The sequence below is a fragment of the Panthera pardus genome, unplaced genomic scaffold (assembly GCF_024362965.1).
Source record: "Panthera pardus isolate Hobbes unplaced genomic scaffold, ASM2436296v1 HiC_scaffold_19, whole genome shotgun sequence".
Classification (NCBI taxonomy): Eukaryota; Metazoa; Chordata; class Mammalia; order Carnivora; family Felidae; genus Panthera; species Panthera pardus.
Genome location: NW_026526754.1, coordinates 24,862,517 through 24,984,412, shown reverse-complemented (window position 1 = coordinate 24,984,412; position 121,896 = coordinate 24,862,517). Strand labels below are relative to the sequence as shown.

At 59.4% G+C, this 121,896-nt stretch overlaps 4 protein-coding genes and 2 long non-coding RNA genes across 6 annotated transcripts; 3 read left to right on the top strand and 3 right to left on the bottom strand.

The window, feature by feature from the left end:
* Window positions 1–429: 429 nt before the first annotated feature.
* On the bottom strand, window positions 430–8,965 carry LOC109245545 (uncharacterized). The gene is made up of 3 exons (XR_002070941.2): window positions 8,860–8,965; window positions 794–879; window positions 430–612 (listed from the first exon to the last, which is right to left on the bottom strand). It is a non-coding gene; the product is annotated as an uncharacterized LOC109245545 (long non-coding RNA).
* Window positions 8,966–9,196: 231 nt separating this feature from the next.
* On the top strand, window positions 9,197–16,871 carry MVD (mevalonate diphosphate decarboxylase). The gene is made up of 10 exons (XM_053906750.1): window positions 9,197–9,305; window positions 11,678–11,748; window positions 12,112–12,226; window positions 12,549–12,695; window positions 13,410–13,609; window positions 13,851–13,925; window positions 14,031–14,249; window positions 14,546–14,661; window positions 15,550–15,658; window positions 16,225–16,871. Exons 1-10 carry the CDS (start codon window positions 9,233–9,235, stop codon window positions 16,303–16,305), a joined length of 1,206 nt encoding a protein of 401 aa, XP_053762725.1. The 5' UTR covers window positions 9,197–9,232; the 3' UTR covers window positions 16,306–16,871.
* A 1,398-nt stretch (window positions 16,872–18,269) lies between these two features.
* On the top strand, window positions 18,270–26,831 carry LOC109245544 (cytochrome b-245 light chain). Its single transcript, XM_053906749.1, has 6 exons — window positions 18,270–18,404; window positions 23,155–23,224; window positions 23,770–23,844; window positions 24,043–24,126; window positions 24,600–24,681; window positions 26,459–26,831. Exons 1-6 carry the CDS (start codon window positions 18,347–18,349, stop codon window positions 26,678–26,680), a joined length of 591 nt encoding a protein of 196 aa, XP_053762724.1. The 5' UTR covers window positions 18,270–18,346; the 3' UTR covers window positions 26,681–26,831.
* Window positions 26,832–28,035: 1,204 nt separating this feature from the next.
* IL17C (interleukin 17C) lies at window positions 28,036–29,759 on the bottom strand. Its single transcript, XM_019412950.2, has 3 exons — window positions 29,610–29,759; window positions 28,963–29,291; window positions 28,036–28,625 (listed from the first exon to the last, which is right to left on the bottom strand). Exons 1-3 carry the CDS (start codon window positions 29,610–29,612, stop codon window positions 28,364–28,366), a joined length of 594 nt encoding a protein of 197 aa, XP_019268495.1. The 5' UTR covers window positions 29,613–29,759; the 3' UTR covers window positions 28,036–28,363.
* Window positions 29,760–34,066: 4,307 nt separating this feature from the next.
* Window positions 34,067–93,495, bottom strand: ZC3H18 (zinc finger CCCH-type containing 18). Its single transcript, XM_053906748.1, is given in 23 exon segments — window positions 34,067–34,992; window positions 35,549–35,645; window positions 36,583–36,679; window positions 37,242–37,438; window positions 37,676–37,836; window positions 38,806–38,865; window positions 39,236–39,281; window positions 39,284–39,328; window positions 39,331–39,377; window positions 40,376–40,436; window positions 40,439–40,479; window positions 42,910–43,019; window positions 43,021–43,036; window positions 43,651–43,842; window positions 56,350–56,618; window positions 57,509–57,626; window positions 62,530–62,687; window positions 63,418–63,510; window positions 63,834–63,982; window positions 74,520–74,591; window positions 75,278–75,362; window positions 85,732–86,291; window positions 93,301–93,495. Coding segments are annotated over 22 exon segments (2,874 nt in total). The 5' UTR covers window positions 86,278–86,291; window positions 93,301–93,495; the 3' UTR covers window positions 34,067–34,778.
* Window positions 93,496–93,735: 240 nt separating this feature from the next.
* On the top strand, window positions 93,736–96,966 carry LOC109245548 (uncharacterized). Its single transcript, XR_008423607.1, has 2 exons — window positions 93,736–93,934; window positions 94,258–96,966. It is a non-coding gene; the product is annotated as an uncharacterized LOC109245548 (long non-coding RNA).
* The last annotated feature ends 24,930 nt before the right edge of the window (window positions 96,967–121,896 follow it).

Below are 121,896 nucleotides of genomic sequence, written 5' to 3'. Positions count from 1 at the left end.
ACTTTATAGATGACGGATGGCGTGGACCATCACGCTCTATATTTCACAGATGCTACGGACTCTCATAGTCTATAGATGACAGTCAGTATGGACTATCGTATCCGTAGATGGCAGACAGTACACACTATCGCACTCCATAGACGACAGACGGTACGGAGTATCATAGTCTGTGGACATCAGACAGTACGGACTAGCTTAGCGTACAGACGACAGACGGTATCGACTATGACAGACTACGGACGACGGACGTCACAAACTACCACCGTGCAGGCTCAACAGACAACAGTGCTCACAGACTACCACGATAACCTGAGGCGTCTCCCTGCTCCAATCCATCCACGTCACCAAATATCTTTGCTCAAGATACAGTTACAACCATGTCATCTCCAGACCGAAAGCCAGACCTCTCTCCAGGTCTGCGGGATCTCCGGCAGCACGCCACTGTCTCTGCTGTGTCGCTGTTTACTCGTTAGGAGTTACCTCATCTCCACAGGTAGGCTGTCAATCTCCTGAGGATGGGGTCACCTCCTGCCTCCCCTGACAACTTAGAAGAAGATCCAATGGCTGTAGAGCCTCTGTTTTGTGATGATGAGAAGGTCACACAGCTACTTCCTGAGTGGGGACGGAATGAAAGGGTAACTTTGGAAGGTGTGAAAGTGTGGAGGCCGGGGCACCCCTGTACCAGTCCTTAAGCCAAGTGTGGCCCAAGCCCCTTTCTCTGCCGGTCTGGAGCACGCCCACCCTTCAAACGCTTCTTTTCCCGTTTGTGCCCCCAACCCTGCTACCCTCTCACCTTCCTGGGATGTCAGCAGGTACTTGGCGGTTTCAGATGCTCAGCTCCAGCCAAGTTGGTGCTGGATCCGTGACACTGAATCTGTCCTGCAAAGTAGACAGTGCAGTCCTTAGAGACGGAAGCGTGTGTGCAAACAGCAAGGCTCAGAAGACCACAGCACCACAGGGACCGGGCCACAGGGACAGGACCACAGGGACAGCAGGGCCACAGGGACAGGATCACTGGGACAGGGCCACAGGGACCGGGCCATATGACAGGGCCACAGGGACAAAAGGGCCACACGGACCGGGCCACAGGGACAGGGCCACAGGGACCAGGACACAGGGACAGGGCCACAGGACAGGACTACAGGGAGAGGGCCACAGGGACAGAACCACAGGGACAGCACGGCCACAGGGACCAGGCCATAGGACAGGACCACAGGGAGAGGACCACAGGGACAGGATCACAGGGACAGGGCCACAGGGACCGGGCCAGATGACAGGGCCACAGGGACAGCATGTCCACAGGGACTGGGCCACAGGGACAGGACCACAGGGACAGGATCACAGGGACTGGGCCACAGGACAGGACTACAGGGAGAGGGCCACAGGGACAGCAGGGCCACAGGGACCGGGTCACAGGATAGGACCACAGGGAGGGGGCCAAAGGGACCAGGCCACAGAGACAGCAGGGCCACAGAGACAGGGCCACAGGGATAGCGGGGCCATAGGGACAGTGTCACAGGGACAGGGCCACAAGGACAGCAGGGCCACAGGGACTGGGCCACCGATGACAGGGCCACCAGCGATAGGGACACAGGGACAGCAGGGCCACCAGCGATAGGGACACAGGAACAGCACAGCCCACCCACCAACTGGCATTCTGGTGAGCAGACCCAGGAGGGACGGTGGTCAGAGGACTGGTTAGTGTCAAGTGAGTGGTGGTGGCTGCGGGGCCATATTCTGATGCTTCAAATGACTGTATGATCTGTGTTCATAATTTATGTGCATCAAACATTTCTTAACAAACGGAAAAACTTTACAAAGAAACAGTGGCCCTGGGAGAAGAAAGAGACATCAGGAGGGGACGGGCAGTGTCCCCCAGCAGTGATTACGGGGTGTGGTCCAGCTCTCCCTCCCCTCAGCAGGCAGCTCCCAAAGGTCCCGGGCCGGGAAGCACCCCCCAGCTCTGGGCCATCGGCCTCAGATCATTCTCTCCAGATGGGAAAGCCTGGTGAGGCTGGGCCGGTTCCCAGGGTAACTGAAGGACACCGAGCATGCCCCACCGAGCTGCCTTGGCAGCTTAAGACAACGGTCTCTCGTGAGCATAAGTGAAATAATTCACAGAAGAACTTAGTCCCTGACACGCAGGCTGGGGCCACGTGGCCAGAGGTGGACGAGCTGGGCAGCCGAAGGCTCCGAGGATCACTGTGCGGGAGACCCGGGAACACTGAGCTCTGGTCCCCTCTGGTCACTGGGCAGGGGGGAGAGGCAGCAGTGTGACAGCCCTGAGGCAAGGCCCCCCTTCCCGTGCCAGGACGTCGTCGCCTGCTTCAGCTCACCGCACTCCCGCACCCGCACTTTGCACACCATCGTGACACCGGGCGGGCCCGTGATCGGTGTTCACTGACCGAGCAGCGAGGCCCTTCTTGCTCTCCCGAAACTCCGAGGCACCAATGGCTGGAGGAAGGTCGGGCTCCGGAGCCTGCGGCCTGGAGGTGACCCGTGGTCCCTATGCCCCCATCTCGTCTACGTGCCTGATGACAGCACAGGGGGACCCCCCTCCTCCTTCTGCTTCAGGGATGGGCCAAGCAGCAGCTGCTGAGGAAGGCTGTCATTTCTTCTGTGCTGGCGTCTGAGCCCTGCACTTGGCACTTCCAGTAGAGAGCAGGGCTCTCAGTTCACAGAGGAGGAGGCTGGGGTGGCTGCGGCTACATCCAGGTCTGCTTCACCCCGAGCCCACCTGCTTCCCCCCACCCATCTTTGCCACTCACGGCATGGCCCTCGGCCAGCAGCTTCCGCCATCGGCATGCCTGGTGCCTGCTAGAAACGCAGACTATCAGGTCCCGCCCCAGATCTCCCCAATCAGAATTCCCACACGCTTCCCTGGAGGAATCACGTGCACACTAACACTAGAGGAACACCACCCTGCACTCACTCTCATCAGCATTGGGAGCTTATCTTAAAGGGAGACCTGGAACTTCACACCCATCAGGGTGGGTTGTTATTAAGAGAAAGATGAAGGCGATCCCGATCAAAACAACACCAGCACTCTTCCCGGAGCGGAACAGACAATCCTAAAACGTGTATGGAACCAGAAAAGACCCCGAATAGCCAAAGCGAACTTGAAAAAGAAAACGAAAGCAGGAGGCATCCCAATCCTGGACTTCAAGCTGTATTACAAAGCTGTAATCAGCAAGGCAGTACGGTACTGGCACAAACACAGACACTCAGATCAACGGAGCAGAATAGAGAACCCAGGAATGGACCCACAAACGTATGGCCAATTAATCTTTGACGAAGCAGGAAAGAGCACCCATGGAATAAAGACAGTCTCTTCAGCAAACGGTGCTGGGAAAACTGGACGGCGACAGGCAGAAGAATGAACCTGGACGACTTTCTTACACAAAAATAAACTCAAAATGGACGAAAGACCTCAATGTAAGACAGGAAGCCATCACAATCCTCGAGAAGAAAACAGGCAAAAACCTCTTTGGCCTTGCCTGAAGCAACTTCTTACTCAACACGCCTCCGGAGGCAAGGGAAACAAAAGCAGAAATGAACTACTGGGACCTCATCAAAATAAAAAGCTTCTGCACAGCGAAGGAAACAATCAGCAAAACTAAAAGGCAACCGACGGAATGGGAGAAGATATTTGCAAACGACACATCAGATAAAGGGTTAGTATCCAAAATCTACAAAGAACTGATCAAGCTCAACACCCAAAAAACAAACAATCCAGTGAAGAAATGGGCAAAGACATGAATAGACACTTTTCCAAGAAAGACATCCAGATGGCCAACCGACACATGAAAAAATGCTCAACTTCACTCATCATCAGGGAAATGCAAATCAAAACCACAATGAGATATCCCCTCACCCCTGTCAGAACGGCTCACATTAACAACTCAGGCAACAACGGATGTTGGCGAGGATGCGGCGAAAGAGGAACTCTTTCGCATTGTTGGTGGGAATGCAAGCTGGTGCAGCCGCTCTTGAAAACAGTATGGAGGTTCCTCAAAAAACTAAAAATAGAACGACCCTACGACCCAGCAATTGCACTACTAGGCATTTATCCACGGGATACAGGTGTGCTGTTTCGAAGGGACACACGCACCCCATGTTTGTAGCAGCAGTTTCAACAATAGCCAAAGTATGGAAAGAGCCCAAATGTCCATTGATGGATGAATGGATAAAGATGTGGTATATACATACAAGGGAATATTAGTTGGCGATGAAAAAGAATGACATCTTGCCATTTGCGCCTACGTGGATGGAACTGGAGGGTATTATGCTAAGCAAAATAAGTCAGAGAAAGACTAATATCGTATGATTTCACTCATCTGTGGAATTTAAGAAACAAAACAGAGGCACATAAGGTAAGGAAAGCAAAAATAAGATAAAAACAGAGAGGGAGGCAAACCCTAGGAGACTCTTAAATACAGAGAAATGAGGGCTGCTGGAGGGGTTGTGGGTGGGGGGATGGGTAAAGGGTGAGACGCATTAAGGAGGACACTTGTTGGGGTGAGCATCGGGTGTTGCATGTAAGCGACGAATCACTAAATTCTACTCCTGAAACTATTACACTCTGTGTTAACTAACTTGGTTGTTTGTTTTTAATGTTTATTTCTGAGAGAGACAGAGACAGACAGACAGACAAAGTGAGAATGGGGGAGGGCAGAGAGAGGGGGAGACACAGAATCCGAAGCAGGCTCCAGGCTCTGAGCTGTCAGCACAGAGCCTGACATACGGCTCGAACCCTGAACCGAGGGATCACGACCTGAAGTCGGACACTCAACCGACTGAGCCACCCAGGCACCCCACGAACTTGGATTTAAATTAAAAAATAAATATTCCCTTTTAATATAAATACGTAAATAAATAACAAAGATGAGTTAGTAAGTGTTGGCGAGGACGTGGAGAAACGGGGACCCTGTGCACGGTCAGCGGGGGTGTGACAGGTGCAGCTGCCGTGGGAAACAGCACGGCGGTTCCTCAAAGACTCAGCAATGGCCTTACCACGTGACCCAGCAACTCCATCCGGGGAGCAGACGCCCAAAAGAACTAAAAGGACACGAACAGGTACGTGTGCACCTGTGCGCACGGCAGCATCCCTCACAACAGCCGAGAGGTGGAAGCCAGCGAGGTGTCCCTCGGTGGATGAATCCACGAAACCGTGTGGGCCGTCCACGCGAGGGGGTGTTATTGAAGCTTAAGACGGGAAGGAAGTAGTGGCAGCTGGTACAACACGGATGGACCCGGAGGACACCCTGCCAAGTGCAGGGAGCCGGTGACAACAGGACACTCCGAGGGTCCCACGCATACGAGGTCCCCCGAAGAGTGGGATCCGTGGAGACAGAAGCCGGATGGGCGGTGCGGGGGCTCGGGCCGGGCCGGGGAGTTGGCTTCGTGGGGACAGAGCCCCGGCTGGGGAAGGTGGCAGAGTTCGGTGAACGGCAGGCGGTGGTGACGTGTGCTTCCAGAGCGAATGAACCTAACATCCCTGCGCTGACCAAAAAGTGGTGAAGGTGGTAAACTTTTGTTATGTATGTTTTAGCACAATTTTTAAACAATGCTTTAAAACAAAAGAGGAAACCTGAGGACCATCGTGGAAGATGCTTCCGGCTTGCAGGAGGGACCCCTACTCTTCACCCCTGCTAGTGAGCCTTGAGATGTCAAGCTTCGCTCCCTGTTCTGCACACACATCTTTGAAACGCTTGAATGGAACAAATCAGAAAATCAGAATAATGTGACTTCTGGTTTACCATCCTCTGTGCGACCCAATAGGCATTAACCCCACAACTTACATGACAAAACCTGAGAGTAGGAGAAAAGCATTTATTTCACTCATTTGCCCAAGAGGCCCTACGATGAGTTAATTTCATACATGTGGGTGGGTCCTGGGCTGAAGGTGCTGGTGTGGATGTGCATCCAGCCTGTGTACGGGCGTTGTTCATTCAAGGCTCTCCGTTACATAAAGGGGCCTTGGCCCACGAGCACGCCGTCAGACGTTTGTGCCTACACGGCTGAACAGAGTATGGGTTACATAATCACGGTAACAAAAGCACAGGAAGACCCATTTGACACAGGGAGCACGGGGGAGGAAGGGATGTGGTGGGAAGAGAATCCCTTATTTCTACTCACTGGCAATCAATAGATTCTAAAACTGAAAAAAAAAAGAATAACAAAAAATCAGAAAAAGAAAGAGGGGCACCTGGGTGGCTCGGTCAGTTGAGCATCCCACTAGATTTTGGCTCAGGTTGTGACCTCATGGCTCCTGGGATCGAGCCCTTCATTGGGCTCTGCACTGTCACTGCAGAGACTGCTTGGGATTCTCTCTCTCTGTCCCTCCCCTCCTCTCTGTCTCAAAATAAATAAACTTAACAAAAAGAAAGAAATCACGAAAGAAAGAATATAAGCAGGTTGTTTAGAAATACGGAAGAAAACAGGGGCGCCTGGGTGGCTCAGTTGAGTATCTCACTTAAAAAAATTTTTCTTAATGTTTATTTTTGAGACAGAGCACAAACGGGGGAGGGGCAGAGAGAGAGGGAGACACAGAATCCGAAGCAGGCTCCAGGCTCTGAGCTGTCAGCACAGAGCCCGACACAGGGCTCGAACCCACAAACCATGAGATCACGATCTGAGCTGAAGTCGGACGCTCAACCGACTGAGCCATCCAGGCGCCCTGAGCATCCAACTCTTGATTTCTGCTCAGGTCATGATCCCTGGGTGGTGAGATTGAGCCCTGCGTTGGGCTCCTTGCTGAGTGTGGGGCCTGCTTGGGATTCTCTCTCTTGCCCTCTGGCCCTCTCCCTGATTCACGCTCTCTCTAAAATAAATAAATAAAATTATATATTAAAAAAAGAAATATGGAGGGAAATAAAGATTTGAAAGTGGTTGCCTTTGATGAGCCAAACCTGGAGGTGGGTAAGTGGAGAAGTGGTCTGGTAACTGACTTTTAAAATCATGTATATACAGTACTATCTTAGTTCATCCAGGCTGCTAGGACGAAACCACCACAGGCTGGGGGGCTTACAAACACCCCCTGGTTTCTCACAGTCCTGGACGCTGGAGCTCCATGACCAGGGCACAGACGGCCATCTTCTTGCTGTGTCCCCGCGGGGCGCAAGGGGCAAGGGCTCCAATCCCATCACGAGGCTCCGCCCTCCTGACCTCATGGCCTCCCGACAGCATCACGCTGGGGGCTGGGTTCCACCGATGAATTTGGGGAAGGCGGTTCACTCTGTAGACTTAACAAATGTCGGTGCTGCCCTCTCCACCACTGCCTTGGCGAACAGAAGTCACCGAGACTCACAGGCACCCTCTCTTCAGAGAATATGCTATGACGGTTGCCAGGAACAAGCTACCACCAATCTTTCAAAACAAGTTTCAGCCGTTTTGCATGAAATGGCAACATGATTGCAAGAAAAACTCAAAAAACCAGCCATCTGAAATACAAATGCAAACAGCAGTAAGATTCGGTTTTTCACCTTAAGACCCATGGGCTGCGTGGAGAGGGTGTGCACGCTCCCACGCTTTGGGGACCAGCCTTCAACAACCCATTCAACTTCCTCCCGGGAACTTGCCAACAGCTACCTATACCTGACACGCTCTACTTGGCCGGGTGATTACAATTCCTGAAATTCCTCCTACACGAATAGTAACACTCACACAAAAAACAGCTTATACTATATAAAAAAAAAAATTGGTAACAACCTAATTGTGCACCCACATGGGGCGGGCTGGGAAGATTAAGGCACATGTGGACAGCAGAGCCGGGGAGCACTTTTGTTCGGAATTGGAATGATCTCCATGAAGCATCTAAGTGGAAAAAGGTCCCTGCGTATCATCACACAGAAACTGTTCCCAGACAGACACTCAAGCACGGGGTCACACTAACCCTTCTGGGAAGAGAGCCGGGTGGCTGGCCGGGGGTGGGACAGTTCACAGCACGTACTCAAACTCGACTGAAGAATGGGCCATTTTAAAGGTAAAAATGAACATTTATTGGGGGCGCCTGGGTGGCTCAGTCCGTTAAGCTTCTCACTTCAGCTCAGGTCATGATCTCACGATCCGTGAGTCCGAGCCCCGCGTCGGGCTCTGTGCTGACAGCTCGGAGTCTGGAGCCTGCTTCAGATTCTGCGCCTCCCTCTCTCTCTGCCCCAACCCACTCGCACTCTGTCTCTCTCTCAAAGATAAATAAAACATTAAAAAAAAATTTTTAACTAAACATTTAGAAAGGGAAGAGGGAAACTGGGAGTTAGTGTTTAACGGCTGGACTTTCAGTTTAGGATAAAGTTCTGCTGTTGTATGGTGGTGATGGCTGTAAAGCGGGAATGTATTTAATGCCACAGGACCGCACAACTGGGAATGGTTACAACGCTAAGTGTTACGTTATGAATATTTTACAATAGAAAAGTCCCTGTGCAGAGATCTGACAATCCGCCTTCACGGTGAAAAAAGGACCCCTGCTTATCTGGAGCTCAGAAAAAGGAGAGGTTTGAAGGAGCCTAGCTCTGAAGCAATTCATCCCTTAGCGCCCCCCAGCCCAGGGGCTCTGGCGAGTACCGGAGGTGGGGGGTGCGTCCCATGGGGACGCCAGAACTCGGGGACCTCGGGGGACGAGGCGTGGGGAGGACCTGTCCCGTGGCGCTGGGGACCCTGGGCGGGGAGGATCTGTCCTGGGAGCAGGGCGTGGGGAGGACCTGTCCCGGGGCGCGGGGGACCCCGGGGCTTGCCCTTCAGCCCCGGCGGCACCCCTGACGCCGTCACCTCGTCTTTCGTCTGGAGCTACTGAGGCGCCTGAGCCCCCGGACCCCCTGAGCCCAGCCTGGGCGGACAGTCCCTCAGGGCGCGGTCCCCTACCGCGTCCGCCCGCGGGAACTTTCCGGGTTCAGCTGGAGTCCAAGCCCGCTCTAGAGAAGTCCGACGCCACGCGCCTGCGCAGACCCCTGCGCCTGCGCAGTCCCAGCGCCTACGGAGACTCGGCGTCTGAGTCCACCGCATCTGGGTTGATCCTTGCGCCTGCGCAAAGGAGGTGCGTGTCCGCCAGCCCACGGGGGCGGACCCAGAGTCAGCAGGCCATCGTCCGATCCCGCTCATTGGCTGAGAAGTGGAGCGGTGGCCGGGCCCACCGCTGATTGGACGGAGCGAGGACAGCTTCCCCGCCGGCGAATCGCGGGGCAGGTGAGGTGCCGGCCTGGCCGGCTGCAGGCTCAGCTCGCAGTGTTTCTGGGCCATGGCCTCCGAGGAGAAGCCCCTGGTGGTCGTGACCTGCACCGCGCCGGTCAACATCGCGGTCATCAAGTACTGTGAGTGCCTGGCCGGGGCGCGGGACACGGTCTACGGGGCCCGGACGGGGGACAGGGTCTACGCGGGAGGTCCACCCCTGGATGGAGGGACGGGGGACAGGATCCACGGGAGACGTCCACCTCTGGGATGGGAGATAGGGTCCACGAGGGACGTCCACCCCCGCGTGAAGAAGGGACGAGGGACAGGGCCCACGTGGGGGGTTCACACCCCCCGGGGGGGGGCGAGATGGGGGACAGGGTGCACAAGGGAGGCCCACCTCCGGGACGGGGGACAGGGTCCACGGGGGGGGGGGGGTGGTTCATCCCCCGGGGGACAGGATGGGGACAGGGTCCACAGGGGACATCCGTCCCCCGGGGCTGGACGGGGGGGGGGCAGGGTCCACGGGGGATGTCCACCCCCGAGATGGACAGGGGGACAGGGTCCACGAGGGATGTCCACTCCCCGGGGGGCCGGACGGGTAACAGGTCCACGCGGGAGGTCCACCTCCAGGTGAAGGAACAGGGGACAGGGTCCACGAGGGACGTCCACCCCCCGGAGCAGGACGGGAGACAGGGTCCAAGGCAGTGGGGGCGTCCACTCCCCCGGGGGGCAGGATGGGGGACAGGGTCCGCTGGGGACATCCCCCCGCCAGGTGGAGGGACGAGGAACAGGGTCCACAGGAGGTTTTACCACGGCGGGGGCGGGGGACAGTGTCCACCGGGACACCCACCCCTGGGGCTTGGCTCCCACAGTCCTGGAACCCGGCCACCTGGAGCCTGCTCTCCAAGTCCGTCATGTTCTCAAGACTGCTCAGTCCACGGGTTCCTTTCATGTGGAGCCTTGGGAGTGGCTCTCGTCACTCGCCGTGATTTGGAGATTCACCGGGGCGCTGGCTTGGGTCGTTACTTGCTCCCTTAGCGCGGAGTCCTGTCCCCCGGCGGGGACACCCACGCTCTGCTTAGCCAGACACCCTTTGAAAGGTTGCTGTCCCAGCGTATTGTGGAGAAAGCTGCTCTAAAGTTCGCGTGCAGTAGCCGTGTGAACACAGGTTTTCATTCTTTGGGGATGAATGTCCAGGAGTGTCACTGCTGGGCCGTAGAGGAGTCGTATTTCAGTTGTGTAAGGAAACCGTTGAACTTGACGTGTGGCTGCCACTTTGTTCCCACCCGCGACGCGTGGGCGACGCAGCTTTCTGGCCGCTGGTGTCGTCACTGGCTTTTACTTCGGCCATTCTGATCGGTGGGTGACCTCTGACTGTGGGTTGACTCCATGATTTTCTACCGGCCAGTGACACCGTCCACCGTTTCCCGTGCTGTTTGTAACCTGTGCGTCCTCTTTGGTGAAACACTTGCCCGCGTCTTATGTCCGTGTCCTAATTGGATTGTGTACTTTTTTACCGTCGAGTTTTGGGAGTTTGCTGTGTCCTCTGCGTCCTAATCCTTCGTCGGATGTTCGCAGATGTTTTCCGCCATCTGTGGCTTATCTTTCGATCGTCCTAACGGGGTCTTTCGAAGAGCCGTAGCGTTCAAAATCTGGGTGAAGCTCACGCGTTTGGGGTCAAGTCTGAGACTCACCTACTTGGCCCTCCAACCTGAAGATCTTCTGAAAGTTTTATAGTTTTCCATTTGAAGTTCAAGTCTCCGTTTTGAGTTGCTTTCTTGTATAAGGTGTGAAACTTGGGTCCGCGCTTTGGGCTGTGGATGTGCACTCGTTCCGGCGGCATTTGCTGGAAAGGCCGCTTCTCTCTTGGCAACGGCTCTCGCGCCTTCGTCAAGTCCGTTGGGTGAATTGAAGTGGGCGCTTTCTGGGCGCTCCGGGAGCCCCTGCCAGGGCTTGTCGTTAGCACCTCCGGTAACCGTCCGCTGTCCCGAGGCCCCTCACAAGTGCAGCGCGACGTGGGTGCTTAACAGAGAGCCCTGCCGCCGTCCACTCGTGGGAAGCTCCCTTTGCCGAGCCAGGGCGGGGGGAGGGGGCCGGTCTGAGTGTCTCCGGGGAGCAACAGCGGAGACTGGAACCAGGGCTCTCCTTGTTTGGGAGGCGAGAGCCTTACCCAGAGTGCTCGGGGCCTGGAAGGCCACTCCGAGGTAGTTTGCTCAATGAATGAAGGAAGAGAAAACAAGCAATGAAGCAGGGGATGGACCGGCCTCCAGCTCTGCTCTGGGACTGGGAGCCTGGTGAAGTGGGGAGAAATCCGGGAGGACTTCCTGACGGCGACGGCACAGGAGGAAGAGGACTTAACACTGTGCAGTGAGCCAGCAGGCTCTGGGCGGAGGGGAGAGAGCGGGCTGGCAGCCAGGGTAACTGGGGAGCACTGGTGGGGAGGAGCGAGGGCAGCGTGATGGTTTGCAGGGCTGGGCAATGGACCGGCCCGGCCTTGGGTTGTCTGTTCCAGGGGGGAAGCGCGATGAGGACCTGGTCCTGCCCATCAACTCCTCTCTGAGCGTCACCTTGCACCAAGACCAGGTTAGTACGGATGGGCACTGAACGCAACGTAAACGTTTACCTCGCTTTGGTTGAACTTTTGTTTAACAACTGTAGCAATAAATTCCTGGCCGCTGAACAGTTCCCCGGCCCCCTGTTAGGACTGCTCTTTGCGCACAGGCCCCTGCTCCCAGCTCTCCTCCGGAGTCCAGGCCTGGTGCCAAGCCTGCCACCTGGCTTGGGGCCTCCTCACTGCCCGCCTGGCCTGCCTTGGCCTCAACGGCCCAGTTCTCCAGCAAGGCCGTCCCTGCTCCTGAGCGGGAGACCCCGAAGGGCCATCCCCAGTGGAAAGGCGCACTGAGCCCTCACCCGTCCCTGCGGTGGTCTCTGTGTTTTCTCTCCCAGTTAAAAACCACCACCACGGCCGCCATCAGCAAGGATTTCACCGAGGACCGGATTTGGCTGAATGGCCGGGAGGAAGATGTGGGGCAGCCACGCCTCCAGGCCTGCCTCAGGGAGAGTGAGTGGGATCCCGCGGGGGACGTGTGCGACACTGGGCCGAGCCCTTCCTTCCCCTCTGCCCCTTCTGTCTGTAGGGTCTGAGTGCACAGAGGGTGCTGCTGGCTTCGCAGGCCCCCTGGGGGAGGGGGCTGCCTGTGAGCACGGCCGGGGCCGGGGCGGGGGCCGGGACCTTCCCTCCCCGAGAAGGGCGTCTGCAGGAGAAGCTGGGGGCAGAGGCCGGCTTTCGGCTGTGCCGCTCCCTCTTCCTGACTCACGGCGGGTGAGATGCCAGGAGCAGGTCGGGGCCACCTGCCCAGTGGCCGTGTCCCCTCCGCCTTCAGTCCGCCGCCTGGCCCGGAAGCGGAGGAGCACCGGCGACGAGGACCCGCCGCCCCTCAGCCTCAGCTACAAGGTTCACGTCGCATCGGTGAACAACTTCCCCACGGCCGCGGGCCTGGCCTCCTCCGCGGCTGGTTATGCCTGCCTAGGTGGGTGCCCGCGGGGAGACCGAGGGCCTGTAGGGTGCTGTGCTGTGCGTGCTGTGAATGCTGTCACATTCTCGCAGCTTACGGGGAGTCCCTGCCACACGTCCGAACGATACAGCCTCCTAGGGCTCTGTGTACAGGCCCTTCCGGGTTGTACCTGACAGAAACCCATCCCAAACGGGCTCAAGCCTAAGAGAAGGCCAGTATCTCCGCTTACCCGACAGAATCCCAAGAGAGGTAGCTGGCCCCAGGTGCTCCGACAGGCCCACTGGGAACCCGTCTGCCTCCTTCCGTCCAGACCCCTGCCCTGCTCCCCCCGTGCCGGCTCACTCTCCGGGACGCCCTCCCCACCCGCGCCAAGCCGGGCACCGCAGCGGCAGGCGGTGGGCTCACAATTTCTGACCTAGAAGGAACGCCGGGGGTGACGCTTACTTGCCCAGCCAGCTCGTGTGCTCTGCTTGAGCCGCCCTCGGTGCCTAGCGGGGCCGGGAGGGCACCCGGGGCCGGGGGCAGAGAGCTTGCCCCCAGCTCTGTGTCCTGCCGTCGGCGCCCCCCCCCGGCCAGACCCAGCCCCACTCCGGCCCTGCCAGCTGTCTCGCTGACGCCCCTGTCCGGGTCCCTCTGCCTCGGTCTCTGCTCCCCGTGGTTTTCAAAGGCTCCCCCCCACCCCCGGCCTGCCCATCTGAGCACCCTGTGTCCCGTACCCTGTGCCTGCAGCCTACGCCCTGGCCCGGGTCTACGGGGTTGACAGCGACCTCTCGGAAGTGGCCCGCCGGGGCTCGGGCAGCGCCTGTCGGAGCCTGTACGGCGGCTTCGTGGAGTGGCAGATGGGGGAGCGGGCCGACGGGAAGGACAGCGTCGCCCGGCAGGTGGCCCCTGAGTCACACTGGCCCGAACTCCGAGTCCTCATACTTGTGGTGAGTGAGGCTGGGAGGGGCGGCTGCCTCGGGAGGTGGAAGCGTCCCGTGGCTCCCTGCAGCTGCCGGGCTGCCGCTCCCGGGACCGCGCCGTCTCCGCCCGGGCGGGCGACCTCTGTGGTCGGGGGCACCGCTGTCCCGCTTCCCACACGAGCCCGGGGGGGCGGGACGGGACGGGACGGGACGCGTGTTCCGGGCTGGGGGCCGCAGGCCGGGGTCCAGGCCGTCTGTCTCGGTGCAGGTGAGCGCGGACCGCAAGCTGATGGGCAGCACGGCGGGCATGCGGACCAGCGTGGAGACCAGCCCCCTGCTGAGGGTGAGGCTGGGGTGGGTGGGGGCGGGCGGCCGCCCGGGGCGCGTCCCGCGTCCCTCGGGGCCGGGCCGCTGTGCTCCGCTCAGCGAAATCTCCCGCGCCTCGCAGTTCCGGGCCGAGGCGGTGGTGCCGGGGCGCATGGCGGAGATGACCCACTGTGTCCGGGAGCGGGACTTCCAGGGTTTCGGCCGGCTGACCATGAAGGACAGCAACCAGTTCCACGCCACCTGCCTGGACACCTTCCCGCCCATCTCCTACCTCAGCGACATCTCCAGACGCATCGTCCGCCTCGTGCACTGCTTCAACGCCCACCACGGGCAGACCAAGGCTAGCGGGGGCCGGGGGGCAGCTGGGGGCGGAAGTCCTGCGCCGGGTTCCCGAGGCCGTGGCCCAGCACGGGCCTGCCCGCCACCAGGCTTCCCGGCGCCCGCTTGACGCCGCTGCCCGCGGGCGCTTGCTTTCGTGACCGCTGCGCCGGGTGCGTGGCTGCCGAGGGGCCGCGGCCTCCGCCGCCTCCCGGCTGGTCCTGAGTTGGCGGGCGGCCACGGGTGTCCGTGGCGGGTGACAGGTGTGAGCCGGGCCGGCCTCTCCGCGGACACTCACGCCGACCACGCGGGTTCCAGGTGGCGTACACGTTTGACGCGGGCCCCAACGCCGTGGTCTTTACCCTGGACGACACCGTGCCTGAGTTCGTGGCTGCCGTGAGGCACTGCTTTCCCCCCGAGTCCAACGGAGACAAGTGAGTTGGGGGCCCCCGCGTTTGGGAGGCCGTGGGGGGAGGAGCAGGGTCTCCTGCTGAGGTTGGGGACAGTGGCATCTGAGGCCGTGGTGCTGAACGGGGTCCCGTGGCAAGCGTCGATCTCTACAGGGACCGAGGGCACCTCCCTGTGACCGCAGGCACTTCTCACACAGCTCACAGCCCTGGGGCCGCGGGCACGGGTGGACAGCATGATGGCTCCCGTGGGGCAGGGCCCCAGCCTCGAGGTGGCCACGGGGCCTTTGCGTTTCTCCCAGCGGTCCCTGTTCCCCGTGCAGGGAGATCGCCCTGCTAGGGCTGCGGGGAATACGCGGGGTTGTTTCTCTGTCACTGTAATTGGGGCAACACTGATGACTTCTAGTGGGGTGGGGCTGGAAGACTGACTTCCTTGCCAGATGGACAGAACGCACGACCAAGGACGATCCCCAAGGCAGCTGGTGCCCTCGTGGGAGGCTCTGAACTCACTGCCCTCGTCACCCCGTGGGTGGTTTGCAGGCTTTTGCTGTTCTGGGAACACGGCCACGGACTCACACTTGCACCGGGGTGTTTCCCTCTTAAGCTTCGTCCCCCCTTCCTGGCCACCGCGGCCAGGTTCTCGCGCACGCGCGCCCGGCTGCGTGTCTGCGTGTGTGAGGTCAAATACACGTCACGCGTTACTCACCGCGTCAGCAGCCTCGAAGGGCACGGCCGGTGGCTTTATGCACTTCGTTGGGTTCCCGAGCCCGTGCACGTCCCCAGAGGAGACCTGTCCCCTCCCCTCCGGCCGTGCCACCCCCGCTCCCGGCAGCCACTGCTGCTCTTCCTGTGTTGAGTCTGCCGACTGCGCACCTCCCGTCGGGAGCTCAGGACGTGCGGCCCGTCTCTCCCCAGGTTTCTGAAGGGGCTGCCCGTGAGCCCTGCCTCACTCTCAGACGAGCTGAGGGCCGCGCTGGATGTGGATCCCACCCCCGGCGGCGTCAAGTACATCATCGCCACGCAGGTGAGGCCCAGCGGCCCGGCCCACTGAGGGCTCACGGCCAGCCTGCCGGCAGGTGAAGGGGCTCCCCGGCCCCGGTCTGTCCCCGGCAGGAAGCCGGCTTGCTGGTGGTAACAGTGACACCACCTTTCTGTTTTCAGAGCGTTTGGTACAGCGTGGTTTGTCCCGTCCACTCGCTTACTCTCAAAGTGGATGTTTGAGGACCCCCCCCCCCCCCCGCCGCCAAGCGAGGGGAGCACTTGGGAACACGCTGGGACCACCGGCGTCCCCAGTGCTGAGTGGGGACACTTAGGGAGACTCACAAGTGCTGGGGACCCTTGGGGCTCGCCACGTGGGCACAGCTCAGAGTGCCCGAGCCGGCGTTCTGCTCGGATCTGCCCGAGTCTGAGTCCCGCGACCTGAGCACCGAGGCCACGGTCTCCACCTTCCACCTTGCACGTGCTATCCACCCTAGGTCTGGGTGACGGAGGCCCAGTGACCGGGTGCCCGCAGTGGCCCACGCGGGTTGTTAGCCTCTGTTAGTTTCTGACCTGCACTTCCCTGCTTCTCCCGTTGGCACGACCTGACAGGTGGGCCCCGGGCCTCAAACGCTGGACGACCCTCACGCCCACCTCCTGGGCCCCGACGGCCTGCCGAAGCCAGCTGCTTGACCACCTTCCCCAAGACGAGCCCCAGCCACCGCTGGGACAAGGGCCGCTTCGCCGGGACAGGGGTGCTGGGTGTGGCGGCCGCGAGTCTGTGCTCAGTGGGGGCTCGAGGGGTAGCCGCCGGGCTCCAGGCCAGGCCACTTGCTGTGGCCACATTGGGACACTTGGAGTGACCATTGGCGCCACACGGGCAGTCGGGGGCACGCCCCCCAGCGGGTGGCAGGCTGGATGGCACGGGGCTCCCTGGCCTCGCCCTCTGGGGCCGCTGCCACCGCCCCAGACGGCAGCCGTGCCGGATATGACGGGGAGGTGGCGTCCCTCCTCAGAGCCGGAGGACAGGACGCCTCTGCAGACCTCAGGGACCCTCTGGAAGACTTGAAGCCTGAGAGCCGCCTACAGCTCCTCTGCCAGACGCAGGCCACGAGGTGTGAATGGAACGTTTCTGTGTAAAATGACCACTGGGGGGGCCTGGCGAGCTCGGTGGTGGAGCCTGGGAGTCTTGATCACAGGGTCGTGAGTTCAAGCCCATGTTGGCAGCTGGAGAGTTTACTTTAAAAATAAATTAAAAAAAAAAAAAAAAGACCACCGGTGTGTCTCCTGCGGGAGGTGGGAGGGTGGCACCGAGGTGGGAGCGCGATGCCCGGAGCCCTGTGGGCTGCTGGGAAGAAAGACAGTGCTCCTGACTGGGGCCTTCTTGACTGCTCTGGGGTCCCTGCTCTGAGAGGCTGGAGGGTGTGGGCAGGATGGGCAGAGCTTGGAGCCAGCTTGCACCTGAAGAAGCTGCCCTCTGTCACCTGCTGGCCATGCACGTGGCCACAACTGTGGCCCACTTTCGGTGGCTGACACAATCCTTAAAGCCCTGACAGGCGTGGGGGTGTGGTTCGGGTCTTGCTTTAAGTTCCTGTCCACAAAAGAAGGCGGGAAGTGGGTTTTTTGGCCGCAGTGCTGGTTAGGGACATGATTCTCCTCAGCCCAGGAGCCTCTGGATCATGAAACCATAGGAATGCCACCCTTCCCCACTTCCAAAATGTCCGTGTAGTGCAGGCAGGCTTCTGGGAGGGGGTGGGCACCTGGGAGAACGCCTGCCCCTCTCCCATCAGGGACCGGGGCCAGGGCCGGGGCCGGGGCCGCCACTGCCGAAGTCACCCTCAAGGGGCAGTGTGGAGGGGATGACAAAGGGGCAGGCTCTTGCAATCCGGATTTTCTCGGAAGCTTGGCTTCTGTCCTCCAGTCAGTGCTGTGAGCAGAGGGGTGCCTGGGCCGGATGAGGAAGTGGGGGCTGGGCCTGCCACCGTCCCTAGAGCAGGTACTGGCGTCCCAGAAGGCCTTGCTCCCTCGTGGGGCATCCATTGTGTGGGCGTGGTGAAGGTTCTGGGCCTTTAAACCCTTCTAGGAACGCAGCCTGCCCACACCTCTCGGAGAGGCCCCTGTTGCCACCTGCGTGACCCCTGGTCTGGAAGCTCCAAGGAGAGGCGGAGCATTCTGGGGTGCCTCTGTCTTCGTCCGCAGGTACACCCACCTCACAGCCTGCTCCCCCTGGCCCAGCCTGCCAGGCATCGCCCTGGTCATAAGCAGCCCACGTGATGCTCGGACGTGGAGCTGGCCGGTTGAAGTGGTGGCCTCCCCCGCCCGCGCGCGCCCGGAAGGAGCTGGAAGGAGGAAGTGATCCGGGAGGCCTGGGCCCGAGGGCGGGCTGGCTGGGCCTGCAGGGGACACCCCCCAGGGGGAAGGCCCGGGACAGGCAGGGCCCGCCTTTGCTCCGGTCCGGGCTGTCGCTGTCGGGGCGAGCGGTGGGAGGCCGGCGGGCCGGAGCGAAGCTCCCACCTGCCTGGAGGGGCGGGGCCTGAGGCCGGGGGCGGGGAAGAGTCCGGCCCCAACCCGGCTCCCTTCTGCCCTGAGGGGCGGGGCCTGGAGCCGCCGGGGGTGGGGTCTGCCGCCGGGGGCGGGGGCGGGGGCGGGGCCGGCCCTCGGGAGGGGCGGGCGGCGGGAGCGCGGGCCGCAGTGTTGCCGCGGAGTCCGCCGAGCTGTCGTCGCCTCCGCCGCTATGGGGCAGATCGAGTGGGCCATGTGGGCCAACGAGCAGGCGCTGGCGTCCGGCCTGAGTGAGTGTGCGCCGGGACCTCGGGCTGCGGGCCGGCCCCGCGGGGGCTCCGAGAGTGGGGACTGAAGCAGGGAAGGGGGTGGGGTACGTGCAGCGGCGGGGCGGGGCGGGCCAGGGGTGGGGGTAGGGTGCGGGCAGTCAGAGACTTCTGCCTGCGGAGGGGGTTCGGAGACCCCCGCCCCCTGCCCACCCCATCCCCCGAGCCGTACCCTCTTCAGTCCCCCATCCGCGTCTGGACCTCTACACTGAAAGAGGAAGTTGCAGCCAGGGGAAGAGGCCTTTCGTCCTTGGTAGTTTCCGGGGAGTCACTGTCCCCCAAGGGTTGGGAAAACCCGGCATGTGGACGTCGGTGTCCGCCAAACCCCCCTGCCCCCGCCGCTGCCCTAGATGGGGGCTTTGGCCCAGCGATGGCGAGGGCCTCCCTCTCTTCGCGTCCTGGGTGGCAGCCGCTCTCCATCTGGGGCCCAGCCCCCAGGTGCACAGAAGGGCATTTGGGATTTCATAAGGTGGCTGGAAACCCCCAGAGTGACCCCCTTTCAGCTCAACTCCCAGAGAGACCGGGGAAGGGGTCAGGGCCCCAGTCACCCTGCCCGGCCCTGTACTCAAGAGCTCTGGTTAAGGAGCGGTGGGGTCTGCACCCCAGCCCTGTACCGAAAGCAGGAACTTCTCAGGACTGGGTGGGGTAAAGCTGAGTCCCAGACGGAGTCTGAGGCAAGAGTGGGCCCAGATGCTCTGGCCCTGCCTGGCCCCTCCCACCTGGCACCTGCCACTCCCAGGAAGAGCCTGTGCCCAGGGGGGGAACGTGCTCGCAAGGAGGGTCTCAGCCCACTACCATTCAGCTGGGACCGGCTGGGGAGGGAAGGGTCGGAGGTAGACTTCCCAGCGCCACACTGTAGGAGCGCATGGGGGCCCGGGGCCTAGCAGTCTGTTCCCCGTCCACGCAGGTCACCCCTGCTTTTGGCCTCCAAGGTGGCTCAGTTAGATGGTGCTTCTCCCTGTCCCCAGGCAGTGGAGCAGGACGCCCTAGATAGACCACTGCAGACCACCCTCACCCGCTTCCTGCAACTCCCACCCTCCCAGGAAGTAGAGGGTTCTAGGCCCTGGGACCCCATTCCCTGAAGGCCCACTGCGTGCGGGCTGGCCTGGCCTGGCCTTAGCTAATACCTGCCCACGGGGGCCACGGGGCCCACGCTGTTCACGTCCACTGTGCCGACTGTGAGGTCGAGGCCCGGGCTCAGCCTTCTTCGTCATCAAACAAGACGGTGTGTCAGAAGGTCCCCCAGGGCACTCCTGTCCCCCGGCTCCCCCTTTGTTGACTTCTCTTCTCGGCATAAACTTCAGCCCCCTGGGGCCCCTCGGGCCTGGCGAGACCCACCAGCAGGCACACCCCACAGGTTTTTCTATTGTGGAAAGCCCCATCTGACCAGACCGTGTCACCTGCTGCTCAAAGCCCTCGGTGCCTTTCGGGTACACACAACGGAAGCCACTTCTGGCCGCCCCCTTCCCTGCCCCGTCAGCTCCCTCCCTGCTCCGGAGCTCCGAGGGCACCTGCTTCCTTTCTGTTCCCGGATCTCCTGAGCGGATCCAAGAGCCTTGCTGAAGAGGCATCTTCTGTCTGAAGCATCTGTGGACAGCTGGCTTTTCCATTCATTTCTCGGCTCAAATTGCCACGAGCCTGGAGGAGTCTTTGGGGAGCACCAGACGTAAAGTAGCCCCAGGCCTTCCGTCACGTTCCCTGTTCCAGTTCTGAGGTGTATTTCTGTTCCCCCGACAAGACCATAAGGCCCCCAAGAGCCGAGGCCTCACCTTTCCTTGTTCCGGTGCGTCCTGTACTTACTAGGGCTCTGTCAGCCTTGGTGGGTGACGGAGCAGCCCTGCCGTCCTGGTGAGTCACCGGTGTCTTTGCCCCCCTCTTGCTGATGGCAGGCAGCGAAACTGCAGCTCGGGAGGGGGGACGAGGCACCCAAGACAAGTGTGCTGAGTGCCCTGTTCCAGCCCCCACCCTGCACGCTGCCGGGCAAGCACACGTGGTTAATGTGTAGCAAAGCTCAGCACAGGAGTAGGAAATCTGCGGGCTGGACAAGCAGAGTGAGCATTCAAGGTGGTGTCCAGGGGCCGAAGGAGGGGGGGCCCGGGGGACAGCGACACCGTCAGGGGCTTCGACTCTCACTCGGTGGGGTTTCAGGGCCTCTGCGTGGACATGGGCGATTCTGGGCTACGTGACTGGACCCGGCTGGGGAGGCCCACCTGCACAAGAGACGGCGTAGGAAGCGGTCCCCTCCGAGGACGCTTGCCACCTGCAGCCAGGGCTGGAACAAGTTACCGACGAGGCAAAACCCCGGAACCCCAGGCCTGCGCTGCGTGTGGGAAGGGCTGCGTGCCCCCTACCCTGTGCTGGACCGGGACATTCCGATGAACCGGATCCAGGACTAGAGAGACCCGGAGGCCCCCAGCAGAGGCCAGTGTGTAACTTCCCTGCAAGGACGTCTGTCCCCGACCGCTGCAGGAAGGCAGGCCCCGCCAGCAGCCCGCACGCACCCACCGTGGGAGGAAGTGCCCGCCATGGGAGGAAGCACCGGCCCGGGGAGAGGCAGCACGCACACCTCCAGGGGCTGGGGCTGCGGTGCCTTCTGGAAGACACGCGAATGTGAGCGCGTGTTTACGCCCACGACTGTGTGCACAACTGTTCAAGGAGGGAAAGGAATAGAGGATTACACAGCAAAAACAGGACAGTGCAGAAAGTGAGCTAATGCGGAATGTCAAGAAATAAAGTCGCTAGAGGTCAGTGGACGAATTGAACGCTGTCTAAAGACGAGAGGGTTAGGGGCCCGTAAGACGGGGCTGGGGGACCCTCGCGCTCGCAGCCCAGAGACACAGATGGGTTGTTAAATAGACGCCAGCCCTGTGGGCAGGGTGGGCGGGGCAGGGGACCCCCATGGGAAGCAGGTTGGGGGGAGGGGTCTGGTGGATGGGGGGAGCCCCGCCCCGTGGGCGGTGGCAGGTCCCGAGGTAAGACAGTCATGCTCTGAAGGAAGGACACAGGGAGGCAATACCGAAGGGTGATGGGTGAGCGTTCTGCAGAAACGGAGAGGCTCAGATCGAAGGAGAAAGCAGAACGCAGAATAGCGGAAAACAGATCCCTTCTGGGACACGCTGTAATGAAAATACAGACCATTAAAGAAAATCTTGCCATTTACCAGAGGAGAAAAGTACAGGCCGAGTCAGGCCGAGTCCGCCCTCATCATCGAGAATCACTGCCAGAAGGCGGTGGAATAAAATCTGAGGTGCCCAGAGAAAGCCTGACTCCCGGGGGACCCCCCGAGGGATGCCCGTCAGCAGGGGTGGGGGGGTGTCGCTGAGCCCAGAACGCTGAACAGGCTGTGGCCGGTTGGAAGGGTGAATGATTTATCATTTACCGCCACGGGAGGTCTGTGGGTGGGGCTGAGGTTAAGCTGGAATGCACACGTGACCCAGGAAGAGAAATTGTAAAATTTAAAGTTTGAGCAAGACAGCTGGAGGAGGGAAACGTGACACGGGGCTTGTTAGAAAGAGGAACTTCACATCGGCCACGGTAAGTCCGGGATGGTCGGTTTGCTGTCGGCTTGAACTAGTGGAAACTGTTAAAACTCTTACAAACTATTGAAAACTATTAAACGCTGTGTCAGCTTATTCATAACGGGACAAATCTGGCAGCAACCAAAATGTCCCAAAGGCGGAAGAGTGGAGGAACCCATTGTGGTCGATACCTACGGCAGGAAGCCACCTGAACGGCCTTGACAAGCTGTTGAACGGAAGGAGCCGGACCAGAGGCCGGCCCTGACTGGACGGGGCACGGGGGGCTTCTGGGGTCGGGGGGCACGTCGATGTGGGTGTGTGCAGGGCACGTGGGGAGCGCCCGTAAAGTCGTCAGGATTACGCCCGCACACCGTCCTGCGTCGTACTCGTCCCTCGGAAGCTGCTGGAGTTCTGCAGGTGGACACGATAATGCGCGTGGACTTAGGCCGCCGAGCTGTGTACTTTGTTTTATTTTAGTGTTCATTTAAGATATTTTTGAGGGAGACCGCGTGTGAGCGGGGGAGGGGCAGAGAGAAAGGGACACAGAATCCGGAGCAGCCGGCAGCCTCTGAGCCGTCAGCACAGAGCCCGACACGGGGCTCGAACTCACAAACTGCGAGATCGTGACCTCAGCCGAAGTCGGACACTTAACCCACGGAGCCACCCAGGCGCCCCATCGAGCCGTGTACTTTAAAATGACTGAAATGGAACCTTTCATGTTATGTGTACGTTATCACAATAGAAAAGGTGCCAAAAAGTAATTCCGGGGGAGAAAAGATCCAGATCGTGCCTCCCAGAGCAGCCGGCGGGAAGCAGGGCCGCAGAGAGGAAGACTGACGGATTCGGGTGGGGGCGGGGTGCCCGGGTCCCACAGCTGGAATCGAGGTGCAGAGCAGCCGGGCACGGCTGTCCACAGGAGCAGACGCTGGAGGTGGCAAGGGGTGGCAGAGCCCTGGGGTCTGGTATGGTCCGGACCCCACCCGCCGGCTCCCGCTGCTCCGTCGCCCCTGCCCCCGCTCACATGTTGCTTCTAGGGGTCCGCGCCCGCCTGTGTCCCCTTCACGGGCAGACGTGTTGTCGCGGAGCAGAGCACGGGTGACGGACCGGTGGCCTCGCCGAGGGAGGGGACACAGGGAGAGGCGGCCGGAGCCCCTACAGCCGCCAGCCGCACTGACCTGCCTCTCCTCTGCCCACAGTCCTTATCACGGGGGGCATCGTGGCCACTGCCGGCCAGTTCACCAGTTGGTGGTTCGGCACGTACTCCATGTATCCTGCCTCCGCGGATGCCGGGACGCAGCCGGGGCGGTGCTGCCGGGCTCGGGGTGGGGACAGTGCCGCCCCCGGGGGCACAGCGCTTCTCGGTTTGCAGAATGCTGCCGCAGCCCTGGGGCCCTCAGCCCCTCAGCGGCGGCAGGGGGGCGGGGGGAGGGGGTTCGGCAGGATCCGGCTCAGGCGCGGTTCGCGGGGTTGGGAGGCCAAGGCTCAGGGCAGGGAGGCAACTTGCCCGAGGCCCCAGGCCTGGTGAGGGCCAGCACTGAGGCCTCGGGGATCCCGGGGACCCCCTCTGTGTCCCCCTTTCTATCAGCTGTCCCCCTTGGCCAGCCCGGGGTCTGCCCAGCTGTGAGGCAGGCGCCAGGGGACCGAGGGCTCAGGACGGGCAGCAGAGTGGCCAGGCCTGTGCAAACCCCGCCCGGCTGTTTCCCAGCTGTGTGACCTCCAGGCAGCAGCTGCACCTCTCTGTTTTCTCGTCGGCACAGGGGGCTCACTCTGGCCCCCGGGCTGAGCTCGGCTGTTCCTTAACGGCACGTCAGCGTAGCAGGTGTCTTTATCTGCCTGCTGGAGTACCCCCGCGGGAAGAGGAGAAAGGGGTCCACCATGGAGAGATGGTGAGTGTACCGCCCTGCTCTGGGGGCCGGGCCCGACCCACCAGGGGAGGTCGCTCCTCCTGGGCAGGCAGGCCGGAGCGCGCCCAGCTTCCGCGGCCCCTCGGTCCCTGGGGGGGGAGGAGCTGGGGTACGCTGGGGGGGGGGGGGGTGGGGGCTGCTGAGCAGGACACGGTCTGTCTTCTCTCCCCGTGTGCCCAGCGGACAGAAGTACCTGACCAAAGTGGTGAAGGTGTTGGGACCTCTCTCCAGGAACTACTACATCCGGGCCGTCCTGCACCTGGGGTGAGCAAGCTCCCTCACCCACCTGGCTTCCACCGAGTCAGAGACTTTTCCAGACCAAAGCCCGGGTCCTGGGTCCTGCCAGAGGCTCCCCACACCTGTGTGTGTCATCTCATGCTGCGTAAGGACTTATTCCACCCTCCGTAGCTTGAATCAAGAATAGAGTCCGAGCCGTCCGGCTCTCCCGGGCCGCCCCGCTCACGGCCCCGCGCCAGTGTCTGGGGCTTAACCGCCGGGGAGGCTGCAAACACAGGCCCCCGCTGTTACACGGCTTCCTTCCGGCATGGTGGCGGGGGCCGAGCGCCAGCACCCCAAGAGTTGCTAAGGTACAAGCGGAAGCAGAGAGCGGGTTACGGGACCCAGCCTTGGGCAGGACTGGGTGTGTCCTCCGTGCGGGGTCCCGGGGCCCGCACACCTCCAGTTGGCCCCGTCCCGAGGCCGCAGACCCCCTCTGACCTCCCGCCACCCCTCCCCAGGCTCTCGGTACCTGCCGGCTTCCTGCTTGCCACCATCCTGGGGACAGCCTGCCTGGCCATCGCGAGCAGCATCTATCTGCTGGTGAGTGGCATCCCCTGTGGCTCGCCCCCTGGCACGTGCCACCCCCGTCCCCAAAGCCAGCTGTGCAGGCTGAGCCGAGGCCGAGCCCGTGTCCTTGCTCGTGCCGGGGCGGGGTCGTGACGACCGTAGCCGCCACGTATGGCACGGATAAAGCGTGCTGCTTCCTTTGTCTACACCTCGGCCCTCCGAGGTGGGTGGCGAGGGCCCCGCTTTGCAGATAAGGAAGGAGAAACTCAGAGAGGTGACGTGGCTGGCCCGGGTCACACGGCCAGCCAGGGCCCAACCTGATTGGCATCATCGTCACTCTTCTCTCGTCCAAACCATCCTTGGTCCGACTTGGGGCGCCGTCAGGAGCGCTTCCTCGGAGCTCGTTAGGGGTGCCGACGCCACGCGGACATTTTCCAGAGCTGCCCCATCGGGTTTGCCTGGTTGGGACGCGTGCGAAGGCCCTGTGGTCAGGCTGCCTTTGTAGAAGGGCGGCGGGCGGCCGTGGACGGTCCTCCCGCACAGGCTCCGGGGCAGGTGCTCCCGATCTCTCTGCTGGATGACTACGCTGGTGTTCGCACGTGTTCTTTGGGACGGGGCGGCGTGACGTCTGGGCTCTGACCGTTGTGGGCCCTTCCCGCCCGCCCCGTGCTCCCGCTAGAGAGCCCTTCCTGCCGGCCGGCCGGCCGCTCTCCCCACTGCGGTCGTGGCGTCGCCCGCATCCAGCCCCGGACCCTCCACACGCGGCCGGCCCCTCAAGGACCCGCAGCAGCGGAACTGCTGGGTCAGAGGTCACCCGCAGGACACGCCCACCCCGCCTGACCGCCGGTGCGCCGGGCCACGGCCGCTTTCGACTCCTGTCTGACCTTCCTTCCTCTCGGAATTGGCCTGTTCGTGTCATTTGCCCATTTTTCCCTGGCGGTTTCGTCTGTTCCTTACTAATTGGGGGGAATCTTATGTATGTTTTAATCGTGGAGGCTTTGGGAGGGAGCGTCTGACGCTGAATGCTCCCCCCGCCCCCCTTGAGGGTCTGTTAACTTTGTGAAATCCTTCCCTGGGCAGACGAGCAGAGGTTCACCTGTGTCCTCTTTCTGGTTTGTGCATTTTCCCCGCCCCCCCCGCCCCGCCCCTGCTTCCCCCCCTCCACCCTCCCCTGCAAACCACATTTGTCTGCACTCTCTCGTATCGGCAGTGTGCTTTACTTTTCAGGGGGGATGTGCTAGTTTTAAGTCCGGAGGTGGGACATTTGTTCTTCTGCTTCATGAGTGATGTGATGCCACACTTTATTATCCATCGAGGATTGTGGGGTACAGATGGAAAGCATACATTCCCAGGCTGTCCCGGCCTGCCGTAGGGCCCCGGGGCCCAGGAGTCTGCATTCAGCCAGAGTCTGGGGTCTTCACCGTGGCTGCTGCCCCTGGGGAGGCTCCAGGGCAGAAAGGGCCCGCCCTCCCCGCCCCCCTCGGCTGCCCTCCTGGGCCCCTCACTCCTCGCAGACGCCCGGCCCGCCAGACATTGTGTGATAGAAAGGCCTGCCTCCTGCCCTGCCCCAGCCTTGGTTGGGGCCAGCCCCGGCTTGGAGCGTGTGCCTAGGAGTGGCCTCCACTTGCCCTGCCCCGCTTTCAGGGTCCCCCACCCCATAATGAAGCAGCTGGAGTCGGGGGTCCTGGCTGTCACTCTGGACTTAGGGGGTTCACACGTGGGTCCTGCCCAGTTCCCCGGGGCGGGGCAGAGCCGGCCTCCGGGAGGCCAGGTCAGCCCATCTGTGACCCGGCTCCTCTGTGTCCTGCAGGCAGCCTTCCACGGAGAGCAGTGGACCCCCATCGAGCCCCAGCCCAAGCCCAAGGAGCGGCCGCAGGTCGGGGGCACCATCAAGCAGCCGCCCAGCAACCCCCCGCCCCGGCCCCCGGCCGAGGCCCGAAAGAAGTCCAGCGAGGAGGAGGCCGCGGCATCGGCAGGCGTTTCCGGCGGCCCTCAGGAGAACCCGGTCCCGGTGGTCGACGAGGTCGTGTGACGGGCGTCTCCGGCTGTCCCCCACGTGGCTCCCAAAATAAACCAGGGAGAGCAGGCTCCCTGACTCCCCGTGTGCACACCACACCCAATCCCAGCTCTGCCTTCTGCATAAATAAATCCAGGATGGGCGCTCCCCGCCCCCCTGCCTCCCCCACCCCCGCCTGTCCTCACTGAACCCACAGCCCAGGACGGATGCCGCCGCCCCCCCCCCCCGCCCCCTCCTGCCACTCCAGCCACAGGGATGCCCCTTGCCCCCCAGACACAGGCTGTTCCCTCTACTGTGAGGCTGGTCCCTGCTCAGGTGGCCTCTGGGCCTCCTGGACCCTCAGTTTGGAAGCCCCTCCCCCCTCCCCGGGGCCTTCACTCCTTCACCAGCCGACGACCGGTGTGGCCACCCACGGGCAGAGTGTCCTTCAGACCCCACACAAAGATCACCCCGAACACCTCCCGCGGGCTTGTTTGAACACAGTGGACCTTGATCGGGGGTGAAAGTGGTCCATCCATCAGGGAGCTTCTGAAAAGAGCCCTGCAGCCCCTACGGCAGTCACCCCTTAGGCTGGGGAAACTGAGGCTCTGAGGGGGGTGTAGCCGAGCCAGAGCTGCCCGGGACCCCTCTCCACACCTGCTGAGGCCACACACCGAGCGCCCCCGGCCGTGACCTGCGTAGTCACGCTGTGAGCCAGGACGCTCGGCAGGAGGCTGGGGTGCCTGGCCTCAGGGCTGCCGGGCTCTGCCGGGTCCCTGCTGGGGGGCCGAAGCCCCAGGGCCGTCCGGGCAGCGAGATCCGCCTAGGTCTCTGGCCTTCGGATTCGCCTAGGTCTCTGGCGGGGCTGGAGGGGACGTTCAGACGCCGGAGGTGTGTCCCCCCTGAGCGGACTTCCCCAGGAGTTCCCTAAGACGCTGTCTGTGGGGCAGAGGGGGAGTCCCCTTGGTGGAGGAGGGCCTGGCCACAGCACGGCCAGAATGGGAACCCCTCAGGTGCCAAGGCCCTGCCAGGGCCAGCGGGGCACACCTGTGTCAAAGCACATCTCCCAAGTGGATGACCTTGGGACCTTCCTGGGAGGACACGAGAATCTAGGGCCGGCGGCTGCCCCCACGGGACCAGCCGGGTGCCGAGGGCCAGGCAGGGGGAAGTGGGAGGGGGTGCCTTCAACCACCGCCCTCTGCCCTCCCACAGTGTGCTCTGGGGGACGTTTGTCAATTTAACGACGCGTTGACACTTAAAATAGTTGTTTTGGAGATACAGGGGTACCTCTTCCTCTGGGGGGCTGGGGAGGGGAAGCTTGGGGGGCCGGGAGCAGCGTGAGGCCAGGGAGGGTGTGAGGGGAGCCCCGGGGGAACACCGAGATGGAGGCGTCATCAGAACACCGTTCGTGGTGTTTAAGACAGTTCTAGAAGAAGACAAAGAGTCCTTCCAGCCCAAGTGTTTTTGCAGAAAGGGTAAACCGAGTCTCGAGATGGGCCCGAGCAGCAGAGTCACCCTCCAGGCACGGGGGACACAACCGTTCGGGGCGTGGCGTCTGCCGTCGTTCCTCAGCCCCGAGCCTTGGTACCTGCCCGGGGACCCCGTGGGGCAAATAAATAAGCAATAAATACCCATAAATAGGGGGGCCCTCCCGGGAGAGCCCCCCGACCGTCCAGCGCGGGGTGGGGGGGCGCAGGCGACGCCGGCCGAGGCCGGGGCTCACCGAGCCGACCTGGGCAGGACACAGGTGCAGCCGACGGGCACGCGGATGAACTCCGCGTGGAAGGAGAAGGCCCCGGGCGTGGGCAGCCCCGTGGCCTCCCGCGAGCAGGGCTGGCGGCGCAGCACCAGCAGGCTCTGCAGCAGGGGCACCGAGTTGAGCGCCGCCGTCTCGCGGCCCGTCCTGGCGCTGATGCAGCCCCTGCACAGGCACTGGGCGAAGGCCAGCTTCTGCGGGTAGCGGCTCTCGTCCGTGTCCACGCTGCGGGGACAGACGGGCGGGGCCTCGGTGAGCGAGCCCCCTCCCCGCCTCTCCCCCCCCCCCCCCCCCCCCGCCCAGCGCCCCCCACCGGCCCACCCCTGCAGGGGCTCAGGCGCGGACCTCGGCATTCTCCCGGGCGTCCCTGGCCACCGAGCCGGGCCGGACTCTTGCCCACCACAGCGGCAAGGAGGCGCCCCGCTGATGGGGCCCCACCCTCCCGGCCCGGGGGTGACCGTCCCATCTAACAGGCGGAGACGCTGAGGCTCAGAGGGGGGCGGGGATGGCCCAACAGCATGGAGCGGGGACCCCAGCACGCAGGGCGCCCCCCGGCCCTCACCGGTATCTCCAGGGGGAGATGGAACGCTGGTGGATGCCGGCTTCCAGCACGTCCTCAGGACGCAGCACCGGGCACTGGGTCCCAGCGGGGGGGGCGTCGTGCCGCCTCCTGCGGCCCCCCGCCTCCAGGCTGGACACCAGGGCTACGGGCAAAGCCTGCTCCCACTTGGCAGCTCGAGCCAGCAGATGCGGCGGGGGCTGGCCCAGAGGCAGCTCCTCGGCCGAGTAGCAGCGTGGGGTCCCGTGGGCGTGGGGGCCCCCCCAGAGCTGGGGGCCGTGGCGGGCCAGGCTGGCAGGCGTCCAGAACAGAAGCAAGAGGCCAGGGAGGAGCTGGCGGGTAGGCATTGGGGAGTCAGGTCAGGGGGCGCCCAGGGAAGGGGGCACTCACCGCCCCCCACCCCGCCCCGGCTTGCCCCATTTCCTGTGGAAAGACGGGGTACAGCCCTCTCTCCCAAGTTGGGGCTAGCCCTGCAGCCCGAGCTCCCCAGAGCACCAGAGCTCCTGGGGCCCGGCTGCCTCCTGTCCCCAGCCTTGGGGGGCTTCCTGGACCCCATCCCAACGTCCTCCGTGTGGGGGCGGCAAGCCACCAGCCCTTCAGGGCCAGGTGGCCCCGCCCAGGTGGGGGCGTGGGGAGACGCGGCGGCTCACCATGGTGGCGGCGGCGGCGGCGCTGGGCTGCAAGAGGCAGGTGCACCGGCTGCGGTCCTGGAGCCTCCCGGCTCCCGGCGCCCTTTATACCTCCAGCCACACCTGGGGGAAATCCGGGCCGCTTCCTCCCGGGGAAGTGCCCGCTGAGCTTCCTCCTCCCCTCCCGGTGGGTGCCCCTGTCTCCTCCCCGCCCAGGGCGGGCCCGTGCCCACCCCCCTCCTCCTCTCCCTCCCCCGCCCGGAGGGACCCTGCCCCAGGCTGGCCACTGCCGATGGACGGACGGGCCGGGATGTTTTGGCCACGGGGAGCCGTGGGCCGGGCAGCCGGGGTGGCCTCCGTCACTCACACTGCCGCACGGAGCTCCCCGGGGGCCGGTCCCCCAGGTTGTGGACGCGAGGTCGGTCCTGTTTGTAGCCAATGTTCCAGGAGGGGCATCAGTGCCCGCCCCCTCCCGCACAGGTGGGAGACATTCCAGAAGGCGCTCCAGGAGCTGGGCCATGGGGCTGTGGGGTGACAGCGCCGGGCGCCTTTGTTACCCTGGAAAGGACAGTGGGAGGTGATCTGGTGAAGCTTTGAATGGCTGGCGTTTGGACACCACCCCCCCGAGTCCCCTGGTCACCCACCAAGACCCAGGGCCCTGTGCGTCCTGGTCCCTCACGTCAGAATCTGAAGCGTCCCCCAGCTGAATAGGGTCTGAGGGTGGGGGGAGGGCGTCATCTGCCGTCCCAGGACCCCGCCTGCCCACATGCGGGCAGTGGCCAGCATCCGCACCAGGCAGGCGCCACCCCTGAGACTCCAGGGATGCGGAGACCCCTTGAGGGAGGAGGGCTCTCCTGGCGTCTGCACCTGTCAGTGGGCTTGCTGGGCCTATGTCCCGGGGAGCAGGACAGGGTTAAGGGAGACCCTTGTCCCTCGCTGGCCTGGAGGAAATGCTGCTTCCGATGGAGGGATAGATACATTGAGTCCCCAGGGTCGGTCCTCCCTCCAGCGCCCCAGCCCTCTGCTTGCATACCTCCTGCAATGGGGAGATCACCACCTGAATTAGTTTGCTAGAACGGCTTCGACAAAGTACCACACACTGAGGGCTTAAGATAGCAGAAATTTGTTCCCACAGTTTGGAGGCCGGGGTCTGAAGTCATATTGTCGGCAGGGTAAGTGGCATCTGGGGTCTCCGAGGGAGGACCCGTCCCACCTCTTCTCGCTTCTCCTGGCTGCTGATTCTCAGGGTCCCTTGGCTTGCGGCCACGACACGGCCCCTCCCCTGTGCCCCCATCTCGCCTTCTGCGTGAGGACACTCACCTCAGTCAGAATGATCCCATCTCAAGGTCTTGACCATAGCTGCATCTGCCAGGACCCTTTTCCTGGATGAGGGCACGTTCTCCAAAGGCACCGGGGCCAGGACGTGGACTATTTTGGGGGGGGACACCGCTGAGCCCGTGACCGCCTCTGCAGGGCGGGTGCTGGCTGCTGTGCTCTGTGTGTCAGCCCAGGCCAGCTCTCCAGGAAGAGCCTCCTCGGGCCGAGGTGACGGCTGCCCCCTGCACCTGCGGGGGTGCTCGGGGGTCTCCTCCCTTGAGGGCAGGGACAGTGGGGTGGCGCACCTGCCACGGCCCCGGCACAGAGCTGCCCCTGGCGCCTCGGCGTCCCGTAAGTGCCGCAAAATGGGGGGAAGGGGGCTGAGCCCGGGTCCCCAGGGAGGAGAGTGGGGGGACGGCGCCCCAGTCGCGGGGCACTGGCAGATCGACCCCGTCCTGGAGACCGGCGGGGGGGGGGGAGGTTCAACGTGTGCGGGACTCTCGCTGCCCTTTGGCCCGGGGGGGGGGGGGGTCTGGCCACACGCGCTGCGCGGGTCTCCTTTATGAACTGAAGAATATGCCCTGGCTGCCGGGGGGGGGGGGGGTCCACACCCGCGAGGCCCCAGCCTTGCCCCCTGCCCACACCAGCCCCCCACGAGATGCGTGTCAGCATCTTCTGTGTCTTTTCCGAACAGCCTGCTGGGTGGGCACCGCGTCCAGTGGAGGAACCGGGGGCCAGGCTGTGCGCTCCCCCCGCTTTGTGACACCAGGGCCACCCAGCGCTGTTCCCCATGGTCCCGACAGCCAGTTCCGGGGGTAGACGCTGCTCAAGGGGACCAGGGGCAGGGGGAGGGCCCGGGGGGGGCCGGGGGTCCTGGCCAGCCTGACATCAAGGCTGCAAGGATGCAGGGCGGGGGCCCAGGTGGCACCTCATTCCTGCGGGTGGCTGAGGCAAGCACAGAAGTCCTGGGTTGGGCAAGACTGGAAAGGCACCACCAGAGGAAGTCGGAGGGCATCCCGGAGGCGGTGTCCCAGAAGGCCCCGCCCTCAAACCATGCCCCTTGGAACCCAGGCCTCCTTCAGCCCTGAAACCCCTGAGCACCACGGGCTGAGCCCCTCCTGCCGAGTGAGGCTGCCTGTGGGCTGGTGGCAACGGTCACTGGGGGGGAGCTGGGTGTGGGGAGAGCAGGGGAGGGGCGGGAGCAGGAGGAGGCGGAGGCCCGGGGGAACTGGGTACAGAGGAGAGTGCAGGAGGGCATGTCCAGCCGAGACATAATGACTGCAGGGGGGCTGCCGGGAACGACCAGCGGGAAACCCACAGAAGCTTCATTTTCACCAGAACGAGCTGCCACGTTAGCCCGTTTTCCCTCACGACGTTGGAGATTGTATTTCACGTTTCAATGACGAAAATACAAATTAGAAAACAAAACCCTTCCGTCTTGCTTTAATCCATTTGAGAGAGAGGAGGAGAGAGGGCAGGGGGGCTTGGTGCAGGGGCAGGCTGGCTGGGGGAGGAAGGTGGGAGGGCCCACCGGGGTGCTGCGGGGGTGGCTGAGGGGACGGGGCAGGCCTGGTCTGAGCCGCCAGAGGAAGCGTGAGCGGTGAGTGAGGTCAGGGTTCCGAGAACGGGAAGCAGCATGTGCAAAGGCCCTCGGGTGGGAGGAAAGGCAAGCAGGCGTCGGAGGGGATAGGTCAGCACGTGTCACGTGGCGGGGCCCCCCTAGCTGTGAAGCCTGTACCTGGACACGGGGGGCGGCCTAGGGGACAGACACGGAAGTGGAGGGACGACCCTTAATTATCCCCCGTTTTACACGTTAACCACACGAGCCAGGATCTCAGCCATCATGTTCCCTGGAGGCAAGGATGCCCGAGGACCCATTACGTAACAGAGGACTTCCTTTTCCCAGACGCCCGGGCCAGAACGTTCTTTCCACCAGACTGGGCGGGGGAGAGTTGGCTTGGGGTGCGGCTCTTACCCTTCCCCAGACAGGCACCTGCTAAGTCTAGCCGAGAGGAGCCATGAGCCCAGACGGCAAGTTCCAAACTGTCCGTTTCGACCAGGCTGGGGTGGGGCGGACCCGGGGCTCTGGCTCGAGCCGGGTCAGGGTGGTAGGGCAAGGAGGGGAGCGCACACGGCTGGGTGGTCGGCTCCCCTGGGGGCTCCCGGCGTTACAGTGGCTATCACTGCCGGCCGGTTGCGGGGCCCGGCGGCCCAGGGGCACAGCGCACATCGGGACAGGCTGGCCCCCAAGCTGTCCGGGTTCTGGCTTTGTGTCCCGGAAGGCCACCTACTCAGAGGACGGGAGTTCTCTTCGAACCTGGCTTTGACCCGATGGCAAACCAGATAAGCTTTGGAAAGTTGCTGCGACACGTAATCGAGGCCACCGTGTCGGGAGAGGAATCCTAATTCCCGCAGGATGTGGACGTAAACCGGAGCGCGACCTGTCTGGCAGTACACCCCCCACCGGGCCCCTCACTCTAACAGCCAGCCAGCCCCGGGGCCGGGCACCCGAGCGCACTGGTGCTGGACCCAGCTCCCGACCGGGCACCGTGAAGCGCCCCCCAGCACCAGGATGGGGACGGCAGCACGGGCTCCAGGGGGTGTGCAGCACCTGAGACCTGTTTCAAAGCAGCCCGGGGGCAGGAGGGCACCGCGACGTGGGGGCGCCCCGAGGCCACGGCACTCCTCTGCGAGTTTAATCCACACCAGAAGGCGTCCCCGCTCCGCGGCCCTGGCCCCGATGGGGCTCTCCAGGGGAGAGCGTGAGCACAGCCTCGCTCAGACCTCACGGTCTGCCTGTGCTCTGCGGCGGGACGTCTCCTGCTCAGCTCAGCGGACCCGGGGGCGCGGTCACTCCACTGACTGTACAACAGCTTCCGGGCAGGGCCGGCCTAGCCTGACAACTGTCCCTCCTGGCCTCTCCGCCCCGGGATCCACCTTGGGGAAAGGCGGCCACCGGCTGGCTGGAGTGTCCACGAAGCCCTGCCGGGGCCGGGTCCCCCACGAGGACACGAGGTGCCCCACCCAGGGGGGGGGGGCCCCCGTGTCCCCAGCCTCCAGCAGCTGGAGGCCGCTAACCTGCCAGGTGGGCCCAGTGGGCGCCGTGGGGCGGGCGACAGTGGGGGCCCGGGTCCACGTAATCACCACCGGGGCGAGACGGCTGCTTATCAAAATACTTTATTTTAGGAGACCCCTCAAAAAAAGACCCTCCACATTAGACAGACGCCCAACAACACCCTCGGTCTTTTTTTTTTTTTTTTTTTTTTTTTTGGTCTTTTCTATATTTTTTTTTCCTTTTTAAATCAACTAAAACAATCTGATGCTTAAAATAAAAGACAGGAAATATTTCCCAATCGGACTTCAGTCAAGAATATATATCTATTTTCTGACCCTGGGGGCGGCGGGGTGGGGAGGAGGCCGGTAAGGAGCAGGTGCTCCCGGGACCCCGGGGCAGGAAGGAGCGCGGGCAGAGGACCGGCCCAGGGCAGGCTGGCTGGCAGAGGGCAGGGAAGACCCGGGCAGGCGGAACTGGGCGCCTGGGACTTATAATTTACATAAAACTGATGCCGCGTCCTTGTTCCTGCCCCCGCCGGCCGGCCTGCCTGCCTGTCTCTCGGGACTTCTGCTCTGGGCTGGGGCTGGTTCGGTCTGGTCTGCTGGGGAGGAGACCGGGATTCGGCATCATCTTCGTTACGTGTGTGTGGCTTCTTTTCCAGCTGAGAAACTTTTTTTTTCTTTTTTAATTTTTAAAAAGAATCACAGCCAAAATTAGACGTTAACTTCAAAATCCGAGAAGGCTGTGCTTACCCTATTTATAAAAACACGAGAGTCTCTAACTCTGGCGGGGGGCGAGGGGGCGAGCCCGCGGGGCCCCTACACCTTCCCGGGGATCTTGGCCCGCTTGCGAGCGATGGCGTCCTCCACGGCTTTGAGCTGTTTCAGGAGCTCCTCGCGCCGCGACAGCGTGCTGGCCTTCCCTGATTTGGTGCCGGTGGAGACAGCGGTGGCAGTGCCGGCGTCTGAGGCTTTGCCGGGCACGCTCGTGACCTTACTGGAGCTCTTGGACTGGGGTGACAGCTGGCGCTTCCTGCAGGGGGTGGGCGGGTTGAGGGGAGAGCCCGTCAGAGGGTCGGAGCGCCGTCCCCCCAGCCCCCCACGCCGTGGGCCTCCCAAGGTGGATGGGGCCCGCTGGGCACTGGCGGCCGTGGAGACAGGTCGGCTTCCGGCCGGCAGTGCTCGCTCCAGCCTGGCCGCGGTGGGAGGGGCCCTGGGTCGTGGGGTGGAGGGGACACGGCGTCCGGGGCTCTCCTGGAACCTGATGATCTGTCCCACCGCTGCCTCCTCGTTACAGGGAGAAGCCCACACTGACTCGGGAGGAGCCCCGAGGGCCGGGGTGGGTGGGGGCTGTGCGGATAACCGAGGGTGCACCCATCCGGACCTCCGGCCTGAGCGTGTAGTGGGGTGCGGGAAGGGGCTAGGCGGCCAGTTTCCTGGCGGAAGCCAATCTCTGCTCCTGCTCGCAGGGCCGATGGGGAAGGCGGGAGGAGCTGGGGCGCCAGAAAGCCTGGTGCCCTGTGCCCCCTCGTTCTAGGACCTGCCGTGGGGCCGGCTCTGCTGGCCTCCACCCGGGCAGGGGCACTCACCTGTCAGGGGGGGCCACGGGTGCCTTAGAATTCTGGCCTCTCTGCCGCTCTGGCTTCGGGGAGCCGAGTCTCCCACCTGACTTGCGGTCCCGAGAACCTGGACGACACGGGATGAGGTGAGACCGCAGTCTCGATTACGCGTGAGCCAGCAGCGCGGGGTGGCCCACGCGGACGGGGTCGGGTGGGCTTCCCGCACGCCGGCGGCCCCATTCCAGAGCCGTGGCAGCTCACGGGAAGAGGCAAGGGGCAGAGGAAGGGGACGGGGCAGCACGGGTGATGTCAGAGGTGAGACCCCGAGAACCCACGTGGGCTCTGTGCTTCCAGAGCCAGCGCCAGAGCAGGACAGGGGGAAAACACAAGTGACACCACCAAGTCGGAGGCGTCCGTCACACTGCTGTCCAATGAGAACGGAGGGCCCGCAAGAGGGCGCCGGGCGGGGGGTTCGGTGCCGGGCCGAGCACACAGGCTCTCACGCCAGTCGGTTCTCGGTCCGGGCACGCACGTGCGGTGGGCACCCCCCTCCTGCCCCTGGCGCCCCGGGGATCCCGCCGGCCCCCCTGCCCAGGTTAGCAGGGAGGAGACGCCCTGGCAGAGCTCCAGTCTGCACCGGTCTCCAGAGATCGCCTGAGGGCGGGCGGCTGGGTCAGACTGTATCTACGGCAGCCCCGAGGCCCGCCTGCCCCCTGCGCTCGCTCATGGACCAGGCTTCCCAGAGTCCGTGTGTCCCGCGCCACCGCAAGAGAGAACCAAGCCCCCGCCTCTCATCCAGACAGTGAAGACGTTTTCGAAAAAGAAAACAATGATAAACCTACTAACTTCTGTTTATGGCAATTTAGTTATTTTTTTCATAAAAAGTGATATTTATGTTAAAACACAATAATCTACGGTTTTAACATAAACACACGCTGAAATCTCCTTCTTAGCTTTAACCTCTACTACCTCAAATACTGACAGGTGTACCCACACGATCGGTTCCTGGGGGTATCTTTCAAGGCCCCTCGGCCTCACTGGGCCCTGCAGGGCTTGGGGCTCACCTCGGTCTGGGGACAAGTTAGCACGCTTGGCCGGAGGAGGACTTTGCCTGTCTTTGTCCGAGGGTTCATACCGCTTCCGGCTCCCTTTGTCGGCCGCCTGAGACAGAGAAGGGCACGGTGACGACCCCGGCCTGACCTGGTGGCCACCACGCGGAAGCAGCCCGGGCGGACGCAGGGTGCCCACAGGACCCCGAGAGAGGCAAGGCCCAGGGGTTCGGGCCTTCACCCTCTGCAGCGAAGGTGCCTGCACAGACACTGTGTTTCCTGGGGGCCACCTGCCCGGGAAGGCCTCTCGCCCTTCTAGTCCCATGCAGCCTTGGGGACGTCAGCTCACACAGCCCGAGTCCACTTTGCTCCCTGCCCCCGGGCTGCACTGTGGGAGGCGGCAGGGCCCGGGTGTTCGGGGAAGGGCCAGGGGGAGCACCCACCGGCCCTGGGACGCTTGGATCTCCCAGGACGTGCCGCCGGGCTTCCTCCCCACACGCATCCCCCCGTGCCCGTGAGGCAGTTGGCCGGGGCAGGACGACGAGCTAGCTACGTGCAGCCACCACTCCAGGCCCTCGGTGGTCTAATCCTAGGCGTCAAGCGGCCCCAGCGAACAGCACGGCCCCACAGAGCGGGGCTCCCGGAAGCACCACCAGCAGCGCCCACGGCCTCACCTTGTTCAGCAGCGTCAGCTTGATCTCCTTGTGGGCGACGAATGAGCCCTGCTGGGGCTGCCCGGGGGGCGCCTGCTGGGGGGCCGTGGGCTGCGGGGGTTTCCCGCCTGCAGAAGGCTTCGAGGATTTGGGCAGCTGTGCTGAGGAGTCCCTTTTCCGCTTGTCCTCTTTAACCCCGTCTTCCTTCTTAGACTTTCCTGCCAACGACAAACGCGAAGTCACGGTCGCCATCCTGGCACGGCGGTCTCCCGTGGGCCACGGAGGAGGGACGTGCTCTCGGCCAGGCAACACGCGCGCGTGTCAGAGCTGGGGGGGGGGGGGGGTCCCTGTGCTCTCCTGCTGAACCAAGCGAGGCGGGGCGCGCAGCCTCTTTCCACACAGGGCCTGCCCGCCTCTGCAGCCACAATGCCCAGGACGCGAGGAGCCCCCTGTACCTTTCTCCTTCTTGGTCTGGGCTGGGGTGGGGGACCGCGAACTGGCTGAGGACACGGGGCTGGCCAGGTCTGCGTACATGTCGTCTGAGTCCACACTGTGCACCGAGCTGCTACTCGACGTGGCGCTGGACACCGAGGAGACGCTGCTCACGCTCAGGGACCTGGACACACACAAGCACGTCTGCACCCCCGCGGCCGTGACCGCACGACGGCCGGGGGCGAGAGGCCACGGGGGGCCGGCAGCGGGTCCCTACGTCCACCTTCCCCAGTCTCGTTTTGAGGCACGTGCACCCACAAAACCCGAGACTTCAGGGGCTGCTCGGGTGGTTTAGAGGCGCCACACGGCGGAGGGACGCCCACGTCCCTGAGTCGAGGGCCCCCTCGCGCTAATGCTCAGCCGCCCCGTGTGCCGGGCAGGGTCGTCGAAGCAGGAGCCAGGCTGGCAACGGCAGAGCCGAGGGCCCGGGTACCGAGGCCCGAGGAAGGGGAGGGCTCTGACCCGCAGTCACGCCGCACACCGGAGCAGGGGCCACCCCGGCCCAGCACGGGACTCAGGGAAGCGCGGGACCGGTGGCCCGTCTCGCAGGCACCCACCGCTGCCCCCACGGCTCCCGCCACGAGGACTCCCCACGTGGCAGGCCGCGGAGTCCGGTCACTCTCAGAAAACACCGACCAGCACTTCCTAGGTCCTCAGACCCCGAAACGATCAGGGGAGAAAGGGAGGACCCAGTTTTGCTTAAAGACTGGGACTTGAAACCTATTTTAGGAAGATGTGGGCAAAAGGAGAAACCACCCGCTGCCTACAAACGAAAGAGAAAGTTCGATTCAGGAACCCGAGCGCTGGTCTCACACGGTCTTCCCTCCAAACAGCTTAAGAGCAGAATTCTTTCCCGCTCATTCTTTTCCCGGATTTGGTCACAGGCCGTCCGCCGAGCGCCTCAAGCATGGGGTGGCGGGGAGGGCTCCGTGCTGGCCTCGGGGCTGCCGGCCAAGGTGCCTCGTCTTCTTGGTCCGCGTGCTGCCCCACAGCACCTCGGGGGGGGGGGGGGCGGGGGGGGGGGGGCGCCCGGGCCCGGGGGAGGAGGCAGCCAGGTGCGCGGGGCCGGGGCCGGAGAGGCGCGGACAATAACCTGGATCTGGAACTAGAGCCGCTGTAGCTGCTGCCGCTGCCGCTGCCGCTGATGGTCCGCCTGCAACACACAGAGGCGGTGCCACGGCCGCCCGTCCCTCCGGTCCCCACCCCCCCACCCCCCCACCGGTCCCCCGTAGCCACAGGCCCAGGCGCTGCCGCTCTCCCCTGAGTGGGCGGGGCTCTGCTCTTTCAAGGCTGGCTTCTCCACAAAACAAGGACGCCAGCCTCTGCTCGAGCCCCCCAGCAGCTCTCTCCAGGGGACTCCTTGGTGTCGAGGGGGCGCCCGCGTCCCGCACGGCCACACCTTCCCTCTCAGGGGCTTGCGCCTCCCAGCGCGCTCGCGGGGAAATCGAGGGCCGGCAAGTCCTCGGCTCTGGCACACAGACGCAGAAATCTCCAGAAGGGTACCCAGAAGCCCGTTCGCTTACCTCCTGGGGGGGCTCCTAGCTGGCCGCTCTCTCCTCCTGGCTTCCGAGGGTCTCCTGGCTTGGCGGGCTCGGGGGCCGGAGCGGTGGTCTTAGGGCCTGCGGTGGGGCTGGAGGAGGGGCTGGCTTCTTCATGGACTTCTCTCTGTGACAGGAGACGGGGGGAGGGTCAGACCCGGCCTAACAGGCGGGGACGGGTCCTCGAGGAACCCTCGAGAACGACAGCTGGCGCCGTGCCTGCTGGGGATGCCCATCTCCGGGCTGTCCCCGGGCCCGGCTCCGCTCAGGCGTGGGGCCCGCACTGCGGGAGGGGGAAACGCTCCCAAGGGCTGGTGGCTCCCGTCAGTGTGGGGGAAAGACTCTGCCAATCGTTTGGGTGGGGCGAACACTCAGTTCAGGAAACGAAGTCCGGGCAAAAAGCATGCCGCTCGGCACAGCGTCGGGGGCGAGTCAGGTTCGGTGCGGGCCCGGCCGGGGACAGCCTCCCGCGGGCCGGCGTGTCCGGACTGCGGTGGGTGGCCTCACACGTTTTGTCAAGTACATCTAGCGGCCACAACTTGGACGGACGTGGTGCCGCTGACGTGAGTTATCCCTCGACGCCATTCGCGGTTAACGCTTTAAAAGCAGGCTACTCAGGACTCGCTCGCCAGGAGCGTCCGCGGCGTGGGCCGGCCGACGGGCACCGAGGGGTCGGGCGGCGAGCAGGCGGGGCCCCTGTGCTCAGCCGCGCCCCGGCCTCGCCCCGCCCGTGGGGCCGACCCCACCACTGGCCTCCGGGACCCTGCGGCGCTCGGAGGGAGCCCCCTGCGTTCGGCGGCGGCCCTAGGCACCACCCGCCGGGTGGCGTGGTGCCTGTGGCGCTCCGCGGTGTCTCCCGTTTCCCGCGCTAGTCCCACGCGCCGGGAGGAGCGAGAGTGAACGGCGAGCCCGGGGTGGCAGGCTGCCCCCTTCCGCGTGTCCCGGACACAGCCCCGGGAGGGCGATGGAACCGCCTCTCCCACGGCCCGGTCTCCTGGCGCCGCCGCCCGCCTTCTAGGACCTCACTGGGGCCTCTTTACAGTGGGGGTGGGTGGGGGGGTGGGGAGAGGTGGGGAGAGAGGGAGGCAGGGGAGAGCGCGGAGGCCTGACCCCCGGGGCACTTACCCTGCTTTCCCGGGAGGCGGGGCCGGCTCCCCCTTGGTTCTGACGGAAGGTCTGTGTGGGAAGGCGTTGGGGACGGGGACGGGGACGAGGAAAAGGACCGGGACCTAGAGAGCAAACGGACACGTGAGGAGGGAGCACTGCGGTGCCTGGTCCCGATCAAGGCCAGGGACGCTGCCTGCCTTCGCAGAAGAGGTCACGGCAAGTCTCGGCCTCGGATTTTAAAACGGCTTTGTTCCCGGTCCTCTCCTCAAACAGCAGCGGGAAAAGGAGTCACCAGGCCGGGGGTCCCGCCGCCCTGGGAGCCGTTGGTGGGCGGGACAGCAAGGACACACACAGCCGACCTGGCCCGGTGACAGTGGTGGGACAGAGGGCTGCGTGAGGGAGCCAGGCACGGAGGCCCGGGGCGGGGGCGGGGGGCAGGGGCGGCTCCTGCCGGAGGACACTCTGAGACAGTCTCCGACGTGAGCAGCGGGACGGGGGGCGCTGGCCGGGAGGCTCTGAGGCCGGCCAGGCTGCCTCCTCCGTCCCGGGACCCAGCACACCCTCCCAGAGGAGGGAGCCTCCGAGAGGCTCCGGGTTTGCCAATTTCTCCCGACTTGGAGACCGTGGCGCAAAACGTGCGACATCTTCGGCCAAACGGGCAACAGCTGAACACCTCGAGCCCCTGCGGTCACCGCACGGCGGTTTTACAGACAGAGGCGCGGACACGTGCCGCACTCTCCTGTCCTCACGCTCGCTCGGCTGGGGCCGCCCACCGTGAGAGTCCAGAGGGAAGGCCTTGCGAGGCCACACGGCCCCGCGCCTCCGCCTGGGGCGTCCTCAGAGGCGCTGCTACGGAGCCCCGGCCGCTACGGGTGTGCACGGGGGAGGGGTCTGCGGGCAGTGGGCAGCAGGGGTGTCGGGCAACCCGAGGAGGAAGGTCAGGTGGCCAAGGACGTGTGGCTGATTTTGTGAAAACGGCGTGCGATGTCTACATTCGTGATGTGAGAAGATCCTGAAGCCGACGAGGGAAAACTGGGCCTGGGACACAGGGCTGGTCCCGGGGGGTGGCTCTGCTGAGCTGGGTGACAAGGACGCCTCACTGCACCGCGGGCCTCCTGCCCATCCCCCTCAGCGCCTTCGAAGCCCCGCAGAGGAGACACCGCAGGCGACATCTTGCCCTCCTGGCACCACTAGCACTTCCAAAACTTCCCAATCTCTCAGCGGGGCTCAGGCCCACAGCTCACCGTGGCACGTGTCCTAAACGAGGCCACACACACAGATTCTCGCCACTGACGCTCTGGATGGTATCCTTTCCGTCTTCTACCTCTCCTCCCACGGGTAGCCCTCCCTGATTGCCCCGTGACCTGCAGCCTTCCTCTGTACCCCTCGAGTACAGCTTAAAACCCCTGGCCACAAGGTTGTGAGCCTCAGTGCCCACAGCTGACCCTCTAGACACCCTCAGAAACAGGCTGCCTTTCTTCTCTTGGCTGCACAAGATCCGACGTCCACAGAAAACAGGCCCCACGTAACCCACCCATCTGTCCTGCACTCAGGACTACATCTCGACCATCGGGTCCGGTGGCTCCAGCGATCTCCCAATGCTGCTCTAATCATCTCTGTAAGTGCCCCGAAGCAACCGTTTTGCCAGGAAGGGGCGCCACCGTGGGAGCCGACCAATCTATTCCAAGAACGCACGGTGATACGCTTCCCAAAATGAGCGTGTACATGCGTCTGGCCTGTGTGTGGTCCTGGTCAAGGGACTGGGATGACGAGGTCTCTGGCCGCGGCCCGTCCAGGGGTGCGGGGCGCACCCCGGGTGCTGTGCAGGCCGCTGCACGGGTGGTCCTCCACTCCCCACCGTCCTGTGGTCTTGGACCCCTCCTCTCCTAACTGAACCCCGAACGGGACTAAGGAAAGAAAGGGAGCCGGTGGGCTTCCCCCGCCAGCGCTCTGGCAGGCGGGATGAGGCAGAAAGGGCCTCAGGCAGCTGGCATCTGCCCACAGGCAGGAGAGGGGGGCGGCTGGAGCACACGCCACCTGCACTGGTTAGGGAAACAACAGCAGCGAAACAGAGCCCCAGAACGGTCCCGTTTGTCATGCTGACCGACGACTTTGTTCGACACAAACGACTGAAGAATTCCCTAAGATTCCGGAGCCTGTCTATTTTCAATGGGGAAATACACCTCTTGTGTGATCTTTCCAGAAGCGTCCAGCAGAACTTCCTGTGACGACGGAAAAGTTGTAACATCCCCAGACGGGGCTCACGCACAGCCCAACACTCCGTATCAGAGTGAGGATCGCCGCACGTGGCTGCGGGCCCAGCGGACAGAGCGGATGGTCGGGCCGTGGCCCGGCCGTGGCCTTAGTTCCCACCAGGTCCGAGCCCGCAGCACCCACCCCGTGTCATCTTGCCTCGTGCCCTCCTCAGAAGGCGGCGTGAGATGCACGGCCTACGCCGTCCGAGAACAGCCGAGCAGCCTGGAAGGGCGCCGTCAGACAGAGGCCGCGCCCTCGGGCGCGCGCACTGGCCGCGTGTGGCGGCCGGGACGTACCTGGAGCGGCTGCCTGAGAACGAGCTGTGTCTGGAAGACCGGCTGGAGTAGGAGCTGTAGGAGGAGGAGCGGGAGCGCGACCGGGACGACCCGGAGCCGGAGTAAGAGGACGGACCGCGACGAGGACCTGCAGTGCCGAAGACAGGAATGCGAGTGGGGCCCGTGTGCCTCGGCCCGTGGCCCGCCTCCCGGTGCCGGCCCGCTGGCCTCGCTGTTGCCGGGTGACGGCTCGCGGGCCCCGGGGGGACGGAGCCAGCGCAGGTGGGCCCACGCGTGCGGGAGAGCACGTCTGACCTGCGCACATGCCCACGTATACTTATCGGCCCCTGGCGCACGTCACGAGAACCCCGAATCCACCAGGACCTCTCCGGTCTCCGTCCACACCGCAGGCTCCCCCCACGAGGGGCCGCACCCTCGTCTGTTTGTTCAGACCCGGTGGACACACAGAAGCCCCAACTCACAGCAAGAGAGGGGCTGACCTCTCTGCCCTCACCGGGTCCGTGCTCCCGGCTGGGTCGCCAACATCCTGGCCGGTCTCAAGTGTCTATTTTGGGGGGCGTGAAGCCTTTCTGAGGCTCCGAGCATCGGTTCTGTTTGCCGCTGACGCTCTAGCACCCCAGCTTCTCAATAATCTCGGAACAGACGCCCCTGCAGTCCCACTGACTGTCCTCAGGCGGGGGCGGTGTGGCCATCCGGTGGTGCGGATGAACCAGCTTAACTCCGACCAGCCGGCCTCCTTACCTGGAGGAATTGGAGGCAGAGGCCGACGAGGCGGATGTTTTCCGACGCCTTCGTGCCCGGCTGGGGGAGACGGACACCCCGAGTTTCTTCTTGGGAGACTTGGACCGACGCCAGGGGTCCTTCCACTCGTCTGCTCGCTTCACCTGCGGGCCGGCAGCGGTGGCCTCCTTCTTTGGTGGCTCAGTTTGACGGCTAAAATCACAGAGATGTTAGCAACGCTGGGACCCCTTCCATGAAGGCGCCGCTGTTTGGTGAAGGGAACCTTATAAGGGGTGAGATCATGGCGTGAAGTACCTTATTCAAGGGAAGCCTGACAAATAAAGGGTTGCCTATGGGGGCGGCAACAGTCCACCGACAGCAGAGCTCGCTCCGTGAACGGTCTCCCCGCACACGCGTCCTTCCTGGGCAAACACCCATCTTTCTCCCTCAGGACACCTAACCACATTGGTACTTACCTTTTCGGGTGTACCTGCTTCCTGACCTCCTATCTTCCCCACCCACACTACAAACTCTGGGGAGGACAGGGACAGAGGTGGCCCATCCAACATGCTCTCTAGAGCTGGCACGCAGGTGCACAACAAATGCTTAATTTAAGGGTAACGAAGCACTTTTTGTTTTCACGTGCATTAGAGATTTGACGAATCATGAAACTCAAGCCTTAAACGGTTCGTTTGTCGTCTGAGTTAGGTTTAAAGAGGCTGGTTTAATTCACCCAGAGAATATCCTGATCAAAGCCAGAGAGGGAGGGTGGCGGGGGGAGGCAGTGGCCCAGAGAGGGGTGCTCCTCCGTGACCGCCGTTAACGCAAGCGTCAGGACTGAGGGCTAGCGGGCCAGGATGAGGGACCCTGCCAGGCCCGATGAGCAATCGCCCCCAAATCTCAGCGGGGCTGCATCCGTGGTAACCACAAGTGGACAGAAGTCACCTGGAAGGGAATCAAGGCTGAAGTGTGACAGCCACACTCTGTGGTGGACGGCGGGCTTCCGGCAGAAGAACCCGGGAGCCCTCCTTAAAGGCGGTGGGAGGTGCTGGGCGGCTGAGTCCTAGACGGGTGAGCCCGTCCACGCCACCCAGGAGCTCGCGGCAGAGACAAAGTGGGAGAAGGGACTTCGGCAGCCCAGCTTGGGAGGAGGCCCAGCACCGGCCAGGGCGCCCTGTGCCCACAGATACACCCCACAAACCAAAACCTCCTCCCTTAATGAGGAGCCAAAGTATAGGATCCCAGACAAGTAGCAGTTGTGTGCTGGTCCCGGGATATAGTTCTTTATTAATTAAATACTATAAAGTTCATTTAAAAAACACAGAGAGTACAAACAAGGAAATAAATAAAAATCCGGTCCTCCCATTTTCCAGAGACGGCCAGCATCTCTTTACGCCTCTGCGCTCCCTTCCCCCGCACTCGGTCGGCCGCAACGAACACTCCCGCGTGCACTCACGCCCACTGCACCCATGACCCGCCCGGTGAGCGCTCGGCTGCAACGGGGCGCCTCCCCGTGGCACCTGCTGTGCAAGTGGGGTCTTCCCGGACCGTGTGATGACGCGCGCCACATGCCACGTGCCACAGAATTCCAACATTCCTACACCGTCGGCTGTTTCTAACCTATAATGCTAAAATGACCCCTTCTACGTTCACGGACAACTTGTTTCTTCTAAGAGCAGACTCCTGAGAAGTCGAAACGGTGGGTCAAAGGAAATGAACGTTTTACAAGCTAAGTATCTTCCCCAAAGCGACACCAACCTGCGCTCGCTCGGCAGCGTGAAGGCGCCCACGTTACCTCGTTCTCACCGTGCGGGTTCCCGTGTTACCAGGGAAACACAAGATAAACCCTCAACGTGGCAACTGCGTACGTGGAAAGGGCTCCTGGTGCCTGTGGCGGCAGCTGGGGCCGGAAGGCCGGCCCCCGCGCCTCCTGGCCACCCTGAACTCTGGCCGTCGGCCTCACTCTTGGCCACTTTTCTGGCCAGTTCTTTATGTGGGAGGGAGCCCTTCACGGTCCCGCGTCTGTCCCCGGCTACTGGCTCTCAACTCTGGTGGCGGCATCGAATGGGCTCCTTCTCTTTCCGGCACACGGGTCCCGCTCCACTCGGAGCCGCCCTCGCTTGTGTTTTTCTTCTGGGTGATCTCGAGCTCCTTCCTTTCTTTCTTGTGTTAACAGTCCACTCTTTGGTGTGCCCGGAGTTGCGGTTTCTGTCTGCGACGCGTAGGGCAGAGCACAAGGTGGCGTGAGGGGACGGGGCCCACGGCGCCGGCCGGCTTCTCCGCCAGCGGCTCTGGGATGCGGGGCCACCTCTGGTGTGCGTGTCTCACTCTCGGGGGGCCGCTGTCTCGTAACCCGGCTACTCCCCTCCCTCCAGGATCGTCCCCCCGGGAGGTGCACGGTCCAGAAGCCCCGACGCTCCGAGTTCCCCAAGGTGCTCGGCGCGTGCCGCCCTCGTGCCTGCAGACGCTGTCCCCCCACCGGGCCTCCCGCGGGCGTGTTCCTAAGCTAAGAGCATCTTGCCATTCACCCAGGCCTTCCCTCGTGGGGGCCGTTCTCTTCATAAGACGTCCTGCCTTTTCTGGGTAGACTTTCAGCTGCTGCGGAGTCTCCACCACCAGCACCTGAGCCTCTCGGTTCCACTTGGCTTTGCCGTGACCAGCATCCAGTTATCTCACATCACGATACATAAAAACCGTCACCTGCCGGCATCTGCAGAACCACCAGCGGGTTTCAGGTCTGCTACTTGCGAAGGCTCCCGCAGCAGAAGCGAAAACCGACATTTAAAACTGCCCTAAGGACACACTAAATTGAAGCATAAAATCCCTGTTTTGTCGGCCCCAAACCCCGAGAGACAATGCCACATAAGCTCGTAAGCGTGTCCTCCGAGGAAAGTAATCCCGGGAGGAAGCAAAAACCTGTCGATTCCAGCCTGTCCCAGCTGTCCCGGCTGCCCCAGGCTGCCATCACCTTTCCACGTCCTGTGCTGCTCTCATTCTAAAAATGCAACAGGAAACAGAACACCTTGGTCACCGGGTTTCCATGAGTCATCGAACGGCCCAGCTTGGCCGGTTTGCGGCCCGTCTACCAGGGGCAGCAAAGCGGCCGAAAAAGGGACAGGCCTGTGACGCTGCCGTGACTGCACCGAGGGCCCCTGCTGCAGTGAGCAGAGAAAGGACAGAACACTGATCTGTCTCCATCACAGCACTGAGGTCACCGAGCGGAGGCCAAAGCAGACTCCCGTCCTCTTTTAGAGTCAGTGTTTCTTGCCAGGGACACCCTTTCACTCACACTGGGGTGACACTATGGGCTTCACAATGAGCTGCCCTTCAACAGTGCTGGAACGGGGCCTGGGGGCGCTGTGGGGGCCTTGCTTCTGAAGGGCTGGATGCCTGGTAGTGACCCCATGAAACCAGGGATCCCCAAACTGTGGCAAATGGGGGTCCTGGTTTTAATTAACTAGTACACAAACAACCATTTTTACTTCTGACTTTATTTCCGTAGTGACTCACTAGGACAAATGATCTGGCCTGCTTTACGGAAATGATGTAAAGTTTCCTTTTTAGACGTATTTAAGCTTAAAAAGTGAAAACCTCAAAAAACGTAAGGAGCACATGTGGGACCTGGACACAGAAAGCCGTGCAGGTGGTGCAAGAATGGAGCAGTTTGGGGAGCACGTTGAGCCAGGGGTCCCTTCTGCAGACCCCCCACGTCAGACACTGCTGAGAGGGGCCGCGGACTTGGGGACCCAGACCGGGAAGAAAGGGTCTCAGGCCTGGACACAAACCTGGAACCATCAGTTTTGATGGCAAGTGTTTTTGGGAAAATGACCGATGAAGAGCTCACAGGAAGTCCCACTGGGAGACGTGCACAGGACACTGGGGACGGCCGGCAGAGGGCGGACGAGGCATCCCCAGACTCCCATGCGGGTGGGCACGTGTGGCTAGGGGTGACAGCAGCCACCTGGTCCACTTTCCTTCTTCACCGTTTCCTCTATTCTTTGTAAGGTTTTCCAAACGTTCCTACGCCGTAACGTTTCACGTTTGTTACAGAGAAACCCCAAGTACTAAAGATTTTTCCACTCCTGCAGAGAGAGCGGTCTGCTGTACGGACCCGCACACACTCTCGGAGTCTTTATCAGTGCCCTGCTCTCACCTCTCATGGGGCCTCAGAGGAGGAAGGGGCCCCGAGCTCTGGGCTGCGGTGGGCAGCACACGGCGGGCAGAGGAGTCCGACACAACCCAGTCAGTAAGGGGGCAGAGCCTGGGCGGCCGGCTCTGAAACCCTGGGCAGCAGCGCCCCTGACACGGGGCCCATGGCGGCTCCTGTGCTCTCAGAGAGAGGCCAGGCCCCTGAGGATGAAGCCCCTTTCAGAGAGTGCCGACACCCCGGAAGAGAGAGCGCGCGTGGCCTGGAAAACAAAGGACCTCGCGGAGACAGAAAGCAGCGCAGAACTGCCCCCCCCCCCCCCCAGGCTTGCGACTCAGCCCAGGAACAGGAACAGGAACAGCGAAGTCAGCAGGTGACTGGGGAGGCCAGGCCCAAGTCAGGAACGCGCGTGGAATTTGCATAAAGCCTTCCCAAGGGAGAGGGGAAGCCAGGCTCCTGTCCCTCCGCCGAGGAAGTGGCCTTCCCAGCACAGCTACAACACAAGCTTATCTTCCGGGTACAGAGCCTTTGTTCAAGGCCTCGGGAGACGCTCCAAGGAGCAAAGGTCAGCCGTACCAGGACTGCCAAATGCCCACGTCGGAACACAACACGACACAGGGGCCCGGGTCGACTCCTGACACGCCCCGTGTCTCACACGGGCCACAGGGGTGTGAGGTGGCGGTGACGTAAGAGGGTGACGGAACGGGGTCTGGAAACTCCGAGCTGAGCGGCTGCCAAGCGTGGGCTCCAAAGCGGAACAAGGTGAAAGCAGAAAGGTGTTCTTCTAAAATCAAAGGGCTAAGTCTCTAAAAAGGATCCGGGAAAAGGGAACCGCAAGTCACCTAACTTGTTCACACTCCTGTCTGGGAAGGTCACGGTACCTTCCGCGGGAGGCGTTCAGCACGCCTGTGCTCCCGGAGCCTCTGTGGGGCCTTATGTGGAAGCCTGCGCCGTGATCACCCTCCTCAACACCGGGCAGAAGCCACCCCCGGCGGTCCATGTGCTTCTGGGAGGGCGCTGGCCCGGGCAGGGGCTCCCTCCCTCCGGAACGCCCACCTGCAAGGGAGCCTGCTCCCCCCCGCCCCTCCCCGCCCGTGCCCCCAGCGCGGTGCCCGCACAGGACCTGCCGGATGCTGCAGCACAGGCCGCTGCATTCCCGGTCTTCCAGGGGAGGAGAGACAGAAGGGCCTACGGTGATGTCACGTTCACCCTCCACCTCTGAAAACGCACTCGAACCTAATCAGGGACAAGTAAACCCAGGGACACACAAGCCCTGTGTGCCCCGACATGAACTTCTGGGGGAGCAGAGGACAAAGCGGGCACACAGCGATGCCCGAGGAGGCTCCCCAGCGCCTCTCCCATGTCACGGCCGCACCCGCGTCCGTCCGTCCCTCCCCATCTCCCACCCACGCCAGACATCCACACACACCTGAGAGCATGACCTACTGCCATCATCTGCCTTTTCGTACTCAGCAAATAGCTGAGCAAGTTCTGGATGACTCAGCGGGGTAGGCAGTCAAGAAGCTAAAAACCAGGATGCGCTTTTCCTCAAAGATACCCCGGACGTGACTTTCTCAGAGCCGAGCAATTCAGCCGTGCCCAGGACGGACGAGCGCCGAGATCAGAACGGGGACATGAGGGTTAGGAAACCCCCAGGGGAGCGCCTTGCCGGGAGACAAGACCGAGGACGGTTTCGGAGCTGAGCCTAAGTGCCGGGGAACCAGCTCGGAGGTATCTGCGACGCCGGGCTGGTCGCGGAGCATGAAGCGTCACACGGCTGGGAGCGGAGCGGGAGGCCAGGTTGTCCGGGTGTGGTCGTCGGCACACTCAGGCCACGACTTGTCATGTTCAAATTCACGAACCCGACAGAGTGTGCCACGGAGGCCGCGGAAGGTGGGGAGACACCGCAGCGGCCGAGGCCGGGCGTCGGGAGGCCGGGCAGATGGGCACGGGCGCTGGCCGGGCGGGAGCGGAGCGTCCCCAAAAGCGGAGGGAAACCCAACGTGTGGTTTTTGCGAATAAAGGGGCAACCTGAGCTGCTCAGACACACGCAGGGCGGGGGCCCAGCTGCAAGCCAGCTGCTCCGGGCCGGGGCGAGTCCAGAGCAAGCCTCTGTGGGGGGCTCACAGACCCCCCGATGTGCCTCTGACCGGACACTGACGGGCCGCGCACAGGCCTCTCGCACCCCGAGACGCCAAGGACCCCACTGAGGAGAGCGTGGGCTTCGGGGAACGTGGAGAGGCGGGCAGGTTCCCTCCCAGGAAACGAGGAGTGTGCCATGTCACCCCAAGGGGCACCACACCTCAACTGTGCGCAGCTCTCGCGGTAACAGGCAGTCTGGGCAATCCCTCCAGGAAGATGTCAGCTGCTATTTTTATCTGGGATGGCCTGAATCTGCCTGTGCCAAAGCACATCCTCCTGACCCACCTCAGCCCCGCCCAGAGCACACCCACTGGCTCGGCTGTAAAGATTAGAAGGTTTCACAAAAGGGGTTTCCCTCTATTTACATAGACGCGTCCCATACGACTGCTTACGAGGTTCCAGTCTAGTCTCTAAATAGCCCAGATGCAGGAGCGGCCAGGGACCCCAAAAGGCACAGTTACAGAAGGCCAAGCTAAATGGAGAGGGACACATCTGCGCACACGGTGACACCGCGTCTAGCCTGCGAGGCCCAGCGTAAAGCTGGCAAGAAACCCCGACAGCTCACCAGGTGCCGTGTCAGAGCAGACCAGCTCGGGACGGGCGGGGGGAAGAAACCGGGAGCCCGGAGCGCCACTGCCAGCCCTCACCCACAGCTCGCTCAGCCGCGCTGCGTGCCCGTGCCCTCTGCTGGGTGGCGGGGGCTCTGGGTTTAAAGCGCCCGCGCCGGCTGCAGACAAGACGGGAGAGCCACCAGCGCACGGAGTTCATCGCCTACCCCCGTCACGTCCACCGGGCTCTGCGAGGACCAGGGCGGTGCCGCATCCGCTCCGGCACACGGCCCCCCTGGTGGCACAGACGAGAGCTTCCCACCGGACTCTCTGAACGTGACCGTGTCTGTTTCCTATTTCAGACGAGGAGAACCCTTTCTGTCCAGCTGCTGCTGTAAAATCCCCAAGCCGTCCTGGGCTAAGTAAACAAACTCTTCGACGACAGGGAGATCGCACAAACATACTACCGCGGGGAAATTCAGCTTCCTCCCGAAGAAGCAGTCACACCGGCTCTGGCTGGTCACAGGAAAAGGAAATAGGAGGGCCGGGTTGGAAATTCTGCTCTGGTGAAACCCTAGCCCTTCGGGCCGGTCGCAGGGCCAGCAGGGTTCCAGCCAGAGTGATCAAAGACGGGGCGCAAGACTCCCCGGCACCAGTGAGACAGGCTGAATCCTAACCAAGGGACAGGGTGCACGTGTCCCTGCCGTCAGCAGAAGTCCTGTGGGGGACGGTCCGCAGGAGCGAAAGTGAGAGTCCAGGCAAGAAAAGGGGGGGACCGTGAGCCCAACAGACGGGAGCAAACCGGGCAGAAACAAGTAGAGGGCACGCCTGCCTGGTCCGGTGAGGAAGCTGCACCTCCTTTTAGGAAGAAGCCACTCAGTCGCGCCTCCTGAACCCGCCCTGCGGGCTCAGCCGTGTTCTCACTGACCTCGGCCCTCACCTGCCGATCCTGGGCTGTGCCAACGCAGGCTGTGTGTGAGGCCGTTCCGCACAGGCGTCTGGCGCCCGGGGGCCACGCCGACACACAGCACTGCTGTTAGCGCAGTCTCGCTGGACTCGCGTGGGCACCTCCTCTGCAGGGGTCGGGCAGCACTGGGACCGGGAACGAGGGGCAGGCGGGCGTCTGTCCCAGGAGTCAGTCACAAGCACAGACAGACACAGCCGCCGGCGCAGCTGTTCTCCCACGGACTCTCTCTAAAAGCACGCCCTCGGGTATAAAAGGGTCCCTGTGCCGGAAGAACAGACCTCCAACTTGGAAGAGCTACCTGGCTTCCTGGAGACGAGCAGGACGTGTCAATGGAGGGAGTGGAGGGAGGCGGTTGGTCGTCAGAGCAAATAGGAGCGAATTCGCTCATAAACCAGCAAACCACGAGAACGGACTTGCTGATGTGATCTGGGAGTCCACACATCCTAGACATCATCTGTCCATCTTTCTTGTGTTTCTCCTTCTAAGACCAGGGATGTGGATGTGCACGAAAACAGCCGTTTCACGAATCTGGAAAGCAGACTGAATCAGTCCTCTCTGCAGAACTCAGCCTATGATTCTGTCCACCTTACAACACTCACGGCGGCAGACGGGGCAAAACGCAGGCTGCTACCGAATCCAGAACAACTCCACAGCACCATCGAGGGTCTGCGGGCTCCAGCTCCGTGCCGGGCTCTGAGACGGGACCTGCTGCCACGGTGCCCCCCTGGGGATCCCACTTTGGAAGGCAGCACAGGCTAACAGAGATGCGAAGAGCACAATGTGACATCGGGGAGCGACGACAGCCGCGAGGATCCAGCAAGCAGGGAGCGAAGACAGGGGTGGGTGGGGAGGCCCCTCTGAGCGGCCATGTCGGAGCAGAGTCCCAGAGACGCCGGGGCCCAGCAGGGGCGGAGGGTGGCCAGGGCCCAGGCTGGACGAAGAGCGCAGCGGTGGCGTGAGCAGAGGGGTTTCCAGGGACCGAGAGCAGGAAGATCAAAATCAAGCTTTGCGCTTCAAATGAAGTGACGAATTTCACGGGGAGGTAAACGGCGGTTCCGGCAACATAAAGATCCGTCACAGCGGTCTTCCAGAGAATGAACTGTTTCTGCATCTAGGGCGTGTGATTCACTCTGAACGTCCTGTCGAAACATCGCTTTGCCCAATGTTAGGAAAGTATGAAAAAATACAGCGAATTTAGTGAGGGCAATTCATCGCCATGTGGAGGATGGGAACAGTCAAGGCTGGTGCTCACACGGACTGTCCTGCTGCGGCCAGAGTTGACCGTGAAACCAAAGACGACGGTCCTGAGGCTCGTTGTCAGAAACACAGCTGCGCTGACACAGGGACGAGATCTACGGGAAGAGCTCAGCTTCCCCCACCAAGGAACTGTCACCAGTAAATGAATTCGGTACAAAGGACACAAATTCAACATACAAAAATCTGTTGCATTTTTATACAGTAACAACATGAACAACAACAACAACAAAGAAAACAATCCCATTTACAACTGCATCAAAAATAAAATACTTAGGAATAAATGTAGCCAAGGACGTGAAAGCACTGTATCCTGACAATTGTATGAAACCCATGAAAGAAATCGAAGACTCCACAATTAACGGAAATCTATTCCGCGTTCACGGATCGCAAGGATGCAGAAGAAATGTCCACACCACCCAAAGCCAAGTACAGACTGGAATCCCTATCAAAACTCCAAGGGCAGTGTTCACCAGGAATAGAAAAAACAACTGTATGGAACCACAAAAGACCCCAAATAGCCAAAGCAATCTCGAACAAGAACAAAGCTGGATCAAGAATCTCGCTTCCTGATTTCGAACTGTATCACAAAGCTTTAGTAACCAAAACTGTATGGTATTGGCATAACAACAGACACGTATCAGGGCCCCTGGCTGGCTCAGACGGTGGAGTGTGCGATCGGGGTCGTGAGTTCAAGCCCCACGATGGGCACAGAGACCGCTTAAGGCAGACAAACAAACAAACACCAGACACAGATCAATGGGACAGGACGGAGAGCCCAGAAGTCAATCCATGCATATATGGTCAATTACAACAAAGGAGGTAAGAAGACACAAAGGAGAAAAGATGGTCTCTTCAATAAACCATGCTGGAAAAACCGGACAGCCACATACAGAAAGAAGCGGACCCCTGTCTTACACTGCACACAAAAATAATTCCAAATGGATCAAAGACGCGAAGTCCAGAAGCTCCCAGTTGGAAACACGACAATAAAGCTCCTCGATGCGAGTCTCACCCACACCACGGGCAACAAGACCAAATGTAAACAGTGGGACCACACCGGCTAAAAAGCTCCCACAAAGCAAAGTAAATCATCAACAAAGTGAAAGGACAGCCTACAAGAGCGCGAAAAAAATACTCGCAAGCCATTTATCAGGTGAGGGATTAATATCCAAAATACGTAAAGAACTCCTACAACTCAATGGCAAAGACCAAAGAATCCAATTTAAAAATGGGCAATTGCCTGACTAGACATTCTCCAAAAGAAGACAGCCAGATGGCCAACAGGAACGTGAGAAGGCGCTCAACATCACTCATCACCAGGCGACTGCAAATCAAACCCAAAATGAGGGATCACGTCCCGCCTCTTAAAAGGCTGTCATCAAAAACACAACTGGTAACAAGCGTCAGTGAGGGTGGGGAAGGGGACCCCTCGTGCACTGTCGGTGGGAATGCAAACGGGCGCGGCCGCTGTGGAAAACAGTATGGAGGGTCCTCAAAAAACCGAACACAGAACTACCACGTGATCCAGCAACCACTTCTGGGTAAACGTCCAAACGAAACGCAAACAGAAGAGACGTCCACACTCCCGTGTTCACCGCAGCCTCCTTCTCGAAGGGAGGACGCGGAAACCAGCTGAGCGTCCACTGGCAGATGAAGAAGGTGTGGAGGAGCCATACCATGGACGGTGATTCAGCCGCGAGAAAGAGGGACATCCTGCCATTTGTGAGAACGTGGACGGACCCTGAGAAACTACGCTCGGTGAAGTCAGGCAAAAGAAGACTTCTTACTGTATATTCCTAACTTACACGGAGAATCGAAAAGAGCCAAACATCTAGAAACAGACAGGAGAAGGGCGTGGAGGAAACGGCAAGATGTTGGTCACGTGGTACAAACTTCCAGTCGTGAGACGAGTCGGTGCCGGGGATCTAGGGTACCGCGGTGGGCCCGCGGTTGAAATACCGTATCGTGTACCCGTGTACCTGAGATGCGAGACAGTTCTGGGATGTTCTCACCACACACGTGAGGGAATTATGTGAAACAATATTGCTGTTAACCAACTTCACTGTGGCAACAATTCTGCAACATGTGCACGTACCCGGTCATCACATTGTATACTTTAAGCGTATACAATGTTACGTGTCAACTATAGTTCAGTAAAACTGGAAAAAATATAAAATACAAGGCTCCCGCTAAAAAAATAAAATAAAATAAATTAAGAAAAAGGCTGATGTCATCAAGAAAGCAAAACCACCAACTGCACAACGGGGGAGCACACGTGCAAGTCAGGTGTCTGACAAGGGGTCTGTACCTAGAACGTGAGGAACTCCTACAACTCAATAAGACGGCCTAATTAAAAGACGGGCAAAAAATCTGGATAGACGTTTCTCCCAAGAGCATATACCAAGAAGCACATGAAAAGAGGCCCGGCGTTTTCATGACTAAAATGGCTTTCAGTGACGAAAGAGGTCATTAGTTACCAGAAAACGTAAACCGAGCTGCGATGAGCTACCGTTTCACACCCAGTGGAAAAAAATGGGCAAAAGCAGATAATGTGGAGACAAGTAGAACACTCACACGTTTCCGATGGGAACGTACCATGGTGCAGCCACTCTGGAAGATTCCAGAAACTCCCCAGAAGGCTGAACACAGCTATCACGTGACCCAGCAACTGCACTCCTAGGCGTATACTCGAGGGAAATGAAAACCACTTCTGCAAAAACGCTTGCACACGATGCTCGTGTTCATGACAGACAAAGGGAGAAACGACTGAAAGGTGCACTGACGGGACAGGACGGGTAAACGCAATGTTGTCCGTGTTCCCCACGACGGCATCGTCTTCGGCCGCAGAGGCACGGACACGGCCACCCTGCGGATGTGCTTCAGAGATCACGCTGGGCGGAAGGAGCCAGTCACAAGAGACCGCACGCTCTGTGTCCAGGATAAGCACACCCGTGTCTGCCAGGAGCCGGGGGGCGTTTGGGGATAACGAGGGGTGACTGTTGATGGGCATGAGGTTTCTTTTTGGGGCACAAAGGGCCTTAAAGTTGTGGCGGGGCCACCGTTCTGAATATTCTGCAAGCTTACAATATTCTGTACACTTTAAACACGGGCACTGCGGGGTGTGTGGATTGCCTCCCGTTAGGCTGTCAACACAGACACAGACAAAGCCCCCTCCAGCTCCGGGATCTTCTCCTGAGGACCACGTGTCCGCCCTGGTCCTCAAACACGCACGCGCGGACCCTGAACCGGAAGGGCACGTCCTCACTGCCCGCCCGGCCACCACCCCGGCAGCTCCCGCGACCGGCACAAAACCACAGCCACCACCCGGAAGACGGAGGACGAGCGAGGGGGAGGCCGGCCGTCCACGGCGGGGGGCTCGAGGTCCGGCGCTCCGGCCGCCGGAGCCACCTCCCTGGCGCCGTGCCAAAGCGGCGCGACCGGGAATTCAGAACTTTCGCGACACAGGGTGGTGACGGGGTGCGCTGGGGTGCGATCCCGCCGGGACACGCACGTTCCGGGACGGGCCGGCACCCACTCATCCCGACACACCGACCTTTCTCCAGCGAGGATTCTGGGGCTGTGGCCGGCGGGCGCGCCCCCTCCGCTCCGGGGACCCCACGGGGGGGACAAAGCCCAGAGCCCAGGGGCCCACGACCTACCTGGGCGGCTGCGGGGAGCGGGGCTTCGGCTTCTCCTTCTCCTTCTCGCGCTCCTTCTCGCGGTCGCGGTCTCGGTGCTGGCGGTCCTTCTCGTCGCGCTTGGCTCGCTCTCTCTCCCACTCCTCCTTCCTCCGCTGCCGCTCCTTGTCGCGCTCCCGCTCCCGCTCGCGCTCGCGCTCCCGCTGCCGGCGCTCCCGCTCGCGGTCCCGTTCGCGCTCCCGCTCGCGCTCCCGCTGCCGGTTCTCGCGCTCGCGCTCGCGCTCCCGGTCCTGAAGCCAAAGACACGCGCTGGGCGGCGGCCGGCAGAACGCGGGCGGCGGGGAGGCCGCGGGGGCCACCTCCCGCGCCGGCTCTGTTCCCCAGGTCGTCCCTCCAGGCACCGCTACCCGGTCCGCCAGTCGCCGGGGCCGCCCGCCACCCCCCTTCCAGGGGCGGGGGACAGCGCGGGGCACGGCCCCTGCTTTCCGAGGCACAGGCCCTCGAGCGCCTTCCGGAACTATCGCTCAGGTCTCCTCCATCCATCTGCTCTAGTGTTCAAAGTTAAAACGGGACAAAGCCCAAATCACAGCACGGACACGGGTTTTGGGTTTCAAGTGGCCTGTGAGGTAACGAAGTGCGCCCCTGCCCTGCCACTGGCCGCAGCCTCGGGCGTGGTGGGGGACAGAGGCGGTGGAAAGCGGCTCCGACAAGTCACTTCGACCTTCAGGGAGACCCTGCCTGGCAGGCCGCACCTGTACCCCCACAGCCCGGGCCCACCCTCCAGGCCAGCAAGGCACAGCTGGGGGCGGGGGGGGGGGGGTCACTAAAGTGGGTGAGGACATGGGTGAGGACAGCATAGTTATAAATGGTACCGCTAGGGAACCTGAAGGAGTAAACACTCAGGAGGGCAGAACACAGTCCCATGCAGAGCTGTATCAACAATCCAGTCGGCAAACCTAGTTTTTAACAAACCCAGAGCAAGGGCACAGATCAACTAAAGGAAACCACCACCAATTTAACCTGTGGATCCGAACTGCTTCTCCACGAACAGGCAGTCGGGACGTGAAACTGGTACGCTCTGCCCATGCTACTAAAACCGCATCAAGCCCCACAGATGAAAACGAGGGTAATCTTAAGAAACGGACCAGCGCAGGGAGACGTGCACGACCGTCACACTCACCCGGTAATTGTGGTACGGCTCTGTCTCCGTGTACTGCACCCGGAAGTTCTCGTACTGCCCGCCACGCCAGAAGCGCTCGATTTCATAGTCGTAGTACGGATCTGCATAAGGCTCCAGTCTGCAAAATGAGCGAGTACGAGGCAAATCTTATCACTTACGAATATTAAGGCAAAAATATTACACAAAACGTTAGCAAACAGAATCCGACACCACATGAAGAAAATAAAATACGCTATGACTCAGTGGGATTTATTCCAGGAATCTGAGGATGAGTCAGAAGGAGGAAATTCGTGAATACGCCACACATAATGGCAGACCTGAAGAGAAGAACCACAGAGGATCGCACCTACGATGACAAACACCGCAGGGAGCTGGAGACAACACTTCCTGACGAGACTTAACTCACACACATACGTTGGAACTCGAGCCAACCTCTTACTAATGGGAACAGGGGCATTTCTGTAAGACCGGGCAAAGGCAAGGCGGCCACGGCCTCCATGGCCATCCACCGGCGTGGCAGAGGCTGGCTGCTGCCATCAGACGAATGAAGCCGCGGAGGCTGGGCGAGGAGGAAAAGGACCCACGCCCGCAAATGAAATGGCACCAGACCTGGAACCTGAGTCCCGGTAAAGCCGATCCAGGCAGCCAGAGGGCCCAGTGAAGCATGAGACCGACGCCTCCACGCACACAGATGACCACTCCGGACAAGGAGCAGAGAAACCCTCTTTTACAGCAGCAAGAAAGAAGAAACACCGAGGAACAAACTGCGTTTAACCAGAACTGAGCAGAACCTATCTGACAAAAGCTTTAATGCGCTCCTCAAGGACAAAGAGGACATGTGAACACACGAGACCATGTTTCTGGTCTTCAGCCAGGACCGGACGCTGCCCAGAAGTCAGCTCTCTCCATCAATTTGCAAATGGAGGGCAATCCCAGTAAAAACACCGGTGGGCTTCCACATGGAGCTCGACAACTGGTCCCCGAATGCACAGGCAGGCAGAGATGTGCAAGCCCAGCCAAGAAAGCCACACCCTGAGACAACACCACACTGCAGGCCTGCCTTTCTCACGAAGAAACAAATGGTCCAGGGACAGACCCCCGCACGTAGGATAAAGGAGCCTCCTGAGGGGCCAAGGCAGACTTGTACTCAATGGGGAAGGGACAGCCACTGACCGTGGGGAGGAAGGTAAGGAGATCCCACCTTAGCCACTGACCCAGAGGACCTGCCCTGGGGGTGCCCTGGACCCTGACGCAAGTCCGGCAACAGGCATTCTTTCAGGGATTACCTGGCTCCAGACCGACTCCCCCCTGTGAGTAAGCTGGTGGGGGAAACCAACGTGCCCACAACCTGAAGAGGCTGCCAGGCCGAGCTTCTGGGTCGCCCGATGGCCTCCAGCGGGCTGCCTTCTGGGAGGTGTCTGCCCCGCCTGGGCCAGGACCCTGGCAGACTGACTCACCCGAGGCCGGGTCTGCTGGAGGACACAGCTCTCTTTCACTCCAAGTGGCCAGACATCTTCCAAAGCGCGTAAGTGCCCACCACTCAGGTCGCGTGTAAGACAGCAGTCAGCAGCTGCGGAGGCCTGTCGCGGCCCAGCCCGCTGCTCGACAGCAAGAGAGAACGTGGCCCCCCCCAGGCCCCAGCACCATTCCCGGCCAACCCAGGCCCTGGGAGAAACACCTTCCCAAACGGATGTGAGGGTGCGTGCTCTCTCAAAGGAGGGCCGTGCCGACAAATTCGTTTCTGGAAAACCGGGTAAACAACGTGTAACGGCCTCTCTCCCGTGGGACGGCCTGGAGTCTTAGGACACCGCCACCAGGGTCCCCACGTGAAGGAACGGTCAGGGCGCCTTGGTGGGCTCAGTGCATGTTCTTGCATACAGCGCACCCCAGCCTCCTGCACAGAGATGACATCAAAGTCACGGGACTTGAACTCGTGGCCCTGAGGTCAGGAGTCGCACTCGCACCGACTGAGCTGGCTGGGAACCCCAGGGTGACATTTCTTTCTTTTTTTTAATCATTTTTTTGTTTTTCAGGGGGGAAGAGAGGCAGAGAGAGAGGGAGACACAGACCCTGAAGCAGGCTCCAGGCTCTGAGCTGTCAGCACAGAGCCCGACGTGGGGCTCGAACCCAGGAACGGTGAGATCACGACCTGAGCCGCGGTTGGACACGTAACCAACTGAGACCCCCAACGCCCCACCCCCCAGGGTGACATCTTTTTTTTTTTAAATATTTATTTATTTTTGAGAGACAGAGGGAGACAGAGTATGACCAGGGGAGGGGCAGAGAGAGAGGGAGACACAGAATCTGAAACAGGCTCCAGGCTCTGAGCTGTCAGCACAGAGCCCGACGCGGGGCTCGAACTCACGGACCGCGAGATCATGACCTGAGCCGAAGTCGGACACTTAACCGACTGAGCCACCCAGGCGCCCCCAGGGTGACAGTTCTTAATACCTTGTGCGCATGAGGTCCCACAAGGTGGTTGGCATCTGAAAAGCACTACCTTTACTAAGTGATCCTGCTAAACAAGTTAATTCCCAAAAAGGCATAAAGAAAACACCGGTTTGCCTGTGCTTCCTACTGTCTCAGGCTACTTCCTCAGGAGCTCCTGAGCGGGCACCCTTCCCCGCTGGTTCCACAACAGAGCACCCAGCTGCACGCTGCCAGAGCCTGACCACACCGCCCCTGACGTCAGGTGGGGGCCCGGGCCCCCGAACTGAAGTCCACGGCTCTCAAACCTCAGTGGGTGGGCACGAGGATCGCCCAGAAGGCTTGTTAGTTAGCCAGCGGGGCCCCACCTTCCCTGGACACCCTGGCCGGCCGCTGGTGGTGCTGCCGGTCCAGGGGCGCACCTGGTACTCCGCCCTCACGCCCTTTCCCACCTTCCCTCTTCCCCACCTTCCCTCACCCGGCGCACAGGCCTGCCGCGTCGCCGGGTGGAGAGCACCTGGGCACAGAGCTTGTTGTGCCCCGGGGTCCCGGGCAGGGAACACCAGCACGGCTGGTGGTTCTGAGTTTTACATCAACGGCCCTGAACTGCTTTTAAGCTGTCCGCTTGGTATCTGAGCCCCCCACACCCTCTGCCGACAGCACCCTGTTCTCCCGACTGCCCCGCGCGAGGCTGGCCCACGACAGGTGCCGCAGGGGCTGGCCGGGCCCGGGGGCGGAAGGGTCTTTCTGTCCTGGCCTCTGCCCGTCGCCGCCCGCAGGACTCTGGCACCCCGGCCTCCTCGCCCACCACAGGGGAGCTGGCACAGCCGGCCAGCGCTCCCCTCCTCAGCGGCCCGAGTCCCAGCCCGGCCTCCAGCTTCTCGATGTGAACTTCCAACTGTCCTCGCCCCCCCCCCCCCCCCCCCCCCCCCCCGCCGCTTCCTACAGCTGCCACTGCCTTCTGTTTGCACAGTCTTTACATGAAATGAAAATAACCAGGGGGTCTCCTGTGTTTAGCGGACCCTGACTGACAGGGCAGAGGTGCCTTCTCACCCATACTCGCCGCAGGGGCCCTGTTCCCAGAGGCCCTGCCTGATGAGGTCCGGTGGGGCCCGGCACAGGGGTGTCACAGAAGCCCCCAGTTAATTCTAGGGCAGTGACGTTGAAAAACCAAACGTGAGTGAAAACTTGGCTCCGAGGCCCGTCCTCAGAGGCTTTAGAGGCGCAAGGTCCCGCACCACGGACCCTCCGCAGAGGGAGCGCGGCATCTGCCGGCACCACACGCGGGGCAGGCCCAGGGCACAGCGCCGGTTCGGTCGAGGCCCACGTGCACCCTGCAGGGCCGCACTCGCCGGCCGGCTCCCCTGCGGGCACACGCTCCAGGCCCCCGCTCCAGCAGCGGCCGGGAGGCCGAGTGTCGAGGTTCGGAGCCTCTTCGCCCAGCGTTCACAGAGAGCACACCCTCTGTGCCGGTCACCCCGGCCCCTGGGACTGTCCGCCTGCCCCTTGAGCCCGGCGGGACGGGAGCCTCACCTGCGCTTTCCCCAAGAAAAGTGCGAGGCCTCAGGACCCGAAGGGAGCCGTGGGAGCTGGCAGACAGAGTCCCGACTGCCACGCTCCCGTCCGGGATCTGACAGGCCTCCACACCCAGAGTCAGAAAACACACAAGTCCGAACCACGGCTTTAAATCTCTACGCTGCAAACTCTGAGCTGTCCCCTGACACAAGCGTGGAGCACAGGGCCTCCCCCTGTCCTTTTCTGCAGGCAGAGAGCTGGGGGCACGGTGCACGATGCGGGACACGAGCCTCGAGCTTCGAGTAGCAGGCTGGCTGGCGGAACCCTGAAAGGCAAGCCCCGTCCGCGAACCCCTTCTCTGCGCCCACCGCCACTGCCACCGCGGCCAGACCCCAGCGAGCACGCTCTCCCACGGCAGGTGTGACCGAGCGGAGCGCTGCTATGACGCCGCCTGGGCGCCAGAGCCGGCTCCGATCGCGGTGACCCGAGCCCACGCTGCGGTGGCTGCTCAGGAGAGAGCTGCCTGCGTCCGCCCCTCCAAGGGGGGCACGACAAAGCCGACCGTCCCCCGGGAAGAGGTGCGGGGGGATGTTGTGAGAGCCCCGAAGCCTTTCAACCGCACGCACTTCTCTACCAGACCAGTAACAGGACGTGTCGGAGAAGGAACAAGGCCATTTACGACGAAACGCGTCACACCTGCCGAGTTCCTGGACTCTGGTGACAATTTCATGGGTCTTCCTGGCCGCTGGGAGACCGGGAGGAGGGTGGGAAGAGGCAGACCGCCGGGGCTCCAGGGGTTCGGAGCACAGCTCTAGAAACGCAGAGCTCAGAGGAAGCCACACAGAGGTGAGCCCTCCCCGGGCACCCGGCCCTGCCAGAGCCGGGGCATTTCCTTCACGGCGCAGAAAACCCAGGAAAGCCCCTGCAGAGCTTCTGACACGATCTCGGGAAGGCCATTCCGAGCCGAGGACGGGGAGAGGGAGGCACGGCACCCCGAGGCCTGAGGGAAGAGCGCGAGGCTCCCACGGCTGGGGACAGCTTCACTGTCCCTCAGGAGGGAAGGAGGGATGGTTCCTTACGCTGTCTCTCGGACATCCCTCGTGATGCGGTAATTCCAATCCCGGAAAACTTCGTTTTCCTTGTCAAATTCCCGTTCGTCTTCGCCGATGGTCACCGTAAACCTTTTCTCTTCAAAATCGGGCTCCTGTTCTTTTCGAATGGTTGCTTTTTTTAAAACCTACCGTCGTAAGAAGGAAGAAGTCAACGCTAGTCGCTGTCAGGAAAGGCGGCCCCACAGCGCCCCAGCCAGGGCAGCGGGAGCGGCCGAGGGACTCCAGGCCCAGGCACACCATCTCTGCACCAGCAGGACGGGCCCGCCAGGCGGTGCCACGGAGCTGGCTCACCTTCTGGAAAGGAGTAACAGAGCCGGCCACCTCCTGAGCCAGGGAGCCCCAGATACTCGGTCGTGACGGGGCCCAAGCATGGAGAGAAAGTGGTTCCAGGGCTGGTGGGGGGGGTGGGGGGGGTGGGGGGGCGGGCTCCGTGCTGAGCCAGGCAGGGGAATGGTTTCGTTTTATCCTGTCACCTCACTGGAGAGAAAGTGAAGTGAGGGCCTGGAAAGCAGGTCTGGTGGCGACAGATCACAAGCCTGACGGCCAGGGCCACGGGACAGCCTGGAGGGAGGGCGCGGGCAGGCACAGTGGCCGTCTCGGGAAGGGACGGGCCTGCACACGCACAGGCCACGGCTCCAGGAGGCCGGGGGCCGCAGCACCAGCTGCGGTGCGGTGTGACGCCACCCGAGCCCCGGGAAGACAGCGCGCCTGGGCCTTGGACAGACCGACGGAGCTCTCTTAACTCTTAGGAAACCGCTCCCTCACTTCAAGGACTTCACTGAGTTTCCGGTCACTGTCTCTGAATCAAAGCAACGCTACTCGTGCTCAAGAATTTTCCTCAGGCCCTCTAGTTACCTCCTTCGCGTGCCGGAGTCCTCGTTCCCAGGCACTCTCCGTGGGGGGCTCTGGAGGGGGTGGAGGCAAAATTTCATCAACTACGGGCCCACCCTATTAAGAAACAAGAAGGGAAAAGTTGAGAAAGCAAGCCAAACTTCAAAATCTATAAAGAGACGGGAGCAAGAACACCAGCTAGAAGGTTATCGGCCGCACGCCCCTGGCACTCCAAGCCTCAGTGTGGCCCCTGACCTGCTGCCCTGAGCCTAGGGTTGCCTCCTCACAGAGACACGGAAGCATCTGGAAGGCGACCCAGTGACCGTGACGTCACAGAAGTGCCTTTTACACAAGGTGTACCGATGGGTTGTAAGCAGAAGGTTCGGAGAGCTTAGCTGTCCCGTCCGTTAGCAATGAAAGAAAGAGAGGCGTTCACGCACCCAGGGGTTGGCAGGCATCAGCGGGTGAGGTCCAAGAGGTGGGGCACCATTAGGCGGGAAAGGTTCGGCTTTGGTGATTAAGGAATAGTTGCCCTTGTCGTTGACTCCGGGGTGTATAAACCTACAGTTCATTCCCCACGTGCAGTTCCCTGTGGAGACAAAAGCCAGGTCAGAAAGGGGAGCCAATCGGAGCACACGAGGTCAGCTTCCTGCCCGCTTTGCCCACAGCGGCTCCAGGAGCGGCAGCTTCACCGGGGGCCCGTGCGGTGCCAAGGGCGCCCTCGCCACCCCACAGGCTGTGCGAACCCGAGTCCAAATGGGCCTGGAGTCAGGCAGCGGTGGTGGCGGGGTCGGGCTCAGAGTTGGGCTGCCTGGGCTCACCCTTCACGCCTGAACCGAGCACGGCAAAGACCCCCCACCCCGTGCCTCCACCTTCACACACACACACACACACACGCACGCACGCACGCACGCATGCGCGTGGTTCCTGGCAGGCAGGCCTGGACCGGGCCCCGGGCTAAGGAGCTTCCTGAGAGCAGCACTTCCTGAGTGTTCCCGAAAGGGACTGGGGTTATGCGGTGGAGGAAACGTGGCCCCTGTTCCTAAGTGACTGTGTGAGTAGTTCATTTCCCCCTAAAAATAGAGAAAGTCCAAGAGCTTCCCAATCACAGGTGGCCCTGGGTTTCCTGCTTGGACGACACTGCACCCCCAGAAAGGCTCAGAGGTATGCAAGGAGGACCCTGATTTATTCTGACTCAAAAAACCACGCATACTGAAACAGCCATCACGGAGAAGTATCGAAGGATGCTTCCAGAATTCTGCCAGTCAGTCTCCGGGTGTCTGTACCAGCTCGGGACGTCTGCGTTTCTCCCACCAAAGCCTCCCACATACCATTTCAGGACATTTCTGGACTTAAAAAATGTATTAAAGAGAAAACACACAGACAACCCTAATAATCTGGGTGCTTATAAAAAATATCTTTTAGAATTACTTGGTGACAGAACACCAAGATCATTCAAGGAAACTGCCTGATTTTCCAGAGCAGAAGGCAAGAAGCCGACGTTTCAATTTAACCAGTAAGTGAATCACTTTTTAAAATATTAATTTTGGGGGGCGCCTGGCTGGCTCAGTCAGTGGAGCATGCAACTCTTGATCTCAGGGTCATGAGTTCGAGCCCCATGTTGGGTATAAAGAGGATGTTGAAAAATTAAAAAAATAAAATAAAAATGTAATTTTTTGAACAGGTAGTATCTACACAAGCTCAAAAATAAATATAGCATACAGTATCTAAATGATTTAAAAATGTTTTCAACAGTTTAACACGTAGTTAAAATTTAAACCATCTTTCAATATATATTCACTTTTTAAAAAATGTTTACTTATTTTGAGAGAGAGAGATAGAGAGAGAGAGAGGGAGAGGGAGAGAATCCCAGGCAGGGTTCCACACTGTCAGCACAGAGCGGGACATGGGGCTCGATCCCACAGACTGTGAGATCATGACCTGAGCGGAACTCAAGAATCAGATGCTTAACTGACTGAGCCGCCCAGGCGCCCCCCCTGTATATTCACTCCTAAATGTGATACTCCATTTAAATGTTTCTGTTGACAAAACATAGTTTTCCTCGTATAAATTACAGAGAACTAGTTGTTTGATATTCAGAAAAAAGCTAAATTTACCTTTTAAACATCATGAATATTTTAACTTGCATTAAAACTTAACTAACGTATTGATCTGAGTTAAACGCGAAATAAAGTATGCTTAAAATTACTTCTCTGGAAATGTGAAAATGACTTTTAAAATTGTTTTTTAAAATATTTTTGAGAGAGACGAGCGAGCATGTGTGAGCAAACATGAGCGGGGGGAGGGGCAGAGAGAGGGGGACAGAGGCTCTGAAGCAGGCTCTGCACTGAGAGCACAGAGCCCGAGGTGGATCTTGAACTCACGAACCTCGAGACCACGACATGAGCCGAAGTCAGACGTTTAACCGGCCGAGCCGCCCGGGCTGCCCGTTTAAAATTCTTAATTTTTCTTTAATGTTTATTTTTATTTTTGAGAGAGACAGAGACAGAATGCGAGTGGGTTAGGGGCAGAGAAAGGGGGAGACACAGGATCGGAAGCAGGCTCCAGGCTCCGAGCTGTCAGCACACAGCCCGACATGGGGCTTCAACTCACGAACTGTGAGATCGTGACCTGAGCCGAAGTCGGACGCTCAACCGACTGAGCCAGCCACCCAGGCACCCCTAAAATTCACACAGAAGTCAGAGTTTGGGAAATATCATACTACAGGGGGCTCAAAATCCCAGAGTCTCAGAGAGGTTTAAAGAAAACAGACTATGTAGTCCTGTATGTAAATAAAGAATTCCAAATGCTATCAAGTTCTCTGCCTTTTAAGCCTGTGAGAACTCACACGGCATTCCTCGCCGCCGTGTAGTTAGACTAGCGGATAACACAGGGTTTTCCTGCAGAAACTTTCCGAGCGCAGAAAAGTATCGATATAGGTGCCAGCTTTTCTATGACTTTTTAAACCTAAAATATGTAACTGGGTGGTGGAGAAATAGGTTTGTTAATCTGGGGTTTTTTTTCTTTCTTTCTTTTTTTTTGTATTTAAAGTATTTCCAAAAGAAAATCAAAAACGTCTCCCCTGAGCCTACTGACAAAACAGACCTTTCACTACGGCCACAGGCAGGGGGAGAAAAGAGGGAGGAGACATCAGACGGGAGCACGAGGGACAAGAGCAGCAGCGGGTGGCCCCCCGGGTCTCCGGCAGGTGACAGGAGCCCGTCCTCCTGGACCCTCTGCTCCGGGGCGGGCGGAGACCCTTGCCGGCCACCAGAGGCGAAGAGAAGGCTGCTCCGGGCGGAGACAGGGGAGGCCTACCCGCACCACCGGGACGGGTGCCCACGGAGGGTGGTGTGGGTCGGCACACCCACGGAAGAGGGCGGCAGAAGCTGTGTGCTCCCGCTGGCCTTTGTACTCTAAGATTCTATCTTCAAGTCGCCTCCACACCCAACATGGGACTCGAACGCAAAACCCCAAGATCAAGAGTCGCACGCTCCACCGACGGAGCCAACCACTCACTAGCCTTTTTAAGAGTGAATTTTTGTGTAGAAAAAAGCCTGGAACGAAGCACCCCCAATTGTCGGATGGTAGAAAGACTTCTATCTTTTACTGTCCTGACTCTGTCAGTATACAACGCTTTCGTGATTTAAGAAAGTATTTTGTAGGGGCGAGCCCCCAAGAGACTCCGCACGGGTGGCGTGGCACCTGCCTGGGACTCTCTCTCTACCCTTCTCCCACTTGTGCTCTCTCAAAGTAAAGAAATGAACTTAAAAAAAAAACCCAGCATTTTGTTTAGGCGAAAATATTCTCTAGAAACTGGAAGAATAAATCTTGTTTTAAAACCCCACAGCCTTCTACTTCTAAAAGAAACTTCACCAACAGAATTCGTGTGGACTGTGACTCTGGACAAATACACGGGCTGACACTTGTGGGAGGACCCTGGCCAGAAGGAAACAAGGAAAGTGGAAGCCGGGTCACGGCGTCAGGACGAGGGCGTGAGTTTCTTCACGATGGTTTACGCAGGGCTTTGAAGGCTCAGACGACGTTTTAGTTCTTAACTGAAAAGCAAATGTATGAAATCAAAGTAACGTACACACAAAACATATGCAAACGCTCTGAAAGTTAGCGCCGCCTCCAGGCCTCCAGGGCCTCCTACCAGAGCCAGTCACCAGTTTACTGGGGGAGGACCAACCAACCAATCAATCCACGGTGTAGACGTCCCCACTTTTTCCTGGTCATTTATACACACTTGGTGTTGAGCCTTGCTTTTTTTTTCCCCGAATAACGGAGCTACAAAGAAGGAACCTGCGTGTTCAATCCCACCAAACCCACGATCGGCGAAACAGACACAAATCCGCAGAAATCAAAGAAACTAAACCCCGAGACGAGAGGAAACCAGAGCCACGTCTCCCAGGCCAGGGCCCTGCTGGCCACAACCACACACCTGACCAAGGAGGAATCCACTTCTCCCGCAGTGTGAAACGTCCGAAGACAGCATCGTGTCTGTGGGCACACGTGTGACGTGTATGTGTGGTGGGCCCAGAAACACAAGCAGATTTTTCAATTTCTGACTGTCAGTCTGACCGGTGTCAGTACAAGGCAGTGCTGGTATCATTTCTAGAGGCCGCACTCACTGTATCTGCAAAGTGTCCTGCTACTTTGTTATTTCTGAGTAAGACAGCGGCCTTAGTCACTGGTCCCATTTCCTGTTAGCCTGAATAACTCAGAATAGAAAATAAACACAGGGATCACAAGGACAGAGAAGTTTAAAGCGCTTCATGGTTTTAAAAAAAAATCCCACCGAAAGGGGTGCCTGGGTGGCTCGGTCAGTTGAGAGTCCAACTTCGGCTCAGGTCATGATCTCGCAGTTCGCGGGTTCGAGCCCCACATCGGGCTCTGTGCTGACAGCTCGGAGCCCGGAGCCTGCTTCGGGCTTGTGTCTCCCCCTCTCTCTGCCCCTCCCCTGCTTGCGCTCCCTCTCTCTCAAGAATACACATTAAACAAAAAGTTTTTAAAAATTACCACTGAAAGGAGGACAAAATATGTAAACATCCAATAACATGAAGGACAAACCCAAGACCTACAAACGTGTATTCTAACGGGCATGGAATCCAACGAACCATTGCGTGCAAGCTTTTAACGACAGAACACAAAGAACTCGGGAGGACTTTCCCCTCTTATTTCACACACACCCGGTCACCTCCAGCGGTATTCTGGGATATTTTGGCTCTCCTGAGGAATGCTTTCCTTCCGGTAACTGAAGTAATTGACCTACTCTCTGGGCTGCTGCTTCTTAAATAACGTAGATTTGAAACCAGTGGTTCTTGGACTTACGGATCTTAGGGCCTCAGAGAGTCACAGATGGGTTTCATCCATTGGCATTTACTATAGAAATTAAAACTGAAAAAAATGTAAAAACCTAATATATGGCAAGTGTCACCTATGTTAACAATACGTTCACAGAGATGTGTTATAAAAAATAACTGTGGGGCGCCTGGGTGGCTCAGTCGGTTGAGCGTCCGACTTCAGCTCAGGTCATGATCTCATACTCTGTGAGTTTGAGTCCCGCGTCAGGCTCTGTGCTGACAGCTCAGAGCTTGGAGCCTGCTTCAGATTCTGTGTCTCCCCCTCTCTCTGCCCCTCCCCTGCTCATGCTCTGTCTCTGTCTCAAAAATAAATAAAAAAAATTAAAAAAAAAAAACCTCTATTTCAAAAACACTGCTATGAGCGTTATTTTTCTTTCTGCAAACCTCTTTTTTATGTTTGTTTATTTTGAGAGAGAGAGAGAGAGAGAGAGAGAGAGAGACAGGGGAAGGGAGGGAGGAAGGGACAGAAGAGGGGTGGAGGAAAGGGAGACAGAGGATCCCCAACAGGCTTCATGCCGTCAGCATACAGTCCGACTCGGGGCGCCGACTCCGAGCCGTGAGATCCCAACGGGAGCCGAAATCGAGAGTCGGAAGCCTGACCGACGGAGCCTCTCAGGCACCCTCCTTTTCGCAGACCGCTTGAACCCTGCCATTAAACGGAAGGCAGCCTGTCCCCCGACGGCTTCTGCGTTCACCCTGCCATGCGGTGTCGCTGTGGTTGGAGCAGGTGAAGAAAACGCAGCCTCGGGGGGCGATGCAGCCGGATGAGGGAGGGGACTCAGCAGGCTTCGAAGAGACCCTCGCGCCCTCGACACTACACCGACCCGGTCCGGCGAAAGCTTCTCGCCGCCAGCCGCCGTGCGGGGGTCCGTCACCTTCTCGCCGAGCACCTCCAACTGTTCTGCTCGCGCCCACCGGTCTATCTCGACCCGTGAGCGGACCTTCTGCCCAGACGGGAGTCGGTGACATCACGCGACGGTCGCTAAACGCCGCGGCTGGAGGTTCGGGCTCTCCCAAACTCTGATCTCCGCTCGAGAGCCCGGGAGCCCAAACCTCATCATTAGCGACGGACGTCGCCAGCCGCTGTCTGTCAGCCGCTGTCCGGGGAGCGGCAGGCTCTGCTCATTTCCGGGCCACCGTGGCCGGTCCCCGCGGGGACGCCGGCTGGCCCAGCCCACGGCGCGAACCTCGCGCGCCCTCCCTGGGGATGACGTCCGCGCCTCACTGCGGCAGAGGGGCTCCGTGAGTACTTCCCAGATCGTCTCGCCGAATGTGCGAAAGACCAGCGCTGCGGGCCGCGGGTCTTCCGGGGTGATGGAGACGTTCCCGGACTGGACTGTGTGACAGCCACACAACTTGGTAAATTAAAAAAAAAAAAAAATCACTGAATTGCATGCTTAGAACAGGCAAATTTTCTGGCATGGAAATTAAGGTGTTTTTTTTCTTTTGTTTTTTAAAGACCTGTACTTGAGCGTAAAAGAATTCTCACTGCTCTATCACAGACACCATTAAATGAAATTGCTATTGTCACTCCGAGTCCACGGGGCCGGCACCTGCCTGCTCGTAATCTCAGCATCACAAAAGTCGTTCTGACCTGGAAGAGAGTCTGAAGAAATGCTAGGGGTTCACAGGCCGCAGTTTAAGACCTGCTGCTGCTTTAAACAGAACGGAGAGTGGCGCCTGGGTGGCTCGGTCGGTGGGGCGTCCGACTTCGGCCCGGGTCACGATCTCGCAGTCCGTGGCTTCGAGCCCCGCGTCGGGCTCTGTGCAGACAGCTGGGAGCCTGGAGCCTGCTTCGGATTCGGTGTCTCCCTCTCTCTCTGCCCCTCCCCGGCTCATGCTCTGTCTCACTCTCTCAAGAATAACTAACATTAAAAAAAAAAAAATTTAAACATAAAGGAGAATGCAGAGATTCCAAAGTGGGCAACAGACACCTCTCCCAGGAGGGGATCCTCCTTGAACGGCCAATAAGCACACGAAGAGATGCTCACGTCACCCGGGACCGTGGGAATGGAAATCAGAAGCACACCCACTGGGATTCTCTCTCTCTCAAGAAGTCAGAAAACACCAAGCGTAGGGGAGGAGGACGTGGCTGCCGGGGGCCCAACGTGGCGGGGCTGCCCCGAAACACAGCGGGGAGGCGCCTCAAGGAACGGAAAGTAAAGCCACCGCACGACCCAGCAAGCCTGCCGTACACACCCCCAGAATCTCCAAGCGGGGTCTCGAAGAAACATCTGCATCGTTCACAGCAGCCGGACGGTGAAAGATCCCCGGTCCGCTGTCGGACGAGTAGGTGCACGCGCAGCAGAGGACGAACCGCGGGAAGAAAGGAGAGTCTGACACGCGCTAAAACACAGGGGGGCCTCGAGGACGCTGCCACGTGAGGTGAGACAGTCACATAAAGACAACTATCGCACCGTTCTACTGATGTGGGGCACCGGGAGGAGTCGCGTTCACAGACGGCAGGAGGGTGGTCGCCAGGGCTGGGGGAGGGAGGAATGGGAGGTTATCGTTTAATGGCTACAGAGCTTCCCTCGTACAAGATGAAGAATTTCAGAGATGATGGAGGCGATGGCCCCAATGTGAATGTACTCGACACCACAGAACCCTACACTTAAAAAGAGTTACGATGGGGGGGCCCCTGGGGGGCTCTGTCGGCTGAGCGTCCGACTTCGCCTCAGGTCATGATCTCACGGTTCACGAGTTCGAGCCCCGTATCGGGCTCTGTGCTGACAGCTTGGAGCCTGGGGCCTGCTTCCGATTCCGTGTCTCCCTCTCTCTGCCCCTCCCCCACTCAGGCTCTGTCTCTGTCTCTCTCAAAAAAAAAAACTTAAAAAGTTTAAATAGCTACGGGGCGCCTGGGTGGTTCAGTCAGTTGAGCATCCGACTTCAGCTCAGGTCGTGATCTCATACTCTGTGAGTTCGAGCTCCGCATCGGGCTCCGTGCTGACAGCTCACAGCCTGGAGCCCGCTTCAGATTCTGTGCCTCCCCCCTCTCTGCCCCTCCCCTGCTCATGCTTTGTCTCAAAAAAAAATAAATAAAAATAAGAATAAAAATAAGAATAAAAATAAAAATAGTTACAATGGTAAATTTCACATGAGGTGCATTTTCTCAAATTGTGGGGGGCGGGGGGAGGGGGGCAGGGAAGAAAAGGAGAGGGAGAAAGAACAGGAAGGAGCAGAGACCAGGAGGCCTGTCCCACAGAATGGGCTGGGCGCTATTGATCGCTGGCCCAATCAGAAACCCAACGTAGGACATGGTTTCAAGAAAATGTTATTTCCATCACTGTAGGGGGAGCTTCCCATCTCGATGACTTAACACAAACACACCAGAGGTAGAAACCTGTTGTAAACAAAGTACCGGTGCTTAAAGATGTTTCAACCTATATTCCTGTGTCTTCTTGCCAATGGTCACAGATATCAAGGTACCCATTTGGGCAATGAATGATTAATCCGGGGGTATCTTTTAAGAGAACTATAACTAACAAACTTTTCAGGAAGAAACCTCACATTAAGATATAACTTGCATGCCGTGTAATGTCCCAATCTAAAGCGAACAATTTCGCGGGTTTCAGCACATACGTGCAAGGTTGTCCAACCATCATCCTAGAAGGAAACCCTGCGCTCATTAGCCATCGCCCCCACTGCCCGTAGCCACTCCCCCTCCCTCCAGGCTCCTCAGTGTAGACAACGGCTAATCCAGTTCCCGCCTCCGTGGATTATCCTGGACAGTTTGCACACGAGGAGGCCTTTCGTGTCTGGCATCTTTCGCTCGGCATGACGTCCTCACGGTTCATCCGTGCCGTGGTCCCACTACTCCACTCTTCCTGTGGCCGAGTAATATTCCACCGTCAGACGGACCACGCTGTCTGACCATTTATGAGCTGACAGACACGGGCGCTGTGTGCGCTCGTGGGCCGTTTCGAACACTGCCATTACGACCATTTGCGCACAAGTTTTTGGGTGGACGTACGTTTTCATCTCTCTCGGGTGGAGATCTAGAAGCAGAATCGACGGGGTCACGGATGGTCCTACACGCTCGTGTCCTCAGGAGGCGCCAGACTGTCTTCCAGCAGGTGCCCCAGGTCACGTCCCCACCAGCAGGGTGTGAAGGTCCCCTTTCTCCCCATCTTCGTCAAAAGCGACAAACGCTGTTTTATTTTTAAAGTGACTCCTCCTGCTCCTGAAGGGAACTTACACGATTTGTCTCAATGGAACACCAAGCTTATAAAATTGCAGGTAAGCAAAAACATTTTCACCCAAAAACTTGCTCAAAAAAAAAGCGAGAGATGTTTTTCGGCACGCCCAAAGAATCAACCGTTTCTTCCTACGTTGTATCCCATTTCTCCGCAGTCACTCAACAATCCAGGGGGAAAGGTAAATGTATACTCAAAAACCGAGGCTGAGACAAGTTACTGACTCTGCCCAGCCAAGTTGCCGAGAAGGCCGGGTGCCACTTAGCCTCAGATTTCTCTGCAGAGAGCCCTGCCGCTGGCCTTGGGCTCTGAAACCCAAGCTGAGCATTCCGGAGGGACCTCCCTCCCACTGACATGTGGCCCGGGAGTCATCTGCGGAGACGGTGCCCTGTGCGTGCCACGAGGTACCTCCGAGGATGCTCATCCGCGGTCCCAACACGGGACCCACTCCGTCGGTCTGTGTGCTTCTGTCGCTAAACTCCGGAAACGACCTCAGGGCTGGGACCCCCGGGAGCACCTGGACCGGAGCCTCCGCGGCGCGGACGGACGGTGCCGCCTCCTGACGTGGAAGCCCGCGGCTAGTCCCGACGGGCCGGGCCGGCCAGGCTTCTGAACGATTCCACAGCGGTGCCAACCGGAAATGACTGCGTTCGCATCTACGTATGTGCGTAAGTGCATCTCCCCGTGAGGAGTTTCGGCGGGCTGACACCATTTACTCCCACGTAATTATGGAAAAGAGGTCTTCTGCTCAAAATTTTCTGAAATATTGATATTTCAAATACTAAAGCTTGTAAAGAACTGTTAAGAATTTACTTTCTAAAACATACCACACACTCATCTGTGTCCTTAGGGTGACTCTGCTGTCCACGAGACAACCGCCAGCCACCCTCCTGAGGACAGAGCACGTGCTGTGCAAAGGACCCATCACGGGCATGTCTAACTCACGAGTCCAAGTATCTCCACTTGGCAGAAGCAGCACGCACGTGGGGCGCCTGGGGGGCTCAGTCGGTTAAACAGGCTCAGGTCATAATCTCGCGGTTCGTGAGTCTGAGCCCCGAGTGCCGTGCTGGGCTCCGTGCTGACAGTTCAGAGACTGCTTGGGCTTCCCTCTCTGCCCCTCGCTCTGCCCCTCCCCGACCTGCTCTCTCTCTCTCTCTCTCAAAATCAAGAAACTTAAACAAAACAAAACTGTGCAGGTAAACGGCACAGGCTAGGAGCCCACACCCCGAGGAGTGAGCCGACCCGGGCCCCAAGCACCCTCTGCGTCACGTCACCCTGGGGGGTCTAGGCAGAGGGTCCTCCGAGGACCAGTCAAGTGCAGAGCCTGTCCTCTCGGCAAGATGGGACTCCACCGTGCCCCTCCTGTCCCACCCCCCACCGCTGCCCCCCCCGCGATCCGCAAAGGTCCCGGGAGCCTCATCGAGCGCCACTAAGAACTGGGATCCACAACCGCTCTCTGCCCCTCAGAGCCTCCCCCTTCCTTCTGGCTGCACATCAGCATTCTGGATCCAGGAGAAAGAAGTCTGGCCTCCGGAGCAGAGAGGGAAAACCGTATACTCTGTACCTTTAACCTGGCCTCTGAGTGGTATGGAATGTGATATTGGTGGAAGAGGAGTGGACAACGCTGTCCCAACATCTGGAAAAGAAGTACAGGAAGCTCTTGTGAAATTCAGAGCAGACGCGCGGGCCGGGCCAGCGAGCAGGGCGCCCAGGGCCAGCGAGGCTAAGACGAAGACAGACACCTTCCTACCTGTCCGAGGAGAAGGCGGAGTTACAAGGAATAGGCCCAAACTACCGCCGTGTGGCCGCGAGACCCTTACGGACTGGGGTTCTCGCGGCCATTCCAGGTCACCCATGGTGTTAGTCTGTGACCTGTCACAGCCACGTGGCTTGCACCACTCACCTTCCGGGAGGGAGCGACCTTGCTGCACTCAGAGGCTATCTCTTTGCTATTTGGAAATCCATTCCAAATGAAGGATGTACTTGGATACGTTTAGCAAACAAGCAGCAACTTTCCGTACAGAGGTAGGGCCCCTGGTGCCCGGGGCGTCTGCCTTAGGACAAGGACTACTCATAAACGGCATGGTCACAGCTCTGCTGTCACGGAGGGAGGGCCTGGAGCCACAAAGTGGAAACGGCCAGGCTGGCCCCTCCAAGTCAGTCAAAGGAGGCAAGGACCAGCAAAGGACGGTGCCACCCTGCCACGGTCACGGTCTGGCCCCAAGAACAGCCCTGCACAGGCTTCCGGGCACTGGGCAGGGCTGAGCCACCACCACAGTCCCAGGAAAAGCCAAGACCACACAAGGCCCCACAGACAATTACCTTTCATGAAGAATCGGCAGGTGGGACGCGGCCTCACCTTCCTGTCACTGGGGTCCTTTACTTCGCCCTCCTCCAGATCGTCATCCTGAAACAGAGGACAACGGGACTTAAAAGGCAGTCACCTTAACGAGAGAGGGGAGGTGGAGGGCGTCCACCAACAGGCACGGCTTCCCCAGACCAGAAAGGGTATTTTCACGAGACTGGTGTCTTGGCCACTTGGCAATTCGGGTCAGTTTTCCAAACCTCGATGGGGATACGCCAGAGCTCGTCTACAAGGTCGAGGCGTGACACAAAACACCAAGTAAAAACGCTCCGTGAAGCACGTAATGCTCAGTACAAAGCAGGCTTCTCTGTTTTCCCTCCGGCAGCAATGCTGGGCAGAAAACCGTTACACTTCACACTTCTAGAATTCTGTGCATTTAAATGGTATTTATAAGCCAAAATATTTTGTTCTTAAAACTCAAAACCAACGTCCTCTAATTCAAGAGTCTAGGGGTGGGGAGGAGGGAGGTCAGGCTCAGACCCAGAACCTTGCCTTCTCAGGCCAGAGCTCCTACCTTGGCTGCCAAGCATTGGTGTAATGTGGGAGCTTTACAAACACCAACGCCTGGGTGGGTTTCACCCCCAGGAATTCCAAAGAACAGCCATGACCTGGACTACTGCTCTGAGCCCTGTCCAGCCTCCGCTATCCCAGGGCCTCGGTCACCACGGACCTGCAGACGCTCCCCTGTGCCCCTCAGTTGAGACGCCATCCCCAGGGGTCACCCCCAGCCCCAAAGCGGGTATGCAGGTGCCCTGCTGACATCTTTGGTGGGAGGTCCAGGATGGAGCTCCTCAATGCCCCCCCCCCCCCCCCCCCCCCGTCCTGGCCTGTCCTAGCCTGTCCTATGCTGGCTGGGCCCGTCCTGCCTGTCCTGGCCCATCCTACCCTGTCCTAGCCTGTCCTACCTGTCCTGGCCTGTCTTAGCCCACTCTACCCTGTCCTGGCGCATCCCAGCCAGTCCTAACCTGTCCTGGCCCGTCCTGGCCCAACCTAGCCAGTCCTACCCTGTCCTGGCCTGTCCTAGCCCGTCCTAGCCTGTTCTGGCCTGTCCTAGCCCGTCCTAGCCTGTCCTGGACTGACCTAGCCCGTCCTACCCTGTCCAGGATGCTCTAGGACAGTCAACCCAAGGGGTCACACAGGGCAGGGCACGGGGATCACCAAAGCGTCTCCCCCCTCATCCAAAGTGCCGCCTGGTCTGGGAGCCACTTCCCCACTGGTGCCCCACTCCCTCCCGACTCCCCACGGGCCCTCCTGGCAGTGACCTTTCAGAAGCCAGCCCGCATTCTTCTTCCTTCTCCACCGCCACTAACCCACTAACACGCGGCTCACCTCATTTTCAGAGGGTGGATTAGTTTCCTGCCTCAGGACCTCCCCACCCCGGCTCCTTTCACCACAGGTCCTCACAGCATGGGTCACGGCCGCCACGGTCCCGCCTGACTGAACAGGGGTTCAGACCAGGCAGGACTGTGACACCGGTCCAAGCACAGTGTTGGGCTTATAGCAAATGGTCAGCAAACATTTGTTGAATGAAAAATACTAAGGTCAAACCCTGGATTTAGGATGGCTTATCTTTAAAGCGTAAATATTTGTATAACTTCTGCCTGAAAAATATTTACTTATTAAAAAAGCATTTTATGGGGCACCTGGGTGGCTCAGTGGGTTATGCATCTGACCGTTGATGTTGGCTCGGGCTGCGATCTCACGGTCATGGGATCAAGCCCTGCGTTGGGCTCTGTGCTGACAGTGCAGAGCCTGCTTGGGCTTCTCTCTCTCTGCCCCTCCCCCACTCGCTCAAAACAAATAAACGTTAAAAACAATAAAAGTAAAAAAGCATTTTATAGTGAAAAGAACAAATGCCTGAAAGTTATATCCCTTAAGAGCCAACAGAATGATTTCTTTCTTTTAAAAGATTAAATAATTGGGGTGCCTGGGTGGCGCAGTCGGTTAAGCGTCTGACTTCGGCTCAGGTCATGATCTCACAGTTCGTGAGTTGGAGCCCTGCGTCGGGCTCTGGGCTGACAGCTCAGAGCCTGGAGCCTGCTTCCGATTCTGTGTCTCCCTCTCTCTGCCCCTCCCCTGCTTGCGACCTTTCTCTGTCTCTCTCTCTCAAAAATAAATGTTTAAAAAATAAATAAAAGATTAAATAATTTATTCAAGAATTTTTTTTAGATCTCCAGAACATATTCACATTCTAAGTGGAAGTCCATACCCGTTAAGCACCACCTCCCCACGTCCAACCGCAGGAGGATTTCCTAGGTCTCAAGATGTGTTTGCTTCCTGTGGCATCATGGAACACCTCTCTCCTCTGGTCCTTTAGAATCTTTTTTTTTTTTTAAGATAATTCCCCATTTATTTTTGAGGAGGCGGGGCAGAGAAGGGGAGAAAGAAAGGGTATCCCAAGGGGGTTCCACACGGTCAGCACGGAGCCCAACGCGGGGCTTGATCCCACGAAGCACGAACCTCGAGATCACCACCGAGTTGAAATCAAGTCAGATGTTCAACGACTGAGCCCCCTGGTGTCCCGGGCACCTTCTCTTTACAACTGCTCTCACGCCGATGGCTGCTAGACTAACACCTCAGGTGCTATTTGCTCAAATCGAGGGCAGATTCTTCTTTCTCATTAGGAAAACAAAACTCTTCTGAAAGGTTACACCCCATTCAAGTCCTCCTGCTTTATTTGGAAATCAAGGCCCAGGGGTTGAGCTGAGGAGCCCAGGAGGTGGCCCTGCATGGGTCAGGGCTCCCAGTAAGCGCACTGGATCAGATTTAAAGAGGTATTTCTGCAAAGCTGCTACTTTCGATACTTGCCAGAGCAGGGAGGAGACCGGCCCGCCCATCTTAAGACTGGCGAGCGGTCACGTGAGCCGTGTTCTGTGCGGCTGCCAAGAAGGCTCAGGGCTAAGAACGCTCGAACCACACGTAATGCGCACACGACGCAACGTCGACCCAAAGAACACAAGACAGCATCTACCTACTGGCTGCCGCCGTCTAGTCCCCACACCCACTAGGAAGGAGACAGAGGGCTTCCCTGTCATGTGCTGGACGTATGGTCTCTTCTCTAATTATAAAACAAACAAGAACGATGAATAGACCACTCAGCGATATAATACCGTGAATTTTTTTCTTTTTTAAGTTTACTTATTTTGAGAGAGAAAGAGTGGGCGAGGGGCAGAGAGAGAGAGAGAGAGAGAGAGAGAGAGAGCGAATATCCCAAGCAGGCTCCAAGCTGTCAGCACAGAGCCTGACGTAGGGCCCGAACTCACAAACTGTGAGATCATGACCTGAGCTGAAATCAAGAGCCAGACACTCAACCAACGGAGCCACCCAGGCACCCCAACAGCTGAAACTTCAACTAACCATTCATTTATTTAGTACGATGGCTTTTCAAGTGATGGTTAATTAAAATGACTTCAACTGTGCAGTCTCATGCAAACACAGGTCAAGAACGACGTCTCTGCAGCCAAATCCACACCACTCAGTCGTCTGCGGCTGTCACATCACGTGTGTCTTTCAGACCTCCTGGTCACAGGGCCACAAGCTGACACAGCGGAGAGCAGAGGACAAGGAGAGGCCCTAGGGGTCCGGCCAGAAACAACCTGCTGGGTGCACACCTGGGACACCACCCGTGAGGCTCTCGGCGACCCCCCACCCGGGACAGACTAACAGCCCCATGTGGAACTCAGGGGGTGGGCAAGGTTCTCTGGAGTTTTCAGAACTGAGGGACACCAGGCTGCTCGTGTTTCCTTACCAGTGCCCACTCAGGGCAACACACACACAGGGCACACTGCACTTTACCGGCGTTACAAAATAGGACTGCGGGGGGAGACTGGACTTGAATCCCGGCAGTGTGACCACGGACACAGGCCCCACTCGAGCCGGACTGTCTGTCCTCCACAGAACAGGCTGCTCCGTGCCAGGCGCTGCGCTCACGGTGCTCCGTGTGGTGCCTCACAGAAAACCTGAGCAGTGAGCGCTCAAGAGTGGTCATGATTTTAGCGGAAAACTACCTCGGAGGCGATATGCCAAATAGGACCATGTACGGGCCGCCTGGGGGGCTCAGGGGGGTAAGTATGCGACTTCGGCGCAGGTCATGATCTCTGGTTCATGAGCCCGAGCCCCACGTCGGGCTCTGTGCTGACAGCTGGGAGCCCGGAGCCTGCTTTGGATTCTGTGTCTCCTTCTCTCTCTGCCCCTCCCCCGCTTGTACTCTGTCTCTCTCTCAAAAATAAACATTAAAAAAATTAAAAAAAAAGACTTTCATCTAAGAAAAAGAATAAACATCAGAAAAACCCCTGACCGTGTAGACAACGGTAGCATAGTTTGACATCTCCGTGCAGGTCTTTATCTTGCTTTAATAAAAACAAAACAGAACAACAAACCAACGCCTGCATATTATCTACACAAGAAGCCACTTCCGCCACAGCGGCCCCTGCACTAAGGCAGGTGAGTGGGCACCACGTGACGGCACCATGGGGGGGGGGGGCGGGCACGGACACCATGCCAGAGGTGCTGCATCTGTAAGATGGGGGTGACGATCCTGGTCTATGACCCCTTACCCAACACCCCTGGGGCCAGATGTGGTCTAGGAATTCAGAAGAGTTTGGTTTTAGAAGGCGATATAGCAGGGGTCAGAACAGCACCCCGGAACGGATGCGGTCATCCTTCTGTGGGGGGGGGGGGTGCACGACCAGCCACACGAGGGGTAAACACAGGATCACAAAGAGCCTCGCATCGTGTCGGGCAAGGTCTGCCACCAGATGAGCAAGGAAACCTGTCCACTCTCAGAGCTCCCGGACTCCCAGGCTCAGGGTAAGGACTGGGGCCTGCACTCTCTATGTGCCTGATCTGGTGTGGACTCTCCTCAAATGCGGGGCAGGCAGCTGCTTCCTGGGCTTCCGCGAGGCCACGCAGCAGAGGAGAGCGGGGCCCCTGCAGAGTGAAAACCCTGAGCCACCAGAGGGAGACCTTTCGTAGGAGACACTATGTATCTAGATATAAAAGGAACAGGTAGATTTAAACGGGAGAAAATATAAAATACCACCTGCCAAGAAAACACTTCCAAGGATTTTTGTACGTGTGGGGGCCCGAGAGGAGCGCCGTGGACTGTCCACTGGGGACGGGACGTGGCTGCTGTCCCGCGGTCTGAAGGGCCACACTGCCAGCGTGAGAGCGATCGACAAAAGCAGGTTTGGAACAAAACACACAGCCCACCCTTTTCCACATGGATGACACCAAATTCTATTAACCAAATGGCAGGTAAGATACAAACCCAGAATCAAATACATGAGCAGAAGGAAGGACGGACACACCCGCGAGGGGAGGACTTGCCGGGAAAGGCAAATCGAAGACCCACAAATCTGAGTGCTCCTCGAACCCTGATGGAAGGAATGGCCACGGCCAGACTCGGCAGGTGCAGGAGGAAGGAACCTCACACAGAGGGGTCCATTTCTGCGGGCTCCACCCACTCTTTCGAGAGACGCCCAGGCAGAGACAGAGCCACAGGTAGGGCCGGGGTTAAGTGTGGCTTCCAGAGCAAGTGAGAGACTGCTGATTCAACACGAAATAAGGCTCCCCAGGGACTGGCCATCGGGGACCCTCAGCCTCCACTCCACAAACAAGCCAGGGTGCCCGTGTGCAAAATCCCACCCCTCCCACAGGAGCAAAGCAGCATTTCCAGAAACATATCTGCATCTGAAAGGTATTTTGGGAGCACACCAAACACATATAAAGGTAATTCAAGATCTTGGGCACAAATTGTGTGGTTTAGGCAAAAGAAGTTTAAGGGCTTACTCCTCCGCATATCAAGTCACGAGTCCCAGTGACTGGACATCTAAGAGAGGAGAAAAGGCAGGACGAGGCATCACGAAGACGAGAAAGCACTTGGATTGTAGACTCTCCCACTCAGCTGTTCTGGCAACTCAAGGCCAGGAGGGCTGCAGGGAGGAGGTGGCAGGTGTGCGGGAGGGGCCTCTGGACAGGGAGACTGCAGGGTACGGGGACCCTTGGGGGTGACGGCGAATGCAGATTCTCGAGGTAGAAGCCAAACCACGCATCTCCCGCTCACAAAACATCCAGGTGGTTCACTTGTGATATGAGAGGGTTTGTAAGCAATGGGGAAAAACACCCCTCTGGGATGGATGCTTTCCGTGAGGCCAGAGGCGACTTTGCAAGGGTTGACTAAAGGGGACCAAGCCAAAGGACCAGCGAAGGCAGGCTGTTTCCAGACCCAAGCGCGTACCTCTGGCTCCCCCTCCATCAGAGACCCGGGCCTGGAAGAGGGAGGGGACACGGCACAGGAACGCCAGTGCGGCATCTTGGTAGGGACAACGCTGCAGCGGGGATCCAGCGGGGAGTGACGGAGGGCTGGGACCAAGACACGAGCAGGAGGAGGAGGCCAGGAGCAGCTGCTCCCAGACAGGCCGACGCTCGTCCACACCGGGTCCTACCAACTGGGCTCAGGCAGGGCTGGTCACCGACACCCAGTACAGGAGCCGCCCCGTGCGAATGGCTCTCCGGGGCAGACCTTCCTTCTGCCCGCTGCCACTATACATTTCAATGGCACGTACCCCAAAGTAACGGGGGTTTCACCTCTCTGCTCAGAAGGCAGTTAGGGGCTGCCCACAACAGGCCAGTTCTGGTGAGACACAGACGAGCCGACCAGGCAGCTTCTGGACTCAGGGGACGTGTATTTCCGGAGGCGGGGGAGGAGGAATGACCCCGTAAATTCAGACTGTGCAAATACAACGAAGTCCTCAGCCAGTGATAACGGTCGGGGGAGGAGGCAGAGCCCACGGAGAGGAAGCGACACTTAAGCTGCCAGTTACAGGGCGGGGCGCAGCCGGACGAGGGCAGGAACCCAGCAGAGGTGCTCGAAGAGGCCGCGTGTGCTCCTGTCACCATTCACTGGGCCTGCCCTCCGCTTGCGGAGGTCTGTCTCCAAGCGGGGCACGAGTCCTGCTCTGCCCCATCACGTCCCTGCGGCGCGGTGACCCAGAGGCACCATCCGTGGTGTGGGAAGGACACGGCTTCCGCGTGGCCGAACAAAGCCATCGCCCGGTCTCCTCAGCCGCGCCGTTTCCACCTAGGCTGGGGCCCCTCGTGGGAGGGTGTGTGGAGGGCAAGCCAGCCAGCCGGCCAACCTCAGGATCTCCAGGGGCAAGAAAGCCAAATTGGGCTTTTATTCCACGTGCTTTTTCTAGGGCAACCAGCCAACCTCCAGACGACGGGCATTTTCCAGGGCTGCCTCGGTTCAACCCAAGGTCCCGCACCACCACATCTAAGTGCAGCCGGCAAGCCCACTGGTGCGATGACACCACGGCCGTCCGGGACCCGCAGGGAGACACTTGGCCCATATGATCATGGAAAGGTAGGAAAGGAGCTGAACCTCCCCCTAAGACTCGTTCAACAGTTGAGGCAGGAAGAACTCGCAACTGGCCCTCTCTGAGTGGGGAATGGGCCGCCAAGGCCCCCCGGGCCACGCCTGGTAATCAGCCCCTCCCTCGTCATCTTCTCAGGACAGAACAAAGACGGGGCTTTTCGCTCTGCAACACTGACAACCACACCCACAGGCGCCTCGGCCAAGAACTTCATCTTCTGCCTAAAATTTCACCCAAATGGATTAACTCGGGTTTCAAGACCTCTCTTCCCTTGGACGGGCCTGTGGCAGAGGTACGTCTTCCAAAACCGGAAAGGCAGCATGGCTGGGAAACCCAAGGACGCCTGCATAACCATACCCTGACAATACCCTTTAAGTAAAGCCAAGGTTATTAGCAGAGCTGCAAGAAATGAGCTAAAATTCGGAGCTTGTAACCACATACGTCGCGTCCCCACCAAGTTCTGTTCTTACGAGCCTTAGATAAGCAATGTTTAAAACCAGGCACGACCACGGCCTACCAGCACAGGTGAAGACAGAATGGGCACCTAAGGAGGTGTGGTGCTTACCGCGGACTACGGTTAGGTATTTAAGCAGCAACCTTTTCCCTCCTCCAACCCAGAACATTTCTGACAGATCCCACACACCTTCCCCTGTAATGACTCCCAGACAAGCAGCGTCGCCTCCCCTGGGGTACCTCCCCCCACCCACCCCGTTATTTCAATGTGCTCTGTGCCTCTCTCGACTCCTTTGAGTAAAAGCATTACTCGGTAGGACTTCAGGCTCTTTCTCCCCAAAACTCAACTTTTTAAAGATCATGATTACAAAAGACACAAGAACATGCTGTGGGAAAAAGACAGTCTCTTCAACAAATGGTGATGGGAAAACTGGACAGTGACATGCAAAGGGAAACAGGGCCACTTTCTTACACCACAGACCAAACAAACTCAAAACAGATGAAAGACCTAAATGTGAGACCTGAACCCACAGAAACCCTAGAAGACAGCACAGGCAGCAATTTCTGTGACATTGGCCACAGGACCATTTTTCTACATGTGTCTTCTAAGGGAAACAAAAGCAAAAATAAACTATTGGGACGACATCAAAATAAAAAGCTTCTGCACACCGAAGAGAACAATCAACAAAACTAAAAGGCACCCTACGCAATGGGAAAAGACATTTGCAAATGACGTATTGGATAAAGGGCTGGTATCCAAAATCTGTAAAGAACTTACAGGGATGTCTGTCCTAGTAGGAAGAGGGTGTGTGACTCTTGATCTCAGGGCCGTGAGCTCAAGCCCCACATGGGGTGTGCAGATTACTTAAATAAATAAAATTTATGGGGCGCCTGGGTGGCTCAGTCGGTTGAGCGCCCACCTCTTGGTTTTGGCTCAGGTCGTGATCTCACCGTCACAGAGATGGGCTCCGCACCAGGCATGGTGCCCGCCTGGGATTCTCCCTTGCTGGCACGCGCACACACACACTCTCTCTCTCTCTCAAAACACAAATAAAACAAAACAACTTAAAAAACTCAACACCAAGAAAATAATCCATTGAAGAAATGGGCAGAAGACACGAACAGACACTTCTCCAAAGAAGACATCCAGGTGGCTCACAGACACATGAAAAGATGCTCAACATCACTCACGTCAAGGAAATACAAATGAAAACCACACTGAGATACCACCTCACACCTGTCAGGATGGCTAACATCAACAACACAAGAAACAACAGGTGTGGGCGAGGATGTGGATAAATGGGAACCCTCTTGCTCAGATGGTGGGAACGTAAACTGGTGCAGCCGCTCTGGAGAACGGCGTGCAGTTTCCTCAAACAGTTAAAACCAGGTCTAACTCCCCTACAGCCCAGTAATCCCACTACTAAGTACCTACCCTCAAAATACGAAAACACTCATTCAAAGGGGTACGTGCACCCCATGTTTATCGCGGCATATTTACGATAAACTGTGTAGGCAGCTCTAGTGCCCATCGACTGATGAATGGATAAAGGAGATGGGGTGTAATACACGATGGAATACCATTCAGCCACCAAAGAGTGAAACCTTGCCATTTGCAACAATGTGGACGGAACTAGAGTGTATTATGCTGAGATAAGTCAGAGAAAGACAAACACCATATGATCTCGCTCGTATGTGGAATTTAAGACACAAAACAAAAGAGCAAAGGGACGGGGGTGCTGATGGTTCCGGGGGGAGGGGGGCTGGAGATGGGGAAACGGGCGATGGGGATCAAGGAGGCGCGTGGCGTGCCGAGCACCGGGTGATGTAGGGAAATGCTGGATGACTGTACTGAACACTGAAACTAACACCACGCTGCATGTTCACCAACTGGAACTTGAAGAAAAAACTTAAAGAGAGAGACAGATCACGATTAAAGTCCTTTCAGCAGGATTATGCATCATGAAAACCCAGCCTATCCGTGTCTGAGATGATATGTCAGCAATACCTTCCCCATAACCTGAAAGTCAAATTATTTAAATAAATTGTAACCAAGTGTGACGGCTTGATCAAAAGCTGGCGTGTTCGGATGCACCTGTTATCCATTCCTAAGGGCCCCTTCAGGGACACTTCCAGCCGGGACCCTCAGAGGATGGGCTGGGGGGCAAAGATAAAAAGGCCTGAAAGAACAGACAAAACTGGAAGGAAGCTTCTGGAGCCCACCAGTCTCAAGAACCTAACAGGAACTGAAAATCCACAATGGTTTTAGTTGAATGTGAACTCAAACATTATTTAAAGATAGCAGAGAGAGAAACGACGTCTTGTCACACAAACCTAGAACTCAAGGAAACAATCGGGGCCGGGCGTCTGTCTGCCCTCCCACCAAAGCAGCAGACGGTGGCGGGGGGGGTGGCGTCCACAGGACTTGTGCCAGCTGCTGACCGGCAGGCCCAAGCTCTCTGGGCCTAGCCTGGTCCTCTTCGGGTCTGGCACTCCCGGGTTACCACGGTGACGGCTCCCAGAGTGGTCATGACTGCCCCGCACCCCGCCTCCTCCCTCCGCCCGCCAGCCCGGCCACTCACATCCAGCTCCCCGTCGTCCAGCTCCCCGTCATCGTCCTCCTTGCTCTTCTCCTTGGCGGTCTCCAGGGGCTCCTTGTCTTCCAGGCCGTGAGCACCCGCGGCCCCCTCATCCCCAGGAGCCCCGTCCCCCTTCTCCTCGTCATCCTCAGCGCCAGCCTTCTCAGCCTCGTCCTCCTGCCCGGCAGGGGCCGGCTCCTCGGGGACCTCCTCGTCGTAGTCTAACTCATGCTCGTCCAGGTCCCTGGTGACCGACGAGGCCTCGTCCCTCAGGTCGCTCGCGCGCTCTTCCTCCCCGCGAGGGGGGCTCGCGGGGCCTCTGCTTGGGTCCTGGTCCTCCTCGTCAGAGTGACTCTCCTCCTCCTCCTGGCTCAGTCCCGGGGCGGCGTGGTCTTCATCCTCCAGATCGGAACCCCTCCCCCCAGCTCCGCCGAAGTCCTGATCAGACCCGCTCTCCCTCAGAATGTCATCGTCCGAGAGCCTCTGCTGTTCCTCCTCTTCGTCCTCTGGAGAGCGAGGGTCCCGTTCAGGGCTCTCGGCCACATCCATCGGTACCCACAATTCTGCAAAAGAAAAACAACGCAGGTGCACAGCACTTAGCAAAACGGAAAGCAAATCTGCCCTGGTTTTCCCGGGCCCACACTCGGTCCTGACCGGCAGGAGGGCCCGGGACCCGCACTTGGCCCGGCACTTGGCTCCTCCAGACCCCAGGCCCCCGATCACAGACCACTGCTGCTGGCTGCGCCGACAGGGAGGCCGGGAGGCCAGCACCACCCACGGGGTCTCCACCAGGCTGCATGTACTGACTAAGCTGGGGGGTGAGCGCCTCACATCTGCAGCGATCTGGCAGAGACCTGGTGTTCTTGTCACAAGTGCAACCCGGTAAACAAAGTAGTAAGACAGCTGTTGCAAGGGACAGCTTTTTCAATTCTTAGAGTAAGAACTGAAATTCAAGAAAAGTTGCACGACTGAACGAGACAGCAGAACCGAAGGCACCCCTCAAGGGTCTGAAGCAGAAACCTTGGCCGGCCTTGGGAGTCCCCAGGTCATGGGCTAGCTCCTGTTCCCGAACGTGCTTCTGTAAGCATGGCCCTGACTGTCCCAAAGGATCACTCAGGACAAGCTTTAAAAATGCAGAGCTGGGGGCGCCTGGGTGGCTGTCGGTTGAGCGTCCAGCTTCAGCTCAGGTCATGATCTCACGGTCTGTGAGTTTGAGCCCCGCGTCGGGCTCTGTGCTGACAGCTCGGAGCCTGGAGCCTGCTTCGGATTCTGTGTCTCCCTCTCTCTCTCTCTGCCCCTCCCCTGCTCACGCTCTGTCTCTCTCACTCTCAAAAATGAATAAATATTAAAAAAAAAAAAAATTAAAAAAAAATGCAGACCCGGGGCCTACTCAGAGACCTGTACGTTGGAGCCACCACCAGACGCCCCGAAGGTGGCACTCACTCATGCACCCTGTGATTTCCTCACAGCAAAGTGGAGAATCACCGCCCTAACACAGGTATATCACGGAAAAGGACTCTTGCAGAAAACTTTACATGTTTGAGTAGTTTCACGTGTAAAAAGACTGTCATTTCAGAAGATCTCACTTTCATTTTTACCAATCTGGATTTAATACTAAAGTGTATATTTTTTGGTTTTCCAACCTTGATGCCCATAGACAGTATACTGTTCCATTTCTTCCTTAAAAAAATTTTTTTATTGTTTGTTTATTTTTGAGAGAGACAGAGCATGAGCAGGGGAGGGGCAGAGAGAGAGAGAGGGAGACAGAGAATCCGAAGCAGGTTCCAGCTCCGAGCTCCAGAGCCCGACGCGGGGCTCGAACCCACAGACCGTGAGATCATGACCTGAGCCGAAGTCGGATGCTCAACCGACTGAGCCCTCAGGCGTCCCTGTTCCATTTTGGAGACTGCACACAGTGGGACCGGAGTATATGTGCAGGAAACCAACACCACTCACCAGCACAACCTGGAGTGAGTCACTGTTGCAACAGCAGGAATGGCGAAGAGCTCAACGTTCACCTGAGTCTTCAAAGTTATTATTTAAGATGATGTATGTCACAATCATGCTACTTGGTATTTGGTACTGGAAGCACACACATATGACTGCATACTTCAATAAATACAGAAAACTATTGGGGCGCCTGTGTGGCTCAGTCAGTTAAGTGTCTGACTTTGGCTCAGGTCGTGATCTCACGGTTCACGGGTTTGAGCCCCTGCATCAGCCTGCTGGCTGTCAGCACAGAGCCTGCTTTGGATCCTCTGTCCCCCACTCTCTCGGCCCCTCCTCCGCTCGTGCTCTAGTGCGCTCTCTCTCAAAAATAAGATATATAAAATTATCTTATGCATTTATGTAACTAAAAATTAAACACGTATCTTTCAAATTTATACTTTTGAAAGGAGAACCTGTGTTTAAAGATGCATACCAAGAGCTGGTGCCCTAATTGATAGAAACACTGTTTTTGCAGTTAATGGAAATTATTATAATTGAGCACACGTTAGGACAAATCACCTAAAATTTGCCACTTTATAAATCAACCAAATGACCACCGGTAATAGAAATTTACAAACCTGATCATCCATTCATAGCCACAGTTTTGAGCATGATTCACTTTTCAGTCTTCCTAACTGTACTATCCAGAGGTAGGACTGGGGACTATTGGGGAGAATTTTTTAAAAGTCAGTCCTCAAATGGTGGACCCTGCTGAATATCAAGTAGGCCCCCCTGCCCCAGACGGCACGCCTACTGCCCCCCGTGAGATAAGCAAGGTGCCTGAAAGCTAAGGACTTTCCACGCTCAGCGGTCAGACAGGGCCAGGTTGCAACAAGCACTCGGGGCCCCTTCCCCTTTCTTGGTGGACAGTAAGCTTTTCCTTTGTGCAGGAGTCCTATGCCCATCTCTGCACAGATCTTCTTACGCTATATACAAGACACCTCTCCACACGGGGCAGCTGCTGAATCTAGACCTGTGCCCTGTGGGCAGCCGGTCACACGGAGCTGGTTACTGAGCCTCAGACGCCCCTACCGGAAACCTGACAAATTCTGATTTTCACATTTTATAGTGCGATGGCAACCCCAGAAAACAAAATGACTTCCCACTTAAATCAATCGACTGTTATCTAAAATTAAATGTCCCCTCAAACTAGATTAAAAATCACACAACTGATAGGCTGCAGAAAATACCTTCCAAGCCCGCCACTGGCCTCGCAACATACTATCCTGTTCAGAGCCACGAACTCTCCTAACCTGGTAACAGCTCTTTTCTGGGGGTCATATGCAAACCGGTTTGCACTTTGGTCTCGCTGTCATGATTAGATCCAATCAGACTGCCTTTTATACTTTGGGAACTTGAAATCAAATCCTAGAGTAATAAATGGAAGAAACACAGTACCTAACTTCAAATACCCAAACTAATGCAAAAAGTGGGCAGTTTACCCGCTGGGGGGCTGCATCTCAATGGGACACCCAGTGCAACAGTGTGGCCTCTGTGTTAGACCTGGACCCCAGCTTCCTAGAGTCGGGACCTTGGGCACACCTCGGGACACACCTCAGTATGTCTCTTCATCTGAAATATAGGGACAAGAGTATCTATTTTGCAAGATTGTAACAATTAGATGAGCTAAAGCCTGATCATGTGCCTGACAGAGGCTCCACACATTTGAATCTGAACTGAACTGGTGAGAAGTAAAGGTACTCCCCAACTTCTAAGAACCAGACTCCTATCACCCGTCAGACACACTTCCAGTCTCTGCGAGCACTTAGGAGTTAATTCATTCATGGTTTCATCCAACAAACAGCTGTCTACTCGATTCAAGACTGGATCACTGAAACAACTCTGCAATGAAGCTGACAGCCACCACCGCCTGCTGAGAGATGACCCCCCCCCCTTCCCCCCGTGTCAGGCACCTGACCAATCCCTGTCAGCCTTCCAAATAAACCATGTTCCCCGTCACAGATAAGGAGACCTAGGCCGCATGGCCACGGAGTGGGTATCTAGGGACCGCAAGTCAGAACTGCACCCGGAGCGTGTGGTCAATTACAGAACCCCGTACTCTGCGTGAGCGCGTGCTACCCGCCGAGGAACCCACCCCTACGTTTTGCCACTGCTTCTATAGGAAATGGGACCTGAGTTCCAAACTGATTTTGTAAACTCTTTTTTGGGGGAACAGAACCTACACATAAACTGGGGACTGCTACTGAACCAGTAGAGTCTGCCTGTTTTTATTTCCTCCCTTTTAAGGCTTTGTGCTGATCCATCTATAACTTCTTAGCCCTTCTACAAAACCACATTTTCATATATGTGGAACAATTAACATAGCACTTACGTAGTCCATTAGTTAAAAACCAGTTATGAACATATGAAGACCCAACTTGTGACACCAGTCATTTTAAGCTCGTCTGCAGTTTGAATCTTAGGCACAGAAGCTAAACAGAAATCCAAGAGAAGAACCCCCAAAGGTGCACACCGTTATACCGGCCCCGTGAGCAACGCAGACTCAGATTCCCATCTGGAGATGCTGGAGCACTGTGGCAGGAAAGTCACTTTAAGAAGTCCTTATTGAGTGCACACCCCCCACGGTGTAAATTGTGGAAATCAATTCAACATTCCAAGGACACAAAGCTAACTTCCTGACTCTCAAAGGCAGTTTTCAGAGCTGACCAGAAGGCAGCAGGGCTACCTAAGGCCCCGTGCACCCGCCACTCTGGGCAAGTGCACCATCTTGGGAGTCAAAGGTTCCAAACTTTGCCAAGAATCCTCAGTTACAGGTGACTGTGCGAGAAGAGCGGAGTAAAAAGTCCGCCTCTTTGGGGGCAGCCCAGTGTTCTCTGGTAGTGGTGCTTAGCCTTTAGGAGAGCAGGGAGGGCTCGCGTCCCTAGAAAAACGAGAGTATGTGCAACGTATCTTCCACTTTAGGGAGTTCAAGACCCCCTGGGGTCCATCCGCTGTCCCCAGATTAAGAGCTGGTGCCTTAAGTATACTGTACGTTACCGTACTCCAAATCCATACTTACCACGCCGTCCACAACTGTTGGTCTGCAAAGTCTGTCGGCGGGCCCCGCCCCCACCCTACATGGAGTACCTGAGGCGAAGGGTTCAGACTCACCTCTCTACTCCCCAAGCTCAGCAGACAGCTGGCACCGAGTAGCACGGCTCCACGTACTTTACTGTCTAAACGGGGTCACGGTTGAGACTGAAGCGGGGGGGGGGGGGGGGGGGGCACTATGAACAATTACAACAGCCGTTAGGAGGTGCTGTCCTAGGCACACTGGGACGTATGATCCCCCTTAGAAGGCCCTGATAATTTCCTGAGGAGTCGCCTCTCGTCTTTACCTGGGGAGCCCCTTGGGATTTTACGGTATGAGGCTGCTCACAGGTGAACACGCTGCACAGAAAAACACGCCAAAGAACCTGCGTATTAGAAACAACCCGAGTCACACCCTGCTGCCCGGAAGAGAAGTGTCACCGGGGGTCAGAAGAAGGCTTGCCTTCCAGGCCCCGTGCCAGGCAGGCTCACCGTCTCTCGGGGCACCTATGTCCTGTTTGGAGACGAACTCGGCGTGGCAGCCATGTGAGTGCACACCCCGGGCCACATGCCAGGAAGAACACGCAGCCTACGGATGCAGACAGTGACACGGGCTCTTGTCACGTCTTCACCAACTCCTGGGCTCGGAGTTTTTACTCGGCTCTTCTCACACAATCACCCTGTAACCGAGGATTCTTGGCAAAGTTTAGAACCTTTGACTCCCAAGATGGTGCACTTGCCCAGAGAACCGAATGACAAGTGTCCATCCGTCACCGTGTTTCCACTGCAGGCTGCTTTGGGCAGGTGACACTTGATAAATGCTTGTTGGCTAAATGACAACATCTTGTTACTTGATAAACTACCTGTTGCATACCAGAAACTGGAAAGAAGCGCTCATTTTTAGAAGACGATACCAGAACTCAGACGTGCAGTGAGTGGAGTCTCGTCACCCAGCGGCCACTCTGGAGTCTGGAGGGCTGCGCACGGATTCCAATAGCAACGCTAAAGTGCAGAACGTTTTGGGAACTTCTCTTTTTGAGCGACGTTTGGGACCTTTTCTTCTCACGCTCTAGTGGCCGCAGACGCTCGTCCTCTCAAGGTAGGTCACTCGAGAGATCTCAGGAAACCCAGGAGAGGAGCGACTAAGCCACGTAAGAGGACTTCTGGTTAAATGCAGGGTACGACTATCGAATGGGACTAATCTTCTCACCCGACGCAGGTACTTACGGCCAAAACAAGAGTTCTCAGGAGGCTGTGGCAAAGGAGCACCCGTGAAATACAAGCATAACCTTTCAGGAAGGTAACTTTTAATAGAGCAATCCCTATCTGAAGGTCTAAGTTCTGGTACATCCAGTTACAATCCTGACTCAAAACGTCACAGGTTCACAACATCTAAAGGAAGGATGTCAAGACTGGTGACAGACACCATCCCCAACCGGACTAAGCCTGACCACCAAAAACTCCTCAGGAAAGAAGCACTCACCTTGAGACGATCTGTAGCTGTGAAAAAGTAAAAAAAAAAAAACCTTCTTAAACACGAGCAAGGCCACAGCTTACCTGTTTGCTCTCTGAAAGGATTCCACCGAGCTTTCTTACAACATGTGAGCATTTCCCACCCCAAACCAGGGAGGAGTTCCAGCCTTTGGGACACAGAGCTGGCTGCGCTCCACACCCGTGCTCAGGCTGTAAAATTCTCGGGCCAAGACTCCCATCCACAGGCAACAGGGGAGGTGAGTCTCAAAGAAGAAATGACGAGACGCTGCTCTGCCCCCAGACAGTGCTACAGAGGCCAAGCACTCCCTTCTTCCATTTTCCCCAAACGGATCAGAAGACTGCCCCACTCTTGCCAAAGACCTTGTTGAACAGCGCTCTCTTAAAACGATCGGCCACACTACTCGGCAAATTAGCTGTCACAAAGTATTCGACAAAACTTAACTTTCAGCAGATGCAAGGCTGGAAGTGAGTTTTTCCAAAGGACTCGGCATCCTCCGGGCTCCTAACTTAAGGAGTTAAGTTTGTTCCTAAGAGTGGCGCGCGCGTTGGGGCACAGCCAAAACATCCAACCTGTGCACCGTGAAGCTGAGGGAGCAAGTTCCGGGAGGCTCCAGAGAGCTCAAAGTTCCCGAAGAGCCCATCCCCGGTCTTGGCTGGCCTCCTCCGCCGGGCGAACCTGCGTGCCTCCCCCCGCTACTCCTGCTGTGGGCGGCAAACATGTGCCACGCGAATGTCCCGGAAGAGAAATGACAGCTTCGGGAGTATCGACTCCACCGCTGGGCGCACAGGCGGCCGCGGGGAGTTCGGGGTCTGAGTGGGTTCCAGGGCCCCGTGGGCCGGCTCGCAGCGGACTGAACGCGGGATCGTGTGTGTTTCGGGGACCCCTTCCCAGGGCCCGAGGGCCACGCTCGGCCGGGGACGCAGCCCGGAGCGCTCCCCGGAGGCGGCGGCGCCGGAGCTCCCGGGCCTCTGCTCCGCGCCGCCGCCACGCTCCCCGCCCGGCCGCCTCGGCCTCCTCCCCGCCGGCCCGGCCTCCCCGCCGCCGCCGCCGACACTTACCTCAGCGCGAGGGCGGGGAGGGGGCCACGGCTCCGCTGGCGTCGGGGCGGCGCGGGGAAGACGTCCCTCGGCCCTTCCGCTCCTCACAGGCTCCGGCTTGAGGCGCGACGCGGGCGGAACAAACGGGCTCCACTACCCGCGGGGGCCGGCCATTGTGCGACGTCATCAGGCCGCGACGGTCGTCCTGCGGGCCGGCGGGCTTCCCTCCCTCGCCCCGCCCTCCGCCCGCTTCCTTCCGGCCTCCGCGCGGCCGCCTCCGCGCGGCCCCACCCCCGCGGCGCGCGCCTGCCTGAGCCTGCCACGGCGCAGGCGCCGCCCAAGCCCCCGCCCTGGGGCGTGTCTCCGAGTCCACGCGCGGCCGGGCGCCCGAACACGCCTGCGAGGGGCGGGGCGAGCTGGCCGCGCCGCGCGGTCACGTGACGCCCCGCGCCGCTGGTTCCCGCCCGGCGGCCTCGCCTTCTTCCCGCGGACCCGTGAGCTCCCGCCACGCGGATGTGCGCGCCCGGCGCAAAGTTACTCGTGTTTTCCCGCACTGAGCTGAAACGGCAGAGCCCCGACAGTTTTCGCGGCTTCCGTCGGATTGCATCGCTTATGTTCATTGAGTGTAAGCGACTCAACACAGAATTGATCCTTTGTGAGTATTGAGTTTAAATGTCAGAGCTTACAAATTGTAACCGTTTCCGGTTTCGTAAAAATAATCAGCTCAACGCAGAGATTAATCATTTCTCAGATACTGAGATTAAATATCAGCGCTTAACAACTTCATTTCCGCGGGAATAAACAGCTCTCCCTATTACTAGAATGATCAGTGTATCAGAAGGACGTCACGTGGCACCTGGAGCATTTTTGGCAGCTCACCAGCTGTGGGCACAGCCCCTCGGGGTGGGGCCACCCTGCGGAGGGCCAAACACAGCACTTTAAAAAAAAAAAATTTAATTTATTAATTTTTTTTGAAAGGGTGTGAACGGTGAAGGAGCAGAGGGAGAGCGAGACACAATCCAAAGCAGGATCCAGACCTTGAGCTGTCAGCACAGAGCCTGATGAGGGGCTAGAACCCACGAACCACAAGATCGTGACCTGAGCTGAAGTTGGAAGCACAACTGACTGAACCTCCCAGGCGCCCCTAAGATTTTATTTTTAAGTGATCTCTACCCCCAAGGTGGGGTTCAAACTCAGGACCTCCAGATCAAGAGTCCCATGCTCCCCCCTCTGAAGGCACTTTCCATTTTAGAGAGGAAGGTCCTGGGCTTGGTTGAATGCCCGGCAGTCTTGGCCTTAGGAGTTTTAATCGTTTGCCAACAAGGGAACCAAGTTTCCTTTTGCGCTGGGTCCTGCAGATTATGTAGTGGGTTCTGGGTGTAATTAAGGATTTGGGGATGTGCTAAGCAGAGCAGGCCTTCATTCAGCCATCTTCCTCCTCCAGAAAATTCGCAATAAATACTAACAGCTCCTCCTTGGTGCAGTCTGCCACTGTTCAGCCGCAAATAAGTCTGGCACGCCGTGAAGTTGCGTGAACTCATAGATGTTTGCCCCATGTCATCTGAACAAATGAGCCAGGGAAGAAACGAGTTACCATATCACCCAGCAATGCCACTCCCAGGTTGCTGAACCAAGAGAAATGAAACCTGTGCACACAGACATCTGTACACGAATGGATGTTGGTAACAACTTTATTCACAACAGCCACGAGGGGAAACTACCTACGTGTTCATCAAGTGATGATAGGTAGATACGGTCTATCCGTCCAGTAGAATATTACTGAGCCACATAAAGGAATGTAGCCTTTTTAAGAAGAGAGAGCAAAGAGTTCTCTGTCTCCTCCTCCAGCCGCCACGGGAGGGCACAAGAAGGTGCCATCTGCAACCCTGGAAGAGGGCTTTCACTAGAACCTGACCACACCAGCTCCCTGTTCTTGGGGTGCCAGCCTCCAGAACTCTGTCCGCGATTCTACCTCCTCAATGAATCTCCAACCACCCTCCCTTTTCTCCAACCACCGTCACCACCTGCCAGGATTAAAGCTGCAGCTCCAGACCTGGTTCCCTTGTTGTCACTGTGCCCTGCCCCCATCCTCTCCTGGACACCAAGAGTCACCTGCCTATAATGTCACTGCTCCAGCCTGAGGCCCCTCCAGCGGCTCCCCCTGTCCCCAGATCAGACCTGAACCCTTGGGCGTGCTGTCCCCGCTCCGTGACCTGCCCAGCCTGTCCCTCCAGCACGTGTTCCTTCTTTGCCCTCAATTTGCGGCACACTTCCTGTGCCACCAGGTGTTTACATGTGTCATTCTTCTGCCTGGGACGCTGCTCCTACATCTCCCCGCCTAACGTTGATCGTTCTTCAGGCCTCGTTGATGATGGACCTTCTCCCAGAACCTTGACTGTCTACGCAGCACAGCTATGAGCTCCTGGTCAGGCACGAGTCTCTAATCACAGTGTTTGCAGCATCTGGGGTGGGGGTGTGTGTTGGGGGAGCAGCATCTAGAAAGACAGAAAATGGCTGAGGTGGGATCAGAACCCGGGTGTCTCTGAACGTAAACACCACGGCACCTCTGTGCTTTGAGCCAGAGGCCCTGGGTGTCAGCATATGAACAGTGTCCCTGTGAGCCTCAGTTTCCCTGCTCTATAAAGTGGGGCTGTTCACACCTGCCGCCTCCTCCCAAGAGAAGGAAGAGGGAGTGCGGTGACAGGCACACACGGTCGTCGGTTCGCAGAGCTCTTCCCTCACGGCAGGCCTTGTGCTGGGCATTGTCGTGAGAACCTTGGGAGGCACCCCCCCCCCCCCCGCCGCCCCCGTGATCTGTTTTTTATAGTTGAGGAGGTAGAAGGCGTAGGGGCGCACAGCTGGGGTTTCACCCCGGCAGGTGGACCGCAGATCCCAGGCGTTCTGTGACATCACAAATGAGGTGTCTCCAGGTGAAGTTACTCTGGGTGTGACTGTTCTGCAAGAGAAACATAAACATCTGTCTTATCCACCCGGGTCATTTGGAGTCAGCGTCACTAGCAGCCCCTCTGACCCTGACTGGCAGGCATTCTCCTGCCATGTTCAGTGCGTCAACACACGTGATCCCATCTGGCCGGGGCCATCGGGTCAGTCAAAGCCAACGGGCGTGCATTAACACTACTTAGCCGCATGAGAGCGCTGCTACCACTGAGCTGGGACAGCTGGGACGGTGCCCTGAGGTCACTGGGTCTGAACCTCTCAAGCGTGGTGGTCTCTATTGGGCTACAACCACTTTGGAGAACCGCAGGCATATTGGGAGCAGTGCTCTGTGGCCAAAAACATGACCCTAGGCGGGCGGCCCAAAGTGGAGTCGGGCTTCAGCAACACGGGACCTGTTAGGAACGCACGGTCTCGGCCAAAATCAACCACTCGGGAAACAACAGACGATGACGAGGATGTGGAGAAAGGGGAACCCTCTTGCACCGTTGGTGGGAATGCACACTGGTGCAGCCGCTCTGGGAAACAGCGTGGACGTTCCTCAAAACGTTAAAACTAGAACTACCCTCCGACCCAGCAATTGCACGACTAGGCATTTATCCAAGGGATACAGGTGTGCTGTTTCGAAGGGGCACACGCACCCCAGTGTTTATGGCAGCGCTATCGACAACAAAGTATGGAAAGAGCCCAAATGTCCACTGACTGATGAATCAAGATGTGGTATATATAGAATGGAAAACTACTCAGTGATCAAAAGGAATGAAATCTTGCCATTTGCAACAACGTGGATGGAACTAGAGTATATGATGCTAAGCAAAGTAGAGAAAGATAAATATGATTTCACACATGTGGAATTTAAGAAACAGGAACACAAAGGAAGGGTAGCAAAAATAAGATAAAAAGAGAGAAGGAGGCAAACCACAGAAGACTCTTAAATACAGAGAACAAACAGGGTTGATGGGGGGGTGGGGGATGGGCTAGATGGGGGATGGGCATTAAGGAGGGCACTTGTTGGGATGAGCACTGGGTGTTATATGTAAGCGTTGAATCACTAAATTCTACTCCTGAAATTATCACGTTATATGTTAACTTACTTGGATTTAAATAAAATTTAAAAAATTTTTAAATGAGAAGCACTCGGGGCACCTGGGTGGCTCAGTCGGTTAAGCGTCCGACTTCGGCTCAGGTCATGATCTCACAGTCTGTGGGTTCGAGCCCCGCATCGGGCTCTGTGCTGACAGCTCAGAGCCCGGAGCCTGCTTCAGATTCTGTGTCTCCCTCTCTCTCTGCCCCTCCCCTGCTCTGTCGGGCTCTGTCTCTCTCCCCAAAATAAATAAACATTAAAAAAATTTTTAAAAAAGACTAAGTGAAATGAGCCAGTCAGAGAAAGATGAATACCGTATTATTTCACTTACATGTGGAATTTAAGAAAGAAAGCAAAGGAACAAAGGGGGAAAAAAGGGACAAACCAAGGAACAGACTCAACCATAAAGAACAAACTGATAGTTACCAGACTGGGGGGGGGGCGGGGGTGGTGGGGGGGGGCGGGAGGGGGGGATGGGCGAAACAGGTGACGGGAATTAAAGAGTTCACTTATGATGAGCACTGTGTAATGTATGGGATTGTTGAATCAGTGTATTGTGCACCTAGAACTAATATGATGCTGTGTGTTAACTGTACTGGAATTAAAAAGCTTGGAAAAAAAGCCTTCCCCGCTCCAAGGCTAATATTATGTATCATTATACTTTCATCATCATTATCATTATGTTTTCTCTTTAAAAGAGGAATGCACATTCTCAGGCCCTGCCCCGAGCTGCTGCATCAGGAACTCTGGCAGTGGGGCTGGCAGGCTGCCCTTCCACACGCCTGGGGATCCGATGCCCCTGGAGGGCAAGAACCACGGGACTGTGGTGCTCTTGCCCGTGGCCTCTGGGAGACACGAACAAGGATACAGAAGATTTCGCAGTAATCACCAAAAAAAACAAGGGAAAAAAACAGAAACAGAAACAGAAAAAACAGTTTACAGCTGTTTGCAATAGTGTACAATACGTATAATATTGTAATTGTTAAACATTGCAGTATGTGAACGTCAAGTGTATGCCTCTAATATCTGTGCAGGTGAAGCTGCTTCCACAAAGGGCATTGACTGCCCCTTTGAAGGGGGAGGAGGAAGCCACGTGCCCTCGTGAGCAGGGGGGCGACACGAAGAGAGCTTCACGTTGGTGATTTAAAATATTTATTTTTGAGAGAGAGAGAGAGAGCGCCAGCGAGCACAGGCAGGGGAAGGGTACACAGGGAGAGGGAGACACAGACTCCGAAGCAGGCTCCAGGCTCTAAGCTGTCCACACAGAACCCGACGCAGGGCTCGAACCCACGAACCATGAGATCATGACCCGAGGTAAAGTTGGACGCTTAACCGACTGAGCCACGCAGGTGCCGCATGTCAGTGATTTTAAAACCTCATCTGATGGCTTCTACCCCTAGTCACCTGTGGGTGGCTCTGTTGCTTTTCCTCTTGATTTTCGGTGATCTGGTCCCCTTTTATAGCATGCCTTGTACTTTTTATTTGATGTTGGACGTGGTGGATAAATTTTTGTGGAGTGCTGGGGCGGCCTTACGCGCTCCCAGGGAGGGTGAGGCCTTCTGGGCGAGCGGGTTCAGCGGATCCCCGGGCCCTGTTAATTAAGCGTTGCTGCTGGGTTTCGCAAGGGCTGGTTTGTTTCCCGGATTGTGGCTCGTACTCCTGAGTGGAGCCCCTGCGCGCTCAGAGGACCGTCTGCTCCGTCTGCCCAACTCAGTGTCCATGGGCTTGATCTACAACCTGTCGCTCCCGCTGCCACGCTGCTGCTGAACGCCCGCTCACTGCCCTTCTCTGCCAGTTGTCACACTCTCCCCCAGTCCAGGCAGCCCAGGGGGCAGCCGTGGCCTGAGGGGTTCGTGCTCAGGATTCTGGGCTCCTTCTCCAGGCTTTCCCCTCAAGCTCCAGATGGTTTAGACCCTGTCTCCTCAGCTCAGTAAGGCCGCGCTTGCTGCCGTCTGTCCCCCCCACCCCGCCGCAGGGTGCACGCAGGGTTCACTTCGTTGTTTCTCTTTGCTCAAGGTCATAGCCCTACGGCTGCCAGCGTCGGCTGCCCTCCAAACGTATATGTGTGCGCATATGAGTATGTGCATATGTACGTCCGGCTTTGACCGTTGTTGGCGGGCAGCGGGGGCGGGGAGGTGCAACACTGGACTTTCACACTTCAAGGTGGCAATGCCCGCATGAGCCTCTGCTGTTTTCTCAAGCTGCCACCAGAGGGCACGCCAACCCAGGTGTTCTGCACGCCTGGGGATGGGATGTGGGAAGGGAGGTGAGGGGGGGGGGGGGTGCGGCTCCCCCTGCCAGAGCCCCTCAGCCCTTCTCATTCTTGGGCTGCCATGTGGATGATGCCGGAAGGCAGGACGGGCCTCAGGCTCCTGGATATTCAAACGCTGTCTATTCCCACATGGGGAGGGGCACTCGCACGCTTGCACCCACACACACATTCCCTTTCATCTTCGTTTAGAAGCTCTTCCTCTGGCTTCCCTGGAACATTAATGGAGCACACAAATTTTGGGGGGCCTTTTTCTGTATTTGGAATTCACTTCTGCGAGACAACTATGGATGCAGCTTGCAGGAAGGGCCGCTGGTTCTGTCTGGGTGGGGACCCCACCCTCCTGTCACAGCCCCTACGCAGACACAGTGTGGTAGCGAGAGAGATCAAGTCTCCGCTGCCGGGGGGCCTGACTCCTGGGGGACCCCTGTCCTCTCCAGGCTTTGTCCCAGACTCCTGAGGGGTGCCCGGCACCGACCCCACCCAGCTGTTTCCCTTTCCTCCCTTGAGACATCCTGGGACAACCTCAGACCCAGCTGAGCCGTGGCTGCAGCCCGCTCCTCTCTGGTGTGGCTGAACGAGTGAAGAAATGACCGAATGATTGCATGAACGGATGTCAGTTTGGTTCCCATCTCGAAGCCTTTACCAAGGGCCAGGACTTCTTCCCACAGTGGCAGTGTGGGCACGGCACCCTGGTTCCATGCCGCAAGCCAACCAGTGGCTTTCCGCACCCCAGTTGTCAGTGAAGCCTTTCTGGAAAACAAGGGGACTATGGTCGCCCGTCTCCAAGATGGCCCCAAGGAGCCCTGCCCGCTGGGACTCGCGCTGTGGAGCAGCCCCGCCATCCGGGCTGGCCCACCACGGCTTGGGCTGGTGGGGGAGGGAAAGGCAAGGTGTGCTGGGAAGGCCTGGAGCCCCACGTCTGTGCTCTTGGGGGCCCTGAGCTATTGTAGGACGTCCGGCTTCGCTGCTGGAGTGGCCGCGTGCAGAGGCAGAGGCCCCGAGATGGCACGGAGGGCAGGGCTCTGCTGTCCCAGCCAACCCGAGCCTGCCAGTCCTCCTTGCGAGGCACCAGCCAGGAGACCAGACGACCGCTGTCCCACCGTCATCAGGCACAGAGGAACCACCCGGAGGAGCCCGGCGGGCCCTCAAGTGTGCACGATAATGAAGCGACTGTCTTCGCAGCCCAGTTCCAGAGAGCCAAGGCCACAGATGCTCCCTCGCACCTGGGACCTGGGGTCTGCACCCATGAGGCCCCCAGCCCTTGATGAGTGTACCACCTGAATGTGACTTTCCCTCCTTCTGGCACCAGCCTGCCTACGTCTCTATGCCAGCAGCCTTGTCCCATCTTCCGTTGCACAAACGTCGCCCCAGCTTCTATGAGCACCTCCTACCATCAGCAGAACCCACTGCCAAACACCCAGGATTAGCACCAGACAGCATGGCTTTCCACCGCCAGAAGGGTCACAGCTGTGGTGCCAGACATTAACCCTTTGGTTCCTGGGCCATGGAAGAGGTCCAGAAGTTTCCAAGGAGGGTCCAGTCGGCTGAGGTAGAGGGCCCTTGGTTATTGACATGTTGACATTAGTATGGGAGTCACGTGGCAATTTAGTGGCCGAGGAAGCCGCACTGATGCATACCAGCTGAACACCTGTGTGTTTCTTTGGGGGCTCACTCTGACACAACTTCCCTCCTCAGGGCCCATGGGGCATGCCCTGGGATGTGCCATCTGCAACTCACATTCGGAACCCCTCCTTCCCTGAGTCCCCACCCCCAGCTGGATGTTTTCACTGATTGCCAAGTCCCTAAGTCTGAGGACTTAGAGGTGACATTCTAGAAGTCTCACTGTGGCTCACCTCCAATCCCTGCAAAGTGGCCTTTCCTGCCCACACCCTGCCCTGCTCCTCGGGACCAAATGTAGGAGGGTTGTCATGAAAAGGGCAAACATTTTTTTGTCATTTTTTTCTAAATTACAGAACAAACCCACCTTTATAGATACAGACAGATAAATAAGGCGATTTGGGCCCTGGTATGTGACAGGATCCGGGCGTGTCCAGAGCCTCGGGGGTGGGAGTGGCCGCCCAGCGCTGTGGCTGAGGACACCTACTTTGTAGAGGGATGGGTTTGGGTTCATATGTCCACTCTGCCCTCCACTAGCTCGCCTTCTGACGCTCTGCTTTCTCTTCTGAAAAACGGTGACAATAACAGTTGTCACCATAGGGGGGTGCTCGTGACAGCTACAATGTGCCACGGGCTGTGCCCAGTGCCTGACCTCTGGTATGCCCCCGGCAGATGGCTGCTGTTAGGTATGAACACATTTGAGAATAGGAGACGATGCTCACCAGTTATTTACAGATGCTCTTCCACTCACTCTGTTGTGAGCGCCTTTCCGTGCCAACTGGTACTTCCTACGACATCGGTCTTGACAGCCCGTTAGTCTCATGTGGGAACACAGCATCGAGTTCTTTCCAGTCTGAATGGATATTTAAGTTGTCAGTGAGTTGTCTTATTACAAACAAAAGCTATGTAACTGCTACGTGACCCCAGGAGATGCCCCTGGAGGCTTCTTTGCTGCGGGTGGTGAGAGGCTGCTGGCTGCCGGCTTCCTGGGGCACACAGAGGGCGGAGATGCAAACGTCTGCAAACGCGGTCTGTCTACAGTGCGGGCGAGCCGGTCGTGGGAGAATTCAAGGCAGAGTGAAAGCACTCTCTGCACACATTCTGGGTGTTGGAGCTGTTGCTGCTCTGGTGGTGTCTTTCCTATCCTAGACAGAGGGAGGACTCCCCAGGATCAGGGGCAAGGGGAGTGGAGTAGAGGAAAGGACCGGCGTGAGGCTGAAGATGTAGGTTCTTGTCCCAGCTCTGCTGCTTCTCCGCTGTGAAGGGTGTCCTGCCCCATAGGGCCGACCGAGACACTCTGCACACAAACACTTAGCACAGCTCGTGGGGTGTGGTGAGTGGTCACGAGTCTTAGCTGTTTGTGCCGATTTCATTTACTAGCGTTAACTGCGTGATTTGGGCGAGCCGCTCTCCCTGTCTGGATGTCCGTTTTCACTTCCACGGGCCTTGGTGTAGATGGGTGTGTTGCCGCCTTCCACGCCATTTGATTCCGTTCTCTCCTGAGGTCACCGTGCCTCTGGTTCCGTCTGGAAGGACGCAGGATAAGGCAGCAGGTGGTTTCAGCACCAGCAAGGGAGGACAGCGCCTGGAGCTGTCCATGGGCTGAAATCTCGGGTGGGTCTCCCTGAAGGAGGGCAGGAGAGGTGTGGCCCGCCGCTGGAGGAGGCAGCAGCAGGGATGGCGGGAGACAGGCTCTGTGTCTGGGAACAATGAGCCTGCCATGCGACCGGGGCTCATGGGGTCAGAGCCTTCCCAGACGTTCCCGGCAGCCCCAGTGGGGAGCTGGGGTGCCATGCTTAGAAGCAGGAGGGACCAGGCCTGCCATGTATGGGTATCTCCTGCCACCCTTTCCCCTCCCCGTCAGCCCTCTCCCCTCTCCACTCATCTCTGTGGTCCCGAGTTCAGCCAGGTCCTGGAAATCACAGTTTTGGAGCCATGTTGATGAAAATGCCACTCAGTCTGAGCTTGTGTGCAGAAGCGTCTAGCTGTGTCGTCTGTGATTCCCCCAAACAGGAAACCAGCCAGAAGTCCATCGACAGCCTGTCACGCACGGACATATTGCAGAGAATCCTAGGGCAGAACATTACACAGCAGTGGAAATGGACGGGCTACAGTCACGCTCGGTGGGGATGGATCTCTCAACGTGATGCTGGGAAGAGGCAGCACACAAATAATTATGCGTGGTTTACTTCTGGTTATAGAAAGGTCCCGGGCAGGCAAGGTGAAGGACGGCATTTGGGGCTGTAAGCCAGAGAAGTGGTGGCCATCTGCATAGGGAGGGCAGGGGTAGTGGTCACCTACACGATCACTTTATTGATTCAACCAGTAATTTATGTTTGGTGCACCTTTTCATGTGTACGTTATGTTTCAAAATGAAAAAATAAAGAAGAGAAAGTCACTAGGGGTCATCAGAGTTTCTGGAGGAGAGGTCTATTAAAACACACATTCAAGGGCACTGCTGCTGGTCATTCAAGTTGGTGGCCAGGAATACACACACTAACAGGGTCCCTCCTTGGTTCTGAGGTGTGTGCCTGTGACCCCTACAACCTACGACCCCGAGATCAAGAGTCGCATGCTGTACCGACTAAGCCAGCCAGGTGCCCCCTGAAATCTGCATTTAAAATTAAAAAAAAAATTTAACATTTATTTTTGAGAGACAGAGTGCGAGCAGAGGAGGGACAGAGAGAGAGATACAGAATCTGAAGCAGGCTCCAGGCTCTGAGCTGTCAGCACAGAGCCCAACGCGGGGCCCAAACCCGTGAGATCGTGACCTGAACTGAAGTTGGTGCTAAACCGACTGAGCCACCCAGGTGCCTTTAAAATGTTTTTTAAGTGTTTATTTAATTTTGAGAGAGAGAGAGAGACAGAGAATGAGCAGGGGAGGGGCAGAGAGAGAAGGAGACACAGAATCCGAAACAGGCTCCAGGCTCTGAGCTGTCAGCACGGAGCCCGACGTGGGGCTCGAACTCACAAACTGAGATTATGACCTGAGCTGGAGTCGGACAATCAACCAGCTGAGCCACCCAGGCGCCTCTGAAATCTGTATTTTAAATGTCTCAGAAAAGCCAGGCCCCTGGCCATGTGGGGGAAGCAGTCTGGGAGCCCTGCTTCCTGGGCCAGCTGAGGGGTCCCTTTGGGCTCTCCTCCTGAGGGCTAGCCAAGAGGTGTGGCAGCCATGCCCCCCATGGGGCACACGGCAGCACCCCTGCCTCCCAGAGTCCCCAGACTTGGGCTCTAGTCCTGCCCCTGACCCAGCCATTCCCCCTCCCAAGCCACAGTCCCCGTTCTGAAATGAGCTGCAGGCGACGCACACTGAGCGTGTCGTTCCTTCCTCTCCACAGCCCTGTGAAGGGCCCTCGAGGGCTGGGGCGGGGCTGGACCCCACACCAGAGTCACCTGCAGATTGTAGACATCTGAGGGTTCCCCAGTTACTCCCAGCCTGGCCGCGCAGGAAAAGGGGGCCCGTCCATGCCCTCCCCACCTCCTCCCTGGATTGGTACCTCCTCCTGTTAGGCCACCAGTGGCTCAGCTGGCTAAGCAGGGTCCCTCTCGGCCTGATGAATTCGGGCAGCCCCCTGCCCCAGGCCTGGGAGGGGAAGCGGGGGCTGTGCCTCGGGTCTCCTGCTGGGGAAGCTGCTGCGGGTTGGCAGTCAGCCCTGCAGGGGGAGGGCGGGGAGAGGGGGGGAGCGGGGAGAAGTTGGCAGGGCCGCGTGTGTCTGTGTGTGAGCGCACACCGGAGGCTCGCCCGCGCACAGCTCTGCAGCTGCGGGATGAGACGCCTCCGTGCGCGGAATGGCTGGGGCACCAGGACTGTCTCCCCCTCCCTGTCCCTGGAAGGAGGAGGAAGGCTCCTCCTGGGGGGAGTTGTCTGAGCTTTCAAGTTTCTCCAGGGCTGGGCTGGGAGATGGCTGTCGCCCATCTGGTGGAACGTTTGGTGCAGAAAGGCTGGCGTGCAGGCGGGGTGGGACCTGGGGAGGTCCTCTGAGACCTGAGGAGGCAGGGACCGGGCCAGCTCACACTGCGGGGGGCCGCACACTGGAGGGGCAGCTGTGAGGACTGTGGGTGCAGTCCCGGGGCGGCCAGCCTCCACGGTAGAAGGCAGCTGAGGCCCTGGGGGTGGCAGCAGCTGTGTTGGGGTCCGGGCCTGACTATCTCTTCAGCCAAACAGAACGGGGGCTCGTTTTCAGGAGAGCGATGGGCCTGGGGGCCCCTGTGGATCCAAGTGTGCAGGCGTCTATGAGTACAGGCGTGGGTGTGTGTTCCACGCACGTGTGCACCTGCCACGTGAGTGTGGGCAGTGTGTGTGTATTTGCGGCGGTGGAGGGGTGAGTGAGCTTATGCTGTGATTCACCTACGTGCATGTGCATTTGGGTCTGTGCGTTTTGGGTGTTAGGGTGTGTGTGGGGGTCATTCACGTGTGTGTGCGGGAAGACGTGTGTGCTGCATGTTGGTGTGTCAGGGTGTGTCATGTCTCTGTGTGTGGCCGTGTGTGCCGGATCTGCTGAGGAGGGTCCGTGAGAGCTCGTGTGTGTGTGTGTGTGTGCATGTCTGCGTGTTTGTGCGTGTGCAGGTGTGTGGGCAGCGTCCTAGGGCACACCCGGCCCTGCCCCAATTCTGTGCCCTGGTCCCTGCCCCGTGGGGGCTGCGGCGGGGGCTCTTGGCCACTTAGAGCCGGCAGGACTGGGCCAAGCCCCGGCCTGCTGGCTGTCTCAGCGCATGGTCTGCCTCAGCTTCCCCTGCTGCTCACCTGCCCCCACTCCGGGCCCTAGAGGGGGCCGGCCTGGCTGACGGGGGAGCAGGGCGTGGCCGCCCGCGGAGGGGCAGAGTGACTCTGGGCCGTTTCGGGAGCGAGAGTGTGCCACGGCCCCGGCCCGGGGCTTGCGGGCAAGAGCCGGTCATTGGCTTCTGGCTCGGCTCCTGGGCGACCCAGCGTGGGCGTCACACGACCCCGGTGTGCTGATCGAGCTTGCTCCCTGCGGCACGAGAGGAGGGAGCTGCCGTCAGCCCCACTGACGGATGGGGTGCCGAGGCTCAGGGAGATTGGAACCTTAATGCTAACGTTAAGTGGCAGACATCGAACCAGACTCCAGGTCCAGAAGTTTCCGTGCCCTGCCGTTTCTCCAGAATCTCACCGTGTCCCTGAGTCTCCCTACTTCACAGATGAGCTCACCGAAGCTGAGGTGTTGTGTGGCTTCCTCACGACACAGGCCAGCTGACCTCTGAGCACTCAGGATGTGCTAGGCCCAGGGAGCGATTACCCGGGCTGATCCTGCCCACGGTCCTGTGCGTGAGGTATGGTTGTCAGCTGTCTTCGTGCACCAGGAAACAGGCTCGCGGGTGGCACCGACTGGCCGCGGAGACTCAGATGTGTATTCCCCGTTCTGTCCCCTTGTCTGGCCAAACAGCAGTCTCACAAGCACAGGGTCCCTGGTGTCCCTCGGGGCCTGGCTTATAGGACCGCAGGTGTCGGCTGGGCCTTGCGCGTGCACGGGCCCCGCCCCGCTGACCGGGGATGCCTCCCGGAGCTCCCCCTTCTCGCCCGCTCCGGCGCCCGGTCGGCCACCACGACAATCCCCTCAACGCGCCCCCGGCCCTTGGAGAGGCTGACCCGGGCCCGACTGAGTACAGGTTGGTCCTCGTGTACGTGACTGGCATGTTGGGCAACGCCGTGGTGGTCCTGGTGACCGTCCGGGGCGTGCACAGCCCCAGCGGCTGCTACCTGGTCAGCCCGGTCCTGGCGGACCTCACCGTGCTGGCGGCCGGGGGGCTGCCCGACGTCGCTGGCGGCCTGGCTGGGCAGTGGGTCTTCTGGGCTGCCCGGGCACCGCCTACTAGCAGCTCCTGGGCATCGGCGTCTCCTCCCGCTCCGTCCTGGCATCTGCTGCGGAGAGAAGGCGCTCCCTGGCCCTCAGGCCTCTGCCTCCCACACAGCACTTCCCGCCCGGGATCCTTGGACCCTGAGCCTCGGCTGAGCGGGAAGGCCTGTTCCCCGTGTCCAGAGAGGGGAGCAGGGGTGAGGCCCCGGGAGGCCCGGAGTCAGAGGGGCTCTTCCCTCAACTCCGCTGCTAACTTGCCACGAGACGCCAAGCGATCCTACATTCCTCTGGGCCTCGGTTTCCCCATCTGGGAAGTGGGCATTTGCACTGGACGTTCTCGTGGGCTCCTTCCAGCTTTGATGTTAGCCCCGAGGGGCAATGTAGCCCAGAGTTGAGCGTGTGGGCTCTGAAGCCCGCTGACTGGGTTCAAACCGGGCTCCGCCCCTTCCTAGCTGCGTGGTCTTGGGCAGGCTGGCTCAGAGGCTAGGTGGCTCGTCCAGGGCCACACAGAATGGGGACACGATTGAGGCCTCTGACATCCAAATGCTGGCCCGGTCCTGACTTTCCTGGGCTGTCGCTGCCTGGGGTCCAGGGGTTTCCGCCACCGGCCCACGCTGGTTGATCCCGTGGCCTAGGCATGGCAGGCCGGGGACCCCGGTCTAGGCTCTGAGCTGGTGGACAAGGGGTGTGTGATGTCTTTGGCTGCCTCAGTTGGAGACCTTTGGGGGCTGGCAACTAAAAACTCACTGGAGCTCTCCCAGAGGTCAGAGGTCTGTGAAAGGACACTGGGGTCCCTGGGCCTGCGGCAGACGTGGCTGAGCCCGGTGGGCCTCAGGGGACACGGCCCTCGGGGCAGCCCCTCCCACACGTCCTCCCACCCTCCCCTCAGGACCGTCACCCTGCTCCGCCAGCCGTCAAGGTTGCCACCTAGCGCCCTAAATCCCCGTGGCCCTCGACTTCTTCTGCGACAGGACCAGATGGGGAACCTGACGGGCCAAGCTGGTCACGCACACACACGTGCACGCGCAGGGCTCACCTGATCCCACGGCCCCAGGGCCCAACACGGCCGCCTTGTGGCTGCAGGTACGTCGCCATCTGCCACCCAACGCGGGCGCAGACTGCGTGCACCGTGGCCCCGGGCCTAGTGGATCATCGTGGGCATCTGGGGGGGAGCACGTGTGACCACTGTCTCTCTGGTTCTTCCTAGGGAACCCCAGCGTCCGTGAGAGGCGGGGCCTTCAGTGGGTCTACAAGGAGTCCGGCAGCCTCTCCCTGCCCATCCGCCTGCTGGACTCCCCGTCTTGGCCCTCGCTCCCCTGCTGGCGGCCACGGTCCTGTACGGGCTCATCGGGAGGACCTCGTTCCGGAGCGCACGGTCCCACCTGCCCCACCACAGGGGACGGTGAGGCCTGGCAGGAGGTGGGGACCCAGGAGAGGCGGCCCCAGGGGCCGGGTCCAAAGACTTCTGGTCTTCCAGGAAGCAGGTACGTGAGGTCTCCAGTGGAGCTGGCAGAGGGGGGGCAGTGTGAAAGGAGGGGTTGGTAGGCAGAGGGGCGGGGAGATGGGGCAGAGGCAGAACTGGGCAGAGAGAGGATGCAGCCAGGCGTGCGTCTGTTCACTCACCGGGTGACTGCTCAGCCCCCACTCAGTTCTGGGCCCTGGCACTGGAGAGCACGGGGCACGGGGCACAGAGCAAGGGGCATGGGGCGTGGAGCACGGGGCACGGAACATGGGGCATGGGGCATGGAGCACGGGGCACGGAGCACGGGGCACAGAGCACAAGAGCATGGGGCACGGGACATGGGGTAAGGGAGCACAGGGCACGGGGCACAGGGCACAGGCCACAGGGCATGGAGCATGGGGCACGGAGCATGGGGCACGGGAGCACGGGGCATGGGAGCGCGGGCCACAGGCCATCGGTCATGGAGCACGGGAGTATGGGACACGGGGCACAGGGCACGGGACATGGAGCACGGGGCACAGAGCACAGGGCATGGGGCAGGCGCACACATACAGCCTGTGGGGGGCGGGGGGGAGGTGATGCAGGACAGGGCTTAGGGGAGAGGCACGTACCAGAAAGCACTGGGGGGGTGGGGGGGGGCCCTGGAGCGGAAGCGGGCCGGGCGCACTGGCCTGGTGTGAATGGCGGGGTCGAGGGTGCTTGTGACTTCGACTGCAGGGAGCGAGGAAGCCATGGGGGTCTCTGAGACAGGCCGTGGGAGACAGCCCGAGACAGGTGTACTCAGAAAGACGGAGGCAGGGGGAGGACTGAGCAGAGGGGACACCTGTGACCCAGCGAGAGAGATGTGAGAGGAAAGAGAGACAGAGAGAGATAGAGAGAGAGACAGAGACAGAGAGTAAGAGATAGAGAGATAGAGATAGGGAGAGACAGAGATACCAAGAGATATAGAAATAGAGACAGAGATAGAGAGAAAGAGACAGGGACAGAGAGATAGAAAATAGATACAGAGAGACACAGAGACAGGGAGAGACAGAGCCAGGTGCACAGAGTGGCAAAGACGTGTGTCCACACTCAGGGCGCAGTGTGGCCCCGGACTCAGAGCTCTGGTCACACAGGTGGTCACACTTTCTGGGGCAAAAGACAGTGCCGACTGCACCCTTCTCGCCACAGTTCGGGAACGAGTTTGCTTGTCCTGACGCTGTGACTGGAGAGGGAGGCTCAGAGAGGCTCAGCGAGCAGGCGGCCCAGGTCACCCAGCAGGAGCCCGGGAGCTGGGATGTCCCTTGGTCCTGCAAACCCAGCACCTACACCCTCACCCGCTGCCCGCCTCTGGGCCCTGGAGACGGTGGCAGGGAGAGGCCGGCCCCAGAACGGACGAGGGGCCACCTGGAGACCTCCCGTCAGCTCTGAGCCCCGCCCCCCCCGGAGGCTCCTTGCCTGGGCCAGGCCGGTGGCTGTCCCCCAGAGGCCTGGACATGTGCCCCTTCCCCTCTCCGGTGACCCCAACTCCCTCAGACACCCTGGTCCTATCAGATTGTCCTGGGCTGCATGGGGGTGGGCTTCGAACCCCCTAGGTCTCTCTGGGTCTGGTGGCGCACTCCTGAACTGAAGGAGTGGGATGGGGTGCGGGCGGGGGGTCCCGCCCAGAGGGGGGCGGCTGCACTGGAAGGGGCTGTCCAGACGGTCACGAGCGCGATGGGCTTTGGGGGAGGCGGGCTCGCGATGCCGTGCCGTGAGTTCTCTCAGCCCTCCGAGCTCTGCTTCCTGGTCCCCAAAGGGGAGACCGTGACGGCACCATCTCGAGGGAACCCGTGCAGTGCTCCCGGCTGCGTGGGGCCTCCAGGCCCCGTCCCAGGCATCAGCCTTTGCCAGCTGGGAATCTAAGCGGTCTGGGGGCAGGGTGCACCTGGGGACACAGGGCAGTGACCGGGTGCCCCCCGAGACGGAACTGTTTCGTGATCTTATCCACCAGGCCAGCCGGGGACATCACATGATGCCCAGCAGATATGCAGTTTAAGTCACTGTTTTCTTTTTTAATGTTTATCTACTTTTGAGAGACAGAGAGAGAGACAGAGCGCGATCAGGGGAGGGGCAGAGAGAGAGAGAGAGGGAGACCCAGAATCCGAGGCGGGCTCCAGGCTCTGAGCTGTCAGCACAGAGCCCGATGCGGGGCTCGAACCCACGCACCATGAAATCATGACCTGAGCCGAAGTCGGAGGCTTCACTGACTGAGCCCCCCAGGCGCCCCTGAGTCACTGTTTTAGGAATATTCTCATCACTACTCCGCAAACAGCTCCGAGGCGGGAGTTGTGGCCGCACCTTCCTGTGGTGTGTGAGCGGCCCCCAGACTGAGCCCGTCTCCCACAGGTCACCAAGATGCCGGTCTCTGTCGTCCTGTGCGTGACCTACTGCACGCTGCTGCTGTTCAAGCCCCTTGTGGCCTGGCCCTTCCTGGACCCCCAGGTGGTTCCCTTGTGCCGCCCCTGCGTCCACACCAACAGTGCGGTCAGCCCCAGCGCCGACAACCTCAGGTCACGGAAGGTCCGGTCAGCCTTCCCGCGCCTGTGCAGGTGTAAGGCAGGGGAGGGACAGCGGCGCACAGCCACCAGCTCCAGTGTGGTCCCAGCGACCCCTCCCAGAAGGTGCTGGCCGACAGGAGTGAGGGCTCGGGTCCTCAGGCAGCAGGGCCCCCACCCCGGCCACAGGAACCTTCTTCTGGCAGCGTCTGAGGGCCGCCCTCCTTCTGCCCGGTGCCCTGCCTCTCTCTGCTCGTGAGCTGGGTCCTGCAGGCGTCGGCCCCGCCCACCTGTCCACCGGGCCAGGACACGGGCAGACACCCTCTTTGCCGATGGCTTCCCTCCCCATGAACTAGGACAGTCGGGTGTCCTGGGTCCAAATGCTGGATGTTCAAGTCTGCATTCCATGTGGGAATCGGAGGGCCGTTAGCCCCCGGGTGGGAGATCTGTACAGCTTGTAACGCTGAGCATCTCTTCGCGGAGGGGGGGATGCCCCGAGGGCGTCACGGTACCTTGCTTCCGGTCCCTGTCAACATGGCCGTCAGTGGTGGGTGCAGCCTGCCCGGGGACTGTCTTCCAATGTGGATAGAGACTACCTGGGGCCACATCGAGAGGGGACCCAGCTTCCACCGCTGATACCCAGAGACGCTTCATGGGGTAGGGGAGCCCCCACCCCAGACCGCCCCAGCGGAAGAGTGTGCCCCCCGGAGGGGCCAGCGGGGCTGGCCCCTTCCCGATCCCGCTGCTAAGCAGGAGCCGGGGAGGCGGGGACTGGGGTGAGTGGGGAGCCACTGAGGAGGCAGGACCAGCCCTGTGTGGTGATCCTTAATGATGGGGGGCTCTGGGCTCCGGGCTCTGCCCGGCACTCTCACCCCTGTGTGTGTGAGGCCTGGACCCCTCTAGGCAGGCAGCCGCCTGTCTCCTGGAGGTGAGCCCTTGCTCTCCTGACCCCCGAGATGGGCTTGCATCCCCGACCCTGTCCCTGTTCCTTCTGAGGTCACTTTCCTCCTGGCCTCTGTGGTGTCCGTTAAAAGCAGAAAATTTTTTTTCTTTTTTAAAATGTATTTAAATTCAAGTTACTTAATATATAGTGCAGTATTGGTTTCGGAGTAGAAACCAGAGATTCATCCCTTACATACAACACTCTTCTGTTTTGCCTCCCTGTTTTAATCATCTTTTTCTTTCCCTTCCCCTATGTTTTGGTTCTTAAATTCCACTTATGAGGAGCTGATTGGGAGGAGGTGTGAGTGTCGCCAGCTGGCCAAGCCCCTGAGGCCAGAGGATGACAGGACAGCGCCCACTAGGGGGCAAGCCCCCTGTTCAAGGCCACAGGGACCATGCACGTCGCTCTGGATCTGTTTCCCAGCCCAAGCGGCTAAAAGCGGAAAAGCTTTGGGTAACTGGTGGGCTCAGCTGGGCCGTGAAATCCGCACAGACGTGTTGAGTTCTGATTTCTGCACGAAGTTCACTCTGCTACGGCTCGGACGCGTGCTGTCCCGGTGAGGACCGCCAGAGGGGCTACTGGCCATGGGCGTGGGCGCCGCGGCCAGGCCCGCGCCACCCCGGGGGGCGAGTGTGTGTCCCTGGACCAGCCCAGAACCTGTGCCCAGAGAGTGCCCGTGTGCCTCCGGGCAGGAGGGAGGCCCGAAACCTGTGCCCAGAGAGCGCTGGTGGTGCCCCCCGGGGCAAGTGTGAGGCCCGGGGAAGCCCGGGGCCCGGCCTTGCGTTCATCCCCTGCAGGTGCCGACGCATTAAGCACCCTTAACGGCGCCCGTCCTATCGCAACGGCCTGAATGGAGCTCAGGTTCCGCTTCCGGTTCTGTCTCCCGCGTCCCGTGCGTAGCCCTTGTGGTCTTTCCCATCAGCCCCTGGTCCCGCGCAGCCCCCCCCCCCCCCCCCCCCCCCCCCCCCCGTCTGCCCACGGAACGCGAGGCGCGGGCTCCCCGCGTGGCCCTTTCTTGCGGCCCTGCCCCGTGGTGGGCGGGGCTGGCAGGTGTGCCTCGTAAGGGTCCGCCCAGTCCCCCGCGTGACCCGCCGGCTCCGAGTCCTCCGTTTCGCCGTTTTCACTACAGCGTTTCGATGTCACAGGATCGGGCGGGGTCGCTGGCGGTTAGAGCCGCCTGAGGTCCCCCCGGGAGCACCGTGTGGCCCCTCGTGGAGGTAAGACACCTGTCTGCAGTTCCCTGTGCTCCCAGGGGGGGCCGGCCTGTGTGGCCGAGGGGACACTGCTCTTGGCTTTGGGGAGCTTTACCAGCGGCCACTGGGGGGTTGCCCCTGCCAGGAACCTCCTCCAGGAAGCCCCCGGGGCAGCCCCCGGCATCATGACCTCTGTTCCCACCCCTCCTAAGACCCTAACACTTGCCGCCTTGTGCTCGGTTGTTGACTTAGGTGGCTTCTTTCTTGTCGGAGCCTGAAAATGCTGGAAGGTAGTGACCGGTTTGTGCTTTGGAATTCTTGGCGCTAGTGCTGGTGGCGTGAAGGTCCCCCACCTGTGGGTCCAGGGCTCACCCCGGGCGGTGTGTAGGTCGGGAGGGCTCGAGGAGGTCCCTCTCCTCGGGGCCCTGGTGAGGGCGGTGGGGGGAAGCCGGCTCCGTCCTCGAGGTGGGGCCGTGTTAGCAGCCAAAGCTCGTCTGGGTCGGGGCCCTAGAGACCCCGGGCTGAACAGGCCTTAGGGTGTCCTCACTGCTCTGCGTCGTGAATGGAGTGTGGTCCCGGAGGGTCACCAGGGCCTGGGGACACATGAACTAAAGAAATTGCAGGGAAAAACGCCGGGTAGAACCCTCAACCAGGAGACTGATTAACATGCAAACATATGCAGATGGCCCCTGATTGGCTCCCAGCCCCCTTGCTTTGCACACCTGTGGATTATCCCTCGTTGTCCTAGAAGCCAGGGAACCGCCTCGGGGGCGGGCTGGGGTGGCCAGCCCCCCTGCTGCCTCGCTGGGTTCCGGAACATTCTCAGGCCATCACTTGGTGACAGCACCCTCCCCTTCTCCTGTGGCAGAACACCTTGTCTCCGTCTTACACGGAGCCAAGCCAGGGTCGCTTCAGAACCGTGGCGCGGGCCGCTGTCCGTTCGAGGTGGTGCATTTTCTGAAGGCTCCTGTTCCCCTGCGCCCATGTTGGCTTTTATGAGCGGGAGGGCATCTCCTTCCTCCTCCCTGCAAGGACCAGGTGCTGACTCGGGCTCCCCCCCTGCCCCCCCCCCCCCCCCTGCACTGAGGAGCGTGGGGACACTGGCCCAGACCATACCTGTGGGCTGGTGGGAGCATCCGGGGAGGGAGGACTGAGAGGCCTCCACCCAGCCCGGGGAAAGAGTTCCCAGAGTTTATTCGGGAGGACACAGCTGCACGTGTCGGGCCCCCGACTCCATCTGGCTTAAGCAGAGAGATTTGGTGACTGCACAGGAATTGTCCCGGAGGTGGGAGGTGATGCGGCTCCGTCACCCACGGAGAAGGCTCTGGGGACTCACCCCAACCTGAGCCTGTCCTGGGGTTGAGTGGGGCTGGCATGTGCTGGCTAGGGACTCGAGCTGGGGTGCCACTCCCGTCCCTCCTGACTCCCCAGTGGTGGCTCCCCAAGTTAGAGCTGTGCTAGGGGGCCAAGTTAGAGCTTGGGGGGGACAGGGGCTGGGGAGAAGCGGGGGGCGGTGGGGGGTTAGGGCTGTGCTAGGGGGCAAAGTGGCTGGGAGGTCACGCTGCCTCTGGAGCCTCAGCCTCTCCGGGGTCTGGGGGTTGGGGGGGGGGGAGAGGAGAATTCTTGGGACGCCGTGACTGTCTTTCAGAGAGCTGGGGTGGGGACCTAGCTCAGGGGTGTCCCCTGCACACAGCCCTGCGCCTGCAGCCACCACGCAGGTACGGCTCCCAGCCTGCGGCTTAGGCCCCCAGGGCCCTGCCCAGAGGCTGAGGGCCACTAAGCAGAACAGAGTTCTCGTTTCACAGCAGGGAAACTGAGGCCCTAGGCGAGGAAGGAGCTGACCCCTGGCCGTCCTGGGGCTCAGGGGACAGCATCCGTCACAGCAAGGCCCCCCCAAACCCGGGATGCTGTCAGCGCCGTGTCTCCATAGCAACTGAGAAGCATCTGCGGTGGGTTTTGTCGTCCCTGAGTGTAATAAGGGCTCCTGGTCCCCCTGGCGTCAGCAAAGGGCAGCCGCCCCTGTCAGCCCGCCTGGCCCTGCAGTGTCCCTGGAGCTGGGCTTTGAGGCCAGGGAGGGGAGGGGTCTGGGGGCCCAGCGCCAGCTCCCGTCTCCGTGGGTGATTCCAGCTTAAGCTTAGTTAACGACAGTCAGAGTCCAAACTGGCCCCCAGAGCTGTTAGCACTTCCCGCCGACTTGGTTCCAGGCCTCGAAAACTTATTTTGTGGTAGGGCACCGTGTGAGTGCCTCGGTCCCAGGGCCACAAGGACAAAGGACCACGAACTGGGGGCCTTGAAACAACCGAAATGGAGAATTTCACCGTTCCGGAGGCCTGAGCTGACCTCGGTGTCACTAGGTTGAAACCCAGGTGTCACAGGGCCGAGCTCCCGCTGGGGAGGGTGGTCCTGCCCCTTCCAGCTCCTGGACACTCCGGGCGTCCCCTGGCATGTGGCCATTGTCACACACATTGTCACGGCCTCTTGGCTGCTGTGTGTGTCGTGTCTCCCCTGCCGCCTGTGACATGAGGTGACATCAGGTCCACCCAGAGAATCCAGGACGATTGCCACATCTTAAGACTTCTGATTTCGTCACGTCTGCAGATTCTGGGAGTGAGAATCTATTTTATTTATGTATTTTATCTATCTGTCTATCTATCTATTTATTTAAATGTTTATTTTGAGAGAGACAGAGAGAGCGTGAGAAAGCAAGCAAGCTGGGGAGGGACAGACAGAGGGAGAGAATCCCAAGCAGGCTCCTGACCGTCAGTCAGTGTAGAGCCTGACGTGGGGCTCAGTCTCACAAACGGATCGTGACCTGAGCCGAAATCAAGAGCCAGACGCTTTACCGACCGAGCCCCCCTGGCGCCCCTGCGAGGATCTACTTTAGGGGCTGCTATTCCGCTGACCACAGCAAGTGTGAAATGACCAGGGAGATCCCGATCTGGGGCCACCCCGTGGGCTGTGCTCAGCGTCGCGAGATTATGAGGAAGGATGAGATGAGTTGCCCTCACCACGCGCGCAGGTGGCCGTGCTGGGTCTGTGTGCCTCAATATCTCCTTCTCCAGCGGAGCGGTTAGCCCAGGCTGGGTGCCACATCTCCACGAGCCTGGTGACAAGCTACGTGAGCCCTGTGGGCTCTACTGTCCTTCCCCCATGGCTAGGGCTAACAGCAGACGCTGACCTAGGTGCCCTTGAAACAGAGGCTGCACACACAGAGCTCGGTAGCAGCCTGGCCTGTGGTGAGCTCCTAAAAACGGGGAGCTTTGAACATAAAACGGGGATGAGAATCCCCGTGGAAATGAAGGTGTGGCCTCCTTGTGAGGTCAGAGGAGAAAATTCTGGTGTGAAGCACTTTGTAAAACGTGCTGCCCTTGTTGGTGGGGCTGGGGGCTCCACGGTGGGGCCGCAGGGGCCCCTGGCGCCTCGGTAGTGACTGGGAAACCCGCTCGTCCCGAGGCGAGCCCCCGTCCGCCCGTGCTTAGCTGCACACAGGCCTGGCAGATGCATCTACAGGGTCCGAGGCAGGCTTCCCAGGACACGGTCCGCAGAGGGGGAGAAAACCACGTACTTGACCAGAGATCGAGGCCCAGAACACGGAGAAGCAAAACCCACCAGCAAAACCAGACATCTGAGGCAGAAACGGGCGACGGACTTGAATATGGGTTTTATGAAGAAGATGTACAACGGCCAGTGAGCACACCACGGGTTCTCCGGGTACCACCCGCGGCCTTTAGGGTGGCCGCTGTCCAAAACACAGTGTGCGGGGGACGGGGAGAAGCTGCGAATTCTGCGCCCTGCCGGCTGTCGCGGAAAACGGCGCGGTGGTTCCTAAAAAATAAAGTAACGACGATTGCCGTGACCCAGCGGTCCCGCTGCTGGCCGCACGCCCACGGGATTTGGAAGTAGGGTCCTGGAGAGCTGTTTGCTCACCCGTGTGCGCAGCAGCGCTTCTCACGACAGCCAAAGGGTGCAAGCAACGCGAGTGTCATTTTCGGATCCATCAATAAGGACAGCGTGGGCCGTGCACACAGTGGAATGTTCCTCCGCCTGGAAAAGGAGGGACTCCTCACACCTGCTACAAGGTAGACGAGCCGGGAGGACGCTGTGCTCGGTGAAATTGGCCGTCATGTGGGACAGCCGCGGTGGGGTCCCACTGACACGGGGTCCCTAGAGGAGTCGGGTTCAGACAAACAGGTGGGGGCACTGGGGGCGGGGCAGACGGAGTTTAATGGGGCAAGTTTGGGGAGAGGGGAAGGTCGTCGAGGGGACGGATGGTGGGGGCGGCAGCGGGACCACATGAGGGCGCGTCTGACGTTCCTCAACTGCACTCAGAAGTGGTTAAGACGGTCAGTTTTGTTCCGTGCATTTCACTACACTAGACGGTGTTTTCAAGAAGGGGGAGCCCGGTAGATGTGCCGTGCGGGGGCACCGGGTCACCTCCTGTGCTCTGGAGCCAGAGCCAGCTCCCCCACGGGCGTCGAGTGGCCCCGTGGGTCCCCTGTGCTGACGCAGCAGGTGTCCACGAACTCCGGTTTGAGCTCCGTGTGCCCCTCGTCCCGGGTCCGGGGAGACCGCACGATGCAGAAGACAGTGCGGGGCTCTCCCGGACCCCCCACCAGCAGGCGAGGCCAAGGGGCTACGAGGGCACAGGGCACGGGGAGATGGGAGGCAGGGACGGAGAGAGCCACTGGAATAAGAAGGACAGGGGAAAGGTATTTCGATCTGGAACAGAAAGGTGGAAATTGGGACGAAATTCTGCTTAGGGGCTATGCGCTCTATCCAGTCGTGGTTCCCCAGGACGGGAAAGGTCAGTGTTTGCAGAAGGAGCGGAGGAGGCAGAGATGCTGCCCGCTGCCCGGAGGGAGGCTGTGGGGCATCTGACCGGCTGGGGGGTGAGGCTCACAGAGGGGGTGCAGGCGGTGGGGGCGGTCAGACAGGGGCCGGGAGGGAGGGGGGCCAGAGGCGGCAGGCGCTCGGGAGGGAGCCAGAGCCAGTTTGGGTGGACAGACCCAGCGGAAAGTGGGGGTCCTTCCCTCATCACGACAGCGCCGTCTGTGAGGGGGCAGGCGCGCTTGCCCTGGTGGGGCCCGTGTGGTGGCGGGCGTGGGGACACTGGGCACCTTGTCACCTGCTCGAGATGAGCCTCTAGGGTGAGGCCTGACCTGATGGGGTGCGGGGGCTCCTGTGGGGTGGCGGCAGCGGCCGGCCCCCGGGAGGCACAGCAGCCACGGAAACCCCTACAGGGACAGTGACCTGGCCTAACCAGGGGCCGCGACCGCTGCCTCCGAGTGGCGTTTAACTCGCCTTCCGTAGCAGGTGTGGCTGTAAGGAAGCGCAGAGGGAAAACGATGCTCTGGGGAGCACGAGCCTTCCGGTGTTGGGGCGGGGGGGGGGGGGGTGCCCTAACACGGTGAGCCTCGCCCCCTGCCCCGCGGCCTCCTTCGTCCGGTGCAGGAGGTGAAACCCGCACATAAGGAGCAATGATGCACGGTCTACAGTGACAGGGCCCCGGGGTGAGTGTCCAGACGGGGCCACTCCATGGGGCCCCGTGACAGGGCAGGAGGTGTTCTCTCCCAGCGCCTGCGGGCGGGGCTGCCACCTGGGCCTCCCTTGTCCCTCGGAGCTCTGTGCATCTGTCTGTCCTCTTAGGAGGACACCCGTGATGGGACCAGGGCCTACCCTCCTCCTCCCGCATAATCTCATCTTAACCCGATCACCTCTGCAAAGACCCTATTTCCAGACACAGTCACATCACAGGTACCAGGGGTTAGGACGTAGACATATCACTTTGGGGGACATAGTTCAAGCCCTCTGACGTTTCAGAGGAATGGGCAGGATTTGGTGTGGAGAAGACCGGGGAGGGCACCCTGGACAGAGGGCACAGCACACAGAGAGGCGTGGGGGCTGCATGGTGGGGAGCAGGACCTCGCTGGCAGGTGGGTACGGGGAGGTGACGCTGAGCAGGTGTCGTGCGTCACGAGAGGAGCTAGACCCTGGGGGAAGCTGTCGGCCGGGTGTCCCACAACAGAGCCCCTGCACACGTTTGCTGCTTCCTAGGGAGATGGCCCGGCCGCGGCTCCTGTCCCCGGGGATGATGACAGGAGCCAGGAGAGCCAGGGTTCAGGCTGGTGACAGGGGTGACAGGCTTCGTCTCTACCGACCGCGTGACTCCGGGCTGTCCCTGTCAGCTGCCCATGAGCACCCTTAAGACAGATGCCCGTCCTGGGCGCCTGGGCGGCTCTGTCGATTAAGCGTCCGACTTCGGCTCGGGTCACGACCTCACGGTTTGTGAGTTTGAGCCCCGTGTTGGACTGTGTGCTGGGAGCCTGGAGCCTGCTTCGGATTCTGCGTCTCCCCGTCTCTCGGCCCCTCCCCTGCTCATGCTCTGTCTCTCAGTAATAAATAAATGTTAAAAAAAAAAAAAAAAGATGCCTGTCCACTGATGGGGTCCATCCACACGACGGAGTAGCGCCTGGCCTGCAGCTGTGACGTGCTGTGTCGCCGATAAACCTGGAAACATGAGTGAAGGAAGCCGGGCACAAAGGTCCCCAGCTGCTTGATCTCACTTTCCTGAAACGTCCAGAGGGGGCAAACCCGTGGGCCCGGGAAGTGGATGAACGGCGGCTGGGGGTTGGGGGATTCGGGGAACAAGGGGAGTGGCTGCCAGTGGGTATGGGGTTTCTCTGGGGGCGATGGAACATTCTGGAATTGGAGGTGGCGTCGTGCGTCACTGCTAATGTGCTAAATGCTGCTGAATCGTGCACGTGAAGGGGGACAGCTTTGCCTCAATTAAGAAAAGACACTCCAAGGGGAGGCTGGGGTGGTGATGCTACCCAGGTGTCCCTGGGTGACCCGTGCCCCGCTGGGGTCGATCGGAGCTGGCCGCGCTCGCCCTGTCGGGGGCAGAGCGGAGTTTGGAGGGCGCCAGCCCCGGTGGGAGGGGGATAAAATGGTCGTCACCCCCGAGGCACGCACAGTGCTGGAGCAGGGAGGCCACAATCCAGGACATACTCTGTGGCAGAGACGGAAGGAGGTCCCTTGACTTTGAGTAGAGTTTGGGCGCAGCTGGCTTTGAAGGAGCGAGCAGGTGTCGGGGGCGTTCGGGAAGGTCGCGCGTGGACAAGTGTTTCTGGGAACAGGGAAGGACGTGTTGGGGTTCAGTACACAAGTCCTTTGTCTTCTCAGACAGCGGGGTCCCAATCAGGCCCCGGAGCCAGCTGCAGCCTCAGGAGAGGACGGGACGGGGCATCCGCGGGGGCGCACCCCAGCCCCCGTGGGCGCCCGAGCTGGACCGTGGGAAGCACCTCACCCCCCAGGCTGTCCCGGAAGTTCCTGCTGCCCTTTTGACGAGTATCCCCCCAAACCGAGTCGATGACAACCCAACACGGGTTGAGTGCTTGACAAATCACAGCCGAGGCATTTTAGATACGACAGTTAAAGTAAGACCACGCGAGGACTCCTTTGTGCAATTGACTCTGACACGGGACCTGGATTTAGACGGAGAAACTGACCCTGTTCTGCTCAGGTTGTTTTTAGCGTACTTTGAAACCCAAGCGGTGTCTGCTCTTTGTCGCGTGAGCAGTTGTGGCTTCCAGCTCAGAGCGGCGGGATCTGTCTGCCCGGTGGTGATACAGCTGGAAAGACAGAGGGCGCCCCGCCTGGCGTTGCCGCTGACCGCGCCTTTAGCCACTTGGACCCTGTTTCCTCCTCTGTACGACCAAGTGGGGACCGGAAACGTTCACACGCGGCAGATGTTCCCAAACTCTGACCCGCGGACCTGTGTTTCCGTGTAACGTTTCATCTGCAATGAAACGGGCAAGAGAAAGGTTGGGCACTTCACGAAGCCGAATTCTTACGGGAAACCGTCTTCTGTTCTGAGTTATGTCTTCGTATCGTTTTCAGTGTTAAAATGTGATTTTGGGAAGTCAGCGGTCTGGAAAAACAGAAAAGCGACGGGTCAGGGCCCGTGTAAGCCCGGGGTGGCCGCTGACCGTCCTCTGGGTTGTAAGTTCCGGGAGTCTGAGGATCCTGCCTTGGGAGCCTCCCTCCCGGCGCCCAACTCTGAGACCCAGTGCCAACCCCTGCGGGTGGGCCGTGTGCCAGGCTGGAGGCCCCGGGGTCGGGCGGCCCGACCACGGGGCAGCGGGCGGGCAGGGCCCCCCCCCCCCCCCGCCCCAACACCGGCTCAGGGGTCAGCCGAGCAGCAGTCCTGCTCTGAGCCGAGGTAAAGGAGGGTCCCGGGTTCCACAGATGACGCTGTGTGGGAGGAACGTGCCAGGTCCTGGGGCAGCCGCGGGGGCGGGAAGCGACGGGTGCTGTCCGGGGAGAGCGGCCTTTGAGGGTGACAGTGTGTCTGCCACTGGTCTGGGAGGGTGTGGTGGGAGCCAGCGTGCTGTGGCCCTCGTGGCAGTGCCTGTGGGGCCAGTGGGACCCTCCCACTTTGCAGACCACGCAAGGGAGGCTCAGGGAGTCAGCCTTTGGACCGGAGCTTGCTCCCCTGGGCCACGGAGGCCCCGCCAAGGTCACCTGTCTGCCGTGACGACTTCCCTTTCCTGTCCCTCTGTCTGTGGGAACAAGTGTGTCCCCAGCTCTGCTCCTGTCGCCTTGGGGAAAGGGTGTTCATCCCTGTTGCTGAGTGGTCTCCACCTGCCGGCTTCAGGGGCCCGACTTCCCTTCTGACCGCAGACGTGGGCAAGGTCACTCCTTCGTTACCTGTCGGGCCGGCAGGAGCACAGAGGGTCCTGGAGATGTTCGCCTGAGGT

What these genes read in the sequence shown, in the direction of transcription:
- MVD (XM_053906750.1), top strand. Translation starts at nt 9,233, where the DNA reads ATGGCCTCCGAGGAGAAGCCCCTGGTGGTCGTGACCTGCACCGCGCCG. An exon ending in CCAGGCCTGCCTCAGGGAGA is followed by an intron (nt 12,227 to 12,548) that starts GTGAGTGGGATC and finishes CTCCGCCTTCAG; the next exon opens with TCCGCCGCCTGGCCCGGAAG. An exon ending in GGCTGGTTATGCCTGCCTAG is followed by an intron (nt 12,696 to 13,409) that starts GTGGGTGCCCGC and finishes CTGTGCCTGCAG; the next exon opens with CCTACGCCCTGGCCCGGGTC.
- LOC109245544 (XM_053906749.1), top strand. Translation starts at nt 18,347, where the DNA reads ATGGGGCAGATCGAGTGGGCCATGTGGGCCAACGAGCAGGCGCTGGCG. An exon ending in GGGTCCACCATGGAGAGATG is followed by an intron (nt 23,845 to 24,042) that starts GTGAGTGTACCG and finishes CCGTGTGCCCAG; the next exon opens with CGGACAGAAGTACCTGACCA. An exon ending in CGAGCAGCATCTATCTGCTG is followed by an intron (nt 24,682 to 26,458) that starts GTGAGTGGCATC and finishes TGTGTCCTGCAG; the next exon opens with GCAGCCTTCCACGGAGAGCA.
- IL17C (XM_019412950.2), bottom strand. An exon ending in ATCTCCCCCTGGAGATACCG is followed by an intron (nt 28,626 to 28,962) that starts GTGAGGGCCGGG and finishes CTGTCCCCGCAG; the next exon opens with CGTGGACACGGACGAGAGCC.